At 45.3% G+C, this 131,464-nt stretch overlaps 1 protein-coding gene and 1 pseudogene across 1 annotated transcript; one reads left to right on the top strand and one right to left on the bottom strand.

Annotated features, from left to right (window-relative positions):
* The window catches only part of LOC130114636 (SWI/SNF-related matrix-associated actin-dependent regulator of chromatin subfamily A-like protein 1), a 6,478-nt pseudogene extending 1,789 nt beyond the window's left edge, over window positions 1-4,689 (bottom strand).
* A 17,444-nt stretch (window positions 4,690-22,133) lies between these two features.
* Window positions 22,134-112,256, top strand: pclob (piccolo presynaptic cytomatrix protein b). The gene is made up of 41 exons (XM_056282498.1): window positions 22,134-22,792; window positions 23,754-24,648; window positions 31,543-32,412; window positions 32,801-33,709; window positions 35,948-36,835; window positions 37,033-37,827; window positions 39,222-39,947; window positions 40,342-41,370; window positions 42,114-43,289; window positions 61,435-62,352; window positions 63,212-65,235; window positions 65,355-65,530; window positions 66,882-67,351; window positions 68,261-70,337; window positions 70,802-71,595; window positions 71,719-72,378; window positions 73,058-73,323; window positions 73,696-74,545; window positions 82,025-83,072; window positions 89,829-89,917; window positions 90,029-90,104; window positions 90,640-90,765; window positions 93,774-93,882; window positions 94,117-94,184; window positions 94,311-94,388; window positions 94,425-94,555; window positions 95,671-95,721; window positions 95,838-95,968; window positions 97,809-97,835; window positions 98,332-98,425; window positions 101,008-101,079; window positions 102,570-102,671; window positions 102,786-102,864; window positions 105,344-105,538; window positions 106,146-106,212; window positions 108,003-108,091; window positions 109,168-109,309; window positions 109,419-109,477; window positions 111,025-111,162; window positions 111,437-111,582; window positions 112,113-112,256. Exons 1-41 carry the CDS (start codon window positions 22,134-22,136, stop codon window positions 112,254-112,256), a joined length of 19,443 nt encoding a protein of 6,480 aa, XP_056138473.1.
* The last annotated feature ends 19,208 nt before the right edge of the window (window positions 112,257-131,464 follow it).

Genomic DNA, 131,464 nt, shown 5'->3' on the forward strand with positions numbered 1-131,464 from the left:
GGTGCAGCATTTAGTGTTGAGGAGTTTGAAGGAGGCGGCGCCTTTGAACTGTGGACATGCTCACTACCTTGTTTGTAGAAGAGGTTAACTGCACCAGTGGAGGTAGTAGAGGGAATACTAGACTTTTGCTCTATAAGTTTAACTCCAAAGCTATCGCTGCCAGACAAGCCAGCGCTATTCAAATGTTGACCCTTTGATTGATGAACAGGGTCTATTATCTGCACCTGTCTTGAAGTAGCAGTGTTATAGAGAACTGTCTGATCACTTTTTGAGAACGACAGTGGGAATTTGTATCGTGGTTCTATAAGACTTTTTTGAAAGGTGGAATAAAATGGCCTGGTCGAGAAGTAGAGTTGGAAGTTGGCTCTGCTTAATGACCTGGGACACTGGGCGTCAGTGGGACATTCTGTTTATTTAAATGTCTGTTGTAGCCCATTGATGTTTGCTGATTTGTGGTTATTTGCTGGCCAGGTCTTTGGGCTCTTCTCTCTTAAAGCCTTCTACCTATTTTCTTCAATTTTTCGCTGCTGTTCCACGGTCAACTGATTAGACATTGTTTGTTGAATTTGACTTGCGTTTTACTCAGCTTGGTGCTGTGGGGTAGCTAACATTAACACTAAGCTAACTCGCCAACTAGCGTTACACTTCGTAGTCACCCATAAGTCCAGATGGCTGAAAATCAAGCTCACGACTGGCCCATACATCTAACTGTTTGTTAGCGGAATCAGCCAAGACGGTCATCCAAACTGAGGTGTGTGTGTGTGTGTGTGTGTATATATATATATATATATATATATATATATGGGTCATCTTTAGAGGCCTCCTCCCTATGAGAGATTGCGGTTGCTGTGGCCTAGAAACTAGAAGTATGTGAAAGGCTGGCTTCGATTTAGGCCCACTATTTTGCTTTCTTTTTTTTTCCATCCGAAGCTTTTAACTGTCCGCTGATATTCTTACAAAATGACAGGTTTTTGGCTCCGTGTCTGGGGAAAAACACTAGATAGGGACAAACTAGTGTTCATTCGTTCATCCGAACCGCTTATCCTGCACTCAGGGTCCCATCAAACCTGGCTGAGAAAGTCTGGATCACTGCCCTGGGTAGAGGCTCCACGTCTACTTCTTCTATCCCTTTGAGGACATCCATAAGTCCTTTGTAATCTTTCAGCAAGAAACTCCACTTCCATGTTTTCGTGTCATAGCTTTTGCTTGGCATTTGCCTGAAAGCAGCAATGACGTCAACACGGTAACCGATGTCAGTCTCACATTTTGGTTGACACACCAGAAGGCACTGACCCTGAAGAGTGGCTTTTGGTTTCTGCCAAGTATTACAGAGCTTCAGCAGTGCTCCAATTGCTGCACTGTCACGAGCACGATTAGATGCTCCAGCCACATCCATTGCCTCCATACCCTCAAGAGGCTTCAGAGACACACTGGATATAGTGCCTGCTTCCTCCATAAGCTGTTGATAGTCCCCAAGATTGAAATTCCACATCTTTGTCACAGAATCATAGTTCTTAGAAGGTATTGCTTTAAAAACAGCAATAAGCTCTGCATGGTAACCCACTTCTACTCTGAAGTGATCCTGTGTGTCAGGCACAGACTTTCTTCTCACAGAGATAGTAGGCTTCTTTGTTGGTGTAGCATTTAGTGTTGAGTTTGAAAGAGGCAGCGCTTTTGAACTATGGACGTGCTCACTACCTTGTTTGTAGAAGAGGTTAACTGCACCGGTGGAGGTAGTAGAGGAAATACTAGACTTTTGCTGTATAGGTTTAATTCCAAAGCTATTGCTGCCAGACACGCCAGCACTATTCAAATGTTGACCCTTTGATTGATGAACAGGGTCTATTATCTGCACCTTTCTTGAAGTAGCAGCGTTATGGAGAACTGTCTGATCACTTTTTGAGAATGACTGTGGAGAATTTGTGCCTTGGTTCTATAAGACTTTTTTGAAAGGTGGAATAAAATGTCCTGGTTGAGAAGTAGAGTTGGAAGTTGGCTCTGCTTGATAACCTGGGACACTGGGCGTCAGTGGGACATTCTGTTTATTTAAATGTCTGTTGTAGCCCGTTGATGTTTGCTGATTTGTGGTTATTTGCTGGCCAGGTCTTTGGGCTCTTCTCTCTAAAGCCTTCTGCCTATTTTCTTCAATTTTTCGCTGCTGTTCCACGGTCAACTGATTAGACATTGTTCGATGATTTTGACTTGCGTTTTACTCATCTTGGTGCTGTGGGGTAGCTAACATTAACACTAAGCTAAATCGCCAACTAACGTTACACTTTGTAGTCACCCATAAGTCCAATGGCTGAAAATCAAGCTCACGACTGGCCCATACATCTAACTGTTTGTTAGCGGAATCAGCCAAGACGGTCATCCAAACTGAGGTGTGTGTGTGTGTGTATATATAAATATAGTATATATATAGGGTCATCTTTAGAGGCCTCCTCCCTATGAGAGATTGCCGTTGCTGTGGCCTAGAAACTAGAAGTATGTGAAAAGCTGGCTTTGATTTAGGTCCACTATTTTTCTTTTTCTTTTTTTTTTGCATCCAAAGCTTTTAACTGTCCGCTGATATTCTTACAAAATGACAGGTTTTTGGCTCCGTGTCTGGGGAAAAACGCTAGATGGGGACAAACTAGTGTTCATTCATTCATCCAAACCGCTCATCCTGCAACTCAGGGTCCCATCAAACCTGGCTGAGAAAGTCTGGATCACTGCCCTGGGTAGAGGCTCCACCTCCACTTCTGCTATCCCACTGAGGACATCCATAAGTCCTTTGTAATCTTTCAGCAAGAAACTCCACTTCCTTGTTTTCGTGTCATAGCTTTTGCTTGGCATTTGCCTGAAAGCAGCAATGACGTCAACACGGTAACTGATGTCAGTCTCAAATTTTGGTTGACACACCAGAAGGCACTGACCCTGAAGAGTGGCTTTGGGTTTCTGCCAAGTATTACAGAGCTTCAACAGTGCTCCAATTGCTGCACCGTCACGAGCACGACTAGCTGCTCCAGCCACATCCATTGCCTCCATACCCTCAAGAGCCTTCCGGGACACACTGGGTATAGTGCCTGCTTCCTCCATAAGCTGTTGATAGTCCCCAAGTTTGAAATTCCACATCTTTTTCACAGAATCATAGTTCTTAGAAGGTGTTGCTTTAAAAACAGCAATAAGGTCTGCATGGTAGCCCACTTCTACTCTGAAGCGATCCTCTGTGTGAGGCACACACTTTCTTCTCACAGAGATAGTAGGCTTATTTGTTGGTGCAAGATCTAGTGTTGAGGAGTTTGAAGGAGGCGGCACTTTTGAACTATGGACATGCTCACTACCTTGTTTGTAGAATAGGTTAACCGCACCAGTGGAGGTAGTAGAGGGAATACTAGACTTTTGCTCTATAAGTTTAACTCCAAAGCTATCGCTGCCAGACAAGCCAGCGCTATTCAAATGTTGACCCTTTGATTGATGAACAGGGTCTATTATCTGCACCTGTCTTGAAGTAGCAGTGTTATAGAGAACTGTCTGATCACTTTTTGAGAATGACAGTGGAGAATTTGTATCTTGGTTCTATAAGACTTTTTTGAAAGGTGGAATAAAATGGCCTGGTCGAGAAGTAGAGTTGGAAGTTGGCTCTGCTTAATGACCTGGGACACTGGGCGTCAGTGGGACATTCTGTTTATTTAAATGTCTGTTGTAGCCCATTGATGTTTGCTGATTTGTGGTTATTTGCTGGCCAGGTCTTTGGGCTCTTCTCTCTTAAAGCCTTCTACCTATTTTCTTCAATTTTTCGCTGCTGTTCCACGGTCAACTGATTAGACATTGTTTGTTGAATTTGACTTGCGTTTTACTCAGCTTGGTGCTGTGGGGTAGCTAACATTAACACTAAGCTAACTCGCCAACTAACGTTACACTTCGTAGTCACCCATAAGTCCAGATGGCTGAAAATCAAGCTCACGACTGGCCCATACATCTAACTGTTAGTTAGCGGAATCAGCCAAGACGGTCATCCAAACTGAGGTGTGTGTGTGTGTGTGTGTGTGTGTGTGTGTGTGTGTGTGTGTGTGTATATATATATATATATATATATATATATATATATATATATATATGGGTCATCTTTAGAGGCCTCCTCCCTATGAGAGATTGTGGTTGCTGTGGCCTAGAAACTAGAAGTATGTGAAAAGCTGGCTTTGATTTAGGTCCACTATTTTTCTTTTTTTTTTTCATCCAAAGCTTTTAACTGTCAGCTGATATTCTTACAAAATGACAGGTTTGGGCTCCGTGTCTGGGGAAAAACGCTAGATGGGGACAAACTAGTGTTCATTCATTCATCCAAACCACTTATCCCGCACTCAGGGTCCCATCAAACCTGGCTGAGAAAGTCTGGATCACTGCCCTGGGTAGAGACTCCACCTCTACTTCTGCTATCCCAATGAGGACATCCATAAGTCCTTTGTAATCTTTCAGCAAGAAATTCCACTTCCATGTTTTCGTGTCATAGCTTTTGCTTGGCATTTGCCTGAAAGCAGCAATGACGTCAACACGGTAACCGATGTCAGTCTCAAATGTTGATTGAGACACAAGAAGGCACTGACCCTGAAGAGTGGCTTTGGGTTTCTGCCAAGTATTACAGAGCTTCAACAGTGCTCCAATTGCTGCACCGTCACGAGCACGACTAGATGCTCCAGCCACATCCATTGCCTCCATACCCTTGTGGAGTACAAAAAGTACTCCATATGCACTCCGTATGAACTCTGTAGTTTTCTACTTCTCTGTGTGTATGAAACTTCCCACACAAAGATAACAACAAATGGTCACTAACCCCTTGAGGGCCTCTCCAGCCTTGGGCAGTAAAGATAACAACAAATGGTCACTAAAACATGAGGGCCACTCCGGCCTGGGGCAGTAAAAGAATAAATCTACAGACACTCACCAGTCACAGAACATGACTGATGTTTATCTGCATTCCTTTGTAAGACAACACCTTGGTTAATGCAAGAAACATAGGGTATGACGCGACGGACTGTGCTATAAAAACCCCTATCTCCAGTATAGGGGCAGAGCATATCCTCACAGACTAACTTCTCTGTGGTCATATGTCTCTCCATCTGCAGATGCATTAAAGATTCTCTGTTTGCTCCAATATTTGTCCGATGATTATTCTTCCCAGAGGTTGCTGGGGTAAGAGCCCATTAAAAGGTTAAAGGAAAATCCACGACAATTTTGGTGTCAGAAGTGGGATCTCACGTCACCCGCCAAACGGACAACCGGCTGACTGATCATCTCGGGACGAGGACATAGTCACCGATCTCCCAATAACTTCACCTGGTTTGAGAAGAAGAAAGGGGGAGGCGGGTGGTCCGTTTGGTCGGTGTCGCCGAGATTCCTCAGCAAAACCCTGGGAGATTCATCGCACGGGTAAGCAGAATTCTTTAAAGGATAAAATGATCATTTAAAACGTGTATGAGGTCGTGCACTGACAACGATAAGCGGTTGTTTACCCTCGGTTTCCCACTTCTAAAGTGAATACCTGGTAGGGTTAAGTGAACCAGCGCAACAGTATGCGGCTGTTTACCCTCGGTATCGCACTAATTAAAGTGGTTACCTGGTAGGGTTAAGTGAGAAAAAATAAAATAAAGACGAATGGGTAACAAGGGCAGTAAACTGCCCCCGATAGATATGGAGGGTCCGATCTATCAGATAATGATAAGGAAATATGGTGAAGACTCGGTAAAACATGTTTTAGACTGGATACAGGATCATGAGGTTCCTGTTGAAGGAACTTTGAGCAAGAATAGACTAATGAAAGTCCGACAGTCCATGGAAAAGGGAAAAGCGAAGGTCTTAGAAAGGAAAAAGATTCCTACAAAACGGTTAGAGTATATGGCAGAGCAAGAAAGAATTTTGGGAATGTGGGAGGAAGAGTGTGAAAGTAGGGAAAGAAAAAACTACAGAGGACTATGACATGAAACCATTGGTACCAAACCGCGCCTTGACTGACCCTGACTGACTTTTGTGTTTGACATGACTTGTCTGTGTATGTGTTCATAGTTTGTTCCGTGTTTGTCCGTCTGGCCATTTTGTGTTGTTCAGACGTTGCAAGTCCTTGAGAGTGGCTTAAAAGGGGATATAAAAGCTGGGGGAGGTTTTGTTTTGGCTTTTCCAAACCTTTTGTTTTCCTGACAATTGGGGTGTGCGAGGGGTTTTTCAGAGACCACCTCGTTTAGCATCCTTATCAGACCCAACCCGGCTTTTGTTCCTATTTGACAAACAACTGGCTTTAGAAAGTCACCAACCTGAAGCATTGATTATTCAAATCCTTTCAAGAAATCTATTTCTTTCCTTTCTGAGGTACCTCATTTAAAATGTGATATATCCATTTGTTTTTTTTTTTGTTTTTTTTTTTTTGCATTGAAAAAGTTTTTGTTGTGTATTTTTCACTTTAAATTGATCCTGTCCTCACTTCTTTTAGGATTCCCCAAAACCGAAAAATTTTCTGTCCCTATTTCATTTTCTGAACTGTTAAGCAGAACTCTGTTATGTCCAACGCCACAGTTGCAACATTTTTAATTTTATTTATTCTGTTTTTCTTTCTGTTACTGAGATTTTTTTTAAGAATAACTGGTGGGAACCAACTGCCTACCCACTTCACACCTTGGGGGAATGGGGGGTTGTCTTGTGAATAACAGGGACAATGTAAACCACAGTTATGTTGTTTTAAGCTGTTGTTTTTCTTTCCATTAGCAGACACCCATTGGTTCATTTGTTTTTATGTTGACTTTCCTCTGTGTTAAATTGAACTTGTTTTGTTTTTCAACACTAAGGTGTGAATTTTATGATGTTTTTTTTGAAAAGAGGGTATTCATTTCTTTGACAATTTCTTGTGTGGAGGACGATTACATTTTATTTGAATATGAATGGAACCTACTGAGTCATGTGTTTTAAATGTTTATGCTATGGCTATGTTTATGTTATTTTTTACCATGAGTTTGAACCTCCTCATAAGACTAATTTTTGGTTTCGATTTATTTGGTTTTGGCTGATTACATCAATTTCTTTGTATTGTTAATTGAGCGTTTCTTTCCTTTGAAACCCCATCCCCTCCCTCTTTTTGGGGGCTTGTTGTTTCACTTGGTTAAGGTGGTGGGCATTTGTTTTTTGTCTTCAAACAGCTCATTGTTTCAATGATTTACAAGATACCTTATGGTTTTATTAATTTAGGTTTATTTGAAAGTTCAGGATCTGAGACAACAACTATCTTTATCATCCCTCATCTGTTTTATTTTTAAAGACAATTTATTTCACATAAGTACAACATTACAGACTTCGGAATATTTGTGGACAGCTTGGATGAAATGAAAGTCCGATTCATTTGACTGCATGAAATTGTTTTTGGTTTACTAACAACTGACATACAAACTGATTATATCATAATTTCATTTTTTTTCTTCATGGTTAAATGGGTTGACACAATGTGTTTTGTTCTTGTGTAAAAAGAGGGGTAGTGGGAATGAGGAATTGAAATTTAGGATTGTTGTGAGCCTTCTTCTGTACAGTTTTCTTTGATTTTTTTACTTCATAGGAAACAAACGAATACAAACTTAGATCATAGCGGAAGTATCTGAAGAACACTGAATCAAGTTGACTACAAATCTTCAGAATCCTAGAATGACAGTGTTTTCAGTGTTGGGCAGTTTCACTCTGAAAGTTTTTCCCTCCAGAATTGTCCAACCAAAGGTCCATGCGCTGAAAACATTCCTCCAGGGTTACGCAGCCTGCCCAGAGCTGTCACCACCTGCTCCTCCCCCTCCTCCAGACGGGCTGGGTAACACCCCCACTCCCGTGGTACCGGGTCCAGGGCCCCGGGGTATGCTCCACGGAAAGACAGCCTCCCGGCTGGACAGAACAAAGAGCAACCCGCCACATAGCGCGGCTGTAGGAGCTGTGTCGCTGTGAGGGTGGTCTCCAAGGTGTCCCGGTCAGCTTCCGGGTGAGAGAGGGGGTCAGGGTGGTCTGCTCCTGGCCCAGCCAATCCTCCCACACATGAAGACCCCTCTGGTTGTCTAGATGAGACTAGCACCAACTCCCTAGCTCCGGAGACCACGGATTTGGGTTTGACTATGAGGGTCCGAAATCACCTTGCCTCTGTGGAGTCTGTACCCAGTGACAACTTTGAACGTTTAACTGCAGCTGAGTCCACCATCAAAATGCTCTGAACCCAAAACCTGTCTCTGCTGGACTGAACGGACAACCTCGAGAACCGATCTCGGAGGGCCAATCTCCATGTACTGAACATTCCTGAAGGCAGTGAGGCCGGTAAAGATACGGTGCAGTTCATGTCGGAGATGCTGATGCAAATAATGGGTACTCGCCTAGCTATAGCAGCATCACTTTTCCTGGGTGCTACTCCTCACCTGCTGCATTGTGCCCATAGTTCGGCATTTGATACACGGCCTCATTGCTACTCAGCTTGTGTGTTATCACCTCCTTGCCCAACAGGACGGGGACCTTGTTTCGTCTTCCCCCTCTCCACCACTGCTGTTCCCCTCTTCCCCGCCCCCCCGCAAGGACTCCGGTTCTGAATCCTCCTACACCTCCTCCGACAACAGCGACTCCCCTGTCTGAATGATACTTTATGACGAACACTGGTTAACCCTTTCAATTCCGGTTGTTCTCATGTCTGTTTATCATTTCTGTATATGCATGTTATGTGTGCTGATTTCCATTATTTCTATGTTACCTCTTGGTGTTCAATGATGAACAAAAGGGGGGAATTGTGGAGTACAAAAAGTACTCCATATGCACTCCGTATGAACTCTAGTTTTCTACTTTTCTGTGTGTATGAAACTTCATACACAAAGATAACAACAAATGTTCACTAACACATGAGGGCCTCTCCGGCCTTAGGCAGTAAAGATAACAACAAATGGTCACTAAAACATGAGGGCCACTCCGGCCTGGGGCAGTAAAAGAATAAATCTACAGACACTCACCAGTCACAGAACATGATTGATGTTTTCCTGCATTCCTTTGTAAGACAACACCTTGGTTAATGCAAGAAACATAGGGTATGACGCGACGGACTGTGCTATAAAAACCCCTATCTCCAGTATAGGGGCAGAGCATATCCTCACAGACTAACTTCTCTGTGGTTATATGTCTCTCCATCTGCAGATGCATTAAAGATTCTCTGTTTGCTCCAATATTTGTGCGATGATTATTCTTCCCAGAGGTTGCTGGGGTAAGAGCCCATTAAAAGGTTAAAGGAAAATCCACGACACCCTCAAGAGACTTCAGGGAGACACTGGGTATTGTACCTGCTTCCTCCATAAGCTGTTAATAGTCCCCAAGATTGAAATTCCACATCTTTGTCACAGAATCATAGTTCTTAGAAGGTATTGCTTAAAAAACAGCAGTAAGCTCTGCATGGTAGCCCACTTCTACTCTGAAGCGATCTTCTGTGTGAGGCACACACTTTCTTCTCACAGAGATAGTAGGCTTCTTTGTTGGTGCAGCATTTAGTGTTGAGGAGTTTGAAGGAGGCGGCGCTTTTAAACTATGGACATGCTCACTACCTTGTTTGTAGAATAGGTTAACTGCACCAGTGGAGGTAGTAGAGGGAATACTAGACTTTTGCTCTATAGGTTTAACTCCAAAGGTATTGCTGCCAGACACGCCAGCACTATTCAAATGTTGACCCTTTGATTGATGAACAGGGTCTATTATGTGCACCTGTCTTGAAGTAGCAGCGTTATGGAGAACTGTCTGATCACTTTTTGAGAACGACTGCGGAGAATTTGTGCCTTGGTTCTATAAGACTTTTTTGAAAGGTGGAATAAAATGTCCTGGTTGAGAAGTAGAGTTGGAAGTTGGTTCTGCTTAATGACCTGGGACACTGGGCGTCAGTCGGACATTCTGTTCATTTAAATGTCTGTTGTAGCCCGTTGATGTTTGCTGATTTGTGGTTATTTGCTGGCCAGGTCTTTGGGCTCTTCTCTCTAAAGCCTTCTGCCTATTTTCTACAATTTTTCGCTGCTGTTCCACGGTCAACTGATTAGACATTGTTTGTTGATTTTGACTTGCGTTTTACTCAGCTTGGTGCTGTGGGGTAGCTAACATTAACACTAAGCTAAATCGCCAACTAACGTTACACTTCGTAGTCACCCATAAGTCCAGATGGCTGAAAATCAAGCTCACGACTGGCCCATACATCTAACTGTTAGTTGGCGGAATCAGCCAAGACGGTCATCCAAACTGAGGTGTGTGTGTGTGTGTGTATGTATATATATATATATATATATATATATATGGGTCATCTTTAGAGGCCTCCTCCTTATGAGAGATTGCGGTTGCTGTGGCCTAGAAACTAGAAGTATGTGAAAGGCTGGCTTTGATTCAGGCCCACTATGTTCAGTTTTGAGTTTTTTGTGGGTGAAAAGTCGGCTGGTGGTGTGTCTGGTGATGAAGACAGGCTAGCAGATGTAAGATTGATGTGCGGAGAGAGAGATAGAGGAGAAAAAAAACATCATAATAATGACTCGCGGATCCGTGGATTGCTTGCTGTCATAAGCACCTAAAATAGTTTTCTTTTCTTTTTTCATGCAAAGCTTTTAACTGTCCGCTGATATTCTTACAAAATGACAGGTTTGGGCTCTGTGTCTGGGGAAAAACACTTGATGGGGACAAACTAGTGTTCATTCATTCATATCCAAACTGCTTATCCTGCACTCAGGATCGCGGGAATGCTGGAGCCTATCCCAGCAGTCCTTGGGAGGAAGGCGGGGAGACACCCTGGGCAGGCCACCACAGGGCCAACACACACATTCAGCCCTAGGGACAATAGTCCAGCGGATTCACCTGACCTGCATGTCTTTGGACTAAACTTGTGTTGCAGAACTTAAATACACTGTTAGTTAAACGGTGGGGCACGGCGTGGGGCTGAATCAAACTGATGTTCTTCCTGGTTGGGGGTCCTTTTTTATGATGCGCTGGGAGACTTAACAGGGGTCACTCAGGAAGACAGAAAGGAGAAAGAGTAAGACACGAGGGAAACAAGGTACCAAGTCGTCTTTGTCATTCATCTGTTGCCCGTGTCCATGGACCGTCTCTCACTCCACTGCGGTTGCCGAGGTCACTCTTCCTCCAATGCCTCTTGTCACTGAATGTAGTCAACACTGCACATCTCCTTTTTCAATGAGCTGTACTCACGTTTCCTCTCCACTTTACTCCCCCTCTCCTCAAAGTCTTAGTCTTCTTGGCTCGTGTTGAGTGATTGCAGACTAGCTGCAGCCGGTGGTTAATTGGATATTGCCATCAGCTCTCTCTGCGGGTCTGCCAGAGGTAGACATGGTAGCATCAGGAGTTCAGGACTACTCCCAATGGCTTCCTTCTTGGTGAACCCTCACAAGGTTAAAAACCCTTTATATCTCCAATAGCAATGTTCATATCAGTTTTTTAAAAGTGTTTTCTACCAGGCGGCACGGTGGCGCAGTGGTTAGCGTGGTCGCCTCACAGCAAGAAGGTTCTGGGTTTGAGCCCCAGGGTAGTCCAACCTTGGGGGGTCATCCCGGGTCATCCTGTGTGGAGTTTGCATGTTCTCCCTGTGTCTGCGTTGGTTTCCTCCCAAAGACATGTAGTTCAGGTGAATCAGCTGTACTAAATTGCCCCTAGGTGTGTGTGTGTGTGTGTGTGTGTGTGTGTGTGTGTGTGGGCCCTGTGATGGCCTGGTGTCTCCCCACCTGTCCCCCAGTGACTGCTGGGATAGGCTCCTGAGAGCAGGATAAGTGGTTCGGGTAATGGATGGATGTTTTCTACCATATTCCTCTTAGGTTGCATTATGTTACATGCACAGAATGATATAGAAAACATGGTGGCCATGTACCTCTTTGAACCGTGACATAAGCTCCAACAGTGTTTTGTGATTCTGGGTAGTCCTGTTCAATTATCCTACAAACAAGAGGAGAAAGAGGGATCAAGCTTGATGTGTGCAGTGATGAGATGTGACATAATTAGATTGTAAGGACAGGGTGGGTATAAGTGGTCTTAGCTTGCTAAGTATTCTAAGCCTGAGTGTTTGCAGCAAAGCCACAGCCTTTGCTTATCCAGATTAAGACTTTGCTTATGAATGTCTTTGGTGTACGTGTCAAAGCCGAAGCCGGTGATTTCCATAGAGGGATCCCGGCGTCCTGCTGCTCACACATCACATGTGGCAGTTCTTCTACACGCCTCCACACCGCTCACTCGGCTGGCCTCCCGCACACATCCGTCACAGACAACACATTAACTGAGTAGGAACCTGGTCCTATCTATGTGGAAATTGACTGTGAGCGTGCACGGGCCCATGCATGTGTGTGCATTTGTGTGTGTGTGTCAATCTGTACGTCTGTTTCCGGAGGTCTTGTCTCTGCGAAAATTGAAAAGAAATCCGTTTCCCTTTGTGACTGCAGTAATCCTTGCTGGAGTATTATCTCCCTCATGCAAGATGAGCGGTCTATATGTGCAGGCTGAGAGATGATTAGCCTCCTGGTGGCCTTTGCATCCCCTTGTGTTGCTTTGACTTTCTGCGTCCTGGTTCATTCGAGCAGGACCACAAGCATGTTTACTGACAACAATTTTAAAGTTAAGGTGAAGAAGAAACCAGTCAGATTTTGATTTTTTTTTTTATATATACTCTATTGATCCCCCGTACACTGTTAAAAATTGTAAGGCGGTTGAACTTAAAACATAAGTTCAAGAGCTGCCTTTAAAACATGAGTAAACTCAACCTCAAGAAAAATTTTGCTTTAACTCATGAAGTTAAGCCATAGAATTTTCTTATTAAATGATCATTTATTGTTTGGACTTAATGCTGAGTTGAAACAATTTCCTATGTTAACTCAGCGATTAAAGAAAATATGCTTTCCTTTGTTAAAGAAACATACAATTCTATGCTATTTCAACTCACAAAGTTAATTACGTAAGTTGTTTAATTAATGATCATTCATTGTTTGAACTTGATACTCTGAGTTGAAAAAACTATTTACATTGCATTACCTATTTAAGAAAATGTGCTTTCCCATGTCAGATAAACGTATAATTCTAGGCTGTATTAACTCATATTCCTGGGTTAAAATATTCATACCAATTGTCTTTTCAAGTTAACTCATGTTTTTAAGTCAGCAATTGAACTTCAGTTTCCAAGTTAAGCAGAGTAATGTTTTTATTTTTATCCATTTTTAAAACTGATAATGGCAAGTTTGGTTTTGCAGAAGAGCACAATGAATAAACTTAAGACACATCTGTTCAAAAACATTTACTTGAACAAATTTCTGAATTTACAGCCTCCATCTCCTAAAATACACATTTGACAGATGACATAAGTCTACAAGCCACAAAATGAAAATGTTCACAATTAAACAAGAACAAAATACTCGTCTACATGCAGAGCAATGTCAGCCCTTCAGCTCTTATTCATACAGTGACAGTAAAACATCTGACTGAGCAGAGAACAGTTTAGACATTAAGTCTATTCAGTCCAAAATCAAGTACGTCGGCAACAGTGCTTTAAAGACCGCTGAAAGTTTACCCAAGTGCATTTAATGTTCATAAAACAGTGTTAACATAGAGAACAACTGAGACTTTCACCTCTAACAATGAGTCCCAACAAAATGAACTAGGTCAACATCAGTGTTTTAAACCATCAAATTTAAGTCATATTGGATTGAAAAGTAGAACTTTCTGAGGTTGGCTTGGGTTAGCTCAGAATTAGAAAGTTCCCCACTTTTAACTTCACAAGTCTGTATTGGACAGTCAAGATCATCGGCTCTTACAGTGAGTCCAACAAAACAAAGTGGGGTAATATCAAAACTGAACTGCTTTAAATTCTGGGAGACTGATGGAAAGGAGAAAAGAGGACAAAAGTCACAGATCGTGCCTCAGGATTCTGTTTCTTAGTCCGTGTACTCGGGCAGAGGCTCTGTCTGGTGTTAGCTTCATGACCACTCTTTGACGAAACTCGAAGGTGTACTTCATTGCTCCCGGATACTCAAGATTGACACAATAGATGACACCCATAAGCATGGCAAAGCCGCATGCTACATCTTTAATGCTGTGAAGGACAATGCTCTCCTCGACCACAACTGCCAATTGGAAGATCTCACATGGAAAAGCACCCATCCCGTTCTGAAGCTCTGTAGCCTATCAGCAGGCCAAGTTGCATCCCCTTCATGGCTTGATCCAGAGTATCAGCATAAGCCTTGAAAAGCAGACAACAGTGTGTGTGACTTTTTTCATCTTTAAGTACATAAGCTTTACAATGCTAGCTCAAAATTCAGTGCTAAAAATACAGTGAAGTCACACCCCCATTAGTTGTTGCCAGTCTGAACCAGCATCAGTCCTGGTAACTCCAAACATTAATTCATTATCAGAATTTCCACTCTTTAAATGCTGTCTCTCTAGTAATGCAGAGGGGAAAAACATGCCTGCCAAATTCACTACTTGCACAGCTAAAAAAATTTTTTAAAAATTAAGTAAAATATATATAGACATCTGCAGTTTTCCAACATAGAAAAATTGTGGGTCTTACATCACACATCCTGATGACATCTGATGGATTTTCACCTGTTATATAGTGAGGCAACCCAGTCAGAGCAGCAGTCCTTCTCCTGTCATTTGTGTCCTACAAGACAAAAGAAACGTACATGGTCGAGCGGGGCAAGGTGATTGGCGCCATATTGACAGAGCCAATATGGCGCCAATCACCTTCTCCCTCTCCGTTTAAAACCAACAGGTAAATCTCGGACTGAACACAGACACCTCAACGAGGATAACTTTGCCTAACAGAAGAAAAAAAAACTACGCGGTTATATTATTAACTTAAGCATTCCCAAATCCTCCCAATTTTTCTCCAGCAGCTAACGAGCAACACACTCTGGGCTACGGCTTATTGCTGATACAAGGGCGCCACCCACACGTAATCATGGACCATGACTAATTACAGACAATCGACATACTGAGTGTCCTACAAACCACTAACCCGGTTACAAACAACTAAAGGAACGCTACCACACACAGATAATTTTTCACAACTCTAGAACTAAGAATACTAGCTACCCACTTATACTTCTTCTTAATATCAGTAAAAAGTATGCCTTAACAAAGCACAGTTAGGCTAACCTCAACTGCCCACATTAACAATCTGTCTTAAACTGTAAGGCTTTTAGAAAGTACAGTGACAGTAATTTATACTTTTATAGCTAATGTACAATTTGCGTTGGTTATAAATGTTTAATGAACGCAGCCTCTTATCGTGTTCTCTCCTCCGCGCCCCAATCAAGACACGTCCTTGACCCGGTAGGTCTCATCTCCTCTAGCTGACAGAAAGTAGTCATCCGCCGCCTCTCATTTCATTGTCGTCAATCTGCTCATTTGATGCTGCTACTCTTCTGTTTCTGGGAACTTGAAATCAAGTGGAGCGCCCGTTTAAGTCATGTAAAAACCTTATGTCTTTGTCATGAGTACACTGTTAGATAAGAACCCAGTTTCCAGGACTATTTGCACCGCGCAGTGATATTGCCGCTACACCAGAGGTCACGGTTAGTTTCCCAGAGATCGTCTTAATTCCCACTGTTGAGTTTAGTTGACTCACTGGAATTTGCACTTCTCTAAACTGACCTACATACCTGAGTTGAATTGCTGAAAACACACAAAATGAAGTTAGAATTTCATAACTCATTATGTGAAGGGGAAGTAAATTATAAAAATAAGTCACATTAACTTGTTGATCAAATCCCTTTTTACAGTGTAGGGAAATTGTGCTGTGCATGTAACCCATCCTTGCTGTGTAGCTAGGAGCAGTGGGCAGCAGCTGTGCAGCACCCGGGGACCGACTCCAGTTGGTCTTGCCGTGCCTTGGTCAGGGGCACAGACAGGAGTATTAACCCTAACATGCATGTCTTTTTGATGGCGAGGGAAACCGGAGCACCCGGAGAAACCCACACAGACACGGGGAGAACATGCAAGCTCCACATAGAGGACGGCCCGGGACGATCCCCCCCACAAGGTTGGACTACCCCGGGGCTCGAACCCAAAACCTTCTTGCTGTGAGGCATCCACGCTAACCACTGCGCCACCGTGCTGCCTAATACATACATAATTTTTCTCAAATGAGAAACCGTTGCTTACAAATGGTCTGTTTCCTGCAAGACACCACAAAAGGTGTTCTCAGAAGCCGTGCATGGGCCCTGGTCAGAGGAGCGGTACGACGGGAGAAAGACGGCAACAGATTTTCATCACTGTGACGTTGGCTGAGAAGATTTCCTAAGTTGTTTCTGCACAACACGCACATCCCACAGTAAAGCAACCCCTCGGGGAGAGGTGCCAGAGCAACAGGGCCAGTGAAGGAGGTAGAAAACGCACACTTGTCAGACTGTCGAGTCTCCAGCGCTTTGGGTCTGCGGATGCTGTCCCACTACATGTGTACCACATACAACTTTAATCTACCAATTTAAACTGAGCCTCACAGCAGAGCCTGCTCACCCTCTCTGAGCCCAAAGGGAAGAAACCAGACAACAGGAACAGACCTACCGACTGGTGCCTTGAATGGGGAGGGAAAAAAATGTCGAGCCGTATTCATAGAGACAGCTGAGTCATGAACATTTCAACTTAAAAGTATACAAAGCTGCAACTGTGTCAGCACAAACTGCCAGACTGGTCCAGCGTGCTCCATGAGGCTGAAGCAGCAAGTGATCTGAGTGATCACTCAGAGATTGATGATGGAGAAAATGGAATTTGGCTTTAAAATTAATAAGCTGAGATGAAAAAGAGGTAAATACGAAAATGATAATAATAACATCGTCGGTGGCATAGACCTGCATGTCTTTGGACTGTGGGAGGAAGCTGGAGCATCCGGAGGAAACCCACGCAGACACGGGGAAAACATGCAAATTCCACACAGAGGATGACCCGGACGACCCCCAAGGTTGGACAACCCCGGGGTTCGAACCCAGGACCTTCCCACAATCCAAAGACATGTAGGTCAGGTGAATCAGCCATACTTAATTGTCTCTAGGTGTGAATGTGTCGGCCCTGTGATGGACTGGCGGCCTGTCCAGAGTGTCTCCCCGCCTGCCGCCCAATGACTGCTGGGATAGGCTCCAGCATCCCTGCGACCCTGAGCAGGATAAGCGGCTTGGATAATAGATGGATGGATGGATGGATGGTGGCATAGAGACGTGTTGATTGCTGACGTGTGCTGTCTTAAAACTAGTTTGGCATACTGATTAGGACTGCTTGCTTTTTTGCGGTAAACCCACGCACATGGTTTACATGGCTGTGGAAAGCACGGAAAGACAGCTGCTGAGTAATGGACATCGTCCTATATCTGAAAAGTGGATGATCCATCGGGGGAGCTTGAAATGCTTGATGAGACTGATGACTGCCGGTGTTATTTTAGCCAACCACCTGAGACAGATCATGTGGACATCCTCTCAGACGCCGAGGACTAATGACCAGCTGAGGCTGAGTGATAACCTGCGTCTACATGCAGCTGCACATGTGCTGTGTGTGTGTGCGTGTGTGTATGTGTTTGTGTGTCTCTCTCGCTGTGTGTGTGTGTGTGTGTCTCTCTCTCTTGCTCTGTGTGTTTGTGTGTCTCTCTCGCTCTGTGTGCGCTCCCCCCCCTCTCTCTGTGTCTGTGTGTGTGTGTGTGTGTTTGTGTGTCTCTCTCTTGCTCTGTGTGTTTGTGTGTCTCTCTCGCTCTGTGTGCGCTCCCCCCCCTCTCTGTGTCTCTCTCTGTCTGTGTCTGTGTGTGTGTGTGAGAGAGAGAGAGACAGACAGAGAGAGACACGCACACACACAGAGCGAGAGACAGACACACACACAGAGGGAGAGACAGACACACACAGAGGGAGAGACAGACACACACAGAGGGAGAGACAGACACACACAGAGGGAGAGACAGACACACAGACAGAGGGAGAGACACACACACACACAGAGCGAGAGACAGACACAAACAGAGGGAGAGACAGACACACAGACAGAGCGAGAGACAGACACACAGACAGAGGGAGAGACAGACACACACACAGAGGGAGAGACAGACACACACACAGAGGGAGAGACAGACACACACACAGAGCGAGAGACAGACACACACACAGAGGGAGAGACACACACACAGACAGAGGGAGAGACACACACACAGACAGAGGGAGAGACAGACACACACACAGAGGGAGAGACAGACACACAGACAGAGGGAGAGAGACACACACAGACAGAGTGAGAGACACACACACAGACAGAGGGAGAGACAGACACACAGACAGAGGGAGAGAGACACACACACAGAGCGAGAGACACACACACACACAGAGGGAGAGACACACACAGACAGAGGGAGAGACACACACACAGAGGGAGACACAGACAGAGGGAGAGACAGACAGACAGAGGGAGAGACAGACACACACACAGAGGGAGAGACACAGACACGCACAGACAGAGGGAGACGCACACACACACAGAGGGAGAGACAGACACACACACAGAGGGAGAGACAGACACACACACAGAGGGAGAGACACACACAGACAGAGGGAGAGACACACACACAGAGGGAGACACAGACAGAGGGAGAGACAGACAGACAGAGGGAGAGACAGACACACACACAGAGGGAGAGACACAGACACGCACAGACAGAGGGAGACGCACACACACACAGAGGGAGAGACACACACACACACAGAGGGAGAGACACACACAGACAGAGGGAGAGACACACACACAGAGGGAGACACAGACAGAGGGAGAGACACACACAGACAGAGGGAGAGACAGACACACACACAGAGGGAGAGACAGACACACACAGACACGCACACACAATGTATCTACTACTGCTACCAATACTACCAGTACGACTAGTACTAGTGCTACTGGAGAATGTGTGTACATTAGGGTGAAATAAGCAGTGGAAGTTGCCTATTTGAGATGCCACTCTTGCACCTCTCTACGGACGTTCAGTCCACAGTGTTGTGGCATAACGCAAACGTCAGTATAGACCAGCACAGCGTCCAGTAAAGCAGCTAAGATATGTCCGGTGCCACATTGAAATAAAACCATTTCCGGCAGTTATTGCTCACCAAAACTGCCCTAAAAAAAAACTGACGTTACACGCGAGTCAACATTCGGGGAAATATCGAGGGGGAGGGGGGGGGTTGGGTCTCGCAGCTGGTTGTTGGAAATAAATCGTCCTGTCCCTTTAATTTCAATTTCCGCGCATGATATATTTGTGATCGCCTGTCACATGTGGCGCATGCGCGGCGGCGCGGGAGGCGGAGTGGATGCTGCCCTGTGCCCTCCATCCCGCGGCGATCGGATACGAGAGACGAACGGGGGGAGAGAATCCGAGCGGTGTCGGGGCGAAGATGGGGGAACCGTTTCCTGGCGACGGCGTGCCAGAAGGTAATGCTCGATTCGAGTGTGTCTGGAACGATGGCTGCCATCGCCGTTTGACATTGTGACCGCGGAGGGTGAAGGATGCGCGGCTGAGGGGTGGGAGGAGAAGGATCGGCGACACGGAGCGGATTACAGAGTTGGGGGGGTGCGGGGGTGGGGTGCACCTATGACGGGGCTTCGCTCGGTGTCCGCAGCGATTTGGTTGGTTTTAGGCTATTCGGGACAGTTATGGAGAACGCGGACCAGTTTATTCCCAAGTCAGATCAGCCTGCTCGTCAAGGGCATCCCCTGGCCGCGTTCGTTTTACGTCTCAACTTCACGATTTATCCGTGCATTGGGAAACGGATCATCACTTCGTCCTCCTCTGCGGACCGATATGTGTAGTGTCCCCCCCCCTCCCCTGCCCTCCCCCCTCTCCCCAATTGTACTTGGCCAATTACCCTACTCTCCACATCCGACTCCCCACCCCGCAGACACGGCCAGTTGTGTCTGTGGAGAAGCCCGACCAAGCCGGGGGTAGCACGGGGATTCGAACCGCCGACCCCCCCCCCCCCGTGTTGGTAGGCAACGCTACGCCGCCCGGGCGCTCTGAGACATGTGTAATTGTGAGGTCGTTCGCCGCTTTCCTTGACAAAAATCGCGACTAGATTATGAGGTTATATCATCAGCCTATAGTGACCACCCCCAGTCACCCTGACTGGCCAAATGTCTATATGTTGAAATGTATATGTATATATCTACATCCAGTGCGGATGTGCGTGCTGAGATTATTGCTGATCACTCGTCAGTATTGACCTGCTTAAGTTATAAGTGATTAAACTGTAGTGGGTTTTTGATTGGAAAACATTAGCATTCACTCCTCGTGCGTTATCTGATGCCACCCCCCCCCCCCACCCGGATGTGCCTAAGGATTCTCCAATGAGCCTAGACCGGCTCTTTGCTTTGCTTACTTGCTTGTTTGTAATAATAGTCATTAATAAAACGCACGCTTTTTATGACATCTCTCCTTCATCGACTTTAACTTTTGCAACGCTGAGGTAATTACCAGAGCGGCTTTGCGGAGCAAGACGAGGGATTTCCTCCGTCGTCGAGGCACCGTCACTGCAAAAATATGGGGAAGACTTCATAAGAACTACACGAATGAAGCGTTAGTTAAGTATTAGTAACTAATGAATTCATCATCTGTAAAGCTTTTGGAAAGTAAGGCATGCACCAGTGGGTAGCGTGTTGATAGATGTTTTATAAATACTTATTAATGCTGCAATTCGTGATTAATTCATGCACAAATGTGCATGTAAATAGTTTGTTAATCATGTATACTTACACTTTCTAAAGGATCTTGTGAGTCTCAAGGTGCTGCTGGCCTTCAGTCTCATTTGTAAATGCTTTGTAAGGCATAGATAGTCCTCACTTTAGTTGAGCTCATACAAGATAATTAACAACTAGTAACTACCTGAATTAATCATGAATTGCAGTATTAATAAGTATTTGTAAAATATCTATTAACACACTAACCATTGGTGCATGTCTTGCTTTACAAATGATAAATGCAGTAGTTACTAATACTTAACTAATGCTTCATAGTGTGTAGTTATTATGAAGTGTTACCAAAATATGCCATGGGCAAAATCTGAACAAGCTTTACCGTCTTGAGTGATAAATTGAACTGATTATGTAATAGCCCACTCTGTTCAGGGAGCACTATCTGCCCCGGTGTTGGGCATTTGCCTGCGTTGCGTCCCGGTGGTGTGAGACTGTAGACTGCTGTGGTCCTGTCCATGGTGCTGAAAGCAGCAGCCAGTGCAGAGTAAAACTGAACCATTAATGGTTGCGTCCAAACAGAGGCAACAACAACTGAGGGTAACATGGTCATCGTTTTAGTTGGGGGGGAAATGTGTTGCAGCCAAACTTGCAATTATATTTTTGGTTTTAAGTGCACCGATGTGACACACAGTGCAAACTTAACAATTTTAAGTGAGAGACAAGTTTAACCATATGGTACTATGTATTACACCGATGCTTAAAGTGTGAATTAATAATACCACTCCACAAAATGTCAGGAAATGTATAATTTGTAAGATACTTACAGCAGACCTAATTCAATCTCTGTTTCATGATGAATGGGAAAGAAAAGGAAATCCACCATTACAGTTTAAATCACCTGTTCACCGATGTCAGCCTGGGAAAATATACTGAGTCCAAATATCATAAAATTTTAATTCAGAAATCCCCATGGTCTCACTCCTCCTTTTTCCCCATCTTATATTGTCTGTCATGTCAAACTACCTTCCTCCCCAGCTCCACATTCTACTTTTCTCTCTATCTTCCTATTTTTCTCTCTCTCTCTTCTGTCTCGAATGCTTGTAGGAAGTCTGATGTAGATGCTGAACCAGAGGAGAGTCCAGGGAGCAGCGGCAGCGGCGGCGGCAGCAGCAGCAGCAGCAGCAGCAGCAGCAGCGGGGCTGTAGATGTTCTGTCCTCAGCTCCAACCTCAGCCCCCCCTCAGGCCTCTGCAGGAGAGCCAGAACAGAGAGGAGATAGCTCCTGCTCTGACTCTGACAGTCCTGTAGATTCCAGCTCCAGTGAGGAGGAAGAGGACGAAGAGGACCCCAATATGTTTTCCTCTAATTTCCTTAGTGGGGCCAACCCCCTCAGTGCTGTATCTTCTGCTGTGAATAAGTTCAGCTTGTTTGGGGAAGATGGTGAGAGAGATCAAAAACAGAAAGTATCTCCCCAACAGGGGGCTAAACCATCTGGAGCACAGCAACCAGGAGCAGGCGCTGTCAAAGGCTCGCAGCCCAGCCCCCAGGGGCCTCAGAAATCAGGCCAGACTACCCCCAAGCAGCAGAGCCAAGGTCCACTTAAACAAGGAGGCTCCCAGATGCAGGGTAATGGACAGGCAGGGCCCCCACTCAAGCCAGGTGGGCAACAAGCTTCTCCAAAGGCCAGGCCACAGCCTGACAGCCAGCCTAAAGGTGGACCACAGCAGCAAAGTTTACCAGAAGTTGGAGCTCAGCAGGAAACTCCAAAGGGATCACAACAAAAAAATCCTCCCAAGGCTGGGCCACAACAAGGATCTGCTAAGATTGGGCCGCAACAATCTGGCCCTCAACAACAAGGGTCACCTAAAGTTGGACAGAAGGCTGGAGTGCAACAGCAAGGTCCAGCTAAAGCTGGACAACAAACACAGGGCTCCCCTCGGACTACATCCCAGCAACAGTCCACTTGTAAAACCGGGCCTCAGCAGCAGGGTCCCAAGGGACTGGGCCCAGCTACCAAGACCCAGGCAGGACCTACATCACAGGAAAGAAGTCGAGCTGGGTCTCAGTCGAGAGCAGGGGTCAAGTCCCTTTGCCCAGTGTGCAAAACCACAGAACTTAATATGCATACCAAGGAGCCACCAAACCATAATACCTGCACACAGTGTAGCACTGAAGTGTGCAGCTTGTGTGGCTTCAGTCCACCAGACTCTGCAGTAAGTAGATGCTTTCGTTAGTCTATTTTGTTTTCTACTCTGTATCAGATGGCTATGTTCATCTTCATTATATCACCTTAAATATTTAAAGAATTGTGAATGTCATTACACGTTACTGAATGCTATGATTTCATTTGATCTCTGACCGTGACTTATTTGCTTTCAGCTCATTAATAATTGATTGTTCTGTCGCCTTTTCAAAGACTGATTTAAATGGTCAGTGTGTTGACTCTTGGTCACCACTCAGCAGTCAGTCTTACAGAGTAATCTTATTTAGTGGCGGACTGGTACTTGATAAATACTTAAGTATGACTAGTTTTTTTAAATAGAGATGTTTTTCTTTGTCCTATAACATAATATTTAACAGTTAAAGAGAAAAAGAGGTCCTGCAAGGGAGGATGTTTTTTTTGGGACAACATACATCCATTTATAGTCTATATTTAAACCCTACAGCCTCGATAAAGATAAATAAAACACCTTAAACATACAATTTAAATGCACATTTGAGGCAAAAGTTGCATATTTCCAGTTCAACATAGGAGAAGAGATATCTTAAATTTGAAAGTTTTATTTTTTTTCAAATCCTTTTTTTTTTTTTGTGTGTGTGTGTGTGAGTGAGTGAACGTTACTTTTAGCTGAGCTTGTGGTTCAGGCTAGAATAAAAACAAAAGACAAACGCTTATCAATTATTAATTTTTTTGTTAACATTTTACCCTTTATGAGCGTGTACACGTGTAAACGTCACACGCCTGCTCTGAACTACTGTTCAAATTATTTGAGGTTATCCTAACTTGTCAGAATGTAAACCTCATGAGTACAATGGATCTTATCGTTATTATTTCAGGACGGTAAAGCTAATATTTATCTTTGCACAGGGGAAAGAGTGGCTTTGTCTGACCTGCCAGATGCAGAGAGCCCTCGACGCATCTGAATCAGCAGGACCTCCACCGACAAAACACCAGCCCTCACCCAACAAAGTTTTTACTGCCCAAAAGCAGACACCAACCCCTGCTTCCTCCTCCAAACATGAGACCCCCACATCAGGCTCCCCCCAAAGGAAACCATCCATATCAGCAGCACAGCAAGCAAAGGCCGACACTGCTAAAGGACCAGACAGACAGAAACAAGCCAGTCCAGCTCCTATTCGGAAAGCTTCGCAGGAAAACCAGAAAACGTCTGGTCCTCAGAAACCACCAAATCAGATGGGTCAGACTGGGCAAAAGCAGAGTAATAATACCCAAGCAACGCAGCAGGAACCAGGAGGTTTCTTTGGCTTTGGAAGTCCTAAAACACAGCATGATGCTGCAAAGCCTGCAGAGTCAGTGACCGGGAAGATGTTTGGCTTTGGTTCTTCCATCTTCAGCTCTGCATCTACTTTGATAACATCAGCTGTCCAGGATGAGCCAAAAACAACACCACCAGTTTCTCCCAAGATGCCTGCTACAAAGGAGCACAAACCACCTGCTGCCCTTAAACCAGATCAGGAGAAAAAAACAGAACCCCAGCAGACCAAGGCTCCTCCATCAGCACAGGCCAAGGTGGACAAAGCTCCATCAGAGCCTCCAAAAGCAGCAGCAGCCTCCAAAGCTCCTCCCAAAGTGGGCCACTCCACCTGTCCCCTCTGTAAGGTGGAACTCAACATGGGCTCCAAGGATCCTCCCAACTACAGCACCTGCACCGAATGCAAGAATGCTGTCTGTAACCAGTGTGGATTTAACCCAATGCCAAATGTTTTGGGGGTAAGACATAATCTAAAGTATGTTTAATTGATGTGAATCACACCTGTTTTTACATTGCACAATGAATTAATCAAGAGTCCAATCACCACATTTGATTGGCCTGAAAATGATCGCAGTAATGATAGCAACAAGCCTCATCTTCTCGATTCCCTTGGCATTATCTTTGAGGTTACAACTGCCAGAAATTCCCAGACATACATTGTATTGTTTATCTATCTATAGTTTTGTACAATTTTACACATATGAATCTCACTTAAGCCTGCAAATCCATATCATCAAACACCCATTCTGATGAGCAGTAATTATTTTAATAGTAAACAGCGCAATTTGATAATGCAACCTGATAAAATGCTTCTTTAATTCGGGAAGTAAATGGTGCCCATTTCCTGACGTAACAAATTGCTTATGGGTAATCAGTCATGTCGCTCCATCTTTTTTATTACGGAGTTACTGCCTCGTTATCTTACTGTGGCTATTGGTGAGATGTAAATGCTGATGGTACTTCGACACTTAGGTATGTGGAGCTGCTAAATCCCTGGTGAATGTGCAGAGTAGTTGCTCGAGTAGTTTTTAAGTTCATTGAGCCTCATTCATCAATTGTTCTTTCGTACATACAAATGTGTTCTTGCACACCTGTTGAATTTTTTAGCCCTGAAGTTTGTCTCAGAGACCAGTGTGGAACCTGGGTAACCCCTGAACACTGATGTCTTCGCAAGTCTGAGTGATTACTCATTGCAAGAGGTAGATAATAGATGCTAGGGGGAAGGAATTACAAATAACCATCAGGCTTTGCATCTTATTGTCTGACAATCTTGAGAGCTATAAAAGTTCCGTGGGTGTGTGCAAACAAATTTGTACGTAATGAACGATTGATGAATGAGGCCCATTGTTATGAGCGACAAACCCAATTTGTCTAGCATAGTACCTGAGTGGCTTACCAAGATAGAATTCCATTTTCTGTTGCTGCTCATGGCAGAGATCTCCGTCAGGTGGTAGCCTGGAGGGGGAATTATGTTTGTGTGTGCGTGTGTGTGCGTGCGTGTGCGCGCGCGCGCCTGTCCGCAGCTAATCTTGCAGACTACGGGAAGTATCAGCCCAAAACTAATCACCACAACCATGAGAACATCTCTTGGTTGCAATGATTAAAAACCATCAAAAAATGTTTGTTCTCACCATCAATGCTCCCTCTCCTCATTCACTCTCTAGCAGTGATGTGCAGTCAGGGGAGGCAGTGCCTCACCCAGGCTAATAAGAAAAAAACTTGAAATATCATGATATTTACCAAATCTTTTTTACTTTAATTTGTTAAGATTGTTGTTAAAAAGAATTAAAAAAAAATCATGTAAAACTTGTTTTATCAATAAAAGGCATGCCCTATTCAGGATGGCTTGCTCCCAAAGCTAGCATTCGTGAATGCAGGCTGCTGAGGCAGAGTCTGCTTGTGCCTCTCTCTGGCACAAATAAATATAGTTCACTGCCTACCCAGCCATGGACCTCACTGCACATTACTGCTCTCTAGCTGGCTTGACCAATGCTGCTTTCCACCGCTGCCGGCTGAGTCAAATGTGCGCATGCGTGACTCAGATCTATGGTTGAGCCAGATCGGGCGGCCATAGTGTCAAAACCAAAACATTATGTATCTGGTACGAGTCTTGAAAGTAAACGAGAGTCGATCTAATTTTGTAAGCCAGCAACTCATTCACTGCTGATCCAGGAACACCGGATGAACCAAAATTCACCTTATTCACCTCGCCGCCACGCGGAAGTGCCATAGTTGCCAGTGTTATAACTCCTCTATAAAAATACAATTTGAAGAGTAGGATTAATCACAGTCACAGCTGGAACTCATCTCAGTAGCTACAATAACACATTTCCCATGCACGGGAAAACATATAGCTCAGACATGGCTGAGCTATGTTTTCTTACCAGTGTTTTCTGAATTAAGGTCAGTCAGCAGAGCAGCCATTTGCTTTGATTCATTTTCGATGGTTAAACGCATCGGAAGTCTCTTAATAAGGGCTTTAAAATTACGATAGCCTGATCTGTGTCATGTCATGCCAGACTTTGTTGCTTTCGTGCAAGGGTCCGCCTTGGAGGCTGCACATCCACAGACTGACAGGCAAAACGTTTTTATTAGTTGGATTTCTTAACTTGAGCGCTGAATATTAACTTTTTTTCCATATCAGCGCTGCGCGAAAGCTTTTAATGGCAGGAAAAACGCTTTTTTTTTCTGTCCGTGTGTGTGTGTGTTTATTTTTTTCTGTCGCCAAGTTTGACCACCGAAGAAGGGGCGATTCCGCCTGGCGGAAATCTGCACTGTACAGAGTGCACTTTGGAAAAGTAATTGTGTAGTAATTGTTTAAATTGACATTGACAGAAAATCTCTTTCTACCCTTAGACTTTAAATCTATCTGTAACTTTGTGTTTAATCGTTTACTCCGGTGAAATAGTCGAGGCAATGATGCAGTGGAAAAAGTTGATAGTTTTTGTTGTAGTTTTATTTTACTTGTTAGTCCAGTTAGTCAAGAATTTACCTGAGTAACTGGATTATGGATTTTATATATATATATAAAATCCAGTGATTCAAGTAAATTCTTTATGAGACAGTACAAGTCTGTTTCATGCCATAAGCAATCATCAGCTGTCTATATATATATATATATATACACACACACACACACACACACACACACACACACACACACATATATATATATATATATATATATATATATATATATATATATATAAAATATTATATAGCGTAGTGAATTCAGGAGGCAGCTGGGAATCCGCCACAGCCAGGAACTGAACCCAGATCCCCCACACCACGGGCTACTGCACTAACCAGTCAACTAAAAGGTCTGACTCGTTAGCCAAGGGCTAGAAAGTCTACTCATCCGTGGACATTGCACTAGCTATGATGCTGTTATAGCATTGACAGAGAACAGCAGAGTTGCTCTTCAGTGCATGCACACAGCTCTTCAAGTGGGAATTTCACATATCTATCAGGGGAATTGTCTTGTTGGGGACACCGCACTGGTTGGTGTCCCAAATTGACACAACAACTTCTAGGTTATCTACAACACAAAGGGCTTGACATTTGACTCTGTAATTCAATGCACAGTGTTAGCTGGCTACTTCTGCCAAGGACAGACCGAGGCTACTTGATCTGGGGATGCTACCGTGTTCTGCTGAAGCTAATGCATGAGTGCAATTTACTCCTGCTAATATGTGGATGGGAGCTCCTCCAATGAAATCTGCAGGGGTGTCGTTGAGTGTGCGCACATGTTAGTGGTATTCATTCAAATCTTAAAAATGTGTCCCAAGAAATTAAATCGTAAGTTTTGCTCCATAGAGACCAATGGTTAATAATGAAACAAACTTTATTTAATAAAGAAGAATGTTTTATTGTATACAATATTTTGGCTTCAGAGACCTAACAATTTTTCAACAATTTTTCAAATTTAATGATTGACTATTTACTCACTCACTTAAATGAATTTCAAGTGAGTAAAATGCTGAACCTCCTTCATTAATATTGATTACTATCATAGACAAATCTTTTTCAGGGAGTGTGTGTGGAGGTACAATTCATCCTAGCGGTAAAAAAGTCCTCATTTACCACTCAGGCGCCCTGCGGTATTAGCCAATATGCTAACAGGATGCCAAACCCCGAAGTACCTGTCGCCGGAGAGACGGTTCCTAGATAGCAGACACATTTGGGCCTAATCTGAGGCACTTTTAGTATTTACGGCTCAGTTACGGCACTGGCAACTGTTGTGTGGGCCAGACGTGGCCCAAATGTAATGAACCGGGCTTGACTTGGGTTACAGCACATATTATGTGGGCCAGATGTGGCCCAAAAGTGGTGCAAGTGTGGCTGAGTTGAGGCAGCCCACTCACCCTTGAGTCAATGCTGTCATTCAAGGCCAAATGTGGGCTGTAAGATAACTGCAGATGTGAGCCATATTTGGGCCAAAGGTTCTTTGCTAAGACTGTCCAGAGAAAAGCTTAGGTTTGATTAGTGGATATAATTTCTAGGTGATAAGGAAGTAAAGCAACACTCTGTACATAACGGTAACAGCTTAACTAGTAAGGGCTCGACATGTTTAATTTTTGCGCTAACAAGGTTAAACTAACCAGTTTATTTAACTACTTTTCCACTCGTCGTAAACAAACATCTAAAACACTGGAATGTATTTCCATGTGTGTTGGTCTTAAACTGAAAAAAAAAAACAAGTTCACGTAAAATTGAACCACACTAAATTCTGTTGAGGGCTGCACGGTGGCGCAGTAGTTACCACGGTCGCACACAGCAAGTACGTCCTGGGTTTGAGCTTCGGGGTAGTCCAACCTTGGGGGTTGTCCTGTGTGGAGTTTGCATGTTCTCCCAGTGTCTGCATGGGTTTGCTCCGGTTTCATCCCACAGTCCATAGACATGTAGGTCAGGTGAGTTGGCCAAACTAAATTGTCCCTAGGTGTGAATGTCGGCCCTGTGATGGATTGGTGGCCTGTCCAGGGTGTTTCCCCACCTGCCACGCAATGACTGCTGGGTTAGGCTCCAGCATCCCGTGACCCCAATTGGGATAAGCGACTTATATGATGGATAGATGGATGATTAAAATTACCGATTGGAAAACGGAAACTTCAAAATATTTTGTGAAATATTAAACTCGTGCTGGGATAGGCTCCAGCATCCCCGTGACCCTGGGTAAGGATAAGCGATTTGGATAATGGATGGATGGATGGATATTAAACTACTAGTCGAAGCTGTAGGGTTAAGATCATTGGTTTTGGCAGGAATTTAAATTGGGATTGTGGTTGTTTAATCAGTCAGTCAATAAATTCAGACATATAATCATCAGTGGAAAGTGTCAAGCACTAGGACCAAAGCAGGTGATTTGTCACTGAGACCTTTCTGGTACAACTTATCACTGTTAGGTAGAACATCCATCCTAGAATTTTGATTTATTAATCAAGGAGCATTCTTTCATCTTATTTTACCATCAGTGAGATTAAAACAGCGAACCCAATCATCATTATACGTCACACCTGACACCTCTGGTTGAAATGTCATGTACTGTTTTATGACACTACAGCTGAGTCTCTCTCGCTCTCTCCCCCCCCTCTCATTAGAGCTTGGAATGTACATTTTGGATCACCAGCCAATATGGCTACCAGATTTTAAAGTTACTAGCACTAGCAACTCAGAGTTTCCACTGGCAGGGTGTCCGGGTAGCAGTCTATTCTGTTGCCTACCAACTCTGGGATCGCCGGTTCAAATCCCCGTGTTACCTCCGGCCTGGTCGGGCGTCCCAACAGACACAATTGGCCGTGTCTGTGGGTGGGGAGCCGGATGTGGGTATGTGCCCTGGCCGCTGCACTAGCGCCTCCTCCGGTCGGTCGGGGCGCCTGTTCAGAGGGAGGGGGAACTTGGGGGAATAGTGTGATCCTCCCACGCGCTACGTCCCCCCGGTGAAACTGCCCACTGTCAGGTGAAAAGAAGCGGCTGGCAGCTCCACATGTATCGGAGGAGGCATGTGGTAGTCTGCAGCCCTCCCTGGATTGCAGAGGGGGTGGAGCAGAGACCGGGACGGCTCAGAAAATAGGGTAATTGGCCAAATACAATTGGGGTCAAAAAGGGGGGGAAATTCCCCCCCCCCCAAAAAAAAGAATTTCACTAGCAAAAACTGTTTTCTTGAAATAAACCAAATTATGAGTCACCACATCCACTTCAACATATTTATTAGTAAAAAATAACACATATAATAAATCTGTATAAAACCAGAGAGAGAGCGAGAGGGAGAGAGGGAGAGAGAAGCAGGTTACTATTTGTGTATTAATTTTTTTTTTCAAATTCAGACCAATATAGAAAACGTTGAAGACCACACATGAGGACAGATTTCACATATTTGTTTTTGTCTTTCACTAGACAACTAGTGTAAAATAGGACATCACACTCTTAACAATTATTAACAATCAGTCAGACCCCCCCAACTCTCACAACTGTTTTATTTCAACGGTTTTATTTTATTATTTTTATTTTTATTTTTTGTTTGATTTTATTGAAAGTTATTAAGTGAAATTTATTAAATGGCATTTAAATTAAATTGTTATTAATTTTATATATTAATTAAATTATTATAAATTAAATTAAATGAGTTTATTAAATTAAATTAATTTAAAAAATATTTTATTTTATTAAATTTATTAAATTAAATCCCTGGACCCCTGGAACATGAGTGGATGCTGTGCGCCTGAGATGGCAAGTGGGACAGTGGGATGGCCTGCAGCCCCTTTTATTAAATTAACTTTATTAAATGTTTGATTTTATTACCCCACATTCACACACACCTTTTGCAGCTTGCTGGGCAACTAGCAATATTGCTCACCTGGTAAGTACAGAGCCGTAGCTATTTTTATCCAAATCCTTCCCTTGTCTGTTCCGTAAGGCCTTGCAGGAAACATTAAAAAGACATTCATGCTGTTGCCACAAGTGAGCGATACTACTACGAAGTCAGCAACTTGGAATGTGTGCATTCCAAGAGAGAAAGACCAACATTTGGTGAAATGTGTCTTTATATGTGTGGTCTCCAGCATTTCAGTACTGTGTAGGATTTGAGATGTTGTCTAGTGTGTGTTACGCATGTGTCAGTATGAGAGAACAATAGTGGTCACTCACACTCAGAGACAGTCTTGCCCTTGGTTGATCTAAAGTAGAGCCCATGAACACTGGTCGACTAGTAATTTGACAGTGTTAACCTCCTCAGTTAATTTTTACCTGCATTTGGCAGGTAGGCAGGTGTTAATTGCAAGCTATATAGCCTTCAGTGTATTACAAACGGTAATAGTTTGTCTTTATCTTTTTTCATTTCATCTCTCTTTTTGAAGGGAAAGGAATGGCTTTGTCTAAACTGCCAAGTGAAACGTGCTGCTGGAGGGGTGGAGCCCCCAGAACCGACAATGATGAAACTTGAGGCTTCACCAAACAAAGTCTTGGCAAATAAAAAAGACACTACTTCCACCAACCCATCATCAACAAAGACCACTCCTGTACCACCACAGGGGACTAAACCACCTGGTTCACCACAGAGAAAACCGCCAGCCAATGCTGTGACTGCAAAAGGACAAGAAGGTCAAAAACAGGCTAGCCCAACTCCTGGTCATAAAACGCCACAGGAGAGCCGGAAGTTATCAGGTCCTCAGAAACCACCACAACAGACAAGTCAGACTGGGCAAAAGCAAAGTAATACCAAACCAGCTACACAGCAGGAGTCAGGAGGTTTCTTTGGCTTTGGAAGTCCTAAAACACAGCATGAAGCTGCAAAGTCTGCAGATTCAGTGACTGGGAAGATGTTTGGCTTTGGTTCATCCATCTTCAGCTCTGCATCTACTTTGATAACATCAGCTGTTCAGGATGAGCATAAAACCACACCACCAGTCTCTCCTAAGATACCTGCTGCAAAGGAGACTAAAGTTCCTGCTACTCAGAAACCAGATCAGGAGAAGAAACCAGAACAATGCCAGCAGGACAAGAGACCTCCATCAGTACAGGCCAAAGTGGACAAAGCCCTATCAGAGCCTCCAAAAGCAGAGGCAGCCTCCAAAGCTGCCTCCAAAGTAGGTCAGTCCACCTGTCCCCTCTGCAAGGCGGGGCTCAACATGGGCTCCAAGGATCCTCCCAACTACAGCACCTGCACTGAATGCAAGAATGCTGTCTGTAACCAATGTGGATTCAACCCAATGCCAAATGTAGCAGGGGTAAGATAAGAAGATGACAAATGCTTATGTGCCATTGTTTTCATATTTCTTTCTTTTGATGATGAGACTGCTTTTAAAATACTTGATATGCACTTCCAAAAACTACATGAATAATGTTTTCTCTTTTGGCAGTATTTTCTCATGCAATCACTTTTTGGTGAATCATACATACATACATACATACATACATACATACATACATACATACATACATACATACATACATACATACATACATACATACATACATACATACATAAAATTAAAGCTAGAGGCATTACTTGTGTCGAACTCACACACACACACACATTGTTAAAAAATATGTTGAGAAAACACTAATTTTGACACTCATTCTTTTGTCACTCACTACATATTTACTTTGTTTTAGGTAAAGGAGTGGTTATGTCTGAACTGCCAAATGCAGAGAGCTCTAGGAACATCTCAGCCTCCAGGAACCCCCATAATGAAACCACAAGTCTCACCCAAAAAGGTTGCTGCCCCTACTGATGCCCTAAAGAAGGATACTCCAAAACCAACTGAGCCTCAAAAGAAAGACATTCCATCACTAACTGCTTCCTCAGAAAAGGAGACATCAGCAGCAGCTTCCCCACTGAAGAAATCATCTACACCAGCAACACTGCCACCTAAGGTTGAGGCTGCTAAAGAACCAGAGAGTCAGAAACAGCCCAGCCCAGCCACTGGTCAGAAAATGCCACAGGAGAGTCGAAGGCCATCAGGTCCTCAGAAACCACTAGAACAGACAAGTCAAACAGGACGAAAGCAAAGTAACGCCACCCCAACTACACAACAGGAGTCAGGAGGTTTCTTTGGCTTTGGCACTTCTAAAACTCAGTCCGCTGCAAAGCCTGCAGAGTCAGTGACTGGGAAGATGTTTGGTGTTGGTTCATCCATTTTCAGCTCTGCATCCACTTTGATAACATCAGCTGTTCAGGATGAGCCTAAGACGACACCACCTGTTTCCCCAAAAATCCCTGCTGCTAAAGAAACTAAACCACCCTCTACTCAGAAAGCCAATCAGGAAAAGAAATCAGAACAGCCCCAGCATGCCAATGCTCTCCCAGCAGTACAGACCAAGGTGGACAAAGCTCCATTAGAGCCTCCAAAGGCAGCACCGGCTTCCCAAGCTGCTCCCAAAGCAGGTCTGTTGGCCTGTCCACTCTGCAAGGTGGACCTCAACATGGGCTCCAAGATGCCTCCCAACTACAACACCTGTACTGAATGCAAGAACACTGTTTGTAACCAATGTGGATTCAATCCAACGCCAAATATGACAGAGGTAATTAAAGACATGTAGTATTGTTTGGTAACTAATGGAGGTTTACATGCTGACATACATATTCATATGTACATTTAATTGAGATTATAATGTCATTTGAAATATTGAAACTAATCTCGGATAGGATATGATCACACTGCCATGCATTATGGAAATGAATGCCAGTAGGTATGATTGTGTTTTTTGTGTTTTTTCTTTTCTATAATTAACTTCATAGGTGAAGGAATGGTTATGTCTGAACTGTCAGATGCAGAGGGCACTAAGTGCATCTGACCCCTCAGGAACTACCATGAAACCCCATATCTCACCAAAGAAACTGTCTGCAACTGCTGTAAATCAAAATATAGATGCTCGAGATTACACTGTAACCAAGACAAAGGATATATTGCCAACATCTGCACCTCTAAAGAAGGATACACCTGATATACTCCAAAGGAAGGGGACCTCTCCACTAGGTTCCCCTCAGAGAAAGCAATCTGCACCCAGTACAGCCAAGGCTGAAACTGGTAAAGTCTCAGAGACTCAGAAACAGCCTAGCCAGGCCCCTGGTCAGACAACAACACAGGAGAGCCAGAGGGTAGTTGGACCTCAAAAATCACCAGAACAGACAAATCAAACTGGCGTGAAAGAGGACAATGCCACTGCAAGTACACAACCAGAGCCAGGAGGCATTTTTGGCTTTGGTGGCCCTCAAGCAGAACCTCAGGCTTCAAAAACAACAGAGTCGGTGACTGGGAAGATGTTTGGCTTTGGCTCTTCCATATTCAGCTCTGCTTCCAATTTGATAACATCCGCTGTTCAGGAAGATTCTCGTACTACACCACCTGGTTCTCGCAAGATGTCTGCACCAGCTCAAGTTTCTCGCAAAATGTCCACAGCAGCAAAAATCTCTCCAAAAACCACGCCTCCAATTTCTCCCAAGATACCTTTGTCAAAAGAGATCACATCAACTGCTGCCCAGAAACCAGAGAAGGAGAAGAAACCAGAACAACTCCAACATACCAAGGTTCCTCCATCAGTACAGGCCAAAGTGGACAAAGCTCCATTAGAGCTATCAAAGGCAGCCCAAGCCGCCCCAAAAGCAGACCTGTCCACATGTCCGCTCTGTAAGATGGAGCTCAACATGGGCTCCAAGTGTCCTCCCAACTACAACACCTGCACTGAATGCAAGAACACTTTCTGCAATAAATGTGGATTTAACCCAATGCCAAATGTATCAGAGGTAAATGAATTAATAAGTTAAGTAATCTATAAATTAATTACTTGCTTAATTAATTATAAACAGCCATAGGAACACAAAGAAATTTGTATAATAGCTTATATTCACAGTATGCATGTCATGCCAAAAAAAAAAGAATGTGATATGAATGATTTTACTTTAAAGTGGCAGTGTCAGAGATTGTCAAATAAAAGTTTGTTAGGTTACTATCTTTCGCCGAATGAGGTAACACAATAATGATTCAGCCTATCGGCCACTGGTGAAAACCCTTGCATTTACAGTAATATGGAGAAATACAAACGTTTGTCTATGATGATATTCCCGCCAAAAATCCCAAGCGTCACAAAAGTATTATGTGTTCTATCATCCAGCAGTGGTGTGTCCACCAGAGAGGATAGGCGAAACAAATGCTCTATGTTCTGGTGTTGTGCCAGCAACACTAATAAGCAGTTTTGAAATGAAGTGTGTATCAAAAAAACACAGCCAGAATCTTCGATATTGCCACTTTAATTCATTAATTCAACATGGGGATTACCGATTCGAATCTCCGTGTTACCTCCAGCTTGGTCGGGCATCCCTACACACACAATTGGCTTTGTCTGCGGGGAAAAGCCAGATGTGGGTATGTGTTCTGGTTGCTGCACTAGCACCTCCTCTGGTCAGTCAGGGCACCTGTTTGGGGGGCAGAGGGGACTGAGGGGAATAGCATGACCCTCCCACGTGCTACATCTCCCTAGCAAAACTCCTCACTGTCAGGTGAAAAGAAGCCACTGGCGACTCCACATGTATCAGAGGAGGTATGTGGTAGTCTGCAGCCCTCCCCGAATCGGCAGAGGGGGTGAAGCAGCGACTGGGACGGCTCAGAAAATTGGCCAAGTACAATTGGGGAGGGGAGGGGATTAAAAAAAAAATATATATATTTTTAGGATGTCATTTTTATTAAATGATTATGACTGTTATGAAAAAGCTTTTAAATTTTACCTGACTGTAACCAGGTGTCTATTACATTATTGTTTTAGATTCAAGAGTGGTTATGTCTCAACTGCCAGATGCAAAGAGCACTAGGAGCATCTGAGCCTCCAGGTCCTCCCTTAATAAAATCTGATGGAACACTGAGTAAAGTTCCCACACCCGCACATGTACAAGTTAGGGACACAGCCAAACCAACTGAACCTCAAAAGAGGGATACTTCAATACCTGTTGAACCAAGAACAAAGGAAGCTTCAGTACCAAGCTCTCCTCAAAGGAAACCATCTGCACCAGCAGCACAGCTAGCTAAGGCTGAGTCTGGTAAAGGACAAGAAAGTGAGAAACAGGTCAGCTCAGCTCCTGGTCAGAAAACACCACAGGAGAGCCGGAGGACATCAGGTCCTCAGAAACCACCAGAACAGACAAGTCAGACTGGGCATGATCAAAGTAGTGCCACCCCGGTTACACAACAGGAGTCAGGAGGTTTCTTTGGCTTTGGAAGTCCTAAAGCAAAGCATAATGTTTCAAAGCCTGCAGAGTCAGTGACTGGGAAGATGTTTGGCTTTGGTTCATCCATTTTCAGCTCTGCATCAACTCTGATAACATCAGCTGTTCAGGATGAGCCTAAAACAACGCCACCAGTTTCTCCCAAGTTGTCTGCTGCCCTGAAACCCAATCAGGACAAGAAACGAGAGCAACCCCAGCAGGCCAAGGCTCTTCCATCAGTACAGGCCAAGGTGGAAAAAGCTCTATCAGAGCCTCAGAAGGTAGCAGCAGTCCCCAAAGCTACTCCCAAAGTAGGCCAGTCTACCTGTCCACTCTGTAAAATGGAGCTCAACATGGGTTCCAAGGATCCTCCCAACTACAACACCTGTACTGAATGCATGAGCATGGTGTGCAACCAATGTGGCTTTAATCCTATGCCAAATGTAGTAGAGGTAAGACAGATGAAACAATTTATATCATACGCATTTAATTTTTCCTCATCATTCACATGCAAAACTTACTCGAATGTTTATAGAGAATACTTCTCTGCCTTGCTGCCTTTTTTAACATTCAAAATGGATTTGTATTGATTAATTTTCTCCTTGTGAACCTTAATGATATTCTCACATGTATATACATTTATTTTCAGGTGAAAGAGTGGCTGTGTCTCACTTGCCAGATGCAAAGAACACTGGGAACATCTGAACCCCAAGGAGCTCCCTTGATCAAATCTCAGACATCCCCAAACAAAGTATCTACATTTGCTGATCCCCAAAACAAAGACATTAACAATCTTTCTGAACATCAAACGAAAGAGACTTCCATACTTGGCCCCCCTAAGAAAAATATGTCTACACCAGCAGCACAGCCACCCAAGGTGGAGACTTCTAAAAGCTCAGAGAGTCAGAAACACGTCAGCCCAGCTCATAGTCAGAAAATACAACAGGAAAACCCAAAGACATCAAGTTCTCCAAAACCACCAGAACAAACAAGTCAAGCTCAAGATGTTCCAAAGCCTGCAGATTCAGTGACTGGGAAGATGTTTGGCTTTGGTTCATCCTTCCTCAGCTCTGCATCAACTTTGATAACATCAGCTGTTCCGGATGAGCCAAAAACACCACCAGTTTCTCCCAAGATGCCTACCGCAAAGGACACCAAACCACCTGCTACCAAGAAACCAGATCAGGAGAAAAAAATGGAACAACCCCAGCAGGCCAAGGCTCCTCCATCAGCACAGGCCAAGGTGGAAAAAGCTGCATCAGAGCCTCCAAAAGCAGCAGCAGCCTCCAAAGCTGCTCCCAAAGCGGGCCATTCCACCTGTCCCCTCTGTAAGGTGGAACTCAACATGGGCTCCGAGGATCCTCCCAACTACAACACCTGCACTGAATGCAAGAACATTGTCTGTAGTCAATGCGGATTTAACCCCATGCCAAATGTTGACGAGGTAAGTGAAATTTGCTTGCGCCATCAAACATAGTTGCTTGAAATGTTTTTACAAAATGCACAGACCATTTAAGTTCTCCATTTTCAGGTGGGTAAGACGTTGATTTGTTGATAGAATATGTTAAAGGGATTGTAACACTGTAAAGGTATACTTTTTTTGCAAAATGTACCTTTTCTTGTATCTGTGTGAAGAGCTATCCTCGTCAATCAATAGACTTGGCTTTGTCTATTCCCTCACCTTTTGTTTATCTTCTTGTTTACACACATTAGGATAAATCTAAGGGAGCATTTATTGGATGTAAAGTGGCATTTCTCAATAGTGAAAGAAACAGGCAATAATATATATTGCCTGTTCAAAATTACTGTTTGTTCATTATGTATACAAGGTCTTTGAAGCTGAAAAATAATATTTGTCCTCTATGCAAAACTGACAATAATTTAGATGCATCTTCTAAATGAATTTACATAGATTATCTTGCTAAAACTAACATTAAAAACTCTGGAAAAAATTACATGTAAAATTTGTCACAGTACTTTAAAATAGCCCTTTTAATATATTTTCACAGAAATGAATGGAATATGTGTATGTTGCATTTTTTTTGGCTTTTCAATGTGATACTTATCAAGTGAGCATCTTTATTACTTTGCATACACAGTTCTTCAAGTTATGTTTTTTTTTTCCTTCAGGTAAGGGAGTGGTTGTGTCTCACTTGTCAGATGCAAAGAGCTTTAGTGGCATCCAAACAAGTCGAGCCCCTCGCAGTGAAACTGCACACATCAGCTAACAAAGCTTCGACACCTGTTCCCACCCAAAAAGAGATTACTGAGACTCAAAAGAAAGATTTTACTGACCAACTCATAGCAGAAAAGGAACCAGACAAAATTCAAAGCAACAGTCAAGCACCAAACCCATCAGAAAAGAGAAAAGAATCCATACCATCATCTCAAGTAGATAATGTTTTTACACCCATGTCAACTCCGACCGATCATACTTCAGCCCATGCCCAATCAGATGTAAAGGTGACATCTCTTCCTGCATCTTCATTGTCAAAGGAGACAGTATTCCCCTCTTCACCTCTGCCTGAGGAGGCTACAACTGTTTCACTGCTCCGCAAGGAAGTTCCAACCACCACTTCTCCATTTGTTGAGGAGAAGCCAGCTATAGTTTTGTCTGTCAGTAAAGAAGCTACTGCTCCATCGTCACCACATGTTACACACATTGAATCCTCATCACAAATGATTAAGGATCTCACTCCACCAAGTTCTCCAGCAAATAAAGCGATATTAGAAAAAGAGGCTTCTGGTGGAGAAATTAAAGCAGAGACAATTCAGAAATTAGTTGATGTTGATGACTCTCTACTCTCAAAACAATCTGTAATGCAAAAAACCAGCCAGTCAGAGCCTGCTGAAAGCTCTCCAAAGGTAGAGCCAGAACATGCCCTGAACCAAGAAATGACATCTCTTCCAAAGCAGAAACAGTCTTCAATAGTTGAGACCTCACCTGCCAAATCTGTTCCTCCAGCAGCTCAGCCAACAAATCAGGGATCTGGGGGGCTCTTTGCATTTAGTAGCCCTAAATCACAGCCCACTGCCTCAAAAACAAATGAATCAGTCACTGGAAAGATGTTTGGCTTTGGTACCTCCATCTTCAGCTCTGCATCCAATTTGATAACATCAGCTGTTCAGGAGGAATCTCGCACAACGCCACCAAGTTCTCGCAAGATGTCTGCACCAGCACAAGTTTCTCCCAAGGTATCCACCACAGAACAGATTTCTCAACAGTCCACACCACTGGTTCCTCCCAAGATGCCTGCTTCAAAGGAGACAAATCCAACTGCTGCCCAGAATCCAGATCAGGAGAAGAAACCAGAACAAAACCAGCAACCTAAGGCTCCTTCATCAGAACAGACTAAAGTAGACAAAGTCAAAACAGAGCCTTCAAGGGCAGCAGCAGTAGATGCCTCCAAAACAGTCCCCAAAGCAGGCCAATCAACCTGTCCACTCTGCAAAGCGGGTCTCAACATCGGCTCCAAGGACCCTCCCAACTACAACACCTGCACTGAATGCAAGAGCACTGTCTGCAACAAATGTGGATTTAGCCCAATGGTGAATATAAAAGAGGTAATGGTTTTAATCAAACGTCTTCTTATCAAATAATAAAACTATCCATTGCACCTTTTTGACCAACAAATAATGTGACCTATGCTATCACTTAAACTATAGTAAGTGATGATTATTTGCTTTTATTTGTTAAATTCATGCTAGTTTTAGCAAAACAGTACCTTACAGTTTATTGAATGCATTCTGGTATCTGGTTTTATTTTGCTCTTTTATCATATTATTAATTTTTTTCAAAAACATTTCTTTTCCCAGCAGCTCATAATTCTCATGACTTCCAGTAAAGCAAATGTATGTGAGCCAAACCTAATAAAATCCAGGGCACGAGTCCCAGTGCTTAAAAGGCCAAGTATCAACAAAGAGCATGGAATCAATCACACCTTTTCTGTTTTTTTAGGTGAAGGAATGGTTATGTCTTGAATGCCAGATGCAAAGAGCCCTGGGAGCATCTGAACCTCCAGGTCTTCCTATCATGAAACTTCAGCCCTCTCCGAGTAAAGAGATTGCCACATTACAGAAGCAAGAGACCTTGGTTCCTGCTCTTCTGTACCAGGAAGCTCCTAAACCTGCCTCACTCAAGATGGAACCTATTAGCCCTGCCAAAGCCATAGAAAAAGAACAGCCTAAACCTGCCTCTTCAAAGAAGCAAGATTCTCCATCAGTGACTTCACTGCCTGACAAAATTATTCCATCCAGTCTTATACAGAGTAATGTAACACCTTCCCCACAACAGCCTCATCAGCAGAAGACCACACAACTGGACCAGCTCCAACAACCCTCTGGGGTGTTACCAAAAGAACAACCTGGAAAAGTGCAGCCACTACTTCTAAAAGCTGGAACTTCTGCTAAGCCTCCTCTTGCATCACCTCAGTCTGCCAAACAAGAATCAGGAGGCTTCTTTGGATTTGGTGGCCCAAAAACACAGTCTACTCTGACAAAGCCAGCAGACTCCATGACTGGGAAGATGTTTGGTTTTGGTTCCTCCATCTTTAGCTCTGCATCCAATATGATATCATCAGGTGTTCAGGATGAGCTTAAAACTACACCACCGACTTCTCGGAAGATGTCCACAATAGGCCATGTTTCTCCTAAAACCACACCACAGGCCTCCCCTAAAAAAGTAGTAGTTAATGAGATCAAGCCACCTGCTACCCAGAAACCAGATCAGGAACAGAAACTAGAACAACCCCAGGAGGCCAAGGCTCCTCCATCAGTACAAGCCAAAGTGGACAAAGTTCCATCAGTGCCTCCAAAGGCAGCAGTAGCATCCCAAGCTGTCCCCAAAACAGGCCAGTCCACCTGTCCACTCTGTAAGGTGGAGCTCAACATGGTCTCTGAGGATCCCCCCAATTATAACACCTGCACTGAATGCAAGAACATTGTCTGTAACCAATGTGGATTTAACCCAATGCCAAATGTAGCAGAGGTAATGCAATCCTTCCCCCAGCATTTTGCTTTTTTTTTTTTGTTGCTTGAATACGCTTTTGTTTAGGGAATGAGAGGGAAGGAAAAATATAATTCCTTTATTTACATATTAATTAGCATATTTTTGTTCATTGTTCATGAGCCTGGCAAAGTGCATTTATTATTTACCATGAGCTTTCACCAGTGCAAGGTTTGAATAGCTTTATTCTTACTATTATTTCAAATTATATTGATTTATTCTAAAAGTGAAATCCTTCAAGTCATTTTCAGTTGTAATAGATAGTGGGAGTTTTCAAAACAGCTCAAGGGAACTCGCATGCTCACTCTCTCGGCTAATTATTCATGATACTGACAATTCTGAATGCAGTATGAAAAGTAAACAACTCAATTTTCGGCTCCAAAATCTGCTTCAGATATATCATACTGTCTTTCCTATTTCCATGAACTTCTTGTAACTCTTTAGTGAGGTGTACTCTTATGAGCTTATATTTTTCTTTGCACACGTTGATTTTCCAAGGACCTTGTTTACAGAGCAGATTTTCACCTTGGACATAACATAAAACATTCTTTTTTCTGTCGTCTCCATTCTTTTCTCTTTTTTCTTTCTTTCTTCTTCTTTTTCCTCTCCTTGTATTTTCATAAATGTGTTAAATTTTCAGCAAAGCAGTATGTATCAGAAAAAAATGTATTTCTCACTTAACATACTCCAGTTGGTTAAAGCTTTACACTGATATTTCCTTTCAGGTGAAGGAGTGGCTTTGTCTCAACTGCCAGAATCAGAGAGCCTTAGGTGCATCTCCACCTATTGAATCTACCTTGATGCAACTACAGCCCTCCCCAAGCAAGATTGCCACACCTGCTGGACCTCAACAGACAGACACACAAAGTTTGGTCCAGTCCCAAACAGAAAAGAACATAGAGTCTGCAGTACAGGTAGCCCCATGTAAAAAAGAGACCCCTACAGCTGGGTCCCCCATCTCAGCTCCAGTCCAAAAGGAAGGCAAACCAGTACCAGATTCTCCACAAAGAAAACAGGACCTCACAGGTGCTGCAGGAAAGAATGATCCAGGAAAATCTCAAGATAAGTCTTGCCAACAGCAACCTGTTGCAAATCGCCCACAAGTACATCCTCAAGCTCCATTGCCAGATTCAAAACCAGGATCGGCAAAGCTGGAGGCTATAAAACCATTGCAGCAGCAGCAAACAAAATCTGTGACCTCTCCAGCTAAATCGGCACCAGCACCAGTGCCGCCTACTAAGCAGGAATCAGGAAGTTTCTTTGGCTTTGGTGGTCCTAAAACTCAGCCTGCTGGAAAGCCTGCAGAATCAGTGACTGGGAAAATGTTTGGCTTTGGTTCTTCTATCTTTAGCTCTGCATCAACTCTGCTAACATCAGCTGTTCCAGATGAGCCTAAAAAAACACCACCAGTTTCTCCCAAGATGCCTGCTGCAAAGGCGACCAAACTGCCTCCTACCCAGAAACCAGATCAGGAGAAGAAACCAGAGCAACCCCAGCAGACCAAAGCTCCTCCTTCAGTTCAGGAGGTGACCAAACTGCCCCCTACCCAGAAACCAGATCAGGAAAAGAAACCAGAGCAACCCCAGCAGACCAAGGCTCCTCCTTCAGTTCAGGAGGTGACCAAACTGCCCCCTACCATGAAACCAGATCAGGAAAAGAAACCAGAGCAACCCCAGCAGACCAAGGCTCCTCCTTCACTTCAGGCCAAAGTGGACAAAGCTGCATCAGAGCCCCCAAAAGTAGCAGTGGCTTCCAAAGCTGCTCCCAAAGCAACCTGTCCCCTCTGTAAGGTGGAACTGAACATGGACTGTAAGGACTCACCCAACTACAACACCTGTACTGAATGCAAGAGCACTGTCTGTAACCAATGTGGATTTAACCCCATGCCACATACTTCAGCAGTAAGTAAAATAACTCATTTTGAATGTATTTTCATGCCCATTTTGAATCACGTTTCGTTATCCTCTTCATTTTTTACTGCCACGGTTAAATTTGTTCTTGTACCATTTCATGGAACAGTTTTCCTTGAAATAAGCCAATCGCCCTGCGAGTTATTTTGGTTGGGTTGGGTTGCATTGTTTCCATCAACATGGTCCAAGGGTAAAATGTTCCTTTTTGTCAGGTTGTGAGAGGAGCAAGGAGCTTACTTAGTGAACCAGATTATTATCCGTTCTTGTGGGCTTTAATAAGGAAGCACAGTCGAAGATTTCATCTTAGGCCCAGGTCTTTTTACAGATGGAGAACCAATACAGTTTGACTGCCTAGTTTGACAATTCAGTGTAAGTGCAGCTGCAATGTGCAAAAAGAGATGCAAGTAAATTCTCTATGAGGGGTGAACCAAAATATTCATAGTTACTAAGTGGTTTCTGTGCGAGTTAAACAGTCATTAGTCTTGACCAGAGATACATTTTTAGTTTTTTTTTCCCGGTCTTTCAGTACATTTGGATGATATAGTAGCTTGACTATTGTTGACACTAGATCGTAATTTGTCCCTATCATTTTGATCTTATTGAAAGAGTGCCTGGGTAAAAGGCAAGTTCAAGTGAGAGAATAAAATGAGATTCGGTTCTCTGCAAGCTGGAGACTGAACTGTTCAAAATGCATATACTATATATGTAGATAGATGGATTAAAATCATCCTCTCACCCTTTTTGGGTGGTGTATGTCTTCCTCAAGCTCGGGTGCTGGGAGCTTGAGGGTTCTGTACAGTATCTTAGTTGTTCCTAGGACTGCACTCTTCTGGACAGAGACCTCAGATGTTGTTCCTGGAATCTGCTGGAGCCACTCTTCTAGTTTGGGGGTCACAGCCCCTAGTGCTCCTATTACTACTGGGACTACTGTGGATTACACCTTCCACATCCAATCTAGTTCTTCCCTCAGCCCTTGATATTTCTCCAGCTTCTCATGCTCTTTCTTCCTGATGTTCCTATCACTCAGGATTGCTACATCGATCACTACTGCTGTCTTCTGTTCCTTGTCGACCACCACAATGTCTGTTTGGTTAGCCAGCACCCGCTTGTCAGTCTTTAACTTGACGTCCCACAGGATCTTAGCTCTGTCATCCTCAACCACCTTTGGCAGTGTCTCCCATTTGGAGTTTGGGACTTCCAGTCTGTATTCAGTACAGATGTTTCTGTACACTATTGCAGCCACTTGGTTATGCCTTTCAGTGTACACTTTCCCAGCTAGCATTTTACACCCTGCTACTAAGTGCTGGGCTGTCTGTCTCAGGGGCATCTTTGCACAGTCTGCATTTTGGGTCTTGTCTGGTGTGGTAGACCCCTGCCTCAGCCAATCTGGTCCTGAGTGCCTGTTCTTGTGCTGCTATGATCCGAGTCTCTGTGCTGTCCTTCAGTCCATCCTTTTCTAGCCACTGGTAGGATTTCTCGATATCAGCTACATCCTCCATCTGTCGATGATACGTCACATGGAGGGGCTTGATCTTCCATGATACCTCCTCTTCTTCTTCCTCCGCACCCTCTGTCTTCTGCTGCATGAGGTACTCAGTCAGCAGTTTGCCCTGGGGGGCACTCTTTCTGATGTACTCATGGATCTTCCTTGTTACATCCTGGATAGTGGCTCACTAACTCTCGGCCCCCATCTTTTCGCTTATTGTACAGTCTCAGACTGCTTGACTTCAGGTCTATCTCATATATATATAATCTTTTTGAATTGTTTACCCATTTCAAGCAGACTGGATGGAAAAAAAATCAAACCATACTCTAATGCATTCTGTGTGATGGCTGACTATTGCTGTCCCTCTGGTGGACTACTCTGAGTAAATGTGACATTATATAATAGCTCATGAGGGCTATGCTCTGGCAGACCAGCAGCACTGAAACTGTATTAAAGTGATTGAGGGTTGTGCAACAGCATTAGGGAGATGGAATCTGCTGCTGTGACAGACTGGGAGCTCTCCAACCCCCGTGAGAGATAGGAGATGGCAAAGCTCCCTGATATGCTAATAAACAGAGGTGACCAGGATTAAGTCTAACACAACCCTGGTGCAGTACATTATAGCAGCAGATATTTCCCTTTAGGTCATCTGCTCACTCAGAGATCAGTGATTAAATACATTTCAGCTGTTTTCTTTTCACTTAATGCAGCTTTCAGAGGTTGACATTAGCCCCCCCCCCACCCCGAGTTACTCGTGGATGCATGTTATTTTGTTATGTACGGCTCCCTACCATTGCCATTTGTTGACCTATACATGTGACAATTTATTTCGAAGTCAAAATACAGTATTGTTTTAGATGTGCAGCTCTTTTATTTTTTATCTATTTATTTAATTTATTTCTGATTTTTCCCTTTTTCCTCCCAATTTAGTGGCCAATCATTCCCTATTTTAGTTCAAACACCCACCCTCGTACTGCATGCGTTCACCAACTGCATCTCTCCTGCCAGCAGTCTCGAAGGAGACGCCTCGCCAGTTCTGTGACAAGGCGACTCCAGTCTGAACCACTGCTTTTTCTGACACACACAGAGACCCATTCATGTGAGGAACGCAAGCCGACTCCGCCCCCCTCCCAAAGACAGCGTTGCCAATTGTTGCTGCTTCGTCGAATCCGGCCATAGTCGTATCTGACAAGACCAAGGCGCGAACCCCGGTCTCCAGTGGGCAACAGCATTGACAAAAAACTGATGCTTAGACCGCTACACAGCTCTTTTATTTTTATATTATATTTTGCTCTGTGCTGATCAACAGTTTTAGGTGATACACTTTTTTTTTTGAGTAAGCAACATTAATTTGTGTTGTCTTGGCAACCCCAGCTCTCCCCACATTGATCAGGGTCTATTTCTCCGAGGCTTTTTACTCTTTCCCCACCATACTATACTGTGACATCCTCGGTCAGACTAAATATATCACTGCATTGTTATGTTTACACAGTCCCGGGTAACGATTCAATAATGCGTCACTTCAATCCAAAGTGTTACTCATATGACTGGAGGCTTTTGAATAAGGCCATCTTTGATGCTGAAGTTTTCATGCGAGTTGATTTTTCAGGTCTCTAAAGCAGTACATAAATACCATTAGACCATCAGACGACTACTACTACTACTACTTCTTATTCTTTCTCTTCTTCTTCCTCCTCCCCCTTCTCCGGCTTGTTCCCTGTTTCTCAGGGGTTGCCACAGCAGATTTTTGCCCCCCATAGCTTTCTGTCTGACGCATCCCTGTCCCGCAGTCCAGCCCTCCTCATGTCCTCCTCTATCTGGTCTTTCCGTCTTTTCCTTGGTCTTTCTTTTTTTGCTTTTGCCAGGTATTTCCAGGTCCAATACCTTCTTTCCCATACAGGCCATGCCTCCTCTCTGTACACGTCCAAACCATCTCAATCTTGTCTCTCTGAACTTCTCATCCATTCCTCTGATCTTGAATGTAGCTCTCACATCTTCATTTCTTTTCCAGTCTTTTCTAGTCACTCCCAAGGCCCAACGCAGCATGTTCATCTCTGCTATCTGCAATGTAGATTCCAGCCTCTCTGTTGTTGTCACTGCTTCCATTACCATAGAGCATGGCAGGAGTGACCATTGATTTGTATACTTTGTCCTTTACCCTCAATGGTATTCTTTTGTCACAAAGTACTCCAGCTACCTTTCTCCAAGAATTCCACTTAGATTATGTCCTTTTCTTGACTTCCTTCTTACGACGGCCTTCTGTCTGTATTGTCAATCCTAAGTACTTTAATTCGTTAACTTCTGGGAGCATTAATAAATACTATTAGACCATCAGACTAAATAAGATTAATGTGTCTTTAAATGGTAACTTCCAAGTTACACTAGACAGAGGAGTTTGCTGCTGACAGTGTAGGCCCATTACACAGTTTATGCCATGAGTCATTTCCTTACATACTTATCAGTGTTGAGTCTTAGTGATCGACACAGATTGTCATCTCCGCGGTGGCTGATAGTGCTGAGATTTTCTAGGTTTTTTTAAAAAAAAAATATATTCATCCCATCCTTTAATTTTGTTTCTCACAGGCAGATTTACCACATGGCTCAGTTCAACTGGCACATCATTATGTGAAAATAACGCAGAGTGACGATGCTCTTATATAATGGACAATCCTTGTGTCTTTTATAGAGCACACAGAACAGAGCCCAAGGGTTGGGGCTGGATGAAGATGGGGGCAGGGGCAATTTATATATGTTGTCTCCCATTTACAACATAGTGTCGCGCCTGTTGAAAAGTGATGATGGTAAAAATAGCTTGGGCTTACTGCACGAAGAAAATGTAAAGGATCGGCAGATGTAGTCCTCGTGTTATGATTATTTCTTTATTCTTCACAGGTAGTTGGTCTGCTGATTTTCCATCAAGAAAACGGCATGGGTTTTTAATGACTCAGATGATAGAAATGACCTCTCTCTAAATTTAGAAAGCACTTTTTCTGTTGAGAAAAAGGAGAAGAGAATGCCACTTTAGTGGGAGCGGATGCTAGCAGCATGTCTCTCCATCCCCCCGATTGTTCTGCTCCAGCTGATGTTATCTAAAGTCTAGGAGTGATTGTTTGTTTGATATCTAGGGCACACGTGGTCTGAGCGTTACCGACCAAAGCTGTGTGTATGACAGACTCACCATATGGATAACAATTCAAGGGTATTAAGTTCCCAACAAAATTAGTCTTTTTAAATACTATTGACTTGTATTTATTTGAATTTGTTTGACAGTGGAATGGTGAGGATGCAAGGAGTAGAGATGAAGAAGGTGTATGAGTTTAAATACTTGGGGTCAACTGTCCAAAGTAAGAGTGCAGGAGAGAGGGGAAGAAGAGAGTGCAGGAAGGGTGGAGTGGGTGGAGAAGAGTGTCCAGAGTAATTTGTGACAGAAGGGTACCAGCAAGAGTTAAAGGGAAGGTTTACAAGATGGTTGTGAGACCAGCTATGTTATATGGTTTGGAGACAGTTGGGCTGACGAAAAGACAGGAGGTGGAGCTGGAGGTGGCAGAGATGAAGATGCTGAGATCTTCATTGGGAGTGACAAAGAAGAACAAGATAAGGAACGAGTATATTAGAGGGACAGCTCAGGTTGGACGGTTTGGAGACAAAGCAAGAGAGACAAGATTGAGTTAGTTTGGACATGTGTGGAGGAGAGATGCTGGATATATTGGGAGAAGGATGCTGAATATGGAGCTACCAGGGAAGAGGAAAAGAGGAAGGCCAAAGAGGAGGTTTATGGATGTGGTGAGGGAGGAATGCAGGTGGCTGGTGTGACAGAGGAAGATGCAGAAGACAGGAAGAGATGGCGACCCCTAACAGGAGCAGCCGAACGTAGTAGTAGTAGTAGTAGATTTATTTGAATTTGAGTTCGTAATTTTGTTCGAATATGTCTTCTAAAAACAAGTCAGCACCCTCCCTAATAGCATTGGAAACTTTTACCATGTATTTCAACTTGAAATAGCTCCCGCTGTCAGTCTGTCCCAAATGTTTCATATGGCTTTGCTTGGATTGATTCATCATGCCGCACATAATCCGTGACCCACGGGACTAGTAAAAATGTCCGGCCTTGTGTTTTTTGACGTGTTGCTTTACTAGTCTTTAAATCAGCCTTTACAAGTCACTGCGATATATTTAGGCCTGTGTAAAGGATGTGTTCTACTGTAGAGGCCAGCCAGCTGGCTTGTTGACACGGTGAAAAGGAAGAGTGATCCTGGGGCATAGGCCAGAAAAACATCCCTAGCCGCTGCAACTCTGTTCTCTTTGCAAAGCCTCGAGAGTAAAATGGGAGTGCCGTGGGGCTAATTGAACTGTTGCCCATGCTATCGGTTTGCACTCGTTCTAATGCTCTGTAGTAGAAAGTGTTTGGAATGATGTTAAGCTCAATGTGGAATATATATAAGTAGTATAATAGGTCAAAGTCAAATGTTCTCTGATCTCTCTTGGTAAACGACTATGAAAGGGTCAGATGATGTGTCATGCATGAGGACATTTTGAAGATGGTGACCATTTTCTCCCAAGATGCACTGATTCCCCGAATAAAAGGAAAATGATGCCAGTTGCTATTTTGGATTCGTTTGGCTGTTTGGAGGAGAGGAAATGGGATCTTCCCCATGAGATCCCCGTACTCTTAGTTGACTTTCTAGTGTGTAGTATTTCCTTGCACCTATGCTTTCCTGCCCCCCCCACACACACACCATGTCACCCTATACTTGTGGGGGTGGCTCATTGACTACATTCATTCCCTAGCCCTGAACCCAAACCTTAACCATCATAACTACATGTGTAACCTTTATTTATTTAGGTTTTTTTTCTTCTTCTCCCTTTTTCTGCCCAAATGTACTTGGCCAATCACCCTGCTCTTCGAGCTGTCCCCGGTCGCTGTTCCACCTCCTCTGCTGATCTGGGGAGGGCTGCAGACTACCACATGCCTCCTCCCATACATGTGGAGTTGCCAGTCGCTTCTTTTCACCTGGCAGTGCGGAGTTTCGCCAGGGGGAAGTAGCGTGTGGGAGGATCACGCTATTCCCCCCAGTTCCCCCCGCCCCCCGAACAGGCGCCCCAACCGACAAGAGGAGGCGTTAGTGCAGCGACCAGGACACATACCCACATCCGGCTTCTCACCTGCAGAAACGGCCAATTGTGTCTGTAGGGACGCCCGACCAGGCCGGAGGTAACACAGGGATTCGAACTGGTGATCCCCTCCCCATGTTGGTAGGCAATGGAATAGACCACCACGCCGCCCGGATGCCCCCTACATGTGAAACCTTAACCCTTACCCTAACCTTAACCTAATTATTATTCTAACCTTAACCTTAAACCCAAGTCCTAACCCTAAAATGGACCATTTTCCTCATTGGGACACATAAAATGTCCCCACACGGTAGGGGGTTTCAGGTTTTTGGTCCCCATTAGGATAGAAAAACCTGGTACACACACACACACAAACATACACACACTTCTGCATCTTTTCAATTTCACACCCTGCTTTTAAAGGAAGGATTGCGGGGACAGAGGGGACAAAGCAGGGGGGTGCCTGTTCTTTGTCTTTAGAATGAAGCACTCTGATTTTTAAAGATTAGTCGGTCAACATTTTCTATTATCAGGGGGCCTGATTTATTGGGAGCCGTGCCCTATGAGGGCTGCTGAGAGCCAAGAATATTAGCCAGCTACTGCAGATGCCAAAGGCACCTGCCGGGAAATCAATGAAAAACTTACCACCTCCAGAATCCACTGAAGGAAAACACTGATGACTACCTTTGAAATACTGGCGCAGTCTATGTATGCTGTAACCTGCAGTACAAAAGCCATCATTTCAATTTACTGTTCACATTTTATGTAACGTCAATACCAAGACCACTGGGATAGCCAGTGACTTGCGCTACAAGATGTAGCCTTGTTCAAATAATAGAAAACAGCCCAGATAGCAAAGAATCTTTGGCCCAAATATGGCCCACATTTGGCCTTCAATGATGGCGTTGACTCACGGTGAGTGTGGCTGCCTCAACTCAGCCACAGGTCCACCTTAAATGGCCCACATCTGGAGTTCTCTTGTGGCCTGCATTTGGGCCATGTCTGGCCCACACAAAACTTGCCGTAACCCAAATCAGGCTCGGCTCATGACATTTGGGCCTGTTCTGGCCCAGACAGTATGTGCCTTAACTAAAGTCAAGCCTGGCTCATTAAATGTGGGCCACATCTGGGCTACATAGTATGTGCTGTAAGCCCGGTTCGTTACATTTGGTCCATGTCTGGCCCACACAACACTTGCCCTAACCCAAGTCAGTTCTGGCTTACGACATTTGGGCCACATCTGGCCCACACAACAGTTGCCAGTGCCGTAACTGAGCCGTTAAGTACCAAAAGTGCCCCACATTAGGCCCAAATGTGTCTGCTATCTAGGAGGGTATTGGTATTTCCATGTAGAAAGGTAAAATAACAAGTCCGTTCCTTTGAGAGAAAGTTAAAAGATATTTCAGCACCCGAATTTCACATCTCATTCAAGGTGCCTTTAGTGAACAGCATCTCTGTGTTAGGTGACAGCCATGCCGATGTTACGGGATGCAAAAAAAAAAGTCATTTACCCATTGATGCCATTAATGAAGGTGTGTACAATATAAATAAAAAGCAAGAAATTCATTGATTTAAGGTGATGAATGACCTGGTGTGGATATATTATTGTCTTGTACTTCTGTTTGGAGTACAGTTTTTCTGATTCCGTGTCTTTGGCCTGTGAATAAAAGGAATAGAGCACCGTAGCGTCAAGCTGAGTGGATCTGGCCTGATGCAGCATGGCTGGGTGTCAGCATCTCTGCATCCTGCCTGCTGACATTGTGAAGGTCTGTTAATCCAGCGCAAAGGCTAATTATGGCGAGCAGCCTCTATCACAGCCCTCTGCTTGAAGCCGATGCTCTTTATAACAGATTTAATTAGACAAAAGGATGATGGCCATTTTCCAGACCTTTGGGCTCAGCTGCATGGTTTCAAGACCAAGTAGCTAAGAGGTACAGACAGGAACTGTAGAGGAATGCAAGCAGATAGGGCCTTTATTTTCAGTCTATTTCCCTCCTTTGTAGATTAACCATGTGAGCAGAAGACAGGGAAAGTGGTAGTGTTTAGCTTTGTTTCGATATCAGCTTAGCATGTTGTACAAAGTTGACTACGTCTGCACACTGTCCTAATGTTTTTAATTTAAATTATGAACACCCTCACCTCACGTAGGTCGTCCGTCAGAACGCCCCCTATAGGGTTTCGGTTGCGCATGTTTGTTTAAAGCATGGGGCGCTACTCCACATGCAGTTCTATAGTTCTCCGCTAACCGGAGATTTTGTGCCTTTCCATTGTCAAGATGCATTGATCATCTGCAAAGCCACGATGTCCCCCGGTCCATAACATCAGTCTATGGATGAATGCACCTAGGACTACTGCTACCCATAGGAGTAGCAGGATTTATCATCGAGGTTTACTCCTCTAGATCCGCCGTGTTCTGCTCTGTTTTCCCCTGACAACGTTAACAGGATTACCGTGAGGAGGGTGTGGCTCTTCACCACGCACAGGCGGTCATTTATCATGGAGAAGCTATATTTTGCGCTTCTCATGATGCTGGGGTGTATGGAGACCAGTCTAGGGCGCCACGAAAGGCCTTCTAGGAAAGCTACTACTCCTATACTTAACCCCTTAACCCCATTATGAACAGAAAAAGGCCAATTAGCTGGCTGCTTGGGTTTAGACTTGAACCAGGATAGCGACTGGAGAGGTGTGTGGGGCAGGGCCGTATTTAGACAGACAGAGACAGGGGAAAGAGACCAGGTACTGCATAAGCACTCGGGAACACGTGGCTGTGGCTCAGCCATCTGTGAGCAGTAGCATTTGAGCTTCCCTTCATTTCCCCGCTCATGGTTCCTCCTTCTACATCTGTTGTGTTAGAGAGAAGCAGACCTTTGATATGGAAAAAAGTGGCCAAAATGTCAGGTTTTAACGAGTTATGCAAATTAGGTTTCGGCAGTCTTGTGATTCCTAAGCAATCTGATTACTGCTGCTGTGTAATTACTTTATAATTTTTTTTCCCCCGTAACTGCAACCGCTGCAGTCACTGACTATAAAGAATGCAGGTGAAGTGAATGGTGACCAACCACTGATGTTCATTTGACAGTGCTTATCATTTTCCCTCACAATTTTTTCAAACATTGTTCAAATTATTTTGATAATTACTCTGAGGTTGGCACTTAATAATTACTTCTCCCCAGATAGATCCAAAATCACTAACTACCTTTCAACTGGCTTCCATCCGTTATTTTTTTTCCCATACTTAATTCTGCTATAACCTCAACTCCAATAGTATACCATTGGCATCAAACACAATTTTCCTTAATCCAGTTTGACCATTGTTTTGCTGAGGCAATAGCAATGATTAGTCACTAAATGGCAAACCATATATAGTGCTGAAGCGGCATGGTGGTGCAGTGGTTAGCGCGGTCGCCTCACAGCAAAAACGTTCTGGGGTGAAGCCCCGGGGTAGTCCAACCTTGGGGGTCGTCCCGGGTTGCCCTCTCTGTGGAGTTTGGATGTTCTCTGTGTCTTCTTGGGTTTCCTCCGGGGGCTCCGGTTTCCTCCCACAGTCCAAAGACATGTAGGTCAGGTGAAGCGGCCATACTTAACTGCCCCTAGGTATGAACGTGTGTGTGTGTGTGTAGGCCCTGTGTGACAGTCCCAAAATGTGTGTGGTCTCTTACCCAGGCCACTGCCTGTCCAGCTCTGATTTGAGGTGCCACCAGATTTTGATGTGACAAGGAGTTCTAAAAATGTCATCTTAACTTTCCATTTGAATTCCTTCTAAATGTGACTATTTGGTATTTTATGTCCCTCTCTGCATGATAATTCCCAGTTTTTATCTGAAATTACGGTGTTCATCTCCAATTCCCATTATTTCTTGATATCCAAACTGTTATCCATTAGGTCCTCTTGTAATGTCTTTTATATTTGTAGTATAATCTTCTTTTTAATAGCTATTTTAATTATTAACATAAAGAAATGCTCTATAGTGGATAGTGAAGTACATAGTTTGTTCCGTTTTTTGTGTTTCTGTAAGTAATGTCTCAGCTGTAGGTATCTAAAATAGTCACGGGCTGGGAGGTTGTGTTCTGTTGTAACAGGTGTCTGAAATTCAGATGTAAAGCACTTCAGTGGCTGTTATAGCTAGAAAAGCGCTATATAAAATGCAACTTGATTGATGGATGGATGGATGGATGGATGGATGGTCTGGCGGCCTGTCCAGGGTGTCTCCCCGCCTGCCACCCAATGACTGCTGGGATAGGCTCCAGCATCCCCGCGACCCTGAGAGCAGGATAAGTGATTCGGATAATGGACGGATGGATGAATAAAACAGGAGTAGCGGTGATTACATCCAGCAAGCATGACAGAGGATGACAATTTTGGGTGTGCTTGAGTAATGTTTGTGTGAATTCATGCATTTGTGTTCATATGTCAGGGTACGATACACATTTCCTATGCAGGATATGAAAACTGATAGTTCGATCTTCTACATCGTTGACAAACTAGTAATCTAAACATCCCTATGGTGAACCAAATAATTCAATCTTGCAGTCTACTTCAACAACCTGTGATGAAATTGCCCCATTAAAGGTTGGAAAGAACATTGTAATCCTCGATCACATTTGACTACCCATGTTTTTTTGAAAGCTTGAATACAGATGTTCGGACTTTCCCTTTAACCTTCTCTTCCTGTTAAGGGTATTCTCATGCTAGCTCATGGTATTGTAGATATTCAGCCTTATTTCTGGGAACAGAGATGGGATTCCCAGCACAGCGGGATTAGTACTGCAGGCCTAAGCCAGGATATGGCAGAGGGTAGGTTACATCATTCACTATGGCTCTAGTGTGCACGTCTCTGAAATATCAGTCATTTACGTCACTCGATTCTAAAGCAACACTAATCTCAAAGAAAGAGAAAAAAAACTAGACGATTGCGCTCAGTAGAGTGCAGATCTCCGCCAGGCATATCTCCCCTTCTTTGGTGCTCAGACTTGGTGACATACCACCTCTTTTTTCGCCTACCAGGAGAAGGAAAAGTATGGACACTGTCTGAGTATCTCCCCTTCTCCAGTGCTTGGACTTGGGCGGAAAAAAAAAAAGACAGCTGAGGAGTTAGCACTCAATTGCGGTATAAAATAGGTTTTCCCAATGGTTTTGAATCACCACAACCACGAAAGGTCCTTGATCACACAGTCATAACTGTGCTCAAAAATTATTAGACTGACAAGCCCTGTATGCGAGATTAGCAGCGGGCAGACATGCACACATGGAAAGAAAAACCAGTGTTTTTTCCGGCCATTATAAGACTTTTGCACAAACTACAGAGTTACTTAACCACCGCACGAAGATATGGAAAAGTGTAGTGGAAGCTAGCTTAAGAGGAGGAGAGGTGATGATTAGCGAGCAGCAGTATGGTTTCATGTCACGAAAGTGCACTACAGTTGTGATGTTTGCTTTGAGAATGTTGATGGAGAAGTATAGAGAAGATCAGAAGGCGTTACATTGTGTCTTTGTGGATTTAGATAAAGCCTATGACAGGCTGGTGAGAGAGGAGGTTGGTATTGTATGAGGAAGTGTATGCCATCCGCTTTCAGCAGGTAATGGTGGCCCCAGAAAGAAGGCCAGTTATCAAAATTGAAACCCTGCTCATTACAGTAACGAGCCAGCCAGCGGTTCATTGAGGTGAGACTACTGTACATCCGGACGAACTGCTACTCCTAAATGGAAAAAAACTCAGGCTTTTCCAGATCTGCCACCCTGTGTCTCACTGAAACCTGGCTTAGTGAGCATATCATGGACAGTTCACTTCATCTGCCACAGTTCCAATTCCTCCAAGCAGACTGCAATATGGAGCTATCGGGGGGCGGGGGGCGGGGGCGGCATATGCTTCTGCATAAACGACGGTTGTTGTACAGATGCCACAGAGTTGAAGAAAACATGCAGCCCTCACCTAGAGACATTTTTCATTGGCTGTAAACCATTTTATTCACCACGGGAATTTTCATCATTTATTCTGGTCAGTGTCTATATCCCACCCCAGGCCTGTGTTAAAGAGGCGTTAAAACACCTGGCTGATCAAATTACAAACATGGAGCACAAATATCCAGACTCCCTACTCATTATCCATGGGGATTTGATAGAGCAAACCTCAGCCACAAACTACCAAAATACAGACAGCATGTTAAATGTCCCACCAGAGACGAAAACACTCTGGATCATTGTTACACAATATTAAAGGACGCCAATCGCTCTGTCCCCCATGCAGCCCTGGGCCTCTCTGATCACTGTCTGATTCATCTTATCCCAACCTACAGTCAGAAACTACTACTACTTTCGGCTGCTCCCGTTAGGGGTTGCCACAGCGGCGCATCCGTTTCTATTTCTTCCTGTCTTCTGCATCTTCCTCTGTCACACCAGCCACCTGCATGTCTTCCCTCACCACATCCATAAACCTCCTCTTTGCCCTTCTTCTTTTCCTCTTCCCTGGCAGCTCCATAGTCAGCAAACCTACAGTCAGAAACCTACAGTCAGAAACTAAAATCTGCAAAGCCCGTGGTTAAAACATTGAGGAAATGGACCAATGAGTGAAAACTGGAGCTCCAGGCCTGCCTCGACTACACTGACTGGAGTGTTTTTGAGGCGGCATCTACAGACCTGGACGAACTTACTGACACTGTGACATCTTACGTCAGGTTTTGTGAGGACATGTGTGTGCCCACCAAAACCTTCTGTACCTTTAACAACAATAAGCCCTGGCTCTCAGCTAAACTCGGGAAGCTTCATCAGGCCAAAGGGGAAGCCTATAGGAGTGGAGATAGGATTCGGTATAACAAAGCCAGAAATACACTCACAAAGATGAGTGTATTTTCCACCAGAGTGGCAAAAAGGTGCTACTCTGAAAAGTTGAAAAAAAGGTTTTCTGCCAGTGACCCATCAGTCTGGATCAGTTTGGAAGACATGACCAACTACAGGAGACCATCCCCCCACACTGCAGGGAACCATCAACTGGCTGATGACCTAAATGGGTTTTACTGCAGGTTTGAAAAGCAAACTTTCACACTACTCACCCTCTCCAGCCACAATACACAACCAACTGCACTCCCTGCCAGCTACTCTCCCCTCCCCACCGAACTCCCACCCGCAGTCGGTCTGTGTTGAGGACGTGCGCCAGCTCTTCCAGAGACAGAGGACCAGGAAGGCACCGGGCCTGGATGGCGTGTCACCCTCCTGTCTTAATGTCTGTGCTGACCAGCTGACCAGCTGGCCCATTTTCACACAGATCTTCAACAGATCACTGGAGCTGTGTGAAGTCCCCTCCTGCTTCAAGAGCTCCACTATCATCCTGGTCCCCAGGAAACTCCATATCACAGGATTAAATGACTACAGGCCCATTGCCCTAACATCTGTCATCATGAAATCCTTCAAGAGACTGGTGTTAGTCCACCTGAAGGAAATCACAGGCCCCCTGCTCGACCCCCTGCAGTTTGCCTACTGAGCAAACAGGTCACTGGATGATGCAGTCAACATGGGATTGCACTACATCTTCCAACACCTCGACTTCCAAGGAACATAAGCAAGGGTCCTGTTTGTGGACTACAGTTCAGCGTTCAACACCATCATCCCAGATATCCTTCATTCCAAACTCATCCAGCTCGCTATACCAGCCCCCATCTGCCAGTGGTTTAAAAACTTCCAGACAGACAGCAGGCACTGGTGAAGCTGGGGAAAAATCACATCCAGCACCTGGAAAATCAGCACTGGCACCCCCAGGGATGTATGCTCTCCCCTCTACTCTTCTCCCTCTACACAAATGACTGCACCTCAGGAGACCCGTATGTTAAACTCCTGAAGTTTGCAGATGACACAACCATCATTGGCCTTATCCGGGATGGTGATGAGTCTGCATGTAGATGGGAGGTTGATCAGCTGGCCCTTTGGTGTGGCCATATCAACCTGGAGCTGAACATGCTCAGAACAGTGGCGATGACAGTGGATTTAAGGAGGACCCCCCCCAGTACTGCTCCCCTCACCATACTCAACAGCATGGTGTCTATGGTGAAAACCTACAGATTTCTGGGTTCCACAATCTCCCAGGACCTAAGGTGGGCATCCAACATAGACACAATCATCAAAAAGGCTCAGCAGAGGATGTACTTTTTCTGCCAGCTCAAGAAATTCCACCTGCCTCAGGAACTGTTAATTCAGTTCTACGTTGCAATAATCCAGTCTGTCAGCCCTCCATTCAGGACTTATACCCCTCCAGACTCAGGATATGGGCAGGCAACATCACTGCCTACCCATCACACACTGGTCACAACCTGTTCCAACTCCTCCCCTCTGGCAGGCGCTACAGAGCACTGTACCCCAAAACAACCAGATATAGTTTCTTTCTGTGGGCTTTCATCCAAATGAATGCTTAACACTGTCCAACCATTTTGTGTATACTGTACTGTACATTTTATGCATACTGGTACGCTCTGTCATGTCCATCTACCTCAGGCATGTATGTAAGTAACCTGCTAACGTCTATTTCAGCGTCTCTGATTTATTCTGTGCACCATTGCACCTTATTCACCACTTAGTTCACCTTTAAGTCAATCCTTGTGTATATATCTGAAGATTGTTGTGTTGTAGTGTTGTTATTCTATGTTAAGTACAACGAGAGAGCCACAAAACTAGAGTCAAATTCCATGTATGTGCAAACCTACATGGCCAAGAAACATGATTCTGATCTCATCATTACCCCTCACGGGTAAGGGACCAGAGACAATTAATGGATGCCGACACATCTTTCTGGCAAACTCGGCGGCCTGACTAGGCTGGCTTTTGTGATCTCCGATTGCTTCATCCTAGCATTATTGGTGCTGACATGAATAACAATGTTGCTGCAAGTAGTGGTGCTGTGTGCCTGGGTTCCCCCGTTTCTCTCTCCGCGATGCCAGCACCCTAAGATTATCTTCTATGTCGAAGACTGGTCCCAGGTAAACAGTGAACCAAGGCTGGCGAAGCTAATCTGATATTGCGGGTAATGGAGTCTCCTATCACTTGTGTGCGTTGCTTTACTCTGTCGACTGGAGCGGGAGAGACACGCTGGCCGGTAGAACTACCAACAGGCTGGTGACGGCTGTCGAGCGATTAGCGATGTCTCTCGCGGTGCGGGAGATACGGGTTCGCGTCCTGGCTGCGGCAGTTCCTGTGGTTGCCCCCCGAATTCACTACATTGGTGTCAGAAGGGGGATGCGTGCGGACGCGCTTCCCGAAGGAGGGGGGGGGTAGTGTAACGTGCATGGATAAGTAGACACGGTGGTCCTTGACTAACGGGTCGGACCCTCTAATCGACTGGTTAACGTTGTCGCTTGCGGAGCGGGAGACACGGGTTCGCGCTGCGGCGGTTCCTGTGGTTGCCCCCCAAATTCGCTCCAATCTATTAAAACTCTTGACTGACACAAAAAAAGTAACGCAACCATCAAGGTGTACAAGGATATTTTCAGAGGAAGGATGTCACTTGTTTATTTTTTAGTTTTTTCTCTTTTCTTTATTATCTTTCTTTCTGTTTGTTTGTATGAGTTGTTTTCTCTTTTTTATAATCCCCAGTAGATTTGTTTTGTAATTATTATTTACTCAAAGTCCTTTCTTACTGCACCATTTTGTGGAGTACATGTCTGCTATATTTGTACATTTCAATATTTTGCAATAAAGTTTATTAAAAAAATACTGTGCACAAAAAAATAGGCTGATAGGTCCAGTGGTATGCAACATTAACTGCACACACACACACACACACACACACACACACACACACTCTCTCTCTCACTCACTGTCTCGCTCTCTCACACACAACCACACACACTCTCTCTCTCTCTCTCTCTCTCTCTCTCTCTCTCTCTCTCTCTCTCTCTCTCTCTCTCTCTCTCTCTCTCTCTCTCTCTCTCTCTCTCTCTCTCTCTCTCTCTCTCTCTCTCTCTCTCTCTCTCTCTCTCACTCACTGTCTCTCTCTCTCACTCACTGTCTCGCTCTCACACACAACCACACACACACAATCGCTCACTCACACACACACTCTCTCTCTCACTCAGTCTCGCTCTCACACACAACCACACACACACTCTCTCTCTCACTCACTGTCTCGCTCTCTCACTCACTGTCTCTCTCTCACTCACTGTCTCGCTCTCTCACACACAACCACACACTCTCTCTCTCTGTCTCTCTCTCTCACTCACTGTCTCGCTCTCTCACTCACTGTCTCTCTCTCTCTCTCACTCACTGTCTTGCTCTCTCACACACAACCACACACACACAATCGCTCACTCACACACACACACTCTCTCTCTCTCATTCACTGTCTCGCTCTCACAAACAACCACATACACACACAATCACTCACTCACACACACACACACACACACACACACTCGCTCTCTCGCTCTCCCACACACACACACACTCTTGTGCGCGCGTCCCCAATAATAAATATGGGTTGTGTGTGTGAGTGAAGTAACGCATCAGGTTACTTATCCTGTGTATAATCTGTGAAAGTATTTGTGTGTGACCCATGTGGTTCCACGAGTATGCATCTAAAGTGTCTATATCCTTGTATCTCACGCATATGGTGATTGAAATTTAACAGTGTTCAGATACTAAGCTGTGTGTAATCTCCACCTCTTGCCAGTGTTTCACAAGTCATCTGTGGCTCTGCAGAGGCAGGCGCAGTGCTGTGGTTGGTTCGGTCTGCTCAGAAGCTACAGGCGGTGTGTGTGTGTGTGTGTGTGTGTGTGTGTTATCTAGTGACAGATAAAGCTCTCCCTCCTAATGAACTGTGCGGTCTAAATGAAGCTTTGATGTGAAAACGATAGTTCTTCAAGGGATTCATATGTTAAAAGTAATACGGTTGACTGTAAAATGTGATTATCTCTACTGCAAGGTAAGCATTTTCCTCTGCTAACTCACAAGTATCACAAATTGTAGCTTTATATCGGTGGCATTGCCATGGAAACTACAAAAATTAATAGAACATTTGTTCGTGATACCTAATCTTTATTTTCATGGTCTTTTGGGTCCCATTATCGTAAAGATGGATTGTGTGTTGCTTTGAATGCTATGATAATTAGCCTGTCTGTGTAACAGAATGTACTATATCTTGCTATTCCTTTGTGATCTACAGCAACTGGATGATAACCTTAGATAATAATGATAATAATAATAATAATTTTATTTATATAGCACTTTTCTCAAACAATGTTACAAACTGCTTTACAAAGAAATAATACCAGACAATGCGAAAATAAGAGTAAGACCAAGGCAAAAATAAACTTTTTCAGTAAAAAATAAAATAGCCTTATATATAATATATAAATGATATAAAATATATAAAAATAGCCTTTTTCAGTAGTAAAAATGTGGAAAGTAAGCACTACTATTTATTGCCTCACAACAGAAAATATTCCGATGAATTTGCTTTGTTCTCTGAAAACAGCCATTTCATCTTCAAGTCATTTGATTTTTTTAAATTTTTTATTATTGTCTAGTGTACTTGCCAACTGACTGCATTTTGTTTGATTACAGAAGGAATGGCTTTGTCTGAACTGCCAGACTCAGAGGGCTTTATTGGGACAGCTGGGAGACTCAGAAAAATTTCCCCAGTCTTCACCAGTACCTGCAGAGCCAGAGACCCAGTCAGCAGCTGTGCCACCAAAAGAAGAGCTGTCACCTCGACCTACAAAGGCTGGGCCTACTGCTGCGCACACAGAGGTGGGACCCACAAATGGACCCACAAGAGCAGTGCCTCCACTCACATCTGGCAAGACAGAGGCCAAGCCTACAGCAGCTGCAAGCAAAGAGCCCGAGCCAACATCTTCATCCACAACAGTAAATACAGCACATGTCAAAGTGGAGACCAAACCTTCAGTGACTGCCATAGCAGAGCCTATTGCACCCGATATCGCAGCTGTACAAAATGTGACAGAGACACCAAAGGTTGAATCTCCCAGGACAGATGTCCTCAAGGCTTTGACAGTGGAAAATAAAGAAGAGGTAGTCATAATGGAACCATCTTTGACAAAGGTTCCTAAAGCTGAAGATGAAGACACCAAGGTTGAAGAAGGTGTAGTTTTGGTTACTCCCGACCCTGTGACTGAGGCCACAGTTGCCCCCACTCCCCTTATTACTGCAGAGACAGAGACCGAAGTGGTCACCCTAGAGACTGAATCAAAGCCCTCCCCGATTACAGCAGAAGTCTTTGCCCCTGAGAGGATCATTAAGGAATTAGAACTTGATGATGATATCACGGTAAAATACAAAACAAAACCATTGCTAGAGCAAATTGAAGTGAAACGAAAGGCTGTAGTGGATTTCGAGGCAGCTCAGCAAAACATTACAGCAGCCGACAGCAAGGATGATGTATATCCACTGGTTGAAAAGCTTGTTGAAGTCACCTCATCTCCAGAGCCAAAACTGATCATCACCGAGGAAATCACGATGGAAGTAAGAGCACTTCACCCCCTGACAAATTATTTTGTGATATTAACTGAAAATCTTTGGATAACTAAACATAATTATATGAATATTATAATAGAAAAGATCACAAACTTGAAAAGCAGGCAGTGCCTCTGTAATAATATATTAAACAAAAATTGATCATTTTGATCAGTTGAGCAAGTGTATCCACTGTTTTCTGTTGCACAATTACCTTGAACTACATAACCACTGTATTTTTATCATATTCAGAATCAATGTTTTTGCTACATGACCTTACCCATTACTGTGTATATCCCATGATAAGGTCAACAACACAAAATATACAAATATCTTCTCTGGGGAAATGTTTATGGTCATAGTAGGTGTGGCAAATTTGCGCCAAGGCTGGGGCTCCCCAGCTGAGAGACACTGATACAGTTGGTCAGTGAGGGCACAACAGCCCATTTATTAAAAACAAGACTTTTTCGAAACACCAGAGTTAAAATCATGCTAGTAGGGTCAAAACAAACCTTTATTGAAAGTCTTTGGTATGGACAGAGCTCTGTGGGGCCGTCCCCACAGCTATCAGCCCTCCTCTCCCTGGCTCCGGTGTCTTTGTTTGGGGTGTGAAACCAATTTATCTGTCCTGAGTCAATTAGCCTAAGTACAGCTGGTCCACACCCCACTCAGCCACAGTAGGTAATCATGGTAAAGTATAACAAATAGTAAGTCGTCATGGAAAACTTAACCACTATCTAAATGGCAGGCAAGTATACACATAATAGTATACTACATGACATTAGGTGACATTAGGTTATCACACATTGCAATATGTTCATAATAAAACACTATATTTTACTAATGTTTGTTTTCTACCCTCCCGTAGGAACAAAATGAAACCAAAAGGGAGTCCATCAAAGACAGGAAAGGCTCCCTAACTACTATCCAGGTCACTATGCAGGAAGCAGTTACGTCAGAGAACACAGGTGTTTCTGTAACAAAGCCCGAGGCTAACCCCAAGGCTGAAGATCTTGATGCTCGACCAGAGATTTTGCTGATATCAGAAAAATTAGAAGATGTGCAAATGATCAGTGATACTCCTTTGAACGATGCAACTACTGACTCACCCATGCCAGTCAAGGAGGAGTCCAAAGCAGAGAGGAGACGCTTGAGCTTCCAAGCAATGGAAGAGAGCAGTGGAAGTGAGTTCACACCCTCACCGTCACCACAGGTGCAGAGGAGGATCCTAAAGGTGACCAATATATCATCCAGCAGTGAGGATATCAAAACTGAAAGTCCGGATTCCTCTGTGGAGGATGAAGAATTCATCCGTAGACAGATTATGGGGATGGGCGATGAAGAAGAAATGTCTCTTTCAGAAGATGAGAAGGAAAAGACAAAGTCAGACAAGGACGCTATCAATGAGGCTGAGTTAGATAATGAACCATTGACAGCCAAGCCACTTGGTAGAAAAGAAAGCACAGATAATGAGCCCAGCCAACCCACGGAAAAATCCCTCCCAATGATTGATACCACAACTCAAGACAGTCCTGAAACAACAGTAACTATTTTCAAGAAAGCCATTCCTGCCACGAGACAGAGACAAAGTACTGATGAGGAGATAGAGAGCATTACTGAATCTTTGTCAAAGGGATCCTCTAGTGTCCAGGTATCTAGCTTCACCCCAGGAAATTCACCCACATCGGCCTCATCTTTAGAGGAGGATAGTGACAGCAGCCCAAGTCACAAGAAAGCCATTGGAGACAAACAACATCGTAAAGCTAAGCATCGACACTCAGGCCAGGTTCTCCCTACCATTGCTGATTCATCTGAGGAGGAGGGGATGAGAGAGGATGAGGAAGTTTTTGGAGAGCAGGAAACAATGAAAGGGGGTGACCAGTCAGAGAAGAAGAGCACCAAGAAGTTTAGAAAAGATAAGGAAGGACCCATAGCCCACATAAGAAAAGGCCAACCACTTGTTTCGCCCAGTAATAGGTCTACAATTGAGGATATTTCTCCCACAAAGGAGCTGACACAGGCCAAGTCGATGGGTGATGTTGACAGGACATCTTGCTCTGAGTACTCTGCCAGTATGGAATCAGAACCAGAAGATAAGCGAGCTGTGCAGAGGGGAAGCAAGCCTTCACCAACAGTGATACCATACTTTCCCTCTGAACCAAGTATAGTGAAGGATACTGACACAAAACCACTCAAAATTGCTGATGAATCCTATGAGGAAATTTTTCAGAGAACTCCTGCTATTCCAGGGGAGAGTCCACCCGATATTGAACCACTCTATGGAGGAATGCCAATAGAAGACTATCTGTATGAGTCCTTAGTTGGGGAGCCTGACGTTAAGCAAAGTAAAGTTCAAAAGGTGGACTCCAGTGGGGACACTAGCTCTGAATCATTGAAGAAACTCAGGTCTCCAGAGGAGGTGTATGAAGAGATGATGCAGAAGAAGAGAGAGCTGATGATGATAGAGCAAGAGTTTCAACAGGCACAGACTGCAATGGAATCCACAGCTTCAGTCACTGCTCCATTCTCCTCTGCTGAGACCTGTGTGGTGACTATCACCACAGAGGAGTCATTCCTCACTGGAGAAATGGATAGGCTTTTGTCAGAAACTGATACTCTCAGTGAAGTTCAAGTCAAGAAAAAGAAACGACCAGCTCCACCACGGCCCTCTGAACCTCCGAAACGTCCTGAGGTGTCTGTAGTCCCCAGTACTCCCAGTGGATCTATAAGCTTTGTAAGGCCAATGGTTCCTCAAGATCCTGCCCTCAGAAGGACCCTGTTTCCCATACCCGACCTCAAAATTACCCAGTGTTCATCAGGGGAGGAAGAGGATGACAGTCTTGCAGAGGAGTATGGTGTTGGGGTTTCCTCTGACATTACTCCTAGTGATGAGTCTGAGACAAAGGAAGCACCCAGTATTAGCCCCCCACTGTCTGAAATGACTGATATGGAGCCTATCAGTGTTGTGTGTGAGATTCCGGAACCCAAGCCCATTCCAACTCCAATTCCAGCCCCAGAGCTAACCCCTACACCTTTACCAGTATCACCAGTATCCCCTCCTACTTCACCAGCAACTCCAGACTCCAGTTTAGATTCAAATGCTACATCTTCATCTTCATTCCAAGCTGGAACTCCTCTTTCTTCAGACTCAACCCCACTGTCAACACCATCACCACCAACTTCTTTTGTAACCCAGACCCCAGTTGACATTTCACCACCATCAATTGCCCCGATTGCAGCTCTACCTCTTATTCAAGGTCTGGATACAGCTCATACTCCACTCACTGTTGCAGTTACAGTACCTGATGTGGTGTCTGATCCAGCCAAAGCTCAAACAGCTATTTCAGTTACAACTGAGGTTACTGCATCTGAAACCTCAATTCCCGCTTCTGTTCAGCCAACCTTCTCAGCCCAAAGCTTAGCCCCTGGAGTTGTTCTAGTTCAAATGCCAGATCTAGTTTCATCTCCATCTCAGGTGCCTGCTGTTACTCAAGCTGTGGTGCAGGTTTCTGCACCAATTCCGGCACCTGCAGTAGTTTCAACTCAGCTTACAACTCAAGTCACTCCTGTGCCTGTTGCAGCCCCAGCTTTTTCTCCAATTCCAGTTTCCACTCCAGTGCCAGTTAAACTTCTTGCTGCTAATGTCACCCCTGTCCCATTTCCTGCCCCAGTTGTAGTCCAAATGCCAGATCTGGTTTCTGCTGCACCTCCGATCTCAGAACAAACTCCACTATCACTCTCTGCTCTGGTAACAGCTTCAGTTCCAGCACAGGCCACTGTGTTATACTCAGTTCCTGTTCAAACAGCTGTTCCATCATCAACTCCAGTGCTGGTGCCAACACCAACTCAATCAGCCCATGTACCACCATCAGTCCAGGTATCAACTACAGTGGTCAAAAAGAAAGTTCCTCCTCCACCCCCTCCACGATCTACTTCAGTTTTACTCTCTGAGAATGCCAGCGAGCCCTCGTCTGTTAGACCTGTCCAACATATCTCCCCCACTACAACCACTACCCTAGCAATGAGAACCACAATGGCAGGCCAGCCATTGCAGTCTGTGGTTGTGGATATACAGCCAAGAATGGAAGAAATGCTGGCCGACAGTACTGCAGTGCCTCAAGTGCTGACCCCAACCAGACAGGGTCATGTAGTCATTATAGTACCTAGTGTTGAAAACATATCTGTTCTTGGCCAAACTACACAAGATGTAGCAGGTGCAGTGACAGTTGCTTCCCCTGCTGCTTTGATACAAGGTAGTCAAATAGCAGCAGGCCCTGTTGTCGTTAGCGTGGCTCCTCTCACCACTGCTGTTCCTGCTGTATCGAGCATAGACACAGTTTCCATATCTTCTACTGTGCCCACAATACCAGTTTTAGTTCCTGCACCACCATTTCCTCCTAAACCCGCGATGGTTGCAAGAGCTCCAGACACAGTAGAAATACCTGTAGCAGATACACCTCCACCCACCATGTCACCCAAGTCGACTATTCCTCCAAGGCAGCTTGTTTCTTCCACATCAGTTCTCCCTACTGTGCCAGTTTCTATAGCCACAGTAGCACAAGCTCCTACTGTAACTACAAGTCTGAGTCAAGCGATCAAACCTCCTCCACCCATACCACCCAAGCCTGTATCCATTCCAGCTGGACTGGTGTTCAGCCACAAACCAGGAGAAAGTGTTAAACCACCCACTCCTCCTGTAGCTGTCAAAGCTGCAACACTGCCGAGGACCAGGGAACCACCAAATGCTCTGTCATTGAGTTTGACTCGACCAGTAGAGTCCAAGCTTAGTGCAACATCTCCTAAGTCTCCTCTGTCTCCTAGACATGCGAAAAGTCTGCAAACCTATGTGGTGATAACCCTGCCCTCTGAGCCTGGCTCACCAACAGAGGGAATAATAGTCCAGGCACCCAGCAGAAGAGGCTCTATTCCCTCCACAAAGGTGTCAGGGTCAAGAATCATAGCTTCAGAGCAGAAAACATCTACTGAGGCATTCTCTGTCCAGGCCACAGTCAGAAGAGCATCTATCCCCACTGTAAGACATCCACCCCCGGGAGCTGCAGTTACAACTGCAGAAGTAAAGCAAGTGGCATACTCTGAAACAATTACTACAGAAGCCCAAATGAGAAAAGAGTCTATACCATCAGAAGTGCAACTGCCAGCATATGTGGCCGATGTCATAGAGGTGTCATCAATTCAGGAGACACCAATTCAGGCTTATAGTGTACCACTTCCAATCAAGAAACCTTATGTACATCCTACATCCAAACCACCACAGCCAATTTTTCCACCATTACCAGTTGTCCAGGCTCATCCACAGGTGTCTCAAGCAATTACTCTGCCTCCAGAACCAGATGTCCCTATCAAACCTCTTGCAATTCAAGTCACAACTAGAAGACCATCTATACCAACTGTTATTCAGCACCCACAGGCAGTGTCAGAGGTCATAACAATACCTACTGAGATTTCAATTGAATCACCAGTATATCAACCCCCATTACCACGTGACATTGTACAACCACAGTCTGTGATGGAAGTTGTCACCATACCACTAAAGCCTGAGATACCTTTGGAAGCACCATGTTTACAAGATAAGACTCCTTCAGCTCTGTCTGCTGACAAAATTCCACCAGCAAGAACTGAAGTAGTAATGCTGCAAGCAGAACAGGACATACCCTCTGAAGTTAGTGTAAGACCACCAGTATCATTAGCGCCTCATCAAATCCCTGTACAACAACTATTCCTCGGAGGTGATGTGGTTACACTCTCAGATCCTACAAAATTCATCAACACTGATTCTGTTGCTGAAATGCCATCAATATCACAAAATATTCCACCTCCACCCGCTTTATCTGAAATTCAGCAAATACCTGTACAACAACCACTTCTTGAAGCTGAATTGGTCACCCTTCCCACAAAGTATGATTTGGCCACAGAGGTGATTACAGTTGAGACAGCAGCTGGAATGCCAGCAGTGTCCACTGGAATTTATCAGCCACTTGTGGTTGCAGAAGTTCCCCCAATGTCTGAAGTAGCCAAGGCAGCTCCTGTACCTGCAGTTGTTGAAGTAACACCAACACCTGTTGTGACAGAAGTCATACCAATGCCAGTGCAGCAAGACATCCCTGCTGTGGCTTACAACACACTGGTCAATGCAGCACCTCTGCCCTCAGCCTTGTCACAGCGAACATCTGCAGTAGAGGTCTATGCAGCGCAGTCCGAACATGATATGCCCACAGAGGTCTTAACAACAGAAGATGTTATAAGGAGAGCCTCAGTACCATCAACAGTGATGGAGCCTCAGACAGTGGCTAGAGTAATGAATTTCCCACCACAGTATGAGATGCCAGTTGGTGTTATAACAGCTGAGGCTACCTCTACTACAAGGAGGAGGACATCTACATCTGCCATTGTACAGACACCATACACCACTGAGGAGATATTTACCTACCCATCAGAATATCAACCATCTGCACAAGTGGTTACAACTGAAGCCATTTCCACCACTAGAAGAAAATCCATAACCCTGCAACAGCCATTCTCAGTGTCGCAGGAGATGACCATGTCAGCTGAAAAGGAGATGCCCACTGATGCTTCTGCTGCCCAAGTCTCTTACAGAAGAGGTTCTATTACTACAGCAGTACAACAACCACAAGTTTTAACTTACTCAGCAGAATATGAAATCCCTCTGGAGATAATAACCACAGAGGCTTACTCCCGAAGAACTTCCATACCCACCATCCAGGACATTCCGCAGTCTGTAGCTGTGACTCCAGTCACCATCACTAAAATTCAGTCCATTGAGAGCCAGGAGATCCGTGGGCCAGAGAAGGTGGTCTCCAGTATGAGTCACATGTACTCCTCCTCTATCTCTACCTCAGGTCAACCTCCTGAGAGTCTGCCCAGCCTAGTCACTCAAGTGGTCACAACGGAGGTCCAAAGGACCACTGTGTCAGTTGTCCATGAAAGGATACCACAAGCCCCTTCACCAAGTATAGCAATCACCATACAACCAGATATTGCTAAAGTCCAACCTCTGCCAAAACAGAATGGAAAGATAATCTATCCCAGTGATGTAATTGATTTACGTACCATGAAGGTAGATGTTAAAATGACTGAGCAAGGTATGGACCTGACACCCCCTGAGTCATGTAGACAGTCCTTCTCCAGTGACTCTACAGGGAGACAAATCACAGCAGTGCAGCCTGAGATAGTAAATCTTAGCTCAGAGGTCACACCTGCTTCTACATTATCTGTTGTTACTGATAGCATCACAATAGTCACATGTTCTGCCACTATTGCCTCATACAATAAAACTCCAGCAGAGAAGCCTCTTGATCTTCAGGGCACTGTTACCTCCATGCCTCTGCCTCTCACCACATGTAAATCATTTGAACCTCTGGCACAGATTGTATACAGGCCAGTGAGTGCTCCACCAGTCAGTGCTGTGGCATCCATGGTTCAAGAAGTACCTATGAATCTTTCTTTTGGAGCTCTTTCCTCTCCAACGGACAGGCCCCCACTGACTTTGGCCCCAGCTATTACCAATGGAGAGCCTGTCCTCTCACTGGAGGTGACAGGGGCCATGGATCTGTCAAACTACAAACCAGTGAGGGCCATGGTAGCCCTATCTGCTACTAGCCCTGGAGTGGTGACCACTGTGGTGGAGGATGATGGAAATCCGGTTGATTTGACAGCTGGGAGAAGGAGTGTCTGCTGTGATGTAATCTACAAGCTACCATTCACAGGAAGCTGCAGAACACAGCCCCCAGTCACTACCCAGCCTGACAACCGCCTTGTCTTTAGAGATGATCGCTACCAATATGATAATGCTGGAGTATATGGTATCAAAGGCATGAATGGCATCAAAGCCTCTATGTCTGAGACCAACCTGGTAGAAGTAGGACTGTTCCCCTGTGAACCGAAGAATGGCTATGACTATTTCAATGGCTCTTCAAATGGGGCTATGGACCTCACGGCTACTAATCTTTCAGCTGGTGAGTTACTGCATGTTCTCGCTGCTTGTGATGTTCTGTTGTTCTTGGATTGCTCTGTTATGGAAATATTGTAAAACTTGTATACTGTAATTCCACTTCAACAATTATTAAGTTTTTTCATTTCAGTGTTCTCCTTTCTAAACCAAAATTTGCTTGTTTTCTCCATTGAATTATACGTATTACTCATGAAAAACATTGTTGTAAATTTCCCTTATTGTTTAATTTGATTTTTCTTTTCAAATTTCAATAATTTATGCTTATGATTTCCTTCTTTTCTGTTTTTTTCTGATACAGATGCATGTGTGTGCCTGCGCGTCCTTCCTCAATATTTTGGTTTTGCATCATGCTAGCCAAAATAACTGAAGATATGCATGTGTAATTTTTTTTTTATTCAAAGTGCATGACTTACTGAAAAAATACATTTTTTTTTGGGCTGAAACTTATTTTTGAACTTAATGTGGCAGGTAAAGCTCTTGACTACGCAAGCAAAGCTGATGGACCCTACACTATGATGACCATTGCTCCTTACTCCCAAGTTCCTGCAGCTGGATTTGGTGTAAATAGTGCTTTGAGAACCTCAGATGGAATAGTGTACTCCTCTGTAGCAGCCCCAGTCCCATCTACTTACGCTATTACTACTCAGCCAGGCTCTATCTTTAGCACTGCTTTACCATCTACAACAGCAGTCCAACCAGTGCCACAACCTTATGGCTTCATACCAACTACTGATCCAGGCCAGATCATTCCCCTTGACACAGGCCTGTCCAAGGAGCTCCTACCCACAGCTTTGGCTGATATCATAGCAGGCTACCCCGACATGTACTCGGACACCACTCTGGAAGCAATCGCAGCCTCTCTCGATGCTCTTATCTCTTCCCCTATATTTCCGGGCCTGGACAACACGAAGATGGCCCAGTACCAGATGGAGAGGGAATTCCTGGAGTTGGAGAAACTCAAGCAGCTCTGCCTAGCAGAAGAACTAGAATGGGAGAGACAGGAGATCCAACGGTACCGTGAACAGGAGCAAATGATGGTACAAAGAGAGCTTGAGGAGCTTCAGGCTCTGAAGCAACAGCTTCTCCTGCAGCAAGAGGAGGAGCACCATGCTCATATAGTGGCTCAGCAGGAGACTTATGCCCAGCAGAAAGAACAACTGGAACAGATCCAACAACTCCAACTGCAGCTCCAGCGCCAGCTAGATGAGCACTATGGGACCACTGGTACCACAGGAAACATACTAGATGCCAAGTATGCAGGGGTAGGGGACAGTGGCCAATACTGGCCTGTCAAAGATGAATCTACAGCATCATCCACTGGGACTCAGTTAGAGGAAAGTCAGGACCAGCTTCAGCTTGCTAAGAGACTCCTAGCTGGCTCTAAGCAGGATGATCAGGATACAGGGAAGAAGGTAGTGGATAGTGGGGTGCAGACAGATGATGAAGATTCAGCAGATAAGCAGTTTGTAGGGAGGAGAAAGAGGAACAAGAGGAATGTTGATAGCTGTGTTCAGACTGATGATGAGGACCAGGATGAATGGGACACACCCACACGTGCTCGACGCCGTTCCCGTAAACATAGCACTGATGGGAAACAAAGCTCCAAAGTCTCAAGCATTGCCATTCAGACAGTGGCAGAGATATCTGTCCAAACAGATCACTCTGGCACTATCAAACGGCCCAGTGTTCAAATGGAAACGAAGGTGGAAATCATCAAGCATATCTCAGCCCCAGAAAACTCACAAAGAGGAGGCAGCCTGAGCTGTCAGACAGACTCTGACAAGAGACATGCACCCAATGAAGTGGGTTACAGCACACACCTGACAGTAGATGGACATTCTAAATCAAAAGTCATATACTCTCCTGTCTCCCCCCTGTCCCCTGAGAAGTCAGTGGGAGGCAAAAGGATGCTAACTGCCGACCCATCAAGATTTTCCTCTGGACCGAGGATGCTGAGAGCAGGTCAGAAATCTCTGTCTGACCCCAAATCACTCAGTCCAACCACCGAAGACAGGATGGGTGGCTACTATGCAGACAGCTACTCTGTAAGTCACTCAATAAAAGGAAATGCAAAGATGTCATTGATCTGCAATGATTGCTTCAAAATGATAAATACTGAAACTATTTCTGTAGGTCTTAAGTGCACAAAGAACTCTTCATTTATTCCAAAACACAACTAACAAAAATTCCGGGGCATCTGGGTAGCATAGCGGTCTATTCCGTTGCCTACCAACATGGGGATCGCCAATTCAAATCCTTTTGTTACATCCGGCTTGGTCGGGCATATCTTACAGACACAGTTTGCCATGTTTGTGGGTGGGAAGCCGAATGTGGGTATGTGTCCAGGTCACTGCACTAGCGCCTCCTCTGGTCGGTCGGGGCGTTGTCGGGGGGGGGGAACTGGGGGGAATAGCGTGATCCTCCTACGCGCTATGTACCCCTGGCGAAACTCCTCACTGTCAGATGAAAAGAAGCGGCTGGCGACTCCACATGTATCGGAGGAGGCATGTGGTAGTCGGCAGCCCTCCCCAGATTGGCAGAGGGGGTGGAGCAGAGATTGGGACCGCTCGGAAGAGTGGGGTTATTGGCCGGCTTCAATTGGGGGGAAAAGGGGGGAACCCAAAAATTCCGCAAACCTCATTTTGTCTTTGATTTTCCGGTAAGCATTTTTCATTTCCACCTAATGGATAACAAACAGTGATATAATTTTGTCTTTTGCCTTAGGGCCGAGGCTCTCCCTCTGGTACAGGTAAGAAAGTAAAGCGGACCCTTCCAGACCCCCCTCCCGAGGATGATTTGCTGACTGGCCGCTCAGGTTACAGTACCAACTCTGCCCGCCGTCGTCTGGCACGCAATACCACAATGGCTCGTGCCAAAATCCTGCAAGATATTGACAAGGAGCTCGATCTGGTGGAGAGAGAGTCTTCCAAACTTCGCAAGAAACAGGCTGAACTGGATGAAGAGGAAAAAGAAATTGATGCCAAGTTGCGGTAAAGTCCCACAGATATAAATTTCACATATGTTTCCCATGCAGGCTCAAACATTTATTAAGATCCTGTTAGATTGATTCGTTGATATGGTTGAATGGACCTACATGTCACAAAGGGAATTCACTAAATCCTTCCCTGTCACACCATCATTATTCTTAATTCAGCGGCATGATTCACCTCTCACCTCTCCACTCTGATAGCTTATGGGCTAAATGGCTACCACGGCATCATTCAGTGAGACCCCTCCATATTCACACATAGGAAAGGTACTACTGTGTGAGCACATCATTCACCTGTTTGGCTGTCATGTTCATAGAATCATTGATATTAAATTGTAAAAAGATGTGCACCATTTTGTCTCATTCTGTGTAGGTACTTGGAGATGGGTATCAATCGGCGTAAGGAGGCATTGCTGAAGGAAAGAGAGAAGAGAGAGAGGGCCTATCTCCAGGGGGTGGCTGAGGAAAGAGACTACATGTCTGACAGCGAGGTCAGCAATATCAGAGAGGCCAGGGGTGATGGTCTTGAGAGACCCAGGACAGCTCCCCAATCTGAGTTTGACCAATTCATCCCCCCGCAGACAGAGGCTGACTCCCAATTCTCCACACTAACAAGTCCCTACTCTCACTACGCCCAGTATGTCCCACAAACCCAGACCACCAGCCATTTTACCCAACAGAACCTATACCAGCAGCAGTCCCTCTACCACCAACAGGTGTCCCCTTACCAGAATGTTCCTACCCTCTCCCTTTCCCATTCCCAAGCTCAGCCAAGCAACTACCAACATGCCCTGATCCTGCAACAGGGGAAGCAACGACAGACCAACCTTGCTGACCTTGAGCCTAAGATTACCACCAATTATGAGGTCATTCGCAACCAGCCTCTGCTTATTGTTCCATCTTCTACAGAAAGTGGCTATGGAGTGGCCCACCTGGGGGGAAAATATGGCAACCTGGATTTGAGACTGGGGCTTGAGGAGAGGAGCATGGCCTCTAGTCCCATGTCTAGCATTTCTGCTGATTCCTTCTATGCTGATATTGACCACCATAATGCAAGAAACTATGTGCTGATAGAGGACATCGGGGAGCTGACCAAGGGATCCACAGGGCTAGGGACCACAGGCCTGAGCTCTGGCTTCAACTTGCCTGATAAGGAGTTGTCCAAAGCAGACAGACTGCTCAGGGCAGCAGAAGCCAGGCGCACAGCAGAGGTAAATGATCATGTTGCCTTTTATTTTTTAGACTTCTTTGCATGTGTCATCTATTGTACACTGCTGAGTGATGTGTAGAGAACAAACGTATTTAAAATTCACAATGTCATGTTTTAGAAACAGTACATTCCTTGTGGTTACCCAATTTTCCAATGTCTCACAAATGCTGCACTAGAACTTGACATCATTGTGCATTACTAGTGCTTACTGGCCTCATAGATATCCATCAGTTTACCACCTTAGTATAAAATTTTCTTTGCATAATACAACTGCAAAATACAACAAAATACTCTATACAACTGTGTACTCACATGTGCAATATTGGTGTTTTTGTGCATGCATTGCATTCATTTAATTCATCAAAAGAGAGTATCCAAGGAGGGCTTTTTGCATACCTTTCAATGTCTTATTCTGTTCATTTTCTGTCTGAATGCACTAAGACAGGGTACAGGTTTCATTACAGTTAATGAAAAGCTGTTGGCAAACTCTGAGCAATAGCAATCTGTCAAAGCTGCAAGAGCAAAATATTTTGCCACCATCATTTCCAGAAATTCCCACAGTCCCAAAGTTCTATTCCACACAATCAATTCAGTTCTCAACCCTGGTGCTGCTACCTGTCCTATGCCGACCGCAGCCATTTGTGAGGACTTTTTAAAATCTTTCTCAACAATTGATCACATATGGTCTAATATTTCACCACCTGCCTATGATCCCTCTCTAGTGTGTGCCTGCTCAGCCACCCTAAATGCCTTTCAGCCTGTTTTTCCATCCCACATTTGTGACAAAATCTCTCATACAAAGTCTACCACCTGGCCCCTGCACATTCTCCCTACATACTTTTTAAAGTAAGTACTGTATACTGTGGGTCCCACATTTTCCCTTATTATAAATAGCAGTCTGTCAACTGGAACTGTCCCGTCATTCTTTAAACATGCAATAGTCCAACCTCTTATTAAAAAGCCTAAGCTGGACAGATCAGAGCTAAATAATTTTGGTCCCATCTCCATGCTCCCATTCCTGCCTAAACTATTGGAGAAAATTGTCTGCAAATGGCTTCTGTCTTATTTAGGCAATAATAATATCATGGTGAAATACCAATCAGGCTTCAGGGCTCATCACAGCACTAAATCTACTCTTCTAAAAGTCTCAAATGAAATGACCTACTGTTGTCTTTAGACTGTGGCAAATTCTTCCATTCCTTCCGATGCCATTCTAATTCTTCTAGATCTCAGCACGGCTTTTGATATGGTTGATCACTGTATTTTTATTAAACCGTCTCAAGGACCAGGTTGGCATCCAGGGCACTTCCCTCAGTTAGTTTGCCTCTTACTTAACCGACAGGATTTTTTCAGTTAAGATTGGCAGCCTCTCCTCCTCTACTGCCCCAATCATTTGTGGAGTACCTCAGTGTTCTATTTTAGGGCCCATTTTATTTTCACTGTATTACTCCCTTTAGCCTCTGTCTTCCGCAAGCATAATGTCTCCTTTCACTGCTATGCCGACAACATGCAAATATACCTTCCATTAATCCGGGGCAATTCAAACTCTATCACTTCTATAGTTAACTTCTACAGTTGCCTCCAGGATGTGAAATACTGGATGGCAAAAAAAAAAAACTGCCTTCAGTTGAATGATCACAAGACAAAAGTGATTGTTTTCCATCCTCTCAACACCAGAAGGAGTAGAGCTAGCTGCCTAGGGCCTTTGACATTGAACGTCCATGCCAGAAATCTAGGTGTCATCTTTGACCCAACACTGAAATTTGATAAACAGATTAACTCTCCAGGAAAAGGTTGTTATTTTGGGGGCGTCCAGGTAGCATAGTGGTCTATTCAGTTGCCTACCAACACAGGGATCGCCGGTTTGAATCCCCGGTTTACCTCCGGCTTGGTCGGGCGTCCCTATAGGCACAATTGGCCGTGTCTGCAGGTGGGAAACCGAATGTGTGTGTGTGTCCTGGTCGCTGCACTAGCGCCTCCTCTGGTCGGTCGGGGCGCCTGTTCAGGGGGGAGAGGGAACTGAGGGGAATAGCGTGATCCTCTCATGCACTACATCCCCCTGGCGAAACTCCTCACTGTCAGGTGAAAAGAAGCGGTTGGCAACGCCACATGTATCGGAGGAGGCATGTGGTAGTCTGCAGCCCTCCCCGGATCAACAGAGGGGGGTGGAGCAGCGACCGGGATGTGCTCGGAAGAGTGGAGTAATTGGCTGGACACAATTGGGGAGAAAAGGAGGGAAATTTTTAACACAAAAAGGTTTTTATTTTTAGCTGAAAATCCTTGCTAAGCTGAAGTCAGTCCTCTCTTCCAACCATATGAAGACGGTTGCCACCACATCAATCTCTCAAGAATGTCAACAAAGGTTGAATCAGTTCATCTGGATACATTTATTGACAGAAACGTTTCATCACTCAACTAAGTTTACATCTTCAGACTAAAGAAGTCACTTACTTGAGTGATGAAACGTATCTGTCAATAAACGTTGTATCCAGATGAACTGACTCAACCTTCGTTGATTTTCTTACCTGGATTATTTAACATGCATCAAAATACTTCTCAAGAATGGATTACCAAGGCGTTGGCCAGTCCTCTTTGTCTCGCCTGCAGCTGCTGCAGAATGCGGCAGCGAGACTCCTAAGTGGTACTACAAAAAGAGTCAGCAGTAGCAACGCTGCTCTGGCTACCTGTGAAATACAGGATTTAATTCAGTTAATTAAGTTTTTTTTATTTGTTTTTGTTTTGTTTTTTGTTTTCTCCCCAATTGTACTTGGCCAATTACCCCACGCTTCAGAGCCGTCCCGGTCGCTGCTCCATCCCCTCTGCCAATCTGGGAGGAACTGCAGACTACCACATGCCTCCTCCGATACAGTTGCCAGCAGCTTCTTTCACCTGACAGTGAGGAGTTTCACCAGGGAGACGTAGCGCGTGGGAGGATCACACTATTCCCCCCAGTTCCCCCTCCCCCCTGAACAGGCACCCCGACCGACCAGAGGAGGCGCTAGTGCAGCGACTAGGACACATACCCACATCTGGCTTCCCACCTACAGACATGGCCAATTGTGTCTGTAGGGACGCCTGACCAAGCTGGAGGTAACGGGGATTCAAACCGGCGATCCCCATGTCGGTAGGCAATGGAATAGACCGCCATGCCACCCGGACGCCCTTTTTTTTTAAGTTTCACATGGGCTGGCACCCCTGTACATTTGGGATATTCTCTGCCTCTACCATAGACAGACTGGCCTTTGGGAACACCGGGAGAAATCCGCGTGGCCGGTCGGCCACTCTGTGGGCTGCTTGAGCAGCCCTTTTTTCTTTCTTTTTTTTTTTTTGTTGTTGTTGTCTTGAGCAACCCATTATACAAAAACAAGAGTGAGAGAGAGCTGTCATTCGCCCACTTTAATTATGCAACAGCCCACATCCCCCCCCTCAACACCCCCCACCACCACTACCACTATTGGCACTCAGGCCCACCCAATCAGAAGACTTGCTTTTTTGCTGGATCATCCAGTAAATAGCAGTTAATGAATACTGTTCCAATTATCTGACTACGCGAACAATGAAAATAAAACAATTCTTGTTTCTTGCTTCTTGTTTACCATATGATGATATCAGATATTGTGATTGGCGGTGCATTTATAAACGCCAGATTGCGAGCAGCCCCTCCTCTTTCACTCACTGTACAGCCCGTGGATTGCACAGAGGAACAGAAGCAAACGTTCCCCTAGCTAGCAGCTTTTAATGTAGAGTAAGGGGAAAAAATGTGGCTAAACAAAGCAGCTTGCTTAAGTTAGTCACAAAAAGACGTCGTGAGGAAGAGGAGGAGAATTCATCTCAAGTTAAGTCATCATTGTGAACCTAGACACCTACTCCTGCACCAGTTTCTCCCCAAGTGCCAAGTATTAACAACACATACGTGGCTGATAATTCAGCCCTTTTCCATCAGCAGCTGTACTGTTGAAAGACTCTTTTCAACTGTCAGCCGGACAAAAACTGGTATCAGGGCATCAGTGATGACATACAGACTGAACTCTTTGTCCCTGCTCTCCTTTAAAAGTGAACTGACTGAATTGTTGGACTGGGCTGGGCTTGGCAGCATTGGTGGCCCAGTGGTTAGCACTGTCACCTCACAGCAAGAAGGTCCTTAGTTCAAACCCCGGGGTTGTCCAACCTTGGGGGGGTGGGGGTCATCCTGTGTGTGGAGTTTGCATGTTCTCCCCGTGTCTGTGGTGGGTTTTCTCCGGGTGCTCCGATTTCCCCCACCATCAAAAAGACATGCATGTTAGGGTTAATACTCCTGTCTGTGCCCCTGACCGACGCATGGCAAGATGAACTGGAGTTGGTCCCCGGGCGCTGCACGGTGACTGCCCACTGCCCCTAGCTACACAGCTAGGATGAGTTGAATGCAGAGGAAGAATTTCCCCACTGGGATTAATAAAGTATATCAAAATCAAATTAAATAATGAAATAATTTCATTGTTCAACACCAAGCCTCCTGCTCCAGGCTCCTCATAACCTGGTCATGGATGGGCGCCTGCTTTTCTCTGTGCCCACCCACACTGTGATTTCTGTCTACACTGCAGGTGTTTGTGTGTGTTTTGTTATCTTTTGGAGACCTTTTCTGGTAACACTGACCTCGTTGGGACCAGTAGTCCTCATGGGGATCAAAGCCCGGTCCTAGTGAGGCAAATGTCATTTCTTTTTTTTTGGGGGGGGGGGGGTTTCCCCCTTTTTCTCCCTAATTGTACCCGTCCAATTACCTCACTCTTCTGAGCCGTCCCGATCGCTGCTCCATCCCCTCTGCCGATCCGGGGAGGGCTGCAGACTACCACATGCCTCCTTGCCAGCCGCTTCTTTTCACCTGACAGAGGAGTTTCACCAGGGGGATGTAGTGCATGGGAGGATCATGCTATTCCAACCAGTTCCCCCCCCCCCCTGAACAGGCGCCCTGACTGACCAGAGGAGGCGCTAGTGCAGCGATCAGGACACATACCCACATGTGGCTTCCCACCCGCAGACACGGCCAATTGTGTCTGTAGGGACGCCCAACCAAGCCGGAGGTAACACGGGGATTCGAACTGGCGATCCCCGTGTTGGTAGGCAACGGAATAGACTGCTGTGCTACTCGGACGCCCAAAACAAAATTTCGGGTGTCCTGGTTGAGGTTAGGGGTAAGGCATGAATTGACGTTAGGTTAAGGTTTGGGTTAGGCTGTCCACAATGATTGAAGTCAATGCAGTGTCCTAATAAGAATAGCTGCGCAAATGTGTGTGTGTGTGGCCTGCTGGTGTCAGACCTTTCACTCGCTCTGTATTAGCGTTACAGTAGCCTAGAGCAGCTTTTCTCAAACCTCTCCTGGAGGACCACTTGTCCTGCAGGTTTTAGATCTCTCTCTGCTCCAACAGCTAATTCAAATGATCAACTCGTTATGAGATCCCCGAAGCTGCCTAATAACAAAACTGATCATTTAAATCAGCTGTGTTTGGAGCAGGGAGAGATCTAAAACATGCAGGACAAGTGGTCTTCCAGGAGAGGTTTGAGAAACGCTGACCTAGACTATCCATCCACTGTGCTTATAAGTGGGGGTATTAAGGGCTGGTGTGTTTGTATGTGCGCCGATGGGATGAGGGTTGGTGGAGTATCCATGGGCTGGTTCTGATGGGCTGGTCTGGGTGAAAAAGTCCATGGCCATTTTTTAGTCCCAGTATGTCCCTGGCCCCTACTTCAAATCTAGACCTCTTGAATCCACAGAGCGTTGCTTTAAGCTTTTCCCCAATCAAGGCTCATGGGGAAGGGAGATCGTGCCGTCGCGGTGGCAACTCCAAAGCTTTGGAACAGCCTTCTGCCTTTGATCAAATACTCCCCCTGCATTGATACTTTTTTTTTGGGGGGGGGGTTATTTTTTTGCGGCACTGTGGCGAAGTGGTTAGCATGGTCGCCTCACAGCAAGAAGGTTCTGGGTTCGAGCCCCGGGGTAGTCCAACCTTGGGGGTCGTCCCGGGTCGTCCTCTGTGTGGAGTTTGCATGTTCTCCCCGTGTCTGTGTGGGTTTCCTCCAGGGGCTCCAGTTTCCTCCCAGAGGTCCAAAGACATGTAGGTCAGGTGACTCGGCCGTACTAAATTGTCCCTAGGTATGAATGTGTGTGTGTGTATGTGTGTATCGGCCCTGTGTGATGGCCTGGCGGCCTGTCCAGGGTGTCTCCCTGTCTGCCACCCAGTGACTAGTGGGATATGCTCCAGCATCCCAAGAGAGCAGGATAAGCGGTTCAGCTAATGGATGGATGGATGGATGGGTGCACCCCTCCCCTTTTTCTCCCCAATTGTATCCGGCCAATTACTCTCCCGAGCCGTCCTGGTTGCTGCTCCACCCCATCTGCCAATCCGGGGAGGGCTGCAGACTACCAATACATGTGGAGTTGCCAGCCGCTTCTTTTCACCTGACAGTGAGGAGTTTCACTGGGGGGAAGATTACGCTATTCCCCCCAGTCCCCCCCCCCGAACAGGTGCCCTGACCGACCAGAGGAGGTGCTAGTGCAACGACCAGGACACATACCCACATCCGACTTCCCACCCGCAGACATGGCCAATTGTGTCTGTGGGGACGCCCGACCAAGCCGGAGGTAACATGGGGACTCAATCTAGCGATCCCCCGTGTTGGTAGGCAACGGAATAGACCGCTACACTACCCGGACGCCCCTCTCCATTGACACTTTTAAGACAAATCTCGAGACATACATGTGTCAGTGGCCTTTGGTTGTTCCTAGTGGTTTTTTTATTTTAGTATATTATTGTATTTTTGATTTATTGATATGATCTCATTTTATTCTGTTTCGGTTTTACATTTGTGCACATATTTTTGTATTGCCTTGTATCTTGTCCTTGCCTTTCACTGCTGTTATTCATGCCCTTTTATTATCTTTTAGGCTTTTTACAACTGATTTTATTCGCCATTGTTTTGCCTTTCATCATAATTGTAGAGCAGTTGGTCACCTTCGGTTGTTTTAAATGTGCTGTATAAATGGAATTGATTTGATTTGATTAGTAATAAAGTAAATTTATTACTCAATTTATTCATTCATTGTGGGCAGCACAGTGGTGCAGTCTTTAGCGCTGTTGCCTCACGGCAAGAAGGTCCTGGGTTTGAACCCCGGTGTTGTCCAACCTTGGGGGTTGTCCTCTGTGTGGAGTTTGCATGTTCTCCCTGTGTCTGCGGTGGGTTTTCTCCGGGTGCTCCGGTTTCCCTCACCATCAAAAAAAGACATGCATGTTGGGGTTAATATGCCTGTCTGTCCCCTTGACCAAGGCTTGGCAAGATGAACTGGAGTTGGTCCCCGGGTACTGCACAGTGGCTGCCCACTGCTCCTCGCTACACAGCTAGTATGGGTTAAATGCAAAGTGTAATTTCCCCACAGGGATCAGTAAAGTATCTCAAAATCAAAATCAAAAAAGAATTTTTCTGAGAAGCATTGTTAATCTATGATATTTTTCTCTCATAGGTTGCAGACTTCTTGGGCTCATCTCGGTTACAGGGTTATGGCAAAGGAGAAGATGACACAATGGAGGAGCCTTACGAACTGAAGCTACTTAAGCAGCAGATCAAACAAGAGTTTAGGCGAGGAACCGAAGGGCTAGAACACCTTACAGGCTTGGGCATGCCCCAGTACATCCCCAGTGACAACAGCTTCCGTCACTTCCCCAAAGGTGAGAAATACAGCATCGGCAGGCTCACCCTTGAAAAACAGGCCGCAAAGCAACTCCCTGCCGTGCTGTATCAGAAACAGGTGAAGAACAAAAAGGCCCTAATAGACCCCAAGTCAATCACCAAATTTTCTCCAATTCAGGAGAGCAGGGATCTTGAACCTGATTTTGGCAGCTACATGGGCTCTGGAGCATCATCTGTGACCACTCTGGCTGCTAGGGCCAGGCTGTTACAGGATGAGATCACTTTTGGACTTAGAAAGAATCTATCTGAGCAGCAGAAGTATCTAGGCTCTTCCCTGGGGGCCAATTTAGCTGCTTCTCTCAATCTGGGTCAGAGCCTGGGTCTTGGTCCCACCATGAGGTCTTCTGTTCAGGATGATGGTACCTACCCCAGTGGAACCCGCTCCCGGCCCTCATCACGCCCCTCCTCCCGCCCCTCCTCTGTGTATGGCTTGGATCTGTCCATCAAACGAGACCTGTCTAACTCGTCGCTGAGGTTGAAGACAGAAGGGGAGGTCTTGGATGCAGCTTTTGCACCTGGAGTTACCAGAGCCAAGCCTACCAGTCTGCCTATTAGCCAAAGCCGGGGCCGTATCCCCATTGTGGCCCAGAACTCTGAGGAGGAGAGCCCTCTGAGCCCAGTGGGGCAGCCTATGGGCATGGCTAGAGCATCGGCGGGACCTCTCCCTCCTATTTCTGCAGACTCTAGGGACCAGTTTGGGTCTAGTCATTCCCTGCCAGAGGTTCAGCAGCATATGAGGGAGGAGTCAAGAACACGTGGCTATGACCGAGACATCGCCTTCATTATGGACGACCTGCAGGGAGCAATGTCTGACAGTGAAGGTAAATGGAGCCTGTCACAGCAAGTTGACGCTCTGGACCTGTTTGCAGTGCATGCTCATTCTGGGTGTTGTTACTGACTTTCCACATCAAATAGCTCCTACCTGATCATCTGTAGTCCAGATAATAGTTGTTGGTTGTTGATTACAATTGCTACCTATTTTTCTCCAGTCAGTATTTCACACTTTAAATGTGTGCATGCCGTTCCCTTTGTTTCTGTGTCCTGCGCACCAATATGCATAATACTCTGTTCCTGAGTTTATGTATACTATTACCTCTGTTTTTCTTGTGATGCCATTTGCATGCCTTTCCCTATTCTTTTATTCTTCCATATCTAGAGTTAAAAGTTGAAACACAGAATTACACAATGCAATATTTGATCATATCACATTCAAAGTGCCTCTTACAAATAATAAAACAGACAACCAAGGCTTGAAAAATGAGGACCATCTGTAAGATTTTTTTTAGATGTACATATATTGAAAAATTCTAAACTACATGTTGGTATGTATAGGGACCTTGTCTCTGTTTTACACCAACAAACCACTGCTATGCATCTCCCTTTGTTAAAAAGTAGGTCATTACCTCAAAAAATGTACATGTTGATTTGCTTTTCTAAGGTACACATGCATGCAACTATTGTGGAGACCAGCCCAACGGCAGCACCCATTTCTTAAGGGTTCATGCTGAATCTTGGTGTCTGGGTGTACTTAACTCAAATTTTCTGCAGCTGCAGTCAAGACAGTCAATTTGAATAGCGGCTTCAAGTCCTCGCCAGTCACAAGTGCATCTACTGATACAAAAGCAGTGTAATGGTAATTCAGTCTATATTGAAATCCAGTGAAACTTTCTTCCAGTGAATTGCTTTTGCAATTGCATAAAGTCTTTTGGGATATAACATAATTTTAGTTTAACCCCACGTACCATGTTTATTGTGTCTCAGTTGTGTTATATTTACTGTCATTATTTCTGTTCTCCCATCTTCTTTGAGTTTGCATCCATGCATGTTGTGCAAAAATGTTTTTGAGTTCTTCCATCTCAATAAAGTGACTGTTTTCTGCTTGTTGGTTGATATGGATGTTTGCCATGTGAAATTTGCATGCTTCCACATGATTGACAGCAGAGACTGACATTTTCTCTCTCAATCTCCTCTCTGGCGTGTAAGTGTGGAATTTCCATTGTCCCACCAGGTTCAGGGTATATTTGACATAGAACTCTAAAACTCTTAATCTATTTTTATACTTTTGGTGATGTCAAGTAACTTTTCAAATTTGCTAACAATAGGGCGTCCATGTAGCGTAGCGGTCTATTCCATTGCCCACCAACACGGGGATCGCCTGTTCGAATCCCCGTGTTACCTCCAGCTTAGTCGTGCGTCCCTACAGACACAATTGGCCGTGTCTGCGGGTGGGAAGCCGGATGTGGGTAAGTGTCCTGGTCGCTGCATTACCGCCTCCTCTGGTAGGTCGGGGCACCTGTTTGGTGGGGGGACTGGGAGAGAATGGCGTGATCCTCCCACGTGCTACATCCCCCTGGCGAAACTCCTCACTGTCAGGTGAAAAGAAGTGGCTGGCGACTCCACATGTATCAGAGGAGGCATGTGTTAGTCTGCAGCCCTCCCTGGATTGGAAGAGGGGGCGGAGCAGTGACAGGGACGGCTCGAAAGAGTGGGGTAATTGGCTGGATACAATTGGGGAGAAAAAAAGTGGGGGGAAACCCCCCCCCCCCAAAAAAAATTGCTAACAGTAGACCTGTTGAATAAACAGCTGATACAGAATAAAACGCTCAGGCACTCACTCACTGGTAGTAGCATTAGCATTAGCATTAGCATACTGCCCCAGTAGAAACTGAGGAAATTAGGTTTTGCTGACGTTCACTATCATCAGGTTTCAGCATGACAGAGGATCATGATGTGTTGCATAGAAGTAAAAAATGTTCACTTGTTATGTGCGTTACTGACTTGCTTTTTCTGGATCATTTAAGAAGAACGAGTTTAGCGAGGATCCTGTAAACAGTGATATTTTGTCCTGACCCCAACATAAGAGTGTCCGTCTGCCTTGATTACAGCACTAAGTGACTCCATGCTGGCTTTGAACAGAGATGATACCAGAATCTTTCATGAGAGTATCAGACACGGTAGAGTATCTTGCTAGTTCGGTTAAAAAAACCACTGTTAAGGTGATAAGGTTTAAACTTACAATTACAGTAGTCGGCAATTGGCCTTTTGCCCTGATTGATCATCTGTTTTGTTTTTTACCTCTTTATATATGTTCTATGTAGAAATGTAAACTGCCTGAAAAACTTAGATTGGAGGTCTTATAGCAATTTTAAGTCACAGAGCATGCATGATATGCTGACTACTGAGTTAAATGCATGACAAAAGTATATTGGCTATAAATATCTAGCCTTAGCACTGAGCTTGTAGTCTGTTATGCCCCTTTTCCACTGCAGGGTACTGGCTCGACTCGACTCTACTCTACTCACTTTTTTTGGTTTTCCATTGGGCGGAAGTTAGGGATAGTACCTGGTCCCAGGTACTTTTTTTTTAGTACCACCTCCGTCGAGGTTCCAAGTGAGCTGAGTCGATACTAAAAGGTGACATGAAAATACCACTATAAATACATAAATAAATATATGTATATTTATTTAAATGTAAATAAAATCTTACAAAAAAAACAACTAGTCAACACGCCCACAAATGACCAGCGGGGCTTCGCCGCGAGGGGATACTATCGGCAGTGGAAGACGAAATCCCAAAAAGTAACGCGAGTAGAGTCGAATAGAGTAGAGTCGAGTTGAGCCGGTACCGTGCAGTGGAAAAGGGGCATTAGATTAATGGAGTGTGTTGAACATATCTCTGAAAAAAGCATAAATATAACTTTGTATCCCAGCTGGAGGCCCAAACTGGAATATAGAAGGTGAGACAGCATCCCAGCTCACATGTAATTACATAGAGACTGTACGCCTCCACCTCACACATTATGGCCATAGACGATCCACCTTTCCAGCTGGTTTTGTAAAAATGCCAGACTCATTCTGGAATGACTCGCATCTCGATGGTACTGCACACAATACATGCCATGCAGTAGGTCTGTAGTAGCATACATATCAGATCCATTCTGGAATGAACTCCCATCTCGATGGCTCTGGGTATACTTTGTGTCACCTGAGTTATACATCATTCTGGAATGACTCCACATCACAGTGGCTCTGTGAGCATATCAAACTCATTTCCAGTATTCATATCCATGCGCTATCGCAAAGGTCACAGGTTACAACGCGTCTTGCATATTGCGCAATCATGCATTAATGTCGCCACAAAATGTCTGGATTGCAAAACACATATGTTGAGGTCTCCTCTTGCAATTTCTATGTGATTCTGAAGGTCGATGTTGCCCTAGTATGATGAATCCGGGTCCGATTTTTTTTTGTTCCTTTCGTGCTCAAAGTTCGGAGTTGAGAGTAGATGTAATCTTGATCCAAAATACATGGTTCATGGGCAACATTTACCTTCAACTTGCTGGGCCGTCAGGCCACTGCTCCACATCACAACGGATGCATTTTCTCACTCTTCCAACAACAGTGATAGGAAAGAGTGCTCTCAGCAAAGCCAAGTGTCTCATTGTGTTGAGTGACAATCTACTGCGCACACGAGCCATGACTTGCAATTACGCGTAGGGCCCACAACAGTTTTGTTTGTTTGTTTGTTTGTTTGTATTTCCCACAGTAGCCTGATCAGTCAGTATAACTTACTGAAAACCACAGATTTTCAGTGTGGTCATTTTTGCAGCTGTGATGCTAAATCTTAAGCATTGCATCTTATAGCTTTTATATACTGGACATCATTTCTGTGTGAGGCAAAGTAAACCTGCACTGCCACAACATCTCAGGTAAAGGCACCTTGATGCCGCTACGCTTTAGTTTTATGATACTTTGATAGTCACTTGCAGGATGTCGTAAACAACCCTGCTTAGATTGTTTAGCTAGTACCTCGCCCAAATCAATTGCCCCTCTCGTTACCCCCGCGCTAAACTGCATGTTAGAATTGAAAGTATGGGCATCCGGGTGACGTGGCGGTCTATTCCGTTGCCTACCAACACGGGCTCGCCGGTTCGAATCCCCGTGTTGCCTCCGGCTTGGTCGGGTGTCCCTACAGACACAATTGGCTGTGTCTGCGGGTGGGAAGCCGGATGTGGGTACGTGTCCTGGTTGCTGCACTAGTGCCTCCTCTGGTCGGTCGGGGCGCTGCAGATAGCAGACACATTTGGGCCTAATCTGGGGCACTTTCGGTACTTACGGCTCAGTTACAGCACTGGCAACTGTTGTGTGGCCCAGACATGGCCCAGATGTAATGAACTGGGCTTGGCTTGGGTTACAGCACATACTATATAGGCCAGATGTGGGCCATATGGTGGACCTGTGGCTGAGTTGAGGTAGCCCTTAGTGAATGCCGTCTTTCAAGGCCAAATAAATGTGGGCTATAAGATAACTGCAGATGTGGGCCATATTTGGGCCAAAGATTCTTTGCTATCCGGGGGGGGGGGCTGGGGGGAATAGCGTGATCCTCCCACGCGCTACATCCCCCTGGTGAAACTCCTCACTGTCAGGTGAAAAGAAGTGACTGGCAACTCCACATGTATCAGATGAGGCATGTGGTAGCCTGCAGCCGTCCCCGGATCGGCAGAGGGGTGCAGCAGCGACAGGGATGGCTCAGAAGAGTGGGGTAATTGACCAAGTACAATTGGGAGAAAAAAAAGGGGGGGGGTTCCCAAAAAAAATTGAAATAAACACAACAGTGATTTGTTAGCAAGAACACCAATTCAAAAGTTCAGGACGAGACCTGTGAAATAATGACGTTACATAAATTAACAGATTATAGAGTTTTTGATAGTGCGTCTCTTTTCCCTGCACTGTGTCAAAATAAGGGTCCTAAAGAAGTCCTCGCACACTCAGATGGGGAGCTCTGCATGACGTCATAAGCATGTCCAGCCAAAGAAAATGCTCTTGAAATGCATTCATCCTTCATTCAGTGTTTGCAGTGATCATCTGATATCACGGTAGTTAGCGATAGGATGGAGCAAAGTTTCTGCCCCTTTGCTCCATCCTATCCATCCAGGAAAGATCTCCCTGCTGCTGAGAGGAAGGAGGGGTGGATGTGTCGCATACTTGTTTAATTCATATTGGAAACTGTCTGCATGTTCTAACCTGGCGGCCAGATTGGTTTCTGCTCCAACCAACCACATTGTTTAAGCAGAGCCAAGCTACGTTCACACGGCAACGCTCTTGCCAAAAACGTCAAAGTTTTTTCCTTTGCGTTTCCAAAAAAGTTCGACATCGTTTTGAATACGATCCGCACGCACACGGACCCGCAAAAAAAGAAGACTGAAAACGCTGTAGTTCGCATGCCAGGCCAGTAGGTGGCGGTGAAACTTAAGGCTACAGTGTACATCAGCCGACTTTTGCGCCGATTTGAAGTCCCCGGCGGAAGTCCGACTAATTTTACAGTCGCAAAATAATATGGTCAAAGACGGGACGGGTCTGGGAACCGTGGGCGACCTACCGGATCATTTCAATACGGTTTGATTTGGTCGGGGGGGGGGGGTCTGTCGGACGTCCAGTGACGCAACTACTCGCGTGGATTGCCAACTGCCAATGAATGAGTGGACAATAAAACCAAACGCCAACCGCCATTAAATCCGAGGAGGAAGAATAAACAACCAAGGCGCCCGGGTGACGTGGCGGTCTATTCCGTTGCCTACTGTAACGTGCATGGATAAGTAGACACGTTGGTCCTTGACTAACGGGTCTGACCCTTTAGTCCCTAGCTAACGGGTCTGACTCTTTAGTCCCTAGCTAACGGGTCTGACCCTTTTAGTCCCTAGCTAACAGGTCTGACCCTTAAGCCCCTAGCTAACGGGTCTGACCCTTTAGTCCCTAGCTAACGGGTCTGACCCTTTTAGTCCCTAGCTAACAGGTCTGACCCTTTAGCCCCTAGCTAACGGGTCTGACCCTTTAGTCCCTAGCTAACGGGTCTGAGCCTTTAGCCCCTAGCTAGCGGCTCTGACCCTTTAGCCCCTAGCTAACGGGTCAGACCCTTTAGCCCCTAGCTAGCGGGTCTGACCCTTTAGTCGAGCGGTCAGTGACGTCGCCTTGCGGCGCAGTACACCTCGTATCGAATCCCGCACCGGGCGAGAAAATAACCGCTTACACTTCCCTGGCCTTCCTAAGTCGCCTAGTGCGGCCTCTGTCAACAGCGGCTTTTGAAAGACAGTCTTCCGGCGGTCGTTAGAGGTGAGCTGTTCTCCTTCTAAAGGTCGTGTGATGTACACTTGGCGGTAGCGGAGACAACAGCGCGACCGCGGCTCGCTAATCCGCCATTGTTGGCGTTGTCTCCTTTACTCGCGCGTTACTGTCGGACCGACAACGTAATACGCATGTGCGAAGTGGGGCCGTGACGTCACCGTTTTCGCAGTTTACGTTGCGTTTTCCAAAAGGTTCCCCTCTGGAACCCGGTTCCCCTCTAGAACCCGGGTTTCCCCTCTAGAACCGGGTTTCCCTCTAGAACCGGGTTCCACAGGTTTGTGTTCTCCGGTGCCCAGAAGCGCCGTTGTCGTGTGAACGAACGGCCCAAACGCAACAGTGCTTCACCGTTTTCTGTCGGAAACGTGGCCTTGTGAACGGCCCTTTCAGCTGGGACTGCCAGGGTAGAGGTGCACGTGTGTCTTGAGAAGTGTTTAAGCCCTGCGTCGTGTCGCGCAGCCTACCACCTGAGGAGGGAGGACACGGACTGGTTCGACAAGCCAAGAGAGGGACGTCCACACAGCGGACACCTGGCGGACAGGAGACAGGTGTCAAGCCTCACAGCATGCACTTCACTCTGCCGCCTTTTCTGATTTTGACTGAGCGAAACGGAACCGACGGGTCGACAAACTAAATTCTGCCTCTGCTCTCTTTCTCAGATGAAGCTGGTCCCGTATGCCTTCCCTCACACTCGCATCAAACTTCAGAGAGACCTGAAGGACACAAGTGTGTCAGGTACACGAACCGAGGCAGCCCTTGCTTGTGGCCCGAACCCGTCCCACACCCGACACTTCATCCGGACCACGCACCGCGTGGAATGATGGCACTGGGGCAGCCCGCTCCCTTTTGCCAGATCTGGGCCAGAACCAAGCCGTAGCAATGCTGCATGTGCCACATATTTGCCAAAGATGGCCCATATTTGTTCTGTGATATTTGGGCCATATTCACCATTTACCACACGGGCCACTTCAGGGTCACATCCAGATTACATGCTGCCCAGAGCACCACGTCTTTGCCAAACAAGGCCCACATGTGATTTGGCATATTTGGGCCATATTTGCTGTTATACATGTGGGCCACTTCAGGCTCACGTCTGTTTTGTCAGGGCCAGAAGAAGGCCATCAGTGCCACATCGTTGCCTGAAGTGGCCCACATCCGGATGCTGTCTGGGAGACAGGGGAGACACACACCACATTTGCTGAAATAACACACAGGGATTATACTATCTATGTTTTACTGTCATGGATTTGTGCCTTCTGTTTTCCTTAAGGGAATGGGCTTGGCATCCGTGTAGTGGGAGGAAAGGAAATTCCAGGGAGCCGGGGAGAGATTGGAGCCTACATTGCCAAGGTTATCCCGGGTGGTGTTGCAGAACAAACAGGAAAAGTGGTAGAAGGTAAGAGGAGGATGGGGAAAAGAGGAAGTTCTCCAGTGATTTACGCACAGAAGAAAATTTTATTACTCATAGGTTTTCATATAAGCATTTATCAGTCACTGTGGGCTTGTTGTAAACTATTAACTAAAATATATATCTTTGGAGAGGAAAATGCAAAGTGGCATTTGAATAAAAAACAAATGGGCGTCCAGGTAGCGCGGCGGTCTATTCCGTTGCCTACCAACATGGGGATCGCTGGTTCGAATCCCCGTGTTACCTCCGGCTTGGTCAGGTGTCCCTACAGACACAATTGGCTGTGTCTTTGGGTGGGAAGCCGGATGTGGGTATGTGTCCTGGTCGCTGTACTAGCGCCTCCTCTGGTTGCCCAGGGTGCCTGTTCGGGGGGGGATAGCATGATCCTCTCACACGCTACGTCCCCCTGGTGAAACTCCTCACTGTCAAGTGAAAAGAAGCAGCTGGCGACACCACGTGTATCGGAGGAGGCATGTGGTAGTCTGCAGCCCTCCCTGGATCGGCAGAGGGGGTGGAGCAGAGACCAGGACGGCTCCCCAGATAGCAAAGAATCTTTGGCCTAAATATGGCCCACATTTGGCCTTGAATGATGGCGTTGAGTCAGGGGGAGTGTGGCTGCCTTGACTCAGCCAAACTTGGGCCACATCTGGCCCACATAGTATGTGCTGTAACCCAATTCAAGCCCGGCTCATTACATTTGGGCCATGTCTGGTCCACACAACACGTGTCGTAACCCAAGTCATGCCCGGTTTATGACATTTGGGCCGCACCTGGCCCACACAACAGTTGCCAGTGCCATAACTGAGCCGTAAGTACAAAAAGTGCCCCAAATTAGGCCCAAATGTGTCTGCTATCTGGGTCGGAAGAGTGGGGTAATTGGCCAAGTACAATTGGAGGGAAAAAAATCCCCCCCTAAAAACCCCATCATCCCCATTGTTCTCTGTGAAAACATCTAGATATACTGTTGAAATTTCAATCTGCCATTTACAAGTAGCGGGGACGGACGCCATTGATTTTGCACAGCGGGGGATGCAGTTCCCAATGTCAAACTAGAGGAAAGCATCAGATTAATGGCTTAAGCAGAAATATTAAGGTTTATCAATTTGTGAATACTGTAAGCCCGTGAACATCCCTGCTTCCGTCACCAGAATCCAGATGGAGACGGAGAAGCTGGGAGAAGTCTTTCATGTCTCATTCTGAGACACATCACACCGCCACATAAAAAAGCCCTGTCAGCTCATTCAGCCACTTAGCCGCGCTGGGCTGCATTAGTCATTAGGCTTTGTTTGGAAACTTGATAGACGCAGACAGGCCTTTGACACACACACACACACACACACACACACACACACACACACACCCACACACTCTCTTGCACACACACACTTGTGCACACACACTCACATGCACACACATTCAGCTATTATGAATTTTAAGCCTCAAAAACCCCTACACAGTGTGGAGGACATTAAAAATTTCAAACGAAAGATTTTCCAGGATTTATTTGCCGAGTTTTAATAGACAGGATATTTATAGTAATCCCTAAATTGGCTCCATTCAGAACGCCCTCATAGGAGACGCCACCTGAAGGGACAGACACCACTTTTTTCCCATCTGGAAACTTTGATGCAGGAATGCTTTAACAGTTCCATTTTAATGTCAAACCAGATTAGTTGTAATAAAGACATGAGCGCAATAACAAAAGAGGAATAACGGTCAAGCTGGCTGTATTTACCTCTAGGGGTGTGCAGAATTGTAATTATGTAAATTTGATGTTTATGTTTCACCGAGAGAACTGCAGTGGAACATGCCTGCAGGTGCAGAGAGGGAGAAATAGAGGGAAGATAAACATAACAGAGAGAGAGAGCACGGAGAGGGAGAGTAAATCAGCGTGGGCTGATGCAGAGGGACGTAGAGATAGATATTAATTCATGCTTTTGTTGTCACAGCAGCTGGTGGGTTGCTTCGTAAGCAAAAGTCTAATCTGAAGACCAGGTTTCATTTGTGTAAGTGAAGACTCAGTGCCGACGCCGGAGCGGCAGTTTGAGTTTGCTGTGCACCTCTGTGGTCTCTTTCCTTCCATGCATGCCACGCCAACCTCGTCTCTGTGTGCAAGGACAAAATATATTTATTACCTCATAGGGCTGTGTACTGGCAAGAATCTGGTGATATGATACGAATCACGATACAGGGGTTACGATTCAATATATGGCGATATATTGCGATACTGTAAGAAAGGTGATATATTGAGAGTTCATAGGCATGTGTTGTTTGTGCTTATGCTACTTCCTGTCTCAGTTTATGTTGTTGGGTTGGAGTGGAAGAGTCAAATGGCTGAAGATAGATTACAACACTGTTATCTAGTGGTCGTGGGGTCACACACAACCAAGGCTCAGCGTTTTCGGTTTTTACCGATTTTCACCGAAAAATACCCAGATTTTTAAACTGATTTTCACCTGGATTTTATGTTTACACGGATCCAAAAGTTGTTCCTGTTCGTGTGAGGTTATGTAACAGTGTCCTCTTGTGGCAAAATTTGTCATGCTGGATGGCTTTGAAAAATAAAAACCAAAAACGCTGAGCCTTGCACACAACACAAAATGTTTGTCACGAACCTTTACATGTAAACAATTAAAAATCGATATAGTGGTTTTGAGAACTGATACAGTATCACAAAAGATAATATCGCGATACTCGAGTGTATCAATATTTTCTTACACCCCTACTACCTCAACGGTACCCTCAACCCAACATAAAGATGTAATGAAAAAAAAATCAAGCCATGTTTACTTCAAATCATGTATGTTTTCTTATTTCTTTCCTGGGTGTGCTTAAAATTGATGTGTTAGTGTGCACTGCGCTCCACATGAATTTATTTATGTTTGATAGGCAGGGAGGGGTAAACATATGTTTGCCGCAATCTATGAAATATTGCCTGGGCATTGAATACTCCCCCGTGTCTGTCTGTATGCCTCCTGGCTCTTTTCTCTTCGCAGGAATGCAAGTGCTGGAGTGGAACGGAGTGCCCCTGACGGGCAAAACGTATGAGGAGGTGCAGTGCATTGTGGGTCAGCCATGTGCTGAGGCGGAGCTCTGTGTGAGACTGTGAGTCACAGCTGCCATCATTCTTCCCTCTATGCTGTTGAACCTCCTCCATGTTTAGAAGCAATATGGTGACTCTGCACTCTTAAACCACCCTCCTCCTCCTCCTCCTCCCCACCCTCCTTCCCCCTCCTGTACATCTCACACGTCCTTGCCTGACAATAGGCTAGTCACCACTGCTAAGATACACTGCAGTTAATTTGCCACATATGAAATGTCCTCTTTGCAACCAAACAGAGACCTTAACATGCTGTCCGATCCTGAGCACCCACAAGCCCTGGAGCACCATGTCCAGCTTAAGGCTGGTATGTACGAGGATTTGTGGCTATGTATGCACCTATGAGTACATGCATGTGTATGTACCTGCATGCATCTTCCTCTGTATTACGTTACCAATATTATACAATGAGCTTGTGTTTGTTTCTGGGCAGGAGGACAACGTTCCCCAGGTGTAGACCCTAAGCAGCTTGCTGCAGAGCTGCAGAAAGTGTCCCAGCAGCAGGCACCTGGTGTAGCTGGGACAGGGGTTGGGCCTGGGGGGATAGGCGTCCTCTCTGCACTGGAGCGCTCGGCCCTCCTTCACTCGGGTACGGGATCAGCTGCCTCCAGTGGGGTGCCGAGCCCTGGCCAGCCCGGCTCTCCTGCCATAAACAAGAAACAACGACATAGTGCTAAGGTAGTGATTATAATCTGGCAGTATGCCATCTGCATGCCCATTCCAGCTACTTTCTTCAATGTTTTTTATCCTGAAATTACCCTCTGCAGTCCTAAGGATGCTTGAATAGCAAACAGTAGTTTCTGACCTGATGGTTTGATGAAATATTCTTAAATCTACAAGGAAGAACAGTCCTATAAGTATTGAGAGTTATTTTTGTGGCTATATATGAATTGGAGAAAAAAAACTTGTTTGAATGACAGTTATCTGATTAATGCTACCCACTGCAACATCTCTGCAGGCTGCGTATGGTCTCAGAGCCCATGGAGCTGCTGTAGTCCTGACAATATTAAAGGCTTAAACACTGTGTAGGGATGCCAAGGTCAAATGCTGCAGCTGAGGTGGTCATCACAGAAATATGACAGGCCAATTATTAGGGAACATTATGTGGTTCAGCCTATGTGAGTAAGGTGTGTGTGTGTGTGTGTGTGTGTGTGTGTGTGTGTGTGTGTGTGTGTGTGTGTGTGTGTGTGTGTGTGTGTGTGTGTGTGTGTGCATGTTGTTACCCCAGCAATTGAATTCTCCCAATCAATCAATCAATCAATCAATCACATCTATCTATCTGTCTGTCTATCTGCCTTATGCATGTTAAGCCTACCTTTAAGTGCGTGACCATTGTGACGTCTTGTAATATTGTTTTAATAAAGGATGCATGCGCATGTGGTTTATAAATCAATTATGCATTAGTATTTCAGAAAATGCTGTTGGATATGTTTAGTTTGAGTCACAGATCTATTTTTAATCATTGCTAAGTGTCTGCCAAATAATTGATTAACCTTCTCAGACATCACTGGTGGACTTTTGCGGTCTATTGCTCTGCTGGGATAGCTCGCTCCCGAGGCTCATAGATCCAGCGAGAAATCTTTACTCAGCGTCTCCCGTCAGTGGACTACCTATCCATCTCTTATTTGACAATATATATATTTCACGCAACACGCACTAGGACTTACACTGAGGATAATGGCTGAGACAGGTTGGAACATTTTCTTTCTTGTGATCCGGTCCAGCAAAGTCCTCTGGGCTGTCTCGTTTGAATTAATGGGCTCAGCTCAGTGGGATTTGCTTTTGTTTTTCAGCCAGCAGAAGTTCTGAAGATGCAGCCTCATCCCATCACCGGAGAAATACAGGTGCAGAATGCATCTCCCGTCTAAGATGAGCAGAGTTCAAGAGGTTTTGTAGTGGCAATAAAACTTCCCATCGCCTCTTGTCTCACCCGCATGGCTGTGTAATGTGTTTCCCTCAGCTTCAGATCAACTATGATAGGAACCTGGGGAACCTCATTGTCCATGTCCTGCAGGCCAGGAACCTGGCCCAGAGGGACAACAATGGCTACTCTGACCCATTTGTCAAGGTTTACCTTCTCCCTGGGAGAGGGTGAGTCTCTTACTCGTCTCTATCTGACTGTTCAGAACTCTCCTTATATTGATCTTTCTGCTGATGAACATGAAGTTTTGAATGTGATGTTCAGCTGAAGAGTTAATGAACTGACACATGATCAATTAACAATATACTTAATCAGTAAATCAGAAAGTCTATCTATCTATCTATCTATCTATCTATCTATCTGTTCTTTCTATCTATCTATCTATCTATCTATCTATCTATCTATCTATCTATCTATCTATCTATCTATCTATCTATCTATCTATCTATCTATCTATCTATCTATCCTTTCTTTCTTTCTTTCTTTCTTTCTTTCTTTCTTTCTTTCTTTCTTTCTTTCTTTCTTTCTTTCTGTCTGTCTGTCTGTCTGTCTGTCTGTCTGTCTGTCTGTCTGTCTGTCTGTCTGTCTGTCTGTCTGTCTGTCTGTCTGTCTGTCTGTCTGTCTGTCTGTCTGTCTGTCTGTCTGTCTGTCTGTCTGTCTATCTGTTCTTTATTTCTGTCTATCTATCTATCTTTCTGTTCTTTCTGTCTGTCTGTCTGTCTGTCTGTCTGTCTGTCTGTCTGTCTGTCTATCTATCTATCTATCTATCTATCTATCTATCTATCTATCTATCTATCTATCTATCTATCTATCCTTTCTTTCTTTCTTTCTTTCTTTCTTTCTTTCTTTCTTTCTTTCTTTCTTTCTTTCTTTCTTTCTTTCTTTCTGTCTGTCTGTCTGTCTGTCTGTCTGTCTGTCTGTCTGTCTGTCTATCTATCTGTTCTTTATTTCTGTCTATCTATCTATCTTTCTGTTCTGTCTGTCTGTCTATCTATCTATCTATCTATCTATCTATCTATCTATCTATCTATCTATCTATCTATCTATCTATCTATCTATCTATCTATCTATCTATCTATCTATCTATCTATCTATCTATCTATCTATTTGTTCTTTCTGTCTGTCTGTCTGTATCTATCTATCTATCTGGTGTCTGTCTGTATCTATCTATCTATCTATCTGGTGTCTGTCTGTCTGTCTATCTATCTATCATATTGTCTTTGTCTGCCTGCCTGTCTGTCTGTCCATCTGTCTGTCAGTCAGTTCATTTGTAATACTGTCTGCAGAGAGTAAGTGCAGTGTGTGTAAACCTCACAGTACAGTGTACTGCCCTACTGGTTTCCAGTGTCCCTGTATGTGTAAGCGTATGTGCATGGTTCACAACTTATATTTTGTGCTGCTTAACAAAACAAAATAAAAACAAAAAACTCAGCTCACCTTTGATCATGTTAGTATTGTCTCGTTGTATCACCTGCTCCGTATCCTACCCACAATCCCTTTCTGCACTACTCTCATCGTAAGAGCCTTGTAAATAGCAGGGGAGCAGATCAATAATGGCCTTTAGCCACTCTGTAACAGTATCTGCTCTTAGCTAATGGCTTTATCAGACCTGCTCATGAGATTATCGGACCTCTCCTACACGCTGCAGAGGCTGGGAGACAAACCTCCCTTTGGGATCTTTTGATGAGGGGATTTCAGATTAAATCATAGATTCTGAGTTTTTAAGCCAATTAATATCAACAGATACTAGGAACTGTATGTGTACTGTACGTGTACTACTCACTCATGTGCCAACTGTGGCTCCCCGTGGAATGTCTGCCTTGCTTTCACACATCGTGTTTAGATGCACATAAAAGTGATATGCCCTGCAAGAGACTGTTGACGACCTCATCTTTTGTGTTCTTTACTGCATTTCCTTTAGCTCTTTGGGTTTGTCTGACTGTTTGTTTGTGTTTTTGCTTTTCTTGTTTGTGATACCTGCCCTCCTCACCCTCTTCTTGACTGCCTCAGCCAAGTCATGGTTGTCCAGAATGCAAGGTAGTGTGGCGCTGCTCCTGCTTCTAGTCGGTGTTCTTATTTTACTGCACATTAACTTCTGTCTCCGAAATGCGTTTTTAACAACCCCCCCCCCTCTCCCATCATTATCTGCTCCATTTCACAGTGATAAGAACACTTCTGTTGTAGCTTCCTTCCTCTCTTTGTGCCTCTCTTTTTTTCCCTGTGTATCTCTTTCTTCCTCCTCTCTTTCTCTTTTTTTCCCCCCAAATAATTCATATTTCTGTGAAACCAGTGCTACTCAGACTGATGTGAAATTTTACGTTCGAATTAATTTGGGCCCAGATGTTGTTTTTGTCATTGTTTTTTCTTTCTGCCTCCTCCACTGCAGGGGTTGGATCATTTTACAAGCATCTATTCATTCAACATTTATTGAATACATTACAGTGTGGTGTCCATTTGCCTTGGTGTTGGGCAGGGAACAGAGGTACTGACTTATTCTTGGCCGCTAACCGTTCTCACTATAATAATATCTTAGTGCCGATAACAAGAGACGGACCAAGTATGTGCAGAGGACCATGAACCCAGAGTGGAACCAGACTGTCATCTACAAAAACATCCACCTAGAGCAGGTATGAAATCACACACACACACACACACACACACACACACACACACACACACACACACACACACACACACACACACACACACAGATTCAGATAGAAAGTTCTAGGTTCGGCTCCTGGCTAGCTCACCAGGAAGGCACGGTGACGCAGTGGTTAGCACAGTCGTCTCACAGCAAGAAGGTCCTGGGTTCGAGCCCCGGGGTAGTCCAACCTTGGGGGTCGTCCCGGGTCGTCCTCTGTGTGGAGTTTGCATGTTCTCCCCGTGTCTGTGTGGGTTTCCTCCGGGGGCTCCGGTTTCCTCCCACAGTCCAAACACATGTAGGTCAGGTGGATCACCTGTACTAAATTGTCCCTAGGTGTGTGTGTGTGTGTGTGTGTGATGGCCTGGCGGCCTGTCCAGGGTGTCTCCCCGCCTGCCGCCCAATGACTACTGGGACAGGCTCCAGCATCCCCAAAACCCTGAGAGCAGGATAAACGGTTTGGATAATGGATGGATGGATGGACACACACACACACACACACACACAGATGGAAACACACACACCTTCAGTTTGTTGTGCATGAACAGTGCATGTTGCAGGCTGTTGTGAGTACATCAGGATGTTTTGTTAGACACAGCTCCAGTTCTCGAGTCCTCAGGACAGCGTCCCCGTGTAACCTCATATATCACTCAAAACCCTGGTTAATAATGGCTGCTTCTGAGCCACCGACAGTTTCACTGGAGATGGACAGAATACAGATCATGAGTGTGTGTGTGTGTGTGTGTGTGTGTGTGTGTGTGTGTGTGTGTGTGTGTGTGTGTGTGTGTGTATGTGTGTGATGCAGAGAGTAAAATGTAAATGACGAGTTCAACTTGGACACGTGACATCCAAAATCATTGAAAAGTGACACTTTTCTCAAGGAAATGATCAGCTGTACAGACCTGAAACAAACGATGGGGACTGTTTTGAATGTTCGAGCCCAGGTTGAAAGAGAGGATGGAGTTAGTGAATGATAATCTACAGATATTGACTATGCTCAGTCACTTCTATTCAGTACATACAATCCTGAAGTCTGAGAATGCTGATTAATGTGTGTGTGTGTGTGTGTGTGTGTGTGTGTGTGTGTGTGTGTGTGTGTGTGTGTGTGTATGTTTGTGTATATGTGTGAGTGAGTGAGTGAGTGAGTGAGTGAGTGAGTGAGTGAGTGAGTGAGTGAAAGAAAGAAAGAAAGAAAGAAAGAAAGAAAGAAAGAAAGAAAGACAGCCAGCCAACCAGCCAGCCAGCCTTTGGTACCACCCAGAAAGTAATTATGTCTGTTAGGGATGAGAGCGGATGTGTTGGCTTTTCTGCTCAGAGACTAGAGGCCGTCTGTACAGACTGGGCTTCAGACAGTCTGCTGTTAATAACATTGATAACCTGTCTCTGAGACAGTCTGTTAATAACATTAATAACATGTCTGTGAGACAGTCTGTTAATAACATTAATAACATGTCTGAGACAGTCTGTTAATAACATTGATATGTCTCTCAGACACTGTTAATAACATTAATAACATGTCTGTGAGACAGACTGTTAATAACATTGATAACATGTCTCTGAGACACTGTTAATAACATTAATAACATGTCTGTGAGACAGACTGTTAATAACATTAATAACATGTCTGTGAGACAGATTGTTAATAACATTAATAACCTGTCTCTGAGACAGTCTGTTAATAACGTGTCTGTGAGACAGACTGTTAATAACATTGATAACATGTCTCTGAGACACTGTTAATAACATTGATAACATGTCTCTGAGACAGTCTGTTAATAACATTGATAACCTGTCTCTGAGACAGTCTGTTAATAACATTAATAACATGTCTGTGAGACAGTCTGTTAATAACATTAATGACATGTCTGTGAGACAGTCTGTTAATAACGTGTCTGTGAGACAGACTGTTAATAACATTGATAACATGTCTCTGAGACAGTCTGTTAATAACATTAATAACATGTCTCTGAGACAGTCTGTTAATAACATTAATAACATGTCTGTGAGACAGACTGTTAATAACATTGATAACATGTCTCTGAGACAGACTGTTAATAACATTAATATGTCTCTGAGACACACTGTTAATAACATTAATAACATGTCTCTGAGTCAGTCTGCTGTTAGTAACATTAATAACATGTCTCTGAGACAGTCTGTTAATAACATTAATAACATGTCTCTGCTGGCTCTTCTACATGCTGCTAGATGGAAGAGTCACCCACTCATACCTAACATGAGTGTCCATGTCTTCTCTTATGTCCTGATACACACATGCACCAACCCTATCTTAGACACACACACACATACACACACACATGCCCCTAAGCATGAACAACAAGCTTACATGCACACATATATGCATACTCGGCTACACTAATGCCTACGTAAGCTGGCTGCTGTGCACCTAAAATCATTTTCACCCACACGCTGACCCACACAGACACAAAGATACACACAAATATACACAACAAGTCATTACAGTGTGTCCACTCTCATTCATGCAGGCACATAGGAGCCCCCATCTCATTGTGTGTCTTATCTCCCCTCATCCTCTCTGTCCAGCTGAAGAAAAAGACCCTTGAGGTGACGGTGTGGGACTACGACAGATCCTCCTCCAACGACTTCCTGGGAGAAGTGAGTGTCGCGGAAATCCTGAACACTCAGACCCACACGTCTCATGCATTTAGTACTGGTGTCGCCCTAAAAGCTGTCTCGCTTTTCAGCGGAGCATCTTTTCCTAACATAACCTTAAAGTCTTCAGTGTTATCACTCCTGCCCCAGACACGCACACGTCAGTATGTGTTTCATGCCTGTAGGTCTCAGAGGTGTAAAAACCAGGTCCAGAAAGTAAAAGTCCAAGTCATGTATTTGCTCCGCTCATGCACTACACCAGCAGATTCTAGTCAACACCACTCCTCAACTAGGTAGGAAAAACTAGCTAATGAAATCAGCTGGTTTAGTAACATGGTTGGAGCAAATACATGGTTTGGACATTTACTTTCTGGACCTGGTTTTTACAACTCTGGACTAGGGCTGCATGTTGACTCATTCTTAATTATCCACCTCACATGCAAGCAGCAGGTTTACCCTGTTAGACCCTGTTAAGGCTCATTTATGCTCCCTTTACGTATGTAAATAGATACGTCCATTTCAAATGTTCTAAACGTCACTGCCCACATACTTTACATCCGTGTTTTACGTTGGCATGGTTGTTAAGCAGTACATCCACTAGAGGGCAGTGCAGAGTTAAGTTCAGAGTTCATTTCCGAGTGCCTTGAGCCACCCCAGATGCTGAAGAATTGGCTGGTCATTCGCCCCATCAGCGGCATCGCCCCTCCGTTTGCTCATAGACTTGTTGTGGGCTCGAACAAATCGGTCCCGCACAGACCTCCACTTCTCCTTCACTGCCATCCAACTCGCTCCCGATTCACATCCAATCTCCTCCCAAAAGTGTTGAATGTGAATTAGCTCCACATTCAACACTTTCTTTCTGTCCTTGTAGCTATGAGTCTTTTTATTCTAACTGGAATAAACATAAGGGGCGTCCGGGTAGCGGGGCGGTCTGTTTCGTTGCCTACAAACACAGGGATCGCCGGTTCGAATCCTCGTGTTACCTCCGGCTTGGTCGGACGTCCCTACAGACACAATTGGGCCGTGTCTGCGGGTGGGAAGCCGGATGTGGGTATGTGTCCTGGTCGCTGCACTAGCACCTCCTCTGTTCAGGGGGGAGGGGGAACTGCGGGGAATAGCATGATCCTCCCACGCGCTACGTCCCCCTGGTGAAACTCCTCACTGTCAGGTGAAAAGAAGCGGCTGGTGACTCCGCATGTATCAGAGGAGGCATGTGGTAGTCTGCAGCCCTCCCCGTATTGGCAGATGGGGTTGGAGCAGAGACTGGGATGGCTCGGAAGAGTGGGGTAATTGGCCGGGTACAGTTGGGGAGAAAAAAAGGGGGAAAAAAGATGTCGTTTATATTCTCTTAATTATTCATCTTTATAAGAATTCATGGATGCTCTATCTCTCCATGTCTAAAGCTTGCACCTTTTTCTCCATCTTTCTCTCTGTCTGTGCGTGGTTGTGCACGTGTGCGTGCACATGTGTGTGTGTGTGTGTGTGTGTGTCAGGTGTTGATTGACCTGTCAAACACGTCCCAGTTGGACAACACGCCACGCTGGCTCCCATTGAAAGAGCAGAGTGAGAGCATCGAGCACTGCAGAGCTCACCATGCCGCACAAGGCCCTCCAGGGTCCGGCGCGGGACAAGGGCAGGGTCACGGGCAGGGACAGGGTCATAATGTGGGGCCTGGGCAGGGTATGCCACAGGGTCAAGGACAGGGACAGGGAGAGGGAGGATATGACTGCCCAAAGAATTCAGTTATCAAGAGCAGAAGCCATGGCATCTTCCCTGATCCAGCCAAAGGTAAGCGATGTCCCCCACCTCCCCTCTTTTCTCTTTCTTCATGTGATAACCCATCAGTTATGTATACAGCACCCACATAAGATTATATAGCCCCTACAGTTACATACCACCCACATACGCAACCATAGATTATATAGCCCCTACAGTTACATACCACCCACATACACAACCATAGATTATATAGCCCCGACAGTTACATACCACCCACATACACAACCATAGATTATATAGCCCCTACAGTTACATACCACCCACATACACAACCATAGATTATATAGCCCCTACAGTTACATACCACCCACATACACAACCATAGATTATATAGCCCCGACAGTTACATACCACCCACATACACAACCATAGATTATATAGCCCCTACAGTTACATACCACCCACATACACAACCATAGATTATATAGCCCCTACAGTTACATACCACCCACATACACAACCATAGATTATATAGCCCCTACAGTTACATACCACCCACATACACAACCATAGATTATATAGCCCCTACAGTTACATACCACCCACATACACAACCATGGGCGCTCGTCTGTGGTAACTAACGTTTGCATTAGAAATGGTGTGTGTGTGTGGACCCCAGTCACCACAAAGAAAAAAAACTATCAAAGAAAAAACTATCAAAGAAAAAATAAATAGGGGGCATCCGGGTGGTGTAGCGGTCTATTCCGTTGCCTACCAACACGGGGATCACCGGATCAACTCCTTGTGCCATCTGCGGCTTGGTCGGGCGTCCCCTACATACACAATAGGCCATGTCTGCAGGTGGGAAGCTGGATGTGGGTATGTGTCCCGGTCGCTGCACTAGCGCCTCCTCTGGTCAGTCGGGGCGCCTGTTCAGGGGGTGGGGGAACGGGGGAATAGCGTGATCCTCCCATGCACTATGTCCCCCTGGTGAAACTCCTCATCGTCAGGTGAAAAGAAGCAGCTGGCGACTCCACATGTGTCGGCGGAGACATGTGGTAGTCTGCGGCCCTCCCCGGATCGGCAGAAGGGGGTGGAGCAGCAACCGGAATGGCTCGGAGGAGTGGGGTAATTGGCAAGTGCAATTGGGGAGAAAAAGGAGGGGGGAAAAAAAGAATATTCATAAATAACTGAATTACAGTTTTTCATAAAAAAGAAAAAAAAAACATTGGACAATTTATGTAGAGTTTTGGTGTGCTGAAAGGTCATCGGTTCTTAAAAAACTTCATTTTATTTTTATTTTCATTACAGTTGCTGAGTTCTGTTTGTTTTTCGACAGTGGGAGCATAGGAAAATATACATTACATGTGCTTTTATGTCATTTTTAAATGAGCACCCACAACCATTCTCATAAGTTGGTGCCGATTTCCATCAGTGATGTTAATCAGTTCGCTCTGTTTGACTGGTTGTTTGACTGGTTGTTTGACTGGCTGTTTGACTGGTTCTTTGACTGGTTGTTTGACTGACTGGTTGTTGTGATTAATGATGCTGGCGCTCATGCGTCGCTGCCTTTTTAACACGAAATCATTTGCCTCAGTGACAGGAATTGTAATGTGAAGGATGGTCAGTTAGTTGTCATAGAGATGGAGCCTGTTGTCATGGAGACAGAAAAGTTAATCGTTTCTTGACAGCCATAGTTGGACTCTATATTTGCATGTCAAATTATAAATGAAGTGAGGGGAACTATTAGTAAAAGTAAATAAAGCAGTAATTGATAGTATTTACACAGCATAGATAAATGTGGTGTTTGTATTATATATGCAAAAGTGTTTTTTTTTTCATTTACAATTTTTCAAACAAATCAGTTGAAAGTGAAAAGGGCTTGTTTTTCTAAATCCCTTTACCGGGGGCGTCCGGGTGGCATGGCAGTCTATTCCGTTGCCTACCAACACGGGGATCGCCGGTTCGAATCCCCGTGTTACCTCCGGCTTGGTCGGGCGTCCCTATAGACACAGTTGGCTGTGTCTGCGGTTGGGAAGCCGGATGTGGGTATGTGTCCTAGTCGCTGCGCTAACGCCTCCTGTGGTCAGTCGGGGGGCCTGTTTAGGGGGGAGGGGGAACTGGGGGGAATAGCGTGATCCTCCCACGTGCTTCGTCCCCCTGGTGAAACTCCTCACTGTTGGGTGAAACAACGCAGCTGGCGACTCCACACGTATCAGAGGAGGCATGCGGTAGTCTGCAGCACTCTCCGGAGCGCCTCCTCTGGTCGGTTGGGGTGCCTGTTTAGGGGGAAGTGGGGGGAATAGTGTGATCCTCCCACGTGCTATGTCCTCCTGGCGAAACTCCTCACTGTCAGGTGAAAAGAAGCAGCTGGCAACTCCACATGTATTGGAGGAGGCATGTGGCAGTCTGCAGCCCTCCCCGGATCGGCAGAGGGGGTGGAGCAGAGACCGGGACGGCTTGGAAGAGTGGGGTAATTGGAGAGAAAATGGGGGGGGGGGTCTCGTTAATGGTCTCAGTCATGACCTTTCGCCTCCCGCTTCCTCAGACCTGCAGATGACATCTCTGGAGAAGTCCCACAGCAGCCCCGGCAGCTCCAAGTCTTCTTCTGATGGACAACTTCGCTCCCACGGCCCCTCTCGCAGCCAGAGCAAGAGTAGCGTCACCCAGGCCCACCTCGAGGATGCTGGGATAGCAATAGCTGCTGCTGAGGCTGCCGTTCAACAGTCCCGCCTCCAACCAAGTAAACCCCACCCCTACCCATGACACCCCCCCGTGACATGCCCCCCCCCGTCTGCATGCGAGCTCTCTTGAACTCTTTTGCTGAAACCTGCCTTGTCATTCATTCACTCCTCAACGCCTCCCCTTTGCCTTGTGTTCTCCTGAGCTGATTAGTTTCTCTGAGCACAAAATGACTTGTTCTGATAAATAATCCTAGTTTCCCTCCTGTTTATTCCAGTGGTGATAAACCTCCCCTTTATAATGTCCTGTGGCAAAGCCCAGGACGGGCATGAGGTCAAATTTAATCAGCCGTATTCTAAAGTAAATATAAACTGTTATTTAAACATGCATAACTTATAAATCTGAAATTAGATTTGTTCAAAGCTGACAACAAGTTATAACTATCTCACCGAACAGAAAACTTGCTTCTCATCTGTTTTTGTCTTGCTGAACACTCTGCAGCGACGTGGACGTCTTCATTTTTGTACGAAGCTGTTAGCTGGCTTAGCTCGAACCGCATGTGCATCGGGAATGGACAAAGAGAGCAAACCTGTCAAACAGCAGAACTAATACTGAATTAGCTCCAAATGTGGCATCTCTCAGCCTCAGTCCTCTCCTCTGTTTCTCAGACAGTGCATGTGCCCATTCCGAGACCTGGTTTCTAAACATCCCCAGTGTGCAGATCTTCAAACCCCAGTATGCAAACCAACCTAAGATGGATGTCACTCACACATAACCTCTGGCCGTTTTGAGCAATGAGATATTAGTTACATAGAGGGGCGTCCGGGTGACACGGGGATCGCCAGTTCGAATCTCCGTGTTACCTCTGGCTTGGATGGGCATCCCTTCAGATACAATTGACCGTGTCAGTGGATAGGAAGCCAGATGTGTGGGTATGTGTCCTGGTTGCTTCACTAGCGCCTCCTCTGGTCGGTCGGGGCGCCTGTTCAGGGGGGAATAGCATGATCCTCCCATGCGCTACGTCCCCCTGGTGAAATCCCTCACTGCCAGGTCGAAATAAGCAGCTGGCGACTCCACTTGTATCGGAGGAGGCATGTGGTAGTCTGCAGCCCTCCCCGGATCGGCAGAGGGGTTGACGCAGCAACCGGGACGGCTTGAAAGAGTGGGGTGATTGCCCGGATACAATTGGTGAGAAAAAGGGGGGAAACCCCCCCCCCCAAAAAAAGATATTGGTTGCATATTTTAAACATTACTTATTCGTTTTCTCCCCAATTGTACTTGGCCAATTACCCCACTCTTCCGAGCTGTCCCGGTCACTGCTCCACCCCCTCTGCCGACTGGGGAGGGCTGCAGACTACCACATGCCTCCTCCGATACATGTGGAGTCGCCAGCCCCGTCTTCTCACCTGACAGTGAGGAGTTTCACCAGGGGGACGTAGCACGTGGGAGGATCACGCTATTCCCCTCAGTTCTCCCTCTCCCCTGAACAGGTGCCCCGACCAACCAGAGGAGGCGCTAGTGCAGCCACCAGGACACACGCCCACATCCGGCTTCCCACCTGCACACACAGCCAATTGTGTCTGTAGGGACACCTGACCAACCCGGAGGTAACACGAGGATGTGAACCGGTGATCCCGGTGTTGGCAGGCAACAGAGTAAACCGCTACACTACCTGGACGCCCCTTTCTCCCTTTTCTGACAAGCTCGGGCCTGCCTGTTGGTTTAGTGTCTGAAGGATTAAGTACGTTTCTATGTTGTTGCCCTGACAGAAGTTAGCCATGTATCAAACTTGTGTAAGCATGCAGTCTGAGCCCCCCTGTCGATCAGTTCCTGGCAGTAAACTACTCTGGGATGCTGCAGCCTCTGTGTGTGCCTGCATGTGTGTGGCATATGAACCCTCGCAAAAGTTTAGGACGCACACACAGACAGAGAGGCATACAGGATCCCCCTCCCCACCCCGGTCCTATTCCCATTCCCACACCCTAAAACGATGGGGGTCACAAACGGGGTCTGGGAGCGACCAATCAGACCAGGAAACACAGACACATCATGGGTTCAAAAGGCAACAGGAGTCTGACTCCGCCCGCACTCACCGGCCAATGAGAGTAAAGCGGTCAGCTAACCATGAGAGGAGCAGAAGTGTCAAGGGAAGGTGAGACAACCAAGGAGAAATGTAACGATAAAGCAATGCAATCCTACTTTATCAGGCAGGAAGGTCCACGACTAGGCAGGAATGAATAAAATTAACGATGTTTTAAAAGGAAATCTACCTAAATTTGAAAGTAATGACGGTAATTAGTGTACTTGTCATTTTATGTGGCGTTAACTCAAACCTGCGACATTTGTTTTGTTTGCTGCCAAGGTTTTTATTCCGCTGTTATCATTTATGGATTATTTCTCTGACAAGATTATGGGTGTGCAACTCATCCTGATCGACTGCCGTCTTGCCGCACTTGATTATTTCCAAGAGTTTCTTTTTTTCTTCCCAAGAAAGTGTTGTGATTACTGTGTTGTTATTTCTGAAGATCACATGAGACTGCCCACATTTTGGCTGAAGAGAAAAAGCTGCCTCACTTCATAATGATCCAGATCCGGGGCCACCCCGTGTCTGCGGGTGGGAAGCCAGATGGGGGTATGTGTCCGGGTTGCTGCAGTAGCGCCTCCTCTGGTCGGTCGGGGCGCCTGTTCGGGGGGACTGGGAGGAATAGCGTGATCCTCACACGTGCTACGTCCCCCTGGTGAAACTCCTCACTGTCAGGTGAAAAGAAGTGGCTGGTGACTCCACATGTATGGGAGGAGGCATGTGGTAGTCTGCAGCCCTCCCCGGATCGGCAGAGGGGGTGGAGCAGAGACCGGGACGGCTCGGGAGAGTGGAGTAATTGGCCAAGTATAACAAGGGGGGAGAAAAGGAGGGGGGAGAAGAAGCCACACATGTAATCAAGAGGAAACACGTTTCGGGTGTAAATCGAAACTGATCACTTGGATTTACTTTTAGTAATGGAATTTGTTGTGGAATACCATCTGTGATGGCCTGGCGGCCTGTCCAGGGTGTCTCCCCGCCTGCCGCCCAATGACTGCTGGGATAGGCTCCAGCATCCCCGTGACCCTGAGAGCAGGATAAGCAGTTTGGATAATGGATGGATGGATGCAATACTATGCAACCCTGCTAAAAGTAAAGAGAGAGTCCTGCGCCTGATGTGCTGCTGCATCACGCTCAGGCGCGCTGATGTGTGACAGACATCTCAGGGGGAGATGGACGGGGGGAGATAGACGGGGGGGGGGGGATGCAGTGTTTCACTTCAGCCTCTATGTTATGTGTGCATGCAGCTGCAGCAAAAGTCAGCGACGGCTTTCTGCATTTAATGCCATCTCCGTATGAGCCCCTGTATACAAAAAAAAAAAGATATTAAACATCAGGAATAATCCTATTCTTTGCTAAACAAAATATTATAACATGAAATAACCCATGCAGAATACGCATAAATTACATTCGTATGTCTTGATACATAAATATATACAGTGTATACACACATACAGTGTATTGTTTGGATGCACAAGTTCATAGAAATGATTCAGTGCATCGTTCAAAAAAGCCAGACTTTTCCCTCACAGACTAAATCTTACTGCGTTTTTGCTCAACATATTGCATCACTCCATCACTTTCTCTGTCTACTCCTGCCACACACACAGGACCAGGCCACAGGCTGGGTGATGTCTCAGGGTCAGTGGTGCTGTCGGCCCCCAGCCTGGTTGGAGACGGCTACGGAGGTCTGGACGGGGAGGAGACTGCCGGAACCGGAGTGGACAGTGCCATTTTTCAAGTGCCACGCATGTAAATCAATCAACAATAGCTACTAATACACACAGCTACTGAGCTGTCAGTCTGGCAACAATGCCAAATATTGCGCGGTGTGATGAAGTTGTTCTTTGTTGCCCCACAGCGGTAAGACCATTCCTAATGGCACCGACAAGAGCCGCCTAGGGCCCCCGGACAATGAGGGTAAGTGACATTGAAAGTCTATTGGGAACCATCATCCCTGCAGTGTGAATATCTTGGAGCTAAGAAAGTCAAACCCAGGATGTCTGTGATACTCTCCTCTCTTGTGTGATGCCGCCACCTGCTGGGTAGTCTCAGACATGACAGTCAAACAGGTTATTTTTCCACAGCCAAGTCCTGTACCACCGCCGCTAGAGCCTCTATATGTGGCGGCTGGCCAGTACAGGGCGCTGGGGCGCCGCCCCTTTCAAACAGCAAGAGATGAAAATCTACTTAAACATGTTAAATATAATTTAGTTGTATGATGCAAATAATTATGAAATAAAGGTGTTTTCAGTCTGTGAGCCCCTCAGCAGCCATTAACTATTGGTTCAAATGGTATTTGGGTGATTTCTGTCTGAATACATATACTTCCTGGGTGAGGGGCGCCGGCCAAACCATACCTTATGTAAGCCCTCAAACTTGTGGCGAGCAGGTGACCTGAGGCTGCTGTCTGATTGGTTTCTTCAGATTTTCCAGGGGGCGCAGTTCTGTGCTGCCCCAGACACCCCACTTTTATTGGTAGTAAATTGGTAATGTTTTAATATTTTTGATCTAATATGGTAGGACAATTCTCATGGCTGTCTATCATGTTCACACCCACCACAACGCCTCGTCTCGACTGTCAATCATCCACCGTCTACGAACCCTGATCAAATCTATAGGCTACATTGTCCTTCTTAATAACTCTGTGCTGCGCCAAGGTAAATTGCCTCCCCCCCAAAAAACCATTTTGTAGCACCAGCCGCCGCTGGCCTCTATTAATTGATATTCTTTTCAGTTGTTGTGCTAAGTGTGCATTTAAGTGCTTATTGTCTGCATACAAATATTAAACCTGCGTAAGGACTCAAAACCCTGCTTGAATAACGGGAGACAAGTGGATGTCACAGTATCCCCACCTCTGTCATAACTAAATCTATGATTCATGCGGGTTGGATGTCATGAGACGCCTCGCTTCTTTCTCCAATTTCACTTCATAACAAAGAACATGAGGTCATTCTAGTTCAAAGCCTGGCAGCCTTCATGCCTATGAAGGTCAGACTATCATACATGGCGACTGACAACCCAACTTGGATGCAAACTGACGAGGAGCGGGCATTTAACTCGCCTTTCCTGCTATAACCTTTACCTGAATGATCAATAGAGACCCATGACAGAATGCTTCTGAGCTGAGAACATGGTGAAACTGGAGAGAGATGTTCCCTGACCCGGTTTCATTTTGGTGCAAGCCATGTGCTGTGCGGTACATGAATAATTAATTCAAAAGAGCACATGAGTATCTGTGTCTCTAAAGGTACACATCTGCAGGTATGCAAGATTTGCACATGAGCCACCAAAGTAGAGAAAAAAAACACAATTGCTCGATACCCCATTTGCACAATACTGAGCACACTCAACAAACCCCTCTCTCTCTCTCTCTCTCTCTCTCTCTCTCTCTCTCTCTCTCTCTCTCTCTCTCTCTCTCTCTCTCTCTCTCTCTCTCTCTCTCTCTCGTATTTTTCTATGTTTAGGTGGTAAGACACAGGTAATGGGAGAGATCAAGGTGGCTCTGAAGAAGGAGGTGAAGACAGAGGGTGATCAGTTGGTCCTGGAGATCCTCCAATGCAGAAACATCACCTATAAGTTCAAGAGCCCAGACCATTTACCAGGTCAGGAAATAAGTGATTGTGTGTTTTTGTGTCTCTTCCCATGTGTATTATTTCTCCCATGATGTCTTGTCTGAAATATTTGAAAAATATTCAAGTGCATCCGGGTAGTGTAGCAGTCTATTCCATTGCCTACCAACACAGGGATCTCTGGTTCGAATCCCTGTGTTCTCCTCGACCACTCCCTGAGGCCTCCTTTTGGGCCCCTGACCCCTTGTTGAGAACCACTGACTTGGACGACCAATTCATTTCCTCCATTGTTGTATTTTGCCTGCAGACCTCTATGTGAAGCTGTATGTGGTGAACGTGGCCACCCAAAAGAGGATCATCAAGAAAAAGACCAGAGTGTGTCGACACGACAGGGAGCCTTCCTTCAACGAGACTTTCAGATTCCCCCTAAACCCGACCGGACACTCCATACAGGTACAGCACTGGACCGCATGTGTCTGTCTGGCATGAGCACATGGACAGACAAAATAGCAGCACAACTGATCAGAAACACTGGGAGGGCGTCCGGGTAGAGTAGCGATCTATTCTGTTGCCTACCAGCACGGGGATCGCTGGTTCGAGTCCCCGTGTTGCCTCCGGCTTGGTTGGGCATCCCTACAGACACAATTGGCCTTGTCTGCAGGTGGGAAGCCGGGTGAAGGTATGTGTCCTGGTCGCTGCACTAGCACCTCCTCTGGTCGGGGACTGGGGCGGGGGTGTGTGATCCTCCCACGGCTACGTCCCCCTGGTGAAACTCCTCACTGTCAGGTGAAAAGAAGCAGCTGGCAACGCCACATGTATCGGAGGAGGCATGTGGTAGTCTGCAGCCCTCCCCAGATCAGCAGAGGGGGTGGAAGAGTGGGGTAATTGGCCAGTTGGGTAGAAAAATAAAACAAAACTGGTCAGAAGCACTGGGATGATCAATACGTAATATTATGTTGTTGTTGTTTTTTTTCCATGTCCAGCTGTTCTTAGTGTCCAATGGAGGAAAGTTCATGAAGAAGACCCTGATCGGGGAAGCCTACATCTGGCTGGACAAGGTGGACATGAGGAAGAGAGTGGTCAGCTGGCACAAGCTGCTGGTCAGCTCCACTCAGACCAACCCATGAGGACCCACCCCGTCCGGTTCGGGTCAGCAGGTGGTTAATGACTGTTTCAGCTTAGAGTTCGTACGAGGAGAGGAACTAGCGGAGAGGTGGAACAATGAGAACGTGACCTAAAAGCCATGTCATTTACTTTCTCAGTTTGTCTGTTCAGTTGGTGGTAACTGTGTTCTTCTCCAGACTCATGATGACCGTATCTCGATCAGGCTAACACTGCCAGCACACACGTCCACCTCTCCCTAGAAGCGACCTCTGTTGGCTGTGGACCCAGCCTGTAGTATGCAAATGGACTTGGGCAGGCATCCAGACGGACTTTGCGGCATTATAGGATCGAGAGCAGTGATGTCCGTCTTACCGCAGTTCTCCCTTTGCCATAAAATTACCCAGAATCACTCTTCCGTTTGTGCTGTGCCCCGGGGACAGCTAACGCGTGTCCTCGTGGGTGGAAAGTCAGACAAGTCAGTTTGGTTGTGAGCACACGAACAGCAGAGATTATGTTTTCAATGAAAAATATCGTCTAGGTATAAATCTAATTATGATGGTTGTGACGTGTGTGAATTTGTCCATCGGTGGTCTTAAAGTGTTGGCTAGTGCAGGAATGCTTAGTGTCTACGCTATAATATGATCATTTAAGTTTCATGTATAAAAAAAAAAAGGAAACCTATATAGAACCAAGTCAGAGACTTCAGCCATGACAGGAACATAAACTTTACTGTACAGATTGTAGATATCACACAGGCGGGGTAAAGACCATATGAGAGTCACACAAGAAAGTGTGATATATTTGAATATGTACAAAAGAGATATCAGATAGAGTATATCAGAACAGGTATTCTAGATAAGAGCTGCCCTCTTCTACAGTAACAGTCAATAGATTATATATCATACGAAATATATATTCTCCTGAAAGTGGAGGGTGTGGATGGTGCACTGACAATCCAGTAAGCTACTTTTGTCAAGGGCGTTATGTGTCTTCTTTCGTTTTCTTGCTTTACCTGTTATGTGAGTGCAGACCCAGAGGAGCCTGGGTAGGTTCTGAGGAAGTACCTCCTTCGGTCTAGGATCAGTGTTTCCCCACTAGATCTTCTGCAGGGCTCTGATAAGGTGGGTCAGGGGTTTCTCTTGTGACGCGTTCAGATCTCATTGACATGCTAAACTGATGTGGAGCTACGACACGTGACCGGTGTTGCTCTAGAGGAAACAGCTCTGGGACACGCGTGTCCTCGTCACCCCGAAGCGATCGGCCGGGCTGATTATTACAAGCCGGTCCCGGAGGGTGACAAGATGTCATCATGTTCGGGTTGTCTGCAGGAAAAAAGAAAACTGGGTTCAGGACTTGCAGGGTCGTTTAGGGGATAATAATCTTTCTTTCCGTGTCTCCTGTCGACAAACGGCCGTGCTGAGTTACGCCCGTGAGCTGTGTCAGAACCAACCGTCTTCATCTGGGTACGACAGCATCGTCTGCCTCCGTTCTCCGTGTGCGTCTTGCATCGCAGCATCTGGTATGTGTTTTATTTCCCAAAAAACAAAACAAAAAAATTAAAAGAAGATAAAGAAAAAGCAAAAATTATGAGAGGAAAAAAAAAAGAGAAAGGAATCGAATGCAACCGTTAGTACGAGTCCGACGGCCATCAGACTCTGGTGTGTACTTGGCTGTATGCTGTAAGCTCTTTATGCTGTCCTGTGTCAGTGACTCTCGTTGCAACACGGTGAAAACGCTCTTTCACTGCCTGTGACCAAAGCCTTCTGACCCGCCGGGGGTCAGTCATTACCTTCTGACATGCCGGGGGTCAGTCATTACCTTCTGACATCCCGGGGGTCAGTCATTACCTTCTGGGGGGTCAGTCATTACCTTCTGGGGGGTCAGTCATTACCTTCTGGGGGGTCAGTCATTACCTTCTGACCCGCCGGGGGTCAGTCATTACCGTCTGACCCGCCGGGGGTCAGTCATTACCTTCTGACCCGCCGGGGGTCAGTCATTACCTTCTGACATCCCGGGGGTCAGTCATTACCTTCTGGGGGGTCAGTCATTACCGTCTGACCCGCCGGGAGTCAGTCATTACCTTCTGACATCCCGGGGGTCAGTCATTACCTTCTGACCCGCCGGGGGTCAGTCATTACCTTCTGACCCGCCGGGGGTCAGTCATTACCTTCTGACATCCTGGGGGTCAGTCATTACCTTCTGACCCGCCGGGGGTCAGTCATTACCTTCTGACCCGCCGGGGGTCAGTCATTACCTTCTGACCCGCCGGGGGTCAGTCATTACCTTCTGACATCCCGGGGGTCGGTCATTACCTTCTGACCCGCCGGGGGTCGATCATTACCTTCTGACCCGCCGGGGGTCAGTCATTACCTTCTGACATCCTGGGGGTCAGTCATTACCTTCTGAGGGGGGTCGGTCATTACCTTCTGACACACAGGGGGTCGGTCATTACCGTCTGACCCGCCGGGGGTCAGTCATTACCTTCTGGGGGGTCGGTCATTACCGTCTGACCCGATGGGGGTCGGTCATTACCTTTCGGGGGGGTCGGTCATTTACCTTCTGGGGGGTCGGTCATTACCTTCTGACACGCCGGGGGTCAGTCATTACCTTCAATATAGAGCAGAGGACCACTCCAATATGTACGGGGTCTGGCCTCAGTAATACTGCTGTGTGGGCGAGCTATGTATTCATTTAGCTATGTTTTCTTTTCTACCATATCTGCAGTGTGACAACAGCACCGTCAGCCACTCCTCTGACCTACTGTCAGTATTTAGGCATATCACAGGACTGATGCAAACTGTTTTTTTTTTAGTCTCATAATATATGTATGTTTATTTTTTGTTATGTTTTTTTTTTTAGAAACCAGGCTAATAGATGAGACAACACAGAACCGGGAGTCAAGATGTCGCTTGACTCTCTTACAGGAAACCGAACACGGTGACGGAGAGCAGGCGGTCGGTTTTCACAGGAAACGGTTTCGTCGTGCCAACCTTGCGTTTAGTTTTTTTAATACAAATTCGTTGGTTCTGTTGACGTAATTCTATGCAACATAGATGTGTTTGAATGGATCTTTTTTTTTCTTTTTTTGATTCAGTGTTGTTTGTGAGCATAAATATGTATCTTATAATGAAAAGAGAAAGTACATTTTAATTTCTATCAATGGAGAAGAATATCAGATATATTGTTTTTTTACCGATTTTAAGATTATTGATGTTAGCAGCTGTTAACATGTACATGGAGCTTGTGCACTTTAGTACGACTTTTTGGTTATTTTGACGGTCTCGTTTGGCGCGTGCTGACATGCAACTTCAGGTGTTTTTATTTCTACGGTGACGCGAGTCAGCTCATGATGTACGCGGTTGCAGGAACTGCAGTGATGTGCATTTTGTATCTATGTGGCAAACTAAAAACAGAGCAGACACAACGCACAACTAGAAAACGAACTGACCCCACGTCCGCCATGCTCCCAGCTTACGTAGGCCCTGCACAGAGGCACGGCGAGCAGGGCCTCCTTCTCCGGGTGTGCGGCCGTGGCTGTGCAACCCCGCGTGTGTCACTGGAGCTTCCTCTAGCTGAATACTGTTTGTTCACATCTGTAGTTGCTTGTGACTGTGCAGCATTTCATTTGTCGTTGCTCGGGGTGGTGGTGGGGGGGGGGTGTTTGAATGTGACTCAAATCATTTGATTATTTATTTTCTACAGAGACTGAATGTTTATATTGTCCAAGGTTTGAGCATGTGTGTCAAAAAAACAAAAACACAAAAGACAAAATGCTGTCTTTGTACAGCAGTGTGTGTCTATAGCTGTGTAAAGGAAGTTGACTGTGATCAAATCCTGTGCTGTCAGACTTTGTGTGCAACCATGTCGGGTAAATGGCTAAATACAACACAATTCGGGCGAGAAAAAAACGGGGTAAAAAAAGAAAAAAGAAAAAAATAATAAGAATAAGAATCAATTCAACCTCAGTAGTTGTCTGAGACTTTCTGTTTTGGATGTTGCATGTTTCGTTGATGGTTTGTCAGAATATTTTGCCTCCAGATTATGTTCGAAAAGAGACGGAATATGTATAGATTTATCTGTATGCTGACTGTATAGAGATATGCTTGTAAAATTTGTCTTGTTTTTCACTCAGTGTAAAAACAGAGAATCTAATGTTACGGTTTTGTGGTTGTACACAGGATGTGTTGAGAAATTATGCAAATTGTGCTGTAAAAATCGGCTGTTCCCTCTGATTCTAAAGAATAAATATGAAGAAACACTTCTATTCCATATGCTGACGTGACTGTGGCTTCGTTGTGTTGTGGAGATTTCTACTGATTATAAACACACGAGGTTGGTTTAGAGTCAGGGCAAAGATTGGGGGTACAGCATCCGCTCGGGCACAGTCCCACAGAGGAAAAAGAAGGGGGCCAAACTGCTGCCCTGCACAACCCCCAATTATCACACAGCTCAGCGTCACGGGCTCTGGAACGTATGACGTCACCAGCTACAGATGGCGGGCTGGGAGTGGTTTTCTACGCGCTATCGCAAACGTTCGAAATGCCTGTGTTTGGCGTCATTATCTGAGAAACCGGAAGGAGTTTTTATTGCGCGCCAAAAGTTGTTGTCCCTGAGGGGGGAGAAAATGCAAGACATTGACCGAAAGCGCCGGAAAAACTGGCTCGCGAGCCGGAGGGGCGGAGTCGGATAACGCGCGTGCGCGCAGGGACCGCTCTTCATAACAAGATCGCGCCCAACATGTCTGACTTCCGGTTTACGCCTCTCTCTCGTAACACCGTCTAAACCAGCGCAGCTCGGGCTGAACCAGCTCCATCCCCTCCACCCTGCTCCTCACTTCCTGCCCGCCATCTGAATCCCGCGCGTCATCAGAATCACGTGACTGCAAACGAGCTGTACTGGCGCGGGGTCATCGTCCGTAGTCGACTCGTGCAGAGTCCAAAGCTCCGACCCCCCACTGATGCGGCGGCCTCCTCCTCTTCCTCCTCCTCCTCATCGGGCTCACAGTGACGAAGGACCCACAAAGCAGACTGACACAGGTAGTAAAAGTTCCCAAAAGGTTTAATCAGCAAAAGGGTCGGAACGCGGGATCCAGTCAGATCCAGCAGCGGCATCAAGGACGGCCTGGCAACACGGGGGGGGGGACACATGGCTTAACTACAACACACGGGGGGGGGGGGGAGACAGCGACACACAGGTGGAGCACATTAGGGCGGGACCGGTAATCACACACGAGGGAAAGGTGACGGGACGAGACGCCCGGGATCGGGAGCGGGTCGCGACGCTTCTTCATCGCTCCAGCACGGAAATCTGATATGATCCGGATGACCTTCCTGACGCAACCCGCCCCATTTATCCGGATGTGGGACCGGCGCTGAGAATACGCCGCCTTGTGCGTCCTCCGTGGCGGGGTTCGAGTCTGTGAGTATCTGAGATACATTAACTGCTGCCTGCCTGACTGCTGCCTTGCTTCAGTCGTGCGGCACCATTCGGTGAAAAGTCATGTCGCCATTATTGTGGACAGTATGGCGTTTAGCGGCGGCAGGGTGGCGCAGTGGTTAGCGCGGTCACCTCACAGCAAGAAGATCCTGGGTTCGAGCCCCGGGGTAGTCCAACCTTGGGGTCGTCCCGGGTCGTCCTCTGTGTGGAGTTTGCATGTTCTCCTCGTGTCTGCGTGGGTTTCCTCCGGGGGCTCCAGTTTCCTCCCACAGTCCAAACACGTGTAGGTCAGGTGACTCACCTGTACTAAATTGTCCCTAGGTGTGAATGTGGGGGTCCTGTGATGGCCTGGTGGCCTGTCCAGGGTGTCTCCCCACCTGCCGCCCCATGACTGCTGGGATAGGCTCCAGCATCCCGTGACCCCAGCAGGGATAAGCGGCTTGGGTAACGGATGGATGGATTGTGATTGTGATTGTGATATAATAAACAATTACACACACACGAATAATACAAATTTGTCGTGTTGCCGCAACATGCAGCAACTTTCATTTTGCAGGTTGTACACAGTACCTCTTTTTTCTCAGTATCGCTGGGCTGGAATCCAAAATCTCACCTCATCTCATCATCTTCAGCCGCTTCTCCGGGGTGGGGTCGCGGTGGCAGCAAGCTAAGTAGGGTACTGCAGACGTCCCCCTCCCCAGCAACGCCCTCCAGCTCCTCCTGGGGGATCCCGAGATATTTTGAACCCAAAATACCGCCACATAACAGAGATCGCGTGTTTTTTTTGTTTTTGCCACCACCTAGACAGCGAAGAATCTTTGGCCCAAACGTGGCCCACATCTGCAGTTATCTTCCGGCCCACATGTGGCCTTGAATGGCGGCGTTGACTCAGGGTGAGTGTGGCTGCCTCAGCTCAGCCACACTTGGGCCACCTTCTACAGCCTCTTCTGGCCCACACAGCATGTGCCTTAACTAAAGTCAAGCCTGGCTCATTACATTTGGACCACATCTGGCCCACACAGTATGTGCCGTAACCCAAGTCAGGCCCGGCTTATGGCATTTGGGCCACGTTTGGCCCACACACCAGCTGCCGGTGCCGTAACTGAGCCGTAAGTACCAAAAGTGCCCCAGATTCGGCCCAACTGTGTCTGCTATCTGGGCAGTTCATCAGCGTTAACCTGCTCGTTGTCATCGGTGTCCATCCCCCCCCCCCTTCTTTCTGGTCTGCACACAGCGCACCGGATAGTCATGACTGCGCACGCTTCCCTGCTTAAACAGAGATTGATTGGTCATCTCTTAATTATGATATATATGAGATATGCAGAATGCATACGAACAAACGTTCACACGCGCACATTTTATTATTTAATTAAATCGCAGCCTTTTACGATTATATGACTGCACAGGTTGACATGGCGACTGTGATGAGATTAATCGTGCGGCACTAGTACACAGCTTTACAGAGCACACAGTGTTACTGTGAAGCACAGACAATTCATTTCAGTTACCTTCAAAGTTCAGTGAAAGACCTAGGCCCGCTAAGTTTAACTGGCTGATGTCATGAGGCCCGCAGACAGTGTTACTTGCCCTATCTGTCTATCTGCCTGTCTATCTATCTGTCTGTCTATCTGCCTGTCTGTCTGTCTATGTACAGTTAAGGTCAAAATTATTAGCCCCCTTCATGAAATCAAACAAAACCCTTAACTTGTCCATAACCTAAAGTGTTTATAGTTTAATTGCTTCCAAAAGAACAAAGACAAAATCTCCACTAAGCTTGATTAAGATATTTTACTGATGTGCTGAACTGAAACAAGAAAAAACAAAAATGACAAGGCCAAAATTATTAGCCCTCTGACAATTAATAGTCAATAGTGTAACCTTTCTGACTCACAACTGACAACAACCTCTTATGGTGGTTCCTAACTAGGTTGGCACATGTCTCTTGAGGGATCTCAGCCCCATTCTTCCATGGCAAGTTGTTCCAGCTCATCTAAACTGCGTGGTTTTCCAGCATGGCCATTAACCTTGAGCTCCCACCACAGATCCTCAATAGGATTGAGATCTGGGCTCTGAGAGGGCCACTCCAGGACCTGGATTTTGGTGTCTTCAAAAAGTTTTGGAGCAACTTGGATGTATGCTTCGGGTCATTGTCTTACTGGAAGACCCAGCAGCGACCTAAAGCTAGACTGGCAGTTCAGCATAAGCACCGTGCCGATTGTATAGTTGGTGATGTAAATGGTATCTTTTGCAAAGGGGATGTGTGATGTCTTGAGTTGATGCAGTTGGAGGACAGTAGGGGGCGCTAGAGGACAAGATAGGATGTAAGTGACTGTAAGAGGGGAGAAGGAGTGTGACTTGGGTTGTTCAAGTAAAGAAGCATATGCTAACAGACGTGTGTCTTCGAGTGGTCCCTTAGCATCACTACAAAGACCTCTCCCTTCCTTCGCCAAACAAAAGCAACATCCATGTGCCCAAACAGCTCAAGTTCAGTCTCATCAGACCAAAGGACAGACTTCCAAAACTCATGCCTATATTTCAAATGTTCACAGGCAAACTTGAGTCTGGCTCTGATGTGCTGCTGTGTGAGCAATGGAGTTTTTCTTGGACGATGACCTTGAAGCCCATCACGATGAAGAGCCCTCACAACAGTCTTCCTTGAAACATCAAGTCCAGAAGAGGCCAGTTCAGCAACATCATCTTGGCAGAGATCCGGGGATTGTTGTTGACATCTCTGACTATTTTTCTCTCCAAAGTTTTTGAAATCTTGCACTTTGGACCGGCCCCAGGTTTGTTTCTAACACAATTTGCCTCCTTGTGCTTTGCAATGATGCAACACACAGCTGTTCTAGACACTGTGAAACGCTTGGAAATGGCAGTATAGCCTTCCCCCTTAAGATGAGCCTCCACTATCTTCTTTCTGAGTTCCACACTGAATTCTTTACTTTTTGGCATGATGAAATTACTTGTTACCAAGAATTTAAGAGTAGTCCCTCCCAATCAAGTGTTCAAGGGCCACTAGCCCTGTTCATTGGAGTCCCTTAAGTAAAGTTCAATGCTGATTGATTGTTCAGATGTGTTTTGAAAGCAAAAAATTGCATGGGGGCTAATAATTTTGACCACCTCAATTTTCATTACATTTGGTCTAAAGCAAACCTGAAGATTTATTTTACATTCCAAAATGTACCAAATAGGGGCCTTAACACTGATGAATGTTTAACTATGTAAAGTTTTATGAATGATTCAAACATTGGGCAGAATTTTAGGGAAATGTTCCTTGGGGGCTAATAATTTTGACCTTAACTACTCTATCTATCTATCTATCTATCTATCTATCTATCTATCTATCTATCTATCTATCTATCTATCTATCTATCTATCTATCTATCTATCTATCTATCTATCTATCTATCTATCTATCTATCCATCCATACTGAGTGTAGAGAATATGGGAGTTGGCCTGCTAATATTGAGTTGCAACCCTTTTGCCTAAATTTTCAATGTACGCGCTCAACAAGGTGTGAAATTTAAGGCCACAGTGAAATATGACATTGATGATGTCGCAGCACAACCTCCACTTTCCAAGGACAAGATAAAAACGTGTATTTCAGTGCATCCTTCTGTGCTGTTTTTCCTCGCGGTCCTTGATTCGCATAGGTGTTGTTGTGAAAACATCATCAGCGTAATTATGGTCTGAACATTACCGTGGGATGTGTGCTTCAACCATACGCGTGGTTTGATGAGGATTACCTCAATTTATGTAATCCAGCAAGGGTAATCACCTCCACACAGGAGGGAGAATTGCATTTTTGTGGGAAGAGGACTGACTGAGACTTTAGGGTTTAGTCCCCTCAGTCCTCAGGAAGCTTAATTGAACATTTTGGTGTCTCAGATGGACTTCCCTCAGTAATGGCCCTTTATGCTAAATAGACCAACAGCAATTAGATCTCGGAGTGGCTGACCCTTCTGCCTCGAAATAGTCTGGGTAGCAGTTCAAACACAACCTTGTGCAAACTGTCACATACTAATAGGATAATTAACACTGTTGGCTTGAAAGGAAATCCAGTTTGAGGTAATTTTGAGAAACTGTAAAGGTGGAAATAAAGCATAAAAAAATCAAAATCTGTAGAATGTAGAAATTTCAACGATGTTGAACTCAGTAATTCTTGCTGATGTAAATGCTTATTATATATATATGAGATAGAAGCTACTTGGATGTTGATGCAGTAATAAAGGTAGATGGCAAGCTGATCTGCAGAAAGTTAATTTTTCCTTTTATTCTTCCAAGCTACAGAGCAAGCCGCTCACTGCAGCCCAGGACCTAAAAAAAATAAAATAATCAATCCCTGTTCTCCCCCCATGGTAGAGCCTGAGCTAAAATGGTGAAAATACTTGAGACATCCTCACACAAACACAGATGCTTTCCTTAAAGCAGCCCTATGAAAAAGGAAGGATGTTAATCCCCCCCCTCCCTCCAGAAAGCCAAGTACTTCGCTGTAAATGATTAAGCATAACCCCTGTGGCTTGGAGCTCATCAGCAATTTTCCATAGAGACCGCGCTAGCAGAGAAGTGCGTGTTTTCACTTAGCGCTTCCTGAGCATCAGCCCTGACAGATTTCCTGCCTTAAAGATGTTTTAATTCTAAACATAAATTTAAATATTAATTCATAACCCGTTAAAGCAGCCCCACTATATCAGTAGAGACAATTTAATGGGAAATATTATTTAGATATGGTGCTTGAACCCACAGACAGTTTACTCTTTCTTGTAGAAACAGAAACCGTTTCTTACAGTATGTTGTTGTAAAACAAAATCACATTGAGGGAAATAATACTGATATACCAGAAGAGGAACTGGGCTTGATTTGTACTTCAAGGCTGCTACTACTACTAGTACTACTACTACTAGTACTGCTACTACTACTTTTGGCTGCTCCCATTAGGGGTCGCCACAGCAGATCATCTGTTTCCATCTCTTCCTGTCCTCTGCATCGTCCTCTGTCACACCAGCCACCTGCATGTCCTCCCTCACCACATCCATAAACCTCCTCTTTGGCCTTCCTCTTCTCCTCTTCCCTGGCAGCTCCATATTCAGCATCCTTCTCCCAGTATACCCAGCATCTCTCCTCCACACATGTCCAAACCATCTCAATCTTGCCTCTCTTGCTTTGTCTCCAAACCGTCCAACCTGAGCTGTCCCTCTAATATACTCGTTCCTAATCCTGTCCTTCTTCATCACTCCCAATGAAAATCTTAGCATCTTCAACTCCCACCTCCACCTCCTGTCTTTTCATCAGTGCCACTGTCTCCAAACCATATAACATAGCTGGTCTCACCACCATCTTGTAAACCTTCCCTTTAACTCTTGCTGGTACCCTTCTGTCACAAATCACTCCTGACACTCTTCTCCACCCACTCCACCCTGCCCGCACTCTCTTCTTCTCCTCTCTTCCACACTTCTCGTTACTTTGAACAGTTGACCCCAAGTACTTAAATTCATCCACCTTCGTCACCTCTACTCCTTGCATCCATACCATTCCGCTGTCCTCCCTCTCATTCATGCATAGGTATTCTGTCTTGCTCCTACTGACTTTCATTCCTTTTCTCTCCAGTGCATACCTCCACCTCTCCAGGCTCTCCTAGACCTGCTCCCTACTCTCACTACAGTGCACAATATCATCCACGAATACCATAGTCCAGTGAACTATTAGTACATGGAGATTCCTGCCTGATCTTGTCTGTCAAACTGTTTGCCATCATTGCAAACAAGAAAGGGCTCAGAACCGATCCTTGATGAACCCATGTATTCCTTGAGCCCATCCATTACTCCTACCGTACACCTCACCACTGTCACACTGCCCTCATACATATCCTGCACCACTCCTACATACTTCTCTGCAACTCCTCACGTCTTCATACAGTACCACACTTCCTCTCTCAGCACCCTGTCATAGTCATTCATTCATTCATCTTCAGCCGCTTCTCCGGGGTCGGGTCGCGGTGGCAGCAAGCTAAGTAGGGCACTCCAGACGTCCCTCTTCCCAGCAACGCCCTCCAGCTCCTCCTGGGGGATCCCAAGGCGTTCCCAGGCCAGATTGGATAGATGGCACCCTGTCATATGCTTTCTCTAAATCCACAAAGGCACAATGCAACTCCTTCTGACCTTCTCTATACTTCCCCATCAACACTCTCAAAGCAAACATCACATCTGTGGTGTTCTTTTGTGGCATGAAACCATACTGCTGCTCACTAATCGTCACCTCTCCTCTTAACCTAGCTTCCACTACGCTTTCCCGTATCTTCATTCTGTGGCTGATCAGCTTTATACCTCTGTAGTTGCTGCAGCGCTGCACATCGCCCTTACACAGTTTTGCACATCACCGTTATATTTGTACTTCAAGGCTACTTCAAAAAATTTCACATAGTCCCTTTAGGATGCCTCAGGTTAAAGATGAAAATAAAATACACATTAAATGACCCTTGGTTATGATTTTTAGGTTCATTCAAAAGCATAGAAATAAGTTTGACTGTGGAGTGTCTGCTGCTTAATTAAATGATAGGCTCATAGGTTTAAAAAAGACCATTTGACTTTACAAATCTTTGGTGTTCGGTAGACTGATAATTATAGGCCAACTCAGTTATTATGACGTCAACAACATGAATACCCAGCTGACGTTGTTAGGTTCCACTCTCTTACAGATGCTCAGCGACTAGTTTTACTCCTGTCAAAATTTGAAACACGTAAAACTTAAAATCTGTGAAATCCCCATTGAAGACACTGACTGTAAATCTGCCAAAGAATTCTTGGAACCGCTACAGTGCTTCAACTTCACACAACATATCAACTTCCTGACTCTCAGCCGTGGCCACATCTTGGATTTGGTCTGCTCCACTGGTCTGACAATACGTCAACACTCCAGCCTCAACCTCATTACCTCTGACCACCTGGCAACAACCACGGACACTGACGTCCCTATCTCCATCCCAAAAGTCAAACACATAATATTCTTCAGAAATCTCAAATATATCGCCCCCTCAGCTCTTTCTGCCTTTCTTGCCAGTAAAGTGTTTGCCTCCCCTCCCCTGCTGTTGGATAATCCTTCCGATCTCGTCAATTATTACAATGACTCACTCTCCTCCTGTCTTGGTCAGCTGGCCCCAATTAAAACCAAAATAGTCTCATTCGCACACTCGACTCCCTGGTATACTCCTCCTGAACTCCATCAAATGAATCCCGTAAGTACCAGCTCAGAAGACTTTACAAGAAAACCGGATTAACAGTGCATCTCCAATAAACAAACTTCTCAAACCCAGTGGCAAGTCATCCAATTCCTTCACAGTTAACAAGTGCAACTGTTTCCTTTCATTTTTCAAAACCAAAATTGACATAATCTACAACAACCTGACCCCCCCCCCCTTACCTCTCAGCCCCTGTCAAAATTGTCCCGTGTCCCCAGTGGAGCTTTTCCAACATTGTGGTAGGAATGAGAAGGCCCACTTGTGTTCTGGATCCCATCCCATCCAATCTTGTTAAAGACTGTCTCCCAGCTATCTCCTCACACATCACAGAAACAGTCGCCCATACATTTAAACTGGCTGCTGTCACCCCCCCCCCAATCTTCAAAAAACCTGGACTTAACCCTAATATCATGAGTAATTTTCAGCCTAACTCCAATCTCCCCTTTCTGTCAAAAATATTGGAGCATGTTGTTGCCTCCAAACTCACCGACTGACCGACCAAAGGTCATCTCATCGCTAACGACCTGTTCGAACCACTTCAATCTGGTTTCCACTCACAGCACAGCGCAGAAACGGCCTTTATTAAAGACACTAATGACCTCCTCCTCTTTGCAGACTCTGTCCACCTCAGCATTCTCATCCTTCTCGAACTCACTGCAGCTTTAGACACCATCAACCCCACCATTCTTCTCTCTCACCTAGTGCGTTATCCTGGCTAAAGTCATATCTCACAAACCGACAAGAGTTCATCAGCATCAACAACTGCACCTCTGTCACTGCTCCTCTGCCCTAAGGTGTACCTCAGGGTTCGGTGTTTGGTCCTCTCCTGTTCATCCTTTACATCAGGGCTGTTAAATTCAAACTTACCGAGGGACATACTGAGGGTGGTGGATAAAATCGTGGGCCAGAAATTTATTTAGATTATTATTTTTCATTTCTTCTGAGCCGTCCCAGTCACTGCTCCACCCCCTCTGCCGATCCGGGGGGGGGGGCCTGCAGATTACCACATGCTTCCCAGCCGCTTCTTTTCACCTGACAGTGAGGAGTTTCACCAGGGGGACGTAGCACATGGGAGAATCGCGCCCCGACGGACCAGAGGAGGCGCTAGTGCAGTGACCAGGACACATACCCACATCCGGCTTCTCTCCCGCAGACACGGCCAATTGTGTCTGTAGGGACGCCCAACAAAGCCGGAGGTAACACGGGGATTTGAATCAGGATGTCCGTGCTGGTAGGCAATGGAATAAACCACTACGCTACCTGGACACCGCTCTACTTTTCTTTTTTGGCCATTCTTTATGCCTGCTACCTTTGCAAAGGCAGACAGCATTTACGTTGTTTGTATTGTAGCTTAGCTAGCCTATTTGGCCTCTGATAAAAGCGTGAGAGTTGAGCGTGGTAGCGCCTCCTGTGTTTCAGTGTTGTATTGTCACGGATGTAAATTTAAACTCCAAGGGCCACATTGAATTGATTGTCAGAATTTATTGGCGGGCCTGATTAAAAGCCGTAGAGGGCCTTGTCTGGCCCGCTTGCCTTGATATTGACATATATGCTTTACATGCTCCCCCTTGGTAACGTCATACGTCATCGCGGTCTCCACTTCCACTGTTATGCTGATGATATCCAGCTCTACTTCTCCACTAAAACCATCACCACTACAACTTACTCAATTCTGACCAACTGCCTCACTGAAAGCAAATCATTGATGCGAGCCTCCTTCCTCAGACTTAATTGTGATAAATCTGACATGATCATCATCGGTCCCAAAACCATCAACAAAACCACACACAACTTCTGCCTTGCCATCGATAACAGCAACCTCTCCTTTGAACACATGTCAATCAACTTACCAGAACTGCCTTTTACCACCTAAAGGCTTGCCTCCACCATCATGCTCTCTCTCTGCTGCGGAAACCCTTATCCATGCCTTCATCACATCCAGAATTGAGTACTGCAACAGCACTCTCTACAGCAGGGTTGTCAAATTCCAGGACTCGAGGGCCGCAGTGTCTGCAGGTATTTGTTGCAACCGTGCACTACACCACCTGATTTAACTAATTAGCTCACCTCCTGGATCAAGGAGGGAAAGGAACTAGTTTAATCAGGTGGTGTAGTGCATGGTTGCAATAAATACCTGCAGACACTGCGGCCCTCGAGGCCTGGAGTTTGACACCCCTGCTCTACAGCATCATCCAAAGTCCTAAACAAACTCCAGTACATCCAGAACTCTACTGTCTGCCTGCTCAACCACTCCCGCTCTTGTCAAAACATCACCCCTGTCCTCCAGAACCTCCACTAGCTCCCTGTCCCAAAACAGATCCAAGTCAAAGTCCTTCTCCTCAATCACAAAGCCCCTCATAACCAGGCGCCCTTCTATCTCACTGACCTGCTCCACTACCATACTCCTTCCTGCAGCCTTCGCTCCTCCGATGTCAACCTCCTGTCTCCACCACACAGGACCAAGCATGGAACCTGGGTCAACAGAGCCTTATCTATTGCTGCCCTCTCCCTCTGGAACTCTGCCCCCAAACGCATCAGAGACTGCACTGATCTGTCCAGATTCAAATCATTAATTAAAACTCACCTCTTCACAATTGTTTTTAACGTGTGATTGACGTGTGTTTTATGCTCTTGGTGTGTGGTTTTTATGTTTGTATTGATATATGTAAACCGTCTGAGTGTTTTGAACATCGCTGTATAAATACAATGTATTATTATTATTATCCCCACGACCCTGGGAGCAGGATAAGCGGTTTGGATGATGGATGGATGGATGGATATTTATTATTATCATTATTATTATTATTATTAAAAAATCAATTATCTTTAAAAAAAACCTTTACAGAGGCTGAGAGATGCAGCTGACGGTTGCTTATGGCGTGAAACAGGCTTGTACTGTCGGTTAAAGAATTTCTTGAATCACTGGATTATTTTGCTCCTATTTGTTGAGCACTTTCCTACCGTTGAGTGTTTCATTCAACGAAGTTAAACAAACAAACAAACAAATAAATAGATAACTATACTGCACAGATTGTCCGTTTGGCAACAGATATCCCACCTTTTCTTGCTACCTGTTTATACACACACATACACACACACACACACACGCATTCATTAATGGTCAGATAGGTTAATTGCACACTAGTGGTCTGTGTTGCCCATATGAGCCAGTCCTAATTTATCCTTCCTCAGAACCAGAGCTGGAACTACCCCCGGCCCGAGGTTCCTGCAGCAGCGAGACTAAAACCAGCTGCCCTCAGAAAGGGAGGCTGAACTAGTCGGCTGTCACGTGGTAGACTCAGCAGTTTGAGGAAATCCCCATTAAGCTGGCTGATGGCAGATTTCATTTATTTTCTAGCATTGTTACATCCAAATACTTATTTAACTACATTTAGTATTTATCTAACTAACACTTTATATTTATTTATTTAACTAACACTTTATATTTATATTTATTTATTTAACTAACACTTTTATTTATTTAACTATCACTTTATATTTTTATTTATTTATTTAACTAACACTTTATATTTACTTATTTAACTATCACTTTATATTTATATGTATTTATTTAACTAACACTATATTTATTCATTTAACTAACACTTTATATTTATATTTTATTTATCTAACACTTTATATTTATTTATTTAAGTAACACTTTATATTTATTTACTTAACCTATCACTTTATATTTGTTTATTTAACTAACACTTTATATTTTTATTTATTTAGTTAACGAACACTTAATATTTATTTACTTAACTAACACTTTATATTTATTTATTTATTTAACTAACACTTTATATTTATTCATTTAACTAACACGTTATATTTATTTATTTAACTAGCACTTTATATTTATTTATTTATATATTTATTTAACTAAGACTTCATATTTGTTTATTTAACTAACACTTTATATTTATATTTTATTTATCTAACACTTTATATTTATATTTTATTTATCTAACACTTAATATTTATTTATTTAACTAACACTTTATATTTATTCATTTAACTAACACTTTATATTTATATTTTATTTATCTAACACTATATTTATTTATTTAACTAACACTTTATATTTATTTACTTAACTATCACTTTATATTTGTTTATTTAACTAACACTTTTTATTTAACTAACACTTTATATTTATTTATTTAACTAACACGTTATATTTATTTATTTAACTAGCACTTTATATTTATTTATTTAACTAACACTTTATATTTGTTTATTTAACTAACACTTTATCTTTCTTTGTTTATTTAACTAACACTTTATATTTATATGTTTATTTAACTAACACTTTATATTTATTTATTTAACCAATACTTTATATTTATATTTGTTTATTTAACTAACACTTTATATTTATTTATTTAACTAACTCTTCAAGCTGAAGTAAATGTTTTGTTGTTCTTTGTTATTTTTTAAATTTAATTTTGTTAAATTATCTGTACACCAGACTGCTACAGCTGAGGGAAAAAAAAACAGGCAAAATTTTGACTCAGGTGGTTTAAAATTGTTGAAATTGAAATAAAAACTAAGTTAGAAATAGGTCATTAACCACATTATGTCTGAAATGCTTCTTTGTGTTCGGAGGCGAGGGTAGGGTGCGGTAGGGGGCGCCTTGTGGGGCAGAACTGGGCTGCTGAAGCAGCTGAGGGGGCAAAACGCGGACGTTCAGAAACACAGGAACGATATGACGACAAACAGCCAGGGATTCAGTCTGGGTACACCGGATGTGACGGTAACTTGTCCTGTGATTTCAACAGAAAGCGCTAGATGGCAGTATCCCCAAGTGCATACCGTGAATTGCTTGCCACGCCAGATGAGAGGTCAGCGCCGTTTCAGCACGTTACAATATTGACTTCATATTCTAAACTGCACGTTACAGACACGCTCCTGCGGAAGCTGCAGCATTCTGCACGTGCCTGGCGCGGCATGAGGAATGTTGGGTCTCCCCCTTAACTTACAATTGCACCTCAGTGGCTAATTCTCCAGGCTAATTCTCCAGGCTAATTCTCCAGGCTAATTCTCCCCGGCCAATTCTCCCGGCTAATTCTCCCGGCTAATTCTCCAGGCTAATTTTCCAGGTTAATTTTGGAAAAAAAACCTTAAACATATTAAGTGCACGAGGTGTACAGTATACAGCACGCGCTGCGTGATGAAGATCACACGCATGACACGTGTCTCTTTCATGGCTGCCGTTTGATAATTCCGGTTTTTCTGTTAATTGCATTCGTCCTGGAAGATGAGGCGACGTTGGCATGGATCATTTCAAGCATCTGATGCCCCCTTTCCGCTGCAGGGTGCTCTGCTTTACGCGCCTTTTCCGGTTCTCCATTGGGCAGAAGTTAGGGATAGATGGTACCTGGTACCAGGTGCTTTTTTTGGTACCACCTCGGTCGAGGTTCCGAGTGAGCCGAGCCCATACCAAAAGGTGACGTGAAAATACCTCTATCAATACATAAATAATAGATGTATATTTATTTATATTTGTTGAAATATAAAAAATCTTTTATTTAAATATTTTTACTTATTTAATAAGTAAATAAATAAAATATACACAAAAATATACATGAAATGTATTTATGTATATTTAAATACAAATAAAACCTGACCTCTGATTGGTCAGAGAGAAAAATTGAACAGTTGTGTTTATAACAGGAAATGCCAAGGTGAGTCTTATGAGACTTGTATTACAGCTGATGATCTGTAAGAGAGACAAAGCAAGAGAGACAAGATGGAGATGGTTTGGACATGTGTGGAGGAGAGATGCCTGGGTATACTGGGAGAAGGATGCTGAATATGGAGCTGCCAGGGAAGAGGAGAAGAGGAAGGCCAAAGAGGAGGTTTATGGATGTGGTGAGGGAGGACATGCAGGTGGTTGGTGTGACAGAGGAAGATGCAGAGGACAGGAAGAGGTGGAAACGGCTGTGGCGCCCCCTACCGGGAGCAGCCGGAAGTAGTAGTAGATTCCAGCTGATGGTCTGTCCATGTAAAACGTGGTGTGTTGTCAGTCAGTCTCTCAGTTGCAGTCATCTTGTTCATGTGAAGCACACGTTGGTCTTGTTGTTGTTTGTGGAGAATAACACACTGGTGTGGGACGCTGGTAGACAAGGGAGGGAGAACCAGTCAACACGCCCACAGATGACCAGCGGGGCTTGGCCATGGGGGGACGCTATCTGCAGAGGAAAACCACATCCCAAGAAGTGAAGCCAGTAGAGTGCAGTAGAGCAGAGTCGAGCTGAGCCGGTACCATGCAGTGGAAAGGGGGCAGTGGTCTTACACATCCCCCCACCCACCCGAGCTACACCGAGCCTCCACCGGTACTGCCGCGGCCTCCAGCACCCCGTGCTCCCAACACCCCTGCTTGCAAACTGTTTTCTGCTGAGTCCGGTCTTCAGCATTCCTTCACCTTTCTCTCTTCCTCTCATCCTGCGAGACTTCCCTAGGGCGCAGCACTCTGTGGAACAGAAAGTGGGAGATAGGTGGAGAGGGCGGATGAGAGAAGGAGTGGAGTCACGAGACAGGAGGAGAAACGGAGG

The sequence above is a fragment of the Lampris incognitus genome, chromosome 6 (genome assembly GCF_029633865.1).
Source record: "Lampris incognitus isolate fLamInc1 chromosome 6, fLamInc1.hap2, whole genome shotgun sequence".
In the NCBI taxonomy this organism is placed as follows: Eukaryota; Metazoa; Chordata; class Actinopteri; order Lampriformes; family Lampridae; genus Lampris; species Lampris incognitus.

Excerpts from the sequence above, each read along its gene's own strand:
- pclob (XM_056282498.1), top strand. The coding sequence starts at position 22,134 with ATGGTGAGAGAGATCAAAAACAGAAAGTATCTCCCCAACAGGGGGCTA. Across the intron at positions 95,969-97,808 it reads TACCTTCTCCCTGGGAGAGG|CCAAGTCATGGTTGTCCAGA; the intron begins GTGAGTCTCTTA and ends TGACTGCCTCAG. Across the intron at positions 102,865-105,343 it reads CTTCCCTGATCCAGCCAAAG|ACCTGCAGATGACATCTCTG; the intron begins GTAAGCGATGTC and ends CCGCTTCCTCAG.